The following is a 121896-nucleotide window of genomic DNA, read 5'->3' on the forward strand; positions in this document are numbered from 1 at the left end:
TGCTACTCCCACTTCCTGGAGTCTACGTGTGCTTTCTGGTCCATGTTTTGTGCCATATGGGATGGTTTCTTCAAAACACAGCTTGGATGATGCATCTTTGCTGGATAATTGGCATATAAATAATTAGGACAGGAATAAAGCACAGATGGGAAAATCTCTGCCCATCTGTACTCGACAAAACAAACTGTACTGCACAAATATGATACTGTTAAGGACTTTCCCTTAAATTTTGAGCAATACCCCCTACCTACACAAGTTTGAAGCTATTAATGGGTTGATTTTCCCTTTCATGTTATCCTTTTACGCCTTCTGTTGTTACGTGATAAATCATTGGACTTTTTACAATAGCCTTTCATAGGATAATACTCTTAAAGAGGACTAAGAATGCAGACCTGCGCATGGCCCCACTTCACAATGAAAGTGTCGCACATCTGCGCTTGCGGAGTTGCTTGAGTTGCTCCAGATGTATCTTATAAACTGTGCCAGTCTCAGATTTTAAGGCATTCTCGGAGAATCCTTTGGAAGTTGCTGTTTTGCCGGTGCATGAAGCTGCAGCAGAAGAGTTTCTCCTTTGCATTTGGGCAGTTATATCTGTTGGATCTTCACAAAAAATACCAGAACTGCACCTGGAAACAGGGGCGTGGGAGTCGTTACATATCTGGGGGGACAGTGTCATCCTCGAAGGTCAAACGCAGCTTGCCTATGGTCTTCACGTTGATGGTTCCGATGAACCGGTGCAATCCCAGAGTTTTGAAGTGAAACAGTGGTATTAAGATACGCTATCTGTTATGCAAAGTTCAGATACCGTTTTATCAAACACAGCCTAATGCACTGTAGCTCACGGAGTCAAGGCATCAAGGCTTGAACGTCTGCAGGATCTGCTCTTTATCCTTCGAAGGTTCATAACATGAGCACTACTGAGTTAGTATAATATTAGCCCCTGTACATTTCTGTTGTATGAGGCCGTGAGAATATGGGTAAAAGAGCTTTATAAGTAGAGACAAGACTCTATTTTTGTTTTTCAGTTTGATATGGCGGGCAGTGGCGGTTTGCCGAGGGAGTGCTGTGGGGTGGTGAGCTGGGGCAGGGGAGGGGTAGTAAACTCCGGCATACGGCAGAACGGAGTTAAGTAAATAGATAAATAAATAAAACAATTTAAATTGCGCGCACTGCAACGCCAACACGGCGATGCAGCATGCGCAATGTGAATTGTTTCGTTTATTTATTTACTTAACTCCGTTCCGCCATATGCCGGAGTTTACTACCCCCCACCCTGCACCTCCCCCACCCCGCCCCACCGCCCTGCAGCACTCCCTCGGCGAACCACCACTGATAGCAGGTCTCAACCCAAAGGTATTGGAGACCTTTACATGAGCACCAGTTACATCACACAAGGTAACATTCTTTTTTTTTTATGGGCACAGGAAGATTTAGTGATTTTCCCAGATTCACAGGATGCTGAACAGATATCGGGACTTGAACCTATGGCGAAAACAGTTCTCTCCTCCATGGCAAGTTTTGCTGGTGTTCCCTCCCCCATTTCACCATGAAAAGGGATTTACTACTGCCTCTGCAGGAGTAAACTTCTAACCATTTGCAAGTTGGAAAGGGATTGGAAAGTGTAATAAAGCACCTAAAATCATATAGGGTGTATGTAGGTTCTTGGAGAACATCCCATCCATGGGTCAGATATCAACTAAAGTCCAGTTGTAGCTGACCATGGAACATCCAATATGTCATAGCTGGGCTGGAATGCCCTTACTTTTTAAATTCCTTCTTATAGAAATACAATGCCTAAATACCACCCACACCTCCTTATAACAACAAAACAATACAAATGAAACTAAAGAAAATTCCTAACTCTACAGCAGAAAACTGATTAAAAAATGAAATAAATTCTCCACCAATAAGTTTGTTAAAGCTACTGCATCGACTTAGACCAGACTATCTCATTTGTATGACACCACTTTATAAGATATGTGCAAAAGAAACAGTTGATGGACGGAATGCTTGACAATGCAAACATTCACCCCCAGTCACAAGATCAACGACTTTATAAGATTCCAAATTCTTCTGCCTTCTACTTTGATTGCATTATGCAAGAGTTTGACAATTTTCAGAAGACCTGTAAACTTGGAACCACCCTTAGACAATACAGGTTTTTTCATCATTACCATTTCTTCCTCTGATGTGTCAAGTTTTTTCACACTTTTCATAACATAATTACGCTTCCGCTTTTCTGCACATCTTATCTCTTTCTCACCAGCATTTCTCAAGGAGTCCCATGACACATTTTCACTTTTCATTCAATGTACCCATCCAGGAGATAACTCAGTATTATCCTTTCTTCCTGTGAGCAATTCAAAAGGGACTTCTCCTGTAGTGGTATGTGGAGAAAAATGGTATGCACATGGGAACTTCATGAGTCCTTCCTTTCAATACCTTCCTGCATTGACTTCCAACTGTACACATTCCTTTATTGCTCTGTAGAATTTTTCCACAGTGCCATTCCCTTTGGTATGATACGGTGAATGCTTCCTGTGTTTTATGCCTCTTTTTTGTAAGAATTCCTCCATGTCAATTGACACAAAATGGAAACCGCTGTCAGTTAAAATGGCATAAGGCAAACCCTCATGACAAAAGATTTCACCTGCCCAATGAGAAAACTGATCAATCAGCACCAGCAGTTAATTGGAGGTCCCCCGCGAGTGCAGTCATCCAACAATATCAACTGTCACTACTTCCCATTGTGTAGATGGACAATCATTACAGCTCATCAAGGGACTCCTAACTTTATACACCTTATCACTCTAATACAATGTGGACAGTCTCTAATTTTCCTCTCTATCCTCAAATCATTTCTGGCCACCAGAAATTAAAACGTACCCTAGCCTTGGTCTTACTTATCCCCTGTTGCCCTTTATGCCCCAAACCCATGATCCTCTCTCTCAACAGCGTAGGCACTAAAAGTCTCGTCCCTCACAAAATAACATCTGCTTCCACAGATAATTTATCTCTTACCTTCCAATACCTTCCTAGCTCAGCACTCTTTCTCAAAACACAGCTACAACCATTACGCATGGCATCAGAAATCTGCTGCAAAATGTAGTCAGTAGCAACAGCCCCAACTCTTCCTGAGATGTAATTCCCTCGTGACACTTCAAACTATCTTTTCTTCTTCGTCTTCCAGACTCCCTTCCTCAATCCCATAGTTCAATCTAGAAAGACAGTGAGTGACTGTTAGAGCTGGGAGTCTCTAGTTGGCAGAGGTAGGTACCTTTGACCAAATAGGGACCCTTGCTTCTAAATCAGGGAAAGTGGATTACACTACTTGATAACCCCTGCTCACGCCCTTGGTAGCTTGGCACTAGCACACAGCTTTTGGGACTGTTAAGTGGGTGCACTTACCCAGTCAGCATGGCAGTACTAGACTGCACACAGGCTCTGCAATGGCAGGCCTGAGACACACTTTACAAGCGGCTTCTGTGGGTGGCACAACCAGTGCTGCAAGCCCACCAGCAGCATTCGATTTACAAGCCCTGGGCACACATGGTGCACTGTACTAGGGTCTGACAAGTAAATCAAATAACCCAATCATGGAGTCACTAATCAATACATCAATTTAACATAGGGAGCACTTGCTCTGGGGCACTGAATAGCAGTGGTACAGTGTCCAAAGCATCTAAACCAGCAAAACATATCAAAAACAGAGGAGGCAATCAGTAAAAAATGGAAGGGAGACTCACGCCAATGGTACAAGGTCTAACACGTGTCCCCTCCAGCTGAAATGTGGGGAGGACTACCCTTCCCCTTGGGAGTTCTCTTCACTAAGACGGGAAAATCCATACAGACCATCAGCATTGGCGTGTTCTGTACCAGGGCGGTGTTCCACTGTAAAGTCCATCCCCTGTAGGGAAATGGACCACCCCAACAACTTTGGGTTCCCACCCCTCATCTGCATCAACCATCTGAGGGGCCTGTGGTCTGTCTGACCCGGAAGTGAGTCCCAAACAGGCATGGTCTCAACTTCTTCAGTGCCCAGACCACAGCAAATGCCTCACACTCAATTGCACTCCACCTCTGTTCCTGTGGAAGTAACCTCCTACTGATGAAGGCTACAGGTTGGTCTAGGCCCTCCACATTAATCTGTGAAAGAACAGCCCCCACACAATGCTCTGAAGCGTCTGTTTGAACAATGAAATCCTTTGAGAAGTTGGGCCCCTGAAGCACGGGTGCTGTGCACATGGCAGTCTTCAGGGCATCAAAAGCCTTCTGACAGGTGTCAGCCCAGTTCACTTTCTTGGGCTGCTTCCTGGAAATCAGCTCAGTCAAGGGTGCAACAATGTTGCCATACCCCTTGACAAACCTCCTGTAGTCCCCGTGAGTCCTAAAAAGGCTCTCACCTGTGTCTGAGTCTTAGGGGGTTCCCATGCCAGCATGGTATCAAGCTTGGGTTGTAGGGGCGCAACCTGGCCGCTCCCCACCTGGTGCCCCAAGTACACCACGGAACCCTGCCTGATCTGGCACTTACTCGCCTTGACCGTGAGGCCTGCCTTTTGCAGTGCCATCAACACTTCCCAGAGGTGGCGCAGATGTTCTTCCCAACTGGCGCTGAACGCTGCAATGTCATCCAGGTAGGCTGCACTGAAATCCTGCAGCCCAGCCAACACCTGGTTGACCAACCTCTGAAAGGTGGCAGGGGCATTCTTGATTCCAAAGGGCATAACCCAGAATAGGTAGTGCCCATCTGGTGTGGAGAATGCTGACCTCTCCTTGGCCCATCAGTCAAGGCGATCTGCCAGTACCCAGACGTCAAATCAAACGTACTGAGGTACAGGGCAGCCCCCAACCGATCAATGAGCTCATCAGCTCTTCGGATGAAGTGCGCGTCAGTCCTGGTGACTGAATTGAGTCCTTGGTAGTCCACACAGAACCGGGGTACTGTTGTGGCACCAGGCGTGGCAGCCTTTGGGACCAAAACCACTGGGCTGGCCCAAGGACTGTTAGAGGACTCAGTCACCCCTAAGGCAAAAATCTTGGAGAATTCCTCCTTGATGTAAGCTCTGACCCGGTCAGTCACTCTGTAAGCTTTATGCTTCACAGGAGGACTGTCCCCAGTGTCCACATCATGGACGCACCACTCAGTGACACCAGGAACCAGGGAAAACAAATCAGAGAATTGTCCCAACAGTTGGTGAGAATCTTGCTGCTGATCAGGGGTCAGTGTGGCAGAGAGGCTGATACCATCCACTGACCCATCTTGCTCTGTTGCAGACAGGAGGTCAGGAAGAGGCTCGGTCTCTTCCTCCATTCCATCATCTGTCGCTAGGAGCATGCCCATTTCGGACCTTTCTAAGTGGGGCTTCATGTGGTTAACATGCAGGACCTGCAAGGGGTTCCTTGGAGACCGCAAGTTCACTAGGTAGGTGACATCACTTTTGCGCTCCACCACCTCAAATGGTCCAGTCCACCTGTCCTGGAGCGCACAAGGATCTACAGGGGCCATGACCCAATATTTCTGTCCAGGTTGAAGCTGAATCAGAGTGCTATTCTGATCATACCACCGCTTCATTTCCTCCTGGCTGGCTTCCAGATTTGCCTGAGCAAGCTGTCTGAATCGCCGAGTCTGGTTACTGAAGGCCAGCATGTAACTGTATACATCCTGCAGAGGTTTCCTGGTAGATTGCTCCCATACAGCAGTTCAAAGGGACTGAATCCTAGGGACTTCTGTGGCACATCACGGTAAGCAAAAAGAAGGCATGGCAAGAGGACGTCCCACTTACTCCTCATAGGTTCCTCAAGACCCATAATCATGCCTTTAAGGGTCCAGCTGAATCTCTCAACCAGCCCATTACCTTGGGGGTGGTAAGGAGCGGCAAACTTATATGTCACACCGCACTCCTGCCACAGGGACTTCATATAATTAGATATGAAGTTTGTATCACGGTCTGACATCACCTCTCTGGGGAACCCCACACAGGAGAAAATCCCCATCAGTGCCCGTCCCACCACGGGGGCCGTCACTGTCCTGAGCGGGATGACTTCCGGGTACCGGGTAGCATGGTCCACCAAGACCAGGATAAACCTGTTGCCCATGGGTGTCTGGGGCTCCAGTGGCCCCACAATGTCAATGCCCACCCGTTCAAAGAGGGTACTGACTAGAGGGAAAGGTTGAAGAGGAGCCTTTTGCTTCCTTCACTTTTCCCACTTGCCTGGAAAGTTTGACATGTCCTACAATGAGTGTCTGAACTCGTCCGCATCTGAGGCCAATAAAAGTGGGTGACAAGCCTTTCAAAGGTCTTGTCCTGCCCCAGATGTCCAGCTAAAGGCACATCATGAGCCAACCCCAGTAGGAAGGCTCTGAAGTGCTGGGGTACCACCAGCACACAGGCTGACCCAGGCTCAGCAACCTTAGGTTCACTATACAGGAGGTCATTCTCCCAGTAGATCCAATGTGATCCGGACTGATCACCTGCTGCCTGGTTTGTGGCCTGTCGCTGCAAATCCTCAAGAGAAGGGCACTTCCTCTGCTCTGCACAAAATTCCTCCCTGGAGGGTCCTCCTTCTTGTTGCCAACAGGTCAGCTCAGGCAGGTCCCACAGTTCAGCAACTTGCTCCCCTGTAGGTTCCTGGGGATCCCTCTCAAGGTCTGCCACCTCCTGGACTGTGGAAACAATGGGGGCTGGTTTCCCGTGCCCCCTACCTCTTCTCTTTAAGGCAGGTACCTGGGCCATACTTTCAGGCTCCAGGATCTCTTGAACACTCCTACTGGCTGCCATAGACCGAGTGGTCACACACGCCTACTCAGGCAGACCCAATATCTCCAAATGAGACTTCTTCTCCACCTTAGCCCAAGGGGAGCTCTCTAAATCATTGCCCAAAAAACAATCCACAGGCATGGCTGGCCTCACAGCCACTTGAAGGGTACCAGAGACCCCCCGCCCACTCAAAGGGAACTTGAGCCACCTCACACTGGCTCTGTGAGTTGTCTGCGGCAACTACAGGGAAGAATGCATGTGGGATAACCTGCTCCTGGGACACCAACCGGCAATTGACATCTGTCACACTAGCCCCGGTGTCCCTCAGAGCCTCCACCCTATGGCCATTGATGGTCACCCACTGCTTGTATTTCTTAGTGTTATCAGGCAGCTGGGTCTTATGGACCATCTCAAAGTCTCCTAAAGAGCCAAGGGACATTTCTGCGGTACCCCACCCACCTTGGGCACCCATCTCCTTCCCTCCCAGGGCTACACTCGCCATCTGATGGGGTGGTGCACGTGGTGGTGCGTTGCAATCCTTCACGGGACACTGTGCATCATACCAATGGTGGCCCACTTGACCACATGTAAAGCACTTGTAGGGGCCCCTCTGAACAGGTTTACCTGTCGGGCCTCTTGCTTCTTCTCAGGGGGAGGCTGGGAACCCTTCCCTTGGCTCCCTTGGAAATTACTTTGGGGCCCTTTCTGGAACTCCCTCTGTTTACCCTTGTCCCCCCACTCTTCTGCTGGGGACCCTGCCCACCTTTGGCGGAGTCTCCCACATGACCCTTGTGGACCCTGGTACTGACCCAGGGGTCCGCCTCCTCAGCAAGCTTCCTAGGGTTAGTTAACTTGCTATCAATAAGGTGCTGGCGTAGCTCTGGAAAACAATTAGCAGATAAGTGCTCCCATTCAAACAAATCATAGAGCGCTTCAAAAGTATCCACTTTGCTACTCTTCACCCAACCATCCATAGCTCTGCAAAAGAAAGATACATATTCTACACAAGTGATTGCCTCCAGCTTCTTACAATTCCTGAACCTCTGTTTATAGAGTTCTGGGGTCAAACCATGCCTTGTCGTCAGGGCTTCCTTCATGTGGGAATAAGACATCCTATTCTCACTGGGTAGGTCTAGCAAAGTATCCCTCCCTTCACTCACAAAGTGGCCCCACAACCAAGCTCCCCAATCCTTCTCAGGGACCCAGTGGGCCAACATTGTTATCTCATAGGCTGCAAACCACTATCCAATATCTTCTTGCTTATGGAAATCTTTGATGACATCCTTGGGGATATATACCCTACCTTCTGAAGGCACAGATGGTGCGCTGCCACCAGAGGGATTGATCTCTAAGCCCTTTGACCTGATCTCTAGCTCCCCCAACATCCTCTCATGCTCCATTCTCATTCTCTCTCTCTCCAAGGACAACTTGTTATTCTCTAATTCCCTCTGACTCTCCATCTTAAGCTTAGCCATTTCCAGCTTGTGCACCCTGTTTCTCTCCCTGTCTTCCAGCTCTCTGGGGGACAGGTCTTTGGAAGAGACGCTACTGCCAGGTGGGGACGGTACCCCTCCCCTGGCTGGAAACACTGGCCTACCCAGTTTCCCATCTGCATCCCCAGCTGGCTCTACCACCAGCTCAGGGGCATTTCTTGCTTCTATCCAGGCCCTCAGCGCCTTTTGTTAGTCATTCTTTTTGGAAATGCCTGGTGTAGCAACTTCCAATTTTCTGCAGAGATGCATGAGCTGTTTCAAATTGTAGGTTTCCAGCCTCTCTTCCTCAAAGTCTAGCTCCATAGATACAACAGATGCTGGTCTGCTCATGGCAGTAAGAATTGGCACTTCTCAGGGAAAATAACAGTCCAAGGAAAACAAATATTTGTACCAAAAAGTATTTGGTTGCGGTTGGTCTGCACTCACCAGTAGTGTACACCAATCACTGTATATGAGTCACAAATGGAAGTCCAAATCCTCACCATTAACCACCAATGTTAGAACTGGGGGTCTCTAGTTGGCAGAGGTAGGTACCTTTGACCAAATAGGGACCCTTGCTTCTAAGTCAGGGAAAGGGGATTACACTACTGGATAACCCCTGCTCACACGCTTGGTAGCTTGGCACGAGCAGACAGGCTTATCTCAGAGGCAGTGTGTTAAGCAATTGTGAACACATACAGTAATACAGTGAAAACACTACAGATGGACACCACAAAGGTTTTTAAAAAAAATGAGTATTCTTTATATAGGCTTAACACAAGACCACCAACGACAAGAATCCACAATAATGTACTTAAAATAGACATAAAGATGGTAGAAGTCACTTAGTTCAAGTTGATGATAAATGCGACAAAGTTCTTACAAAAGTACCTGGATGCATAACGCAAAACAAACAAAAGTTTCGCACGGACGGAGATGCATCGGTTCCTTACTTCAATGCTTGCGCAGGGTAGGGGATGCGTCTTGGTCCTTACCGGAGGGGAGGTGATGCGTTGATTCTCGTACTGCGTTCCGGATTTGATGCGACAAGATGGCATCTCGATGCGATGCGACAATCCGGTGCGATGCTATAAGGTGGGGCCCCTGATGCGATGACATGAAGACGATGTGTGACTGCGACACGCTTCTTCTCGTTGAGTCACACTTCGAGCTCCCAGCGACACACAGGCTTCTGCAGACAGAATTCCCAGCAAGGAAATTCAGAGGGGAGCTGGTGGTGAAGTCTTTTGTCCCTGAGATTTCAGCAGGTGGCAAGCACAAGTTCAAGCCCTTGGCGTAATATTCTGCAAGATGATGAAAGTTCTTTGAAAGTTCCTTCTCCTCTCTTTGGCACTGAAGACACCACTGTAGGCCAACCCAGCAACACAGCACACTGGCAGGGGGGCAGTTCAACTCCTACAGCTTCCTAGGTTCTTTTCCTTGGCAGAGGTTTGTCTTGTTGTTCCAGAAGAGATCTAAAGTCTTGGGGTCTGGGTCCCCATATTTATACTACTAAATCCTCTGTCCTCTGAAGGCAGGGGGGGCTGTACCTAGTTCAAAGCAGTTCTGTGCAGTCCTGGAGCACTTTTTTACAGGACTCCTTCTTTCCTTTGGCAGGTGGGGCCATGGACATCAGACGCACCACAGGAGGTGGGGCCAGCATTGTGAAGGCAGGCACAGCCCTATTCAGACCCAGGTGCAACTCCTCCCACCACTCTACATGCAGATATGTCTATTCAGCCCTGTGCTGACTCACCCTGTCTCCTGGAATCCCCCAGCCCCTGTCACTCACAAAAGCAGACACACAATACACAAGCTAGCAGAGGCAGGCATGATGGTTAGGTAAGAAAATACCAACTTTACTAAAAGATGTATTTTATCATTCTGAGTTCAAACATACTAAACTCGAATTTATACCATGTTCCCTGGGTCAGTTAGAATTATAAGGTGTTATAATCAAACTGCCCATTCTGGCCTATGGGGACTGGTAGCCTTGCAATAGTGAAAAACGAATATGGCTGCAATTCACTATTAGGACATGCCACACACACCAGGGCATGTCCAACCTTATACTTACAATGCACCCTGCCCTTGGGCCTACCTTAGGGGTGTCTGATATGAAGAGAAAGGAAGATTTAGGGACTGGTAAGTGGGTGCACTTACCCAGCCAGCATGGCAGTACTAGACTGCACACAGGCTCTGCAATGGCAGGCCTGAGACACACTTTACAAGCTGCTTCTGTGGGTGGCACAACCAGTGCTGCAAGCCCACCAGCAGCATTTGATTTACAAGCCCTCAATACATCAACTTAACATAGGGAGCACTTGCACTGTGGCACTGAATAGAAGTGGCACAGTGCCCAAAGCATCTAAACCAACAAAACATATCAAAAACAGAGGAGGCAATCAGTAAAAAATGGAAGGTAGACTCACACCAATGTTACCAGGTCTAGCAGCCACCTTGTTCCTCGGACCCAGAACATAATACACTTCATAGCTGAGCTCCTGCAACCCAACTATCTACTTATGTTATAACATGTTAAGGTATTTTAAAGTTCATGGCTGCTTCCGCAATGGAGAGTCCCAGTGCTAGTATCAGAGAAGAGGTCCACGGAGAGAAACAGAGGGTTAGACAGAGAATAGCCAGGTCTTCACGGCCCTTCTGAAGGCCCAGTGATTCTGGATTTGCCTAATGGACAGAGGTAAAGCATTCCAGAGGGCAGGAGCTGTGGGGCAAAAAGAGCACCCTTCTGCTCTAGCTCTTCTAACCTGATGAACACAGGCTAGATAGAGCTTAGCTGAGTGCAAGGCCCGAGAGGGGACATATGGATGGAGCAGTTTGGATAGGATCAGAAGCCCCTGACAGGTAAGAATTATTTTATGAGTAATGCATAGAGCCTTGAAAAGAATTCTCCTACCCACCAGGAGCCATGTGTGGGCTATGAATTAAGCTGGAAACTGGACAGAATTTAGGGAAGGCGAATAGAAGCCGTGCTGCAGCCTTTTGGGCTATCTGAAGTCTTTTGATCACTGTCTTATTGGACACTTACAAATTTTCATCGATATCATGTCCAGTCTTTTCCTGGTCAAGACCTCTACCAACATTTTGTGGTTAGTAAAGACAGAAAACTGTTTATCGCACACAACATTCTTAAACTTCCTGACCAACCAATGTACACCCAGAGCCTCTCTTTCAATGGTCGAATATTTCATTTCTGCCCCAGTAAGGATCTGGAACAGCCGCGGTCCATGCAGGGAACAGCGGTGGGGTGGTGGGGCCGCGTTGGGGGTGATTTTGAGGGACGATGCAGAGGAAAAATGTATTATTTATTTAATTTCCCCCCTGCATTGTCCCTCGTAATCCCCCTCCACGCGGCCCCACTGCTGTTACCTGCACGGACCGCGCTGACCTTGAAATATACACGATCGGCCTCAACTCATCTCCTGCAGAATCCTTTTGCATAAGAACCACACAAAGACCCCTAGTACTAGAGTCCGTCATGATGAAACACTCTTTGGAGTTCTCAAAACAGCTGAAATTGTCAGCGTTTCCAAGTTCTTTTTTGACATCAAGAAACTCCCTTTCACACTACTTATTCCATATGAATTCTGTTCCTTTTTTAAGTAACATCCTAATTTTTAGTGTCTTATAAGCCAAATTGGGAATGAATGTTGCATGAAACTCTAACATGCCTAAGAAGGACAACAATTCATCCTTTTGCTCTGGACTATTCACATTCTTCACATTCATGACTGTTAGAAATTAGGTTTCTGGTTGGCTAAAGTATACACCTAAGCTAAGGCAAACTCATCACTCTAGTCAAGGGAAGCTAGATACACAAATGAGATAACCTGTTCTCATTTTCTGGTAGCTTGGTGAAAAGCAGGCAGGCTTATCTAAACAGGCAATGTGTAAAGTATTTGTCCACACACACAGTAACACAATGAAAACACCACAAAAACATTCCACACGGGTTTTAGAAAAATAAGTGTTTGTATTATCAAAAAACAGGAGACCTAAATGGTACAAATCATAAAATATCTATGAGCATACGGAAGTACTGGTAATTCACAGTGCTTTCAGGGATTGGAGTGTTGGGAGAACACTCGCGCTTCATGGGCAATGCGTGGTCACTCCTACCGCGCTGCATTGAGCTTGACCTTAAACAAGGCTCGTTATTGAGGTGGATGAAGAAAAAATAGGAGATGAAAGGCGTGCCCCTCAAGGACAATTGCAGGAAATCCTCAGGAATTTCCTCGGGACTACACAAGTCTTAGAGGCACAGTAGCTTTTCCAGTGCTGCAGCGGTCTGCCCCTCCAAAAGGTAGGCAGGGCCCAGCTTTGCCCAGCAACACAGCAAGCGGTGCCTCTCGGCAGGAGCCAGCACAGACTTGGAATGGCAGGCAGGCAGGCACCTGATCTCGTTTTTAGAACACTGGGTGTTGAGCATGGCACAGTGGTGATCAGACCTGGTCCCCTGTTAGTCACAAGGCACCCAATCTCTCTCTTCCAGCACAGTGCATGTTGATCCGGCACAGTGGCAAACAGGCCCAGTCCACTGTGAGTCACCAGGCACCCAATCTCTCTCCCAGCTCAATACTTGTTGAGCACAGCACAGTGACGATCAGGCACAATCCACTATGAGTGACAAGGTGCCCGATCTCTCTTTATTCCATCACAGTGCATCTTGAGAATGTCACAGCGGTGATCAGGCACAGTCCACTGAGAGTCACCAGGTGCCTGATCACTCTCCCAGCTCAGTTTGTTTTTTGTGGTAAATCACAAGTGGTGTGATCAGGCGCAATCTACTGTGAACCAGAGTGTAGCTGATGCACTCATAATGATCAGAGTCCTACAGCAGATGTCAATCTTTTATAGCCCTTGGTTCAAGTGGGTGAGTCCAGTTCTTGTCCTCAGCAGGGCAACATCAGCAGCCAGCAGGGCATCGCAGCAAAGCAGAGAAGCAGTTCATTGGAAATGTCCGTCCAGGCAGAGTGGCAATCCTTAAAGCACAGAAGTCTTCACTCCAGCAGAGTTCTTTCCAAGTTCAGTAGTGTACTGATTTGTTACGGTCATAGCCCTGGTGCTTAAACCTAAAAGTGTCTTTCATGTAGGGGATGACTTCAAAAGAGTTCTCTGAAGTGCATAAGGATCCCTTTCAAACCAGCCCTGACTCAAGACTACCAGTAGGGAGTATATTAGCCCTTTGCATGAGGGAAGAACACAACCTATACAGATGTAAGTGTGAGCCATCTCTCTCCCTTCCTGCCCAGGAAGGCTATCGGTATGCAGATGAATGAAGATTAATCCTCTGTCACACCCAGTCTTCCCTGTGCTGTGGTTGTCCAGAGGAAATGCACAAAGTGCAGCTGCCACCCAGACCATACGTGTATTGGAGACAGGCTGCAGGCACACAGAGAAAAGTTAAGAGCAGAGAAATACCCGTTTTATAAAAGTAGCATTTCTAAGATAGTAATGTCAAATCTAACTTTACCACCATTCCACAGATATTAAACAGGAAGTGGCTAATCCTTTCCATGCAGGAATTACAGCTTAAAAGGTAGTTTAAGGAATCCCTAATGCTAGCCTATGGAAGAAGTAGGCTTCACAGTAGTAAAAAACAACATTAGCTGTTTCTCACTGCCAGGGCATATAAAACTTAAAAGTATATGCCCTGCCTTTTAGTTACACCGCACCCTGCCCTTAGGATGACTTAGAGCCTTCGTTAGAGGTGGCTTTTTTGTAATAAAAGGGGAGTTTAAGACTTGGCAAGTGGTTTTAAATGCCAAGTTGAAGCGAAAGTAAACTGCCCACACAGGCGTTGCAATGGCATGCCTGAAGCAGGTTTGAAAGGCAACTTGTGGCGGTGGCACAACCAGTGCTGATGGCGTTACTAGTAGCATTTAGATTACAGACCCTGGGTATATTATATAAGAGACTTATAAGTAAACTAAATATGCCAATCAGGGATACACCAATGTTAACATGTTTTAGGGGAGAAGCACATGCCTTTTAGCACTGGTTACCCAACAAAAAGATGCAGCAAAAATGGGAAGCAAAAGGCAAAATATTGGGGGAAAGACTACCTTAAGGATGACAGGTCCAACAGTGACCTAATCTTTCTTCAGGTAAACTCCATCAGCATTGACAACCTGGCCCAAAGATTCTATTTCCATCTTTCGGAATGCACATTTACTCAGCTTCAAGGTCAAACCACTTTCTTTCAATGTGCTTAACACTTGCCTCACTCTCTCATCATGAACTTCCACGGAATCACCATAGATCAAAATGTTGTCTTGGAAGCATTTGACTCCCTGAGCAGTTCTGAGCAGATGATACATGAGACGGTGTAAAATAGCAGCTGATCAAATCAAAAGGCATATGCACATAACAGTAGGTTCCAAATGGAGTGATGAAGGTAGTAAAATTCTTGGAGTCTAGATGCAATCTTAACCGATGATACTCGTTGTTAGATCTAGAGTGGCGAATTATTTGGCTCCGTGCAGCAAAGAGATCATCTCCATGATTTTGGGCAGAAGAAAATAATCACTTATGATACACCCATTGAAGACTTTCAGGTCAATACGTAGCGTATTGAGGGCTTATGAGCCACTAAAATAGGTGCAACTCACCCCGAACTTTTGACTGCCTCTTTGATTCCCTATTCACACAACCATTTTATCTCAATCTCGACAGACACCCTCATAGAGAAATGAATGGAACGTACCGTAGCAGCCACAGGTGTACTTCCTTGCTTAAGTTTGATTTGATGCACATAACATTTTAGGCACCCCAGCTTATCACTGAACACTTCCAGAAATTCATCTATAACGTTGACAACACACTTACCAACTATACCACTCTTAATATCAAGGTCTTGCACCACACACAATCGTAGTTCCGTTAGATACTCTTAACCAAGTATTACAGGTGTTGTTGTGTTGGGAACCAATATAACATTTAAATCCCTCTGGTGCAACAAGCTCAACTCACTGTCCCCTCTCATAGGAATATACACCTTCCCATGGATCGTGTCGGTTTTGGACTTGATGTCTGATTCAAAATTGCTCCTGAACTCAATTGTCTGACCCTGATGGAGCAGGGTTTTGAGAAAATAAAACCTGCTCAATTAACTCCTCAGTATCAATGACTTACAGTGTGTGGTGAAAATAACATGCAAAAACATGAACACATGGGGAAAGTACTCTGCACATGCGTGCACTATAGTGGAGACTAATGCATGAAAAACTAGGCCACATATACGTTTTACTTAAAAAATAAAATAACAATAATGCTGCTTTTACACGTTAATGCTTTTGCTAAGACTTATAACCTGGGATAGTACAAATGGTGGGTGGTAAAACAGTGAGAATTTTATTCATGAAATTAATAATGTTTGTTTTATTCATCATAGTGATGCTTGCATGGGCCTATATACTTTGCATGTCATTTGAGAGATAAAAGAACCAAATGTGAATAAATGAGCCGAAAGTCGAGTTCTGACAGAGAGTGGAGAAAGCAGAAGGCGGATAACCTTCGAAGAGCATTGTATGTCTGCCAAGTAAGGGAAGGATGGCCATGAGAACGAGAGGAAATGTACAAATGTCTTCCGCAGAGACGGCAGCGTTGAACAATGAAAATGCAGAAATTTGTAACATGTTGCTTACTAGAGGAAATGTGTATTGAAAAGTTGTGGTTAACGTAATGTGAAATAAAGTTAACAAAGAACGCTATGAAAATAGGAACGTGACTATGGTGGTGTGATAGAACACCTCCCAAATCAGCCAATGAGAGACTGAGTTTTCGTAAATGTTTCAACAAGTGTGGGTTGGACATGTAGGTTTTAGGGTATAATTGAGGTGCCCTAGGAGGTGTGTTTGGAGGCGCAGTTGGGAAGAAGCTTAGAGGGAGATCGTCGCTGTCTGTTGGTTTGCTGAGGCCTACCTGTTTCCTGTTCTTATCCTATAACCAGTATCCAGATAATCTTTGTTCCCTGAATCTGTCTCAGGGAACCCCTACTATCCCCGTGGCCACGGGGTGGTATTTCTCGAATTTCTTTAGGTTAGTATTAGCTAAATGATCCACACTTTGCATAATCGTTTGCAAATGTAGTTTGTCTCTGAAACTTTTGTCTCTCCACCTATCCAGTCCTTCATTGTCTGACACATGTTTGCCTCGATTAATGTTCTCTCTCTCTGATTAATGCTTTGTTTGCTTTGTAACCTGCATGCACAAATAAAATAACAATAATGCTGCTTTTGCACGTTAATGCTTTTGCTAAGACATATAACCTGGGATAGTACAAATGGTGAGTGGTAAAACAGTGAGAATTTCATTTATGAAATTAATAATGTCTTTGTTTTATTTATCATCGTGATGCTTGCATGGGCCTACGTCTTTGCATGTCATTCGAGAGTTTAAAGAATCAAATGCGAATAAATGAGCTGAAAATCAAGCTCTGACAGAGAATTGAGAAAGCAGAAGGCTGAGAACCTTCGAAGAGCATTCTATGTCTGCCAAGTAACGGAAGGATGGCCATGAGAACGAGAGGAAATGTACAAACGTTTTCCACAGAGATGGCAGTGTTGAACAATGAAAATGCAGAAATTTTTAACATGTTGCTTACTAGAGGAAATGTGTATTCAAAAGTCGTGGTTAAAGTAATGTGAATTAATTTAACAAAGAACACTATGAAAATATGAACGTGACTATGGTAGTGTGATAGAACACCCCCCAAATCAGCCAATTAGAGACCGAATTTTTGTAAATGTTTCAACAAGTGTGGGTTGGACATGTAGTTTTTATGGTATAATTGAGGTGCCCTAGGGGGTGTGTTTGGAGGCGCGGTTGGGAAGAAGCTTAGGGGGAGATCGTCGCTGTCTGTCGGTTTGCTGAGGCCTACCTGTTTCCTGTTCTTATCCTATAACCAGTATCCTGATAATCTTTGTTCCCTGTCTCAGGGAACCTGCACTATCCCCATGGCCAGGGGGTGTTATTTCTCGAATTTCTTTAGGTTAGCATTAGCTAAATCATCCGTACTTTGCATAATCTTTTGCAAATGTATTTTGTCTCTGAAACTTTTGTCTCTCCGCCTATCCACTCCTTCATTGCTTTCTGTTCATTATGAATTGAGTCTGACACATGTATGCCTCGATTAATGTTCTCTCTCTGTGATTAATGCTTTGTTTGCTTTGTAACCTGTACATGATGATCACTTTACCTTCACATTATTTACGATAAATATTATTAACCTTACATCGTGTTTGTGAATTATTTAGTAGGATAGACAGTTTGTTAGTTCTAATTATTACCATCAACTGTTCAACTATCGGTCCATCGACCAGAGGAAAGAGAGTTGATTACAGATGCAGTTACGTATTTAGTGCGTTAAGAATGAGCCTGTATTTATGAAAGTACTGTTTGAGCTCAAACTAGAAACAACGCAACAGGGATTTGTAAGTTTGGTGTATGTGTATGGGCCAATGGTATGTGTTACAAATCTTTATCGATTTCTGATTGGCGCTGGATCACCACCACACCCTCCGGGATCTGGATGTTTAGATTTGATCTTGTGACTAACCTCTTTGCCATATAACTCATCTAAAATTAGTGTAATTCATGCTCCTGAGTCAAATAAGGTTTCCACAGCTGAACCTCCAATTAAAACGCGATATACAGTCATCAATCTGTTTAAAAGATTCATGAGAAGCGTTTTTGGAAGAACAACAACATTTTGCAAAGGGCCCCTTCCTATTGCAAGCTTTGCACACCGCATTCCATGCAGGACATTCTCATTGCCAGTGTAGTGAAGCACTCAAACTCAGATAGGGTGTAAGTAGGTTCTTTTTTAAAGAGAATCCCATCCATAGGTCAGGCAGCAACTAAAGTCCAGTTGAAACTGACCATGGAACATTCAATGGGGAATATTCTCAAGAACGGGCGATAATTATCACCAACCTAGGTTAATGCAACTTTACATAACGCCGTCTATCGCGGGAAACTAACGCCGTGTTAACGGCGTATTCTCAACACGTCGGCAACAGGCGATAGTTTCCCAATAACGCGTCAAATGTCTGCGTTAAAATTACCGGGACGCCGATAAAAAAGGAAACCGGAACGTGAAAAAAGTTGCGATGGGCCCAACAGCGATAAAAAATATCAGCGATAATCAGTGTCAGGCTTGCTATTCCCACGTCAGGCGGGAAAATTCACCATAAAAGCTGCAAAAAACCCCCCAAATAACAACTGAGAAGCACCATGGAGAAAGCTGGAGCAACTACAGAGGCCAAACAGAACCCCACAAAGTCTGTGTACACATGTGATCTGTACATGGCACATATGTCCAGGGGACACCTTGGTGTGTTCCACGCAAGGTATTCCTGCTGGCTTCTTGGCTGGTGTGCATCTCCCATGTTGCTGAGGTGTTCACTGCTCCCCCATTCCCCTTACTTCCATGTTGCTCATGTTGTGGGACTTGAGTCACAGGGTGCATCTCTGCATCAGGGTGGTTCATATTTTACCCCAAATGACACCCTGTTGTCTTTTTATGAACACCAATGACAGCCTTCATGTCATGTTTTTGTACACATGTAATACGCTGATGAGTGGGATTACCTACTACGTTTCACACCCTGAAATGGCATTTCGAAAACGTGACACCCTAAACAGCCTCTCTGTACAGAGGTGACATACCCACCATCTGTTTGCTATTTGTGAGATTGTTAGCACTTAATGTTGCACTTACACTTGTCAGAGTGATGTGCTAATGCAGAGGACTGACATGCACACAGGGAATGTGTGTTGCAATTAATTTATTTGCACATGCTGTTCATGTGGTCATTTTGTACTACTCAATGATTACTAAGGACAATCACAATGTGACGAGCTCATGCAAAGAAATTGTTAATGATTGTGTTCCTTCGAGCTATTCCTGCTGCAGCTGCAGTGGGGTGTGGTCCACCTGTCACATCTTCCTCATCATCGTCCGGTGCATCTGGAACTTGGATCCATGGGGCATTGGTGCGTACACATATGTTGTGCAATACACAACATGCAATGATCATCATGCACACTGTTTCTGGGCTTTACAGGAGTCTTCTACCTGTGATGTCCAGGCACCTTAAATGTGACTTTAACACGCCAAATGTGCGCTCAACAATGCCCCTGGTGTGTTTGTGGGCCACATTGTACTGCCACTGGGTCGGGGTGTTAGGGGCTCGGAGGGGCGTCATCATCCACGGGCACATCCTTGATCACCTGTGAGAGGTAAGTGAGTTTAATGTAAATTGGTAGTTCTGTATGCTGTGTTGGCAGACTTACAAGCATTGTGGTGTGTGATGTGCGTGACTTTGGGATTCATGTTTGCCATGTATTTCTTCTGGCAAATTTGCGAGATCAATGTGTATTACTTAGCCTCACAGCTGCTCCTCCCTCCCCCTGAGCATATTTACTTGTGTGCGCTGCGCGGCTGCATCACTTGCACTCCTACGACACACCATTGTCATGCCTGTCTGCACATGTCCGCAAGCCTCACAACAACACTGTAATGTTGCCCGTTGAAGGTGGGCGCCCAATGGTAAGGATAGGGTGGACACAGATGTACAGTACAGGCCTGGCTGAACTCGCGCTGCGATTGAGGCTAGGCCTTTGGCTTATGCTGCGGCAATGAAGATACACATAAAACAGTTGGCAGGTATGAGCCAAGACCCAGAGTGGTCTTGCACTCCTTTATTTATCAATTCGGTCGAGCCCGCCCTCCGGGTGCATGCTACATTGCAACAGTGTCGATTAAGGGCCGGGTGGCGCTGACACTACAACAGACACACACACCATAGTTACTTCTGTGGCCAGCCCAAAACTGAACCACGCCCAGACCCTGGAACTGAACCACGCCCAGAGCCCAGAACTGAACCACGCCCAGCGCCCCAGGCCATTTCTTCACACTCCTAACATGCCTACACGTGGGCCGCCGCCGCATCGCTGGAATGTCGTGCGCTTCGGAGTACGTCTCCAGACGATCCACCCAGGCTTTCCAGCGGCCTGCCTGGGACGGCAGTGGCCCCGTGACTGTGAAGGGCTCCAGTGGCATTACCGAGGACATGCTGTTGGCTGCTGGAGGCAGATTTGTGGGGTAGCCCCACGGGACGATGACTTGTGGTGCACAGAGGTAGTGGCACCTGAGGCACTGCATCCGGCACCGGCCTACCACCACTTGGCGATGACTTGTGGTGCACTGAGTTAGGTCCACCTGAAGAGGTGAGCGGGTGTGCAGCCTGCGATGATGCAGTAGTCCTGGAGGCTGGACGGTGACTTGTGGTGCACTGAGGTAGTGGCACCTGAAGAGCTGAGAGGGTGTGCAGCCTGCGATGATGCAGTGGCCTGGAGGTTGAATGGTGACTTGTGGTGCACTGAGGTAGGCCCATCGGAAGAGCTGAGCGGGTGTGCAGCCTGCGATGATGCAGTAGGCCTATTGGGCCGGACTGGAAAGGATTTGTCTGAGACCTGCTGGACCGCAGTGTAGGCCGGAGGGAGCAGTCAGCACACACAAAACTCTGTGGTGCGGTGCCGCAGAGTGTGCTGTGGGCCTGTTGCGTGGAAGCTAGCGATCGGCTGAGGACGCTGCCAAGCTCGCGAGCCTCAGGCTTGAAGATTGCACCGGCACCTGGTGGGCCCTCTTGGAGGCACTCCGGTGTTGGCCGGTGAGCAGTGAGGCCTGGGTGCGCAGGGGCAGGCAATCACTGCTGGGTGCCAGACGGGTCTGGAGAGCAGCGGGCGAGAGGTGCAGCAGGCTCACAGGATCACGCATGCCCCACCGGTCATGGCGGCAGCCTCCTGGCAGGGTGAGGGGCGCCTCCCTGGCAGCCACGCCCCTGCAGGCGATGACGAGATGTGCGCTGGTGGTGTGTGACGTAGCCACCTCGTCACTGGTGTACAGTTGTCCATTGAAGGTGGTCGGCCATGTGTGTGTATGCCTATGGTCAGGTTATGGCAGACATAGAGACACACGCAGTAGTTATTTTGGTGGCCATCCTGGAAGTGGACCACGCCCAGAGCCCCGGGCTATTTATTTACACTCCTACATGGACTGGTGTATGCCGGCCCAGCCCTCTATGCTTACACTTACAGTGGGGGTGGCATAGCTACATGTCCACAGTCTTCCCCACTGCCTGAGGTAACATGGTTGCGTCCACTGTCCACAATACTACAAACACCAGCAGTATATGTCCACCTGGACATGTCTGTGCTCTGCATACTCAAAACTGTTGAGCACATCACCGCCCCACTTGGCATTGTGTACATTCTTATTCATGAGTGACTTGCCTCCTTTGCACATTCTTGGTTCCCACCTCTCCCCACATTCTGCAATTATGTGTCAGAGGGGCTATGTCTTTGTGTATGGTTTGTCTACATGTCTGACCCCTGTTACCACAGTTATTAGTGTTTTCGTGTCTGGTAGGTGGGCATGTTGGTTTGCATGTTGTATGTGATTTTGTTATGTGTGCATTCCCACAGTTGTGAGTTGTATGATTGTGGAGTTGAGGTGTGTGGTGTGTTCCTTTGGTACTTACCAACGAGCAGTGCATTTTAATAGGTGCCATCCTAAAAGCACTGGTTGATGATGGACTGTCGGAAGATGTAGGAATCATGCACACTGCCTGGGTGGTTGGTGATGACATTGGTGAACAGTCCCCAGTGGTCCACAATTGCCTGCCCATTGATGGAATGCGTGTGCTTTCTGTTACGGTAATTATGTGCAGTGTCGGCAGGGGGCACAAGTAGGACATGTGTGCAGTCAATTGTCCACAACACGTGCCGGAAGCCAGCTATGGTGTAGAAGCCTTGCTCCAGCTGTTCCTGCGCAGTGTGGGGGAAGTGAAGGTGCTGGGGTATCAAGCTGATGATGGCATCCAAGACAGGTGTGAGGATCTTTGATAGGGCTAGCTTTGAGACTCCTCCAACTCTGGCAGTTGTTGGTTGGAATGTACCAGAGGCCTACAAGTGCAGTACAGCCAGCAGCTTTTTCCCCAGAGGGATGTTGGCTGTCCGCTGTGTTGGTACCGTCAGCCTGTGGGCAATGTGTGTCAGGATGTGGAGGGTGGTTGTCCTTTTGAGCCTGAAGTGGGCAATGACATCCTCTGGCATTAAGTCTCTGAGGCTGGTGTGTTTTCAGAAGGTCCGCTGTTTTGTTCTGCGCTGCCTCTGTGGTAGTCCAGGGGGGGTCCTGGGGGTGCGGGTGGTCCTGGGGGTGGTCCAGGGGGTGGTGGCGGTGGGTGTTGTGGCCCTCTTGAGTCTCCAAGCTGCATGATTAGTAGCTCCATGGCATATGTGGGTCTTCAGATGTGGCTCTGGGCTTCCTTTCTCCTGCAGGTTTTCGTCCTACTTAAGACCAGAAAAAAGCAGGTCTTAAGCCCCTGCTTCTAACGTGCCTTATCGCCTGTTTTTGGCCCGCATCACCGATCTGGCTGGTCGTTGAGAATATCGCGAAGTGGTGTTATTGTGACTTTTTGGAGCGGAATGCTTACTCTGCATATGATTAGCGTTAGTTGTCGCTATCAGCCTTGGCAATGTTTTTAGCGGCAGCTATCGCAGGTAAACTGACGATGTTGTCTGTTAGAGCTGGCTTGTGAATAGGGCGATAAATCTATTGCCACTTTCGTGGCGGTAAAGTGCCGCTAAATCGGCGATGAGTCCTTGAGAATATGCCCCAATATGTCATAGCTGGGCTAGAATGCCCTTATATTCTAAATTCTTAAATTCCTTCCTATACAGATACAATGCCTAAATACCACAGATAGAAGTTTAAGAATATCTAAAAATCGCATTGTACAAGCATTCCAAGATTTAGCATGGTAACACAGCTCTGGAATGCCCCATGACATAGTCAACATTTTTTAGCTTAAAATCATTGTTTTTTTTAAAACAGAGTGTGAGAAAGAGAATGTGTTTTGATTTCTTATTCAACCTCCGATTTTCTATTTATCAAGGAAGGAGATGTGGCCTAATGGTCAGGGCCTCTGACTTTAGAACAGACGAACCAGCTTGAGTCCTGGCATCAACTCAGCTGTCTGTGCTTCTGGGTAAAGCATTTAGGACTTGATTTAGAATTTGACAGACTACTGTGTGTCACATTTAGAGAAACACCTGCAAGCCAAGTAGTCAATATGTTTCCTTTCAGTGGACAAAAGTTTGGTGGATGGCCACCATCAGTTTTGACAGCCATTCACCAATCTGTAATTTTTGTTTTTGTTTTTGTTTTTCAGAGACAAATTCCCAAAGTTGGAGTTTGTTTCAGAAACACAATACCTAATGGTGCGTAGACTAAGAAAGAGAGAAAAATGAAACTATGGAGGCACCAATGGTGTCTTCTGCTCGAGACACCCCCCAGGGAAAAGAAAAGTAGCGCAAACAATAACACTGGCAGGATGGCTGCCTGAAAGTAACTTTTGATCGGGAGCGTGGCATCAAACCAGTCCTCTCGCAGGCCTCCCAGCAAGCCGCATGTTCTGCCCGCCTAAGGTGATGACACCAGGCGGAGTGCCAACAGCAGCGTGACATAATTACATGCAAAAATCAAATAGGATGTAAAAGTCTAATGTGAGAGGCATCACAAGTGAGATACTTCATGCAGATGAAACATACTCTATCATAGATTGGGTTACAAATTGTTGGATACATTTAAACACCTTCACTATCAGGTAATTAGGAGAATCTCCTCTCTAAGGGCCTCATGTAGGTAGCCAAATACCGGTCGGTAACGGCCGATTTTCGGTAAATATGCCGTTACCGACCGGTATTCAGACAAGTGAGATGTAGGAGTCCAAAAACGACTTTTCGGTAAATATGAGGCGGTAAATACCGAATCATATTTACCGAATTCTAAAATACCGAATCAGAGTTACCGAATACATACTTAACGAATCGGTAAATATGAAGTGGTAAATATGAAGTGGTAAAAATTATAATGACATGTAGGAGCACTCGGTAATTAAGAAATCCAAGAAAATCGGTAAATAAGAGTCGGTAATTAACACGGATTGAAAGCAGGTGGTAACCATCAACAGTGCATATAAGCAATCCCAAAACGCAACAGCGTGGACAACATGGCCGCTATGTATGTCATTGCAAGGCACCTACGTCTACAGGCAGCAGGACTGAGGGTTTGGCGACGGGAGGAACGCATCTACAGACAGCGCATCACACTATTCCACCTGACTGATGCAGAGATACATGAGAGGTACAGGCTACACCCCGAAACCATCATGGACTTAATCAGGGACCTTCACCCACTCCTGGACCAGCCAATAAGAAGGGCGCACGCCATACCCCCACATGTGCAGGTGCTCTGCAGCCTACATCTGCTGGCATCCGGCAGTTATCAGGTGGTGATAGCTGCGGTGGGTGGTGTATCCCAGAGTTGCCTGTCACGTTTCTTCAGGAAGTTCCTGGATGCCATGATGCAGAGAATGCACCACTACATCAGCTTCCCCAACACACAGGCTGCACTGCAGAAAACAAAAACAGACTTTTATCACATGGCACAGTTCCCCCATGTCATCGGCTGTATTGATGGTACACACATCCCAATCTGTCCACCAGCTGACACAGAGCACATCTACAGGAACAGGAAGTCCACCCACTCCACAATGTGCAGGTGATCTGTGATGCAGGGAACATCATCACAGATATTGTTGCAAAGTTTCCTGGGAGCACCCACGACTCGTACATCTTCCAGAATAGTGGGATCTACACACGACTGAGTGCCGGAGAATTTGGAGAGGGATACCTGCTAGGTGAGTAACAGTGACGCCCCTTGCAACCTGCAAATCATAGTGTAAAGAGGCATGTGACTGATGTGTCCCTTCAACTCATATAGGCGACAGTGCATATGCATGCCGGTCATTCATCCTCACTCCCTACCTACACCCAGCAACCCAGAGTGAGAGACGATACAACGTGGCACACAAAGCAACACGCAATGTGGTGGAGCGCACGTTTGGACTACTGAAGAGCAGGTTCCGCTGCCTCCACAAGAGCGGAGGCGCACGCCAGTACACACCCATCACCTGCTGCAAGATTATTGCCACTTGTGCAATGCTGCACAACCTTGCCACGAAAAAAGGTACAGATGTGGAACTAACATATTTTGAGGACAACGAGGATGAGTCAGGCCAGCCACAGGGCAACGCAGCTAGAGTGCCAACTGCAATCGATGGGAGAGAGAGACGGGCAGAGATCACATGCAACTATTTCTGAGTAAGTAAGGGGACACAGCCAGTTGTGATTAGTCATGACGTGGTTTTAATGTGGCACCACGCCATGAACACATGAACAAGCCAATCTGGCAATATAACATCTATACAAGGAGTATGTCCAGGGTTACGTCACCCATTGGGAAGTGGCTAAGCAGGGCCACATCAATGTTTGCGCATACGCGCTGCAGTGGTGGATGGCACGGCCTGTGCATCCTCACTAGAGCCAACCCCAAGCCGCCTGCTGCTCCTGCGTGCTTCTGGGATGGGGGGTGTGATGCTGCTCCTGCTGCTGGTGTCGATGCTCTCCGCAGCATCCCCTGCAGCAGTTGTCGCCGCCTGACTTGTTAATAGCACCCCTAGTGCACTTGTCACCTGCACCATCCCCCGAGACAGGTCGCTGCAGCAGTGTGTTAGGCCCTCCTGCATCGTCACAGAGCGCCGGCACAGTAGAGAAGTCGCAGTTGCCAGACGGTTGAGTGCCCTGTTGGTAGTGTCCCTTCTCTGCCGTTCCCGGCGCCGTGCCTCGATGTCAGCATCCAATTTGCTGCACAACTGCTGGACTGACTGGGACATGTCCCGAATGCCCGCAGCCATGCCGCTGATGTTATTGTCCATGTTGAGTAATGTAGTTTTCATCACCCGCATGTGCCTCTGGACTGTCATGACTGCCTTTGTTTGCAGGCGCTGTTGTTTCAACATTTGGCCCTCGAGACCCAAGAAGACACCATGGCCGTCAATGGGTGCTGGTGGACTCTGGACACGCGACCTGCGGCGCCCTCTTGCTCCCGTCTGTGCTGCCTGTGAGGTGTGGGGCACAGTGGCATGGCTCCCTTCCTGGGGCCTGGTGAGTTCTTCAGGGCCCATGCTGTCGTCTGACGAGGTGTCTAAGGCTCGTAGCCTGGCTGCTGGACGCCTCCTCATTCCCACACCTGCAAGCGGCGATGTGGCCGGTGATTCAAACATGAGTGGCGATGCTGGCTCTGGGTGAGGTGATGCTGGCTCTGGGTGAGGTGATGCTGGCTCTGGGTGAGGTGATGCTGGCTCTGGCTGCGGCGAGGCTGCCTGTGTTGGTGGTGCGGCTGCCAGTGGGCCTGCTCCCTGGTCTGAACTTGTGCTGGCTAGAGGTGATATTTGTGGCCGGTGTGCCGTCTCTCCTGCAGCATGCCCTGTCCTGCATGATGTCACATCTGTGGACAGAAATACAACATTGGCTCAGTGTCCCCGAAGGGCTGCATTGAAAGCGACACAATAAATAATTTCACATTCCAAAATGTCCTCTGTCTCCCTGTGCCTCGAGTGCGTGACATGCCTTGTTGCCCTGTAACATTTACGTCATGGTTGGTGTTTCCCTGACTACATCTCCCGGAATGCATTGCCTGTCTGCACTGACACGTGTGGACTGCAGTGTGATTCTCGTTTCACATTGGGGGATGTGGGATAGGGATAGGGGGTGCTACATTGCTGTGCTTTCGTCTTACCTTGTTGTGTGGCGGCTCTGGCAGAGCTGTCGGCGTCCCCAAGACCCACGACGCTCTCTTGCTCGATTGTGGCCCCCACCAGCTCCTCCAGTTCGGTGAGGGCAGGTGCCCTGTTGGTTCCACCTCCAGTCTGGCTGGCCTCCTTCTGGATGTCGCCCATCTTCCTCTTGGTTACAATCCTCAGGTCATACCAGCGCTTTTTGAGTACCTCTATGTCCCTGTGGGTCACTCCCACAGCATTGACCTGCGCCTGGATGCCCAGCCATATATTGCGCTTTTCAGCCTCAGGCACTTGCAGGGATTGCCTTCCAAACAGCTTCTGGTGCTGCTTCACCACCTCCTCCACCAGCACCTGGAGTTCCTTGGGGCTAAATTTCAGCTTCCTCCTCCTTTCCCCTCCGTCTCTCTGTGTTCTCTGGCTGGACATGATGTTCATTTTCCCGCTCGCACAGGCACCGGCTCCCTGCCTCTCCTCTGCACTCCAAGCCTCTCCAGGGTCGGCTAATTATGTACACCTGCCTGGGTGTGGCCACTTCCTGGTTGGGTGGGCTGTGGTTGCACGGGATTAGCTGTTTCGTCAAGTCATGTGATTTTATTTACCGATTCCGTACATACCGATTCGGTATTTTCCGATTCGGTAAATACCACCTCGGTATTTTCCGATTCGGTAAATACCACCTCGGTATTTTCCGATTCGGTAAATACCACCTCGGTATTTACCGATTCGGTGAATTCCGATTCGTGATTACCGAATGTTACCGAATCGGTAACTGTTACCGAATTTTTACCTACATATAACTTACCGATTCTAATTTACCGATTCGGTACGGCTCGGTATTTAAGAAACGGTAAAATTTATTTACCTACATGAGGCCCTAGATGTGATACTAAATGATTGAAGTACTTGGAAATGTTAAATCTGTCATGATCTGTTATTATCATGCTCAACTGATAGGAAATACAGGGCTTTGAGCTACCTAAGAAGGAAATGCTGGGAGTGTGCTCAGACTGTTGGCATTGTTGCAGGGATTCTGCACATACACAGAACTATGCGCAGGAAAACATGACCTCAGTGTATAGGGGTGTACCAACCTACCACATTAGTGCCCAAAATCCCAATACTGACTAGCTATAGTGTCTCATTTGTTCTCCTCCAAATATCACGGAGCCACAAATGATTAGACAACCCAGAACACAACACTCTCGACTCTCTCAGGAATCGCGGGAGCAAGACGTACTCTTTCGCTTATTCACTCATACTTGTCCACATAAGAATTAGCAGAGTCCCTGAAAATAGTTCAAAATGTTTATTTTAACTATTGTGCTCTACAATACAGTATACAAGTCACTACCAGCAGCAAAATGCATAAGCTCAGCACAGTTTGCAGTGTTGCAATTCCATAGAAAACAAAGGGAAAAGTCATTTTATAAAGACTGTGGAAAAGAAGGCAATCAGACCTAACCACCCTCCCCTTGTCCCGAAGAAGTTTATTTTATATAAAGGAAGATCTCTGGGCTTTGACAGCAGACCCCATACCTTAAAGCCTGAATGTAAGGTTTACATCATAGGAACAGAGGAGCTCTTCTCCATGGAACGGCTTTCTCCAAGTGTGGTAAAACACCATGCAACAGCGTAATATCAGAGCACGAGTCTTCAGTACTGCAGCTATGTGTAGCATGTTATTTCTAGGTGCTAGGAACTGACCAGAACAGAATTACAAGGGGCATTGTTTATCGACCTTGCACATCGTGTTCAGACTAAACTCCAGTTAAAGCAGAGAACGCGAAAGGAAGCCCGTTCTCATGTGAAAGGCACAGAGTCTGGCAAAAACAAAATCATGTAGTAACGTGCGCAAAAGCAGCAGCATGGCAGCCAAGCTCATGCTAACTTAGCAATGTCGAAAATGTCCCTAAGAGCCATATTACACCCTCCCCCTGGTAAGGTCATAGGACATAGACAAAGGACCAAACAGAGGTAAAAAGTCAAGCAGGGTACAAAGCTTCTGAAATAACCAAATTGGAAAAAATCTAAATTCCCCCACCCACATTTTTTTATTATATATGTAAATATAGTTATTAGGGCCTATCGAACGAATGTGTTCTCCGGGACAATAAAGTTATTAGGAAGAAGGTGGTAAGTCCATCATGGTCTGTGAACCGAGGAATGCAATTCCCTCCAAAAGATCATCTCTATCGTTCTTAGAAAAAAGAGATGCCATCCAATTAAGTAAGTCTAAGGAACAAACGTGTTCCTGGTAATCAGACGCCTCTAAAAGAAGAAGTGGGCAACTTACGTGATATTTGATGAAACTCCAATGCAGGACATTCTGTACAGCCGCACAGACATCCCATTTAGCCAATACTCTAAGTGCTGCCGCATGCGCCATACAGCCATCCCCAGAACAAGCCTAGTCATGAGCCTCTAAGGGACCCAGCAACTGGTTAAAATCCGGGAGTGGACAGGACGTATTGGAGAGGCATATATCCATAGCCCAATAGAAGGGGCATCGGCCACAGTAAAACACTGGTTGCACACAAGTAAAGTAGGCAAAGCGAAAAGTTAGTCCATAACTGACGCCAAGCGTGGCTAATGGCAAGCATCCAAAAACATATTGAATGCAATCACGGTACAGCTGCAACTGGCCGGGTCTGTGCATTGCCACAAGATGAGCAGCCATTGCGCAGTAGGAATAGGAGGAGCAGGATTCCAGCACCTAATGCCAAAACTAAGGGGAACCCTCCGAAGACGCTGGAGAAAATAAAATGAATAAAGGCTGAGATTACTCCAGATATTGTCTGAAAAGAAGTCACATGGCCAGAGCCTACATGTTTAAAAAAATGTGAAAGTCCTTTGGTGTCAGACGCATTAAATATTTGGTGTATAAGCTCCCTAAATTGCTGTGGGAGGTTTGTGTTCAGAAGGGACTGTATCTCAATAGAAGTCCTAGCCACCTGTGACTCGAAGGTCTCTCGGGCCGAAGTGAGAGCCACCTCTTGTTGGAATAATAGCGCTTTGAACCTGCTCAATGTGTTGAAATCTGTTTTCAAAGTTAGAATGGAAGGCCAAATTGAACTATCTAGACTCCCATGCGGGGGTGGAAAAAGCACATTGCTACAACAAGTTACGCGCTGGGAAACCGTTACTAAATATGGGACTCCTGCCCGTAAACCACAGCAGTCTTGGTTGTTCAAAATAAGATAACTGCCATTTGTAAGCAATGAAAAAGTGGGAATTATTAATGGCACTGGGGTCCCTTTTAAAAAACACGGCCAGATTAGGCGCCGAAACATTACAAGCGCGTGCTACTTAATGTGTTTGCAAACAACCCTGTTAGAAAAACTTCCTTACCCTCCCTATGACACCTGTAAGTGAAAGGTAGGGACCATAATTCATGCAGAAATACCCTACCTAGTGGTTCAAAACGGCCAATCGGAAAGTGTTGCATGCAAGATTTAAATAGAAACAGTGAATAAGGGAGAGAGATAACCCCATGAATTAACCAAACAGCAGAGTCCATTTCCGCTACCGAGAACGGCAAGGGCTCCAAGTGTTCAATATGCAAAAGTGTATATGCAGCATCATTCATGGACATAAATCTCTGTTTATCAGTTAAATTTAATGGCGAAAACAAAGCAGTGGCATTCAAATAATCCCAGGGCACTTTTCCCATTTTAAGAGTTTGCAATGTCCAAGCAAATTGCATAACCGATCTGAACTGATTTTCACCATGATATAACACAGATTCATGACTTTGAACAATATCAATAACAGATGAAACAATATTATCTAACGTATAAATGCGTGAGGAAAGTGTGTTAATGCTATTGTCTACTACAGCAAGGACTTTCTCTAAATTAGCTTGATCAATTTGGCGCAGACGATGAGCAGCCTCAATCTGCGAAAGTTTCCAAATTACATTGGAAGCGGCATAGATAAACCTCTTAGATCTAGGATTCCTAGATCCTAAGATGAAATCAGCCAGATTAATCTCACTCAACAAGAGTGAAAGGTGTTGTTTCACTGATACCAACGTGGAATGCTCCAATCATTGTTGGCATAATTTACCCACCGAGTATGTGGTAACCAAATGTGAAAAGGGATAATGAGGATCAGGTGTAGTCTGAATGAAACCGGGTGTAACATTAGAAAAACTTAATTGGTATGCATTTGTATGTGTCTGCCACACCACCACCCGGAAGAATCAATTTCAGAGACATTGAAAGTGTCATTTCGAAGAAAAGCACGCAACGCCTCAATAGTATAATTAGTTTGAGTGCACCAATCGTCATATTCCGCTAAAGTCGGAATGGATGGGGTATTCACATTTTTACAGTTGCAAGGCCAAAACAAATAAAATTTGAGTTGGGAACAGGCAGGCACAATGTAAAGCCTCAGTTCCCTGAATCCTGCCAAGGCTTCGTGCCCCAGATTGATTTTAAATCAACAGTCTCTTTCTAGTGATCCTAACCCTCTGTAGCCAATTTAGTTCTAAATAAGTTGGCGTAAATCAATATAGTGTCGGCCAATATAAATTTGGATTGAGAAGACGATCGGAGTTTAAAAAACATAGGATTGCGGATTAGATCTGTAAAAGTTGTGAATTCATCTCTAAGAGTTTTAGAACTCCCCTCTACAGGAGTAGGACAATGTTCCCATTGTGTATTATTAAAAACAGATCATGGCATGTTTGTTTTGTGTAACAAATTCTGCCTATAATGTTGATAGCAAAATAGATCTCCAAAATTGGCAGAATTTAAATACAAATCTTCAGCATCAAAAGCAGCATAATATTTTAAGTCCGAAAATGGTGCATGCACTGCTTGTACATTCCAATCATCAGAATGTATGTCCTGTGTAACCACATCTCCTAATGAGACGCAAAACACGTATGGTACTCTAAGGACCTCGGTCGGACCGTGGACTTCGAAGGCTACTTTGTCCCATACGATGCCATCTGCAACTGGGAATGCTGAAATGTTCACAAAAGTCTGATCAGGTTTCATGATATGGGACAATGTGTGAGGGGCCAGAATTCCATCGACCAAATTTACAGCAGAGTTTTCTGGTGAGTAATGACCGTAGATAAGCAAAAAGAAAACTGTCACAAAACCAATTGACATGAAAAGGAAAATAATTTTAAGCACCAACCAAATGTAGATCCAAGGAGGGACCTGGTAAGTCTTTTTGAACCAAGAGAAGAAAATACTTAATTTAGTTGGGGGACTGCCAAACTGTATGTCGAGGAGGACGAGCCGGAAGAGTGGCTGGCATCTCCATAGTAGCCACTCGCAGGTTGAGTAATCAGAGGTGGAAGTTCTGGGTCCGGCTTATGTTCATGAGGACTGGTCGGCATCTCAATCACGGACTCACCAGCATGATATGAATGCTCTACATCCATAATGGAAGAAAGAGGTCGGACTGGTGACAAATCAATTACAGTGTGCACCACATTCTTAGCCACACACGGGCCAATAGAAGATGATGAAGTCAGTGGATTCAATGAAATTGCGTTGCACGAAACTGGATGCGTGACACTATTCAGAATCTGCCACATGGCGTAACTTGACATTGTCCATTGGTATGTATCTGTTGTCTTTGTGACTATGTAAGGTGGTAAAATGAATGTAGGAGTACCCTTCAGTCCAAGCACTGGAACCGGTGCATGATAAGAGGGACCAAATTATTTTTTGTTCTCCAGCTTTTCTCGTACCAGATCTCTGGCTTTTGGAAGCCAACCGGCAACTGGAATCAACAGTGCTGCAGCAGTGGACAAGGGTAAATGTTCAGTAGCATAGCTGTCACGTGTCATTTGTAGCTCCTGTAACACAGTAGAATGATTATCTACGTCAAAGGTTGCAGCAGACACCACAACTTCTAGACCATCAAGGTCTGACACAAACATCTTATTGCCAAAGAGCATTTTGTATGGGGTCCGCCCACCCAGAGATCTCCTAGGGAGATAATTAAGTGCACATTGAACCCTATACAAGTGGGCCAGCCAGTTCCTGCCAGTACCTAGGACTCTAGCTGTCAAGGATTGTTTTAAGTCATGGTTCATTCGCTCCACAATTGAATTGCCCTCAGGCCTGTATGGAGACAAAACTGCACCAGCACCCCCGTTAACTTCATCGCAGCCTTGTATGCCTTAGAGGCAAACGCTGGACCTTGATCAGAATAGAAGGTGCCACAGGCAAACATCCTGACAAAGACACGCAAATCCCTGATGACATTTCAAGCATCAGCACTGCGTTGTGGCCAAACCCAAAGGAATCTATTGCATAAATCAACTGCAAGAAATATATATTTATACCCAGTATCAGAAGGGAGAAGACCACAGTGATCAAGACAGATACAGCCAAAAGGTTGATTAGAAATACACAGCTGTGTTTGCGGTGGGCGTGTGACCGTAGACGGCTTGATTTGCTGACAAATGTCACAAGAAAGTATATAATTACGGATCTGTTTGTATAAACCATGCCACCAGTAACGTTGCTGTAAAATGGAGACTGTCACTGACACCCCAGCATGTGCAGATGCCATGCCTTCGTGTGCGGCTTTGATCAAAGCAGGTATGCGGGCCAAGTTGGGAATCATCCGATCCCCAACTGAAGGAATCATAGCATAGGGAACCTGTTCGAGAGTTATAAGATAAGAGTATTTCGAAGGGAAACCTTGAGGATAAGCAGTTCCCTCCCTCGTTGCAGCTACTACTGCTAAGATATCATTATCTATTTTAGTCATGGATCTTGTAACTGCTGCTATGGAAGATGAGGCTACTGCAGACTTGGCCGCTTCATCAGCCAAAGATTTACCAAGAGCATGTGTTGCCACACGCTGATGGCCAAGAGTATGGATAACCTGTGTGAGGGACAGACGCTGTTTAAGATCCTCCACTCAAACCCAAAGCGTTTCATGCTTAATTGTGCTTCCTTTAGAATCTCGATAGTCAATTCAAGACCAAAAGAATAGGTTGTCATTGTAAAATTGAACACAGTAATAAGAATCGCATACAATTAGAGTTTTCACATTTGGATCAGCAAATTTGAGAGCAAGAACAAGAGCGCGCAACTCCGCCAACTGTGCCGTACAGTCTCCAAGTGCCTGAGTGTGCACAATGGAAGACTTAAACTCTCCATTAACAATCGAGCCAGCAACAATTGTGCAAGCCGCAGAATGAGCGTGTTTGGAATCCGTGGCCGGTTGAGCCGAGCCATCGTATAAATAACGCAGTCGTACTCAGTCAGTAAATTCTTTATTCGGTGGTTAAAAACCATCATAAAAGAGTACACATTATATACAGTTAAAATAATATTAAATCATCATACAGAAACATTGACTGAATCTATGTATATAAAAATAATTCATTATTCACAGTGAGTCCACCTTGGTAGCTTAATGGAAATAGCGGGCGAGGAATCCTGCCAGGTTCACAAATGGTTCTAACCTCTGGTCACCCTTAATCTTAGTGCAAATTTCAAGAAACTTATGACAGAACACAGTGTTAACGGGTCACTAGCCCTTTGTAGGAAGGTCAATGCCTCTTTAGCTCGGGTAAACCTGGCCTTTTTTTAAATTTCCTTTAAAAATCTACGTCTTGGGGTTGCATAAAAAGGACATAGGAGTACAAAATGAAGGGTGTCCTGCGGAGACCTATTGTCGCAGCCGCAGGCACCCTTCTGCTCAATTAAATGACTAAAACCAGCTGGGTCAGCTAACAAATATGATAAAAGATTGAGCCTAAAACGTGACATTAAAAACCTTTCTTGGACATTATACATAACATAAAGATACGGTTCCATCCCTTCAGTGGTTTCAAGCCTGCTATAAGCACTCACTGATCGTTTGGCCCCTTCCACTGAGGTTCTAACAGATGATCTTTGGTCCAAAAAAATTCTCTTGAGTTTAAGCTTATCCTGTGGTGTAATCACTGAGGGGTTTGAGTAGAGCTCCTTGCAGCCCATATTTTCCAGGCTAGTTTTAACATAGTTAAGCCATGGAATGTTCAGGCTTTTATCTCTTCCAAGGCAATCTTTTAGGATCTGCCTACTCAACGCAGCTTCGGTGTTTGTCCAGGTTTTGAGCCAGGCCAGAATTGGTCTGAATTTTATCATATCCTCTATGTAAGGTCTTCCTAATTCTCTGTGTACTATGACAGCTGGAGTGCTATTAGGAACTTTCAGTATTGAACGTAAAAATTTGTTTTCCTCCCTTTGCAGTGAATCAAGATTTATGAAACCCCACACTTCTGAGCCGTACATGGCTTTGGAACAACACATTGAGCCATAAAGGTTCATTGTTTGTTCCGGACACCAACGGCCAACTCTCCTCCCGTAACCCGCTATAGCACCAGTTGAGGCCACCAATTTGCCACACCTTTCCTGTACCAAAGGGGGAAATTTCAGTGACTCATCAAAGAGCAAGCCTAAGTACGAGAACGATTGCACCCTTTCTAGTGTGTGATTTCCAATTCTATATGGGAAGCTGGTCCGTAGATTGTGACCTGCCGTCATTACATAAGATTTTTTTAGATTGACAGACAGATCTAGCACGTCCATGAATTTGACAAACCCATCAATTAGAATCTGCAAGCTTTTGGGGGTTCGCGCCAAGAGAACCGCATCGTCTGCGTACAGCAGCACCGGGATGTTGCGTGTCCCCACCCTAGGGCAATCTGTTTTTAAATTGGTCAGGGACTGTTCTAAATTGTTAATGTATAACGAAAATAAGAAAGGGGCAAGTATGCAGCCCTGCCTCACACCACTTGTGCATCTAAAAGAATCAGTCAACCCCCCTTCCTTATTGTAGCGTACTCTGGCGGCGGTCTCTCTGTGCAGTTCCCTCAGAGTACAGATTAGACCTGGGTAAATTCCCAAATGATTCATCATAGCCCAGAGCTTGTTCCTATTAACGTGGTCGAATGCAGCAGCCAAGTCCATAAACCCCAAATAGATGGCTTTGTTGCTGGTTTTAATATACTTTGCGGCCAACATATAGAGGTTCAGGCATTGGTCGCTGGTGGACCTTCCAATCCTAAAACCGTACTGGACGTCCAAGATGATATTATTATCCTCGGCCCATTCAGTCAGGCGATTCAGTATTGCTCTTCCTAGGATTTTAGCTGTAACGTCTATCAGGGAAATTGGACGGTAACATTGGGAGTTATCTCTGTTGCCCTTTTTAAAAATGGGTACTATAATAGCCAACGCCCAGGAAAGGGGCAGACCAACCCTAATGGCCACATTTATAACTCTGGTTAAAATGGGGGCCCATAACTCCACGTTACTCAGAAACAAGTCCGGTGGGGTCCCATCTGGTCCCGGGGCTTTGTTTTTAGTAAGTCTCTCAATGCCCATGACGATTTCTTCTAAGGTAAACTCCAGTACCTGTCCCTGGGTAACCAGCCCCATCTCCTCTGTCCGGTCTTCCTCCCCATGGTTGTACAGGCCCTCAAAGTGGGCTGTCCACTGCTCCGGCAAGATGTTTGTGCCTATCTCGGGGGCGTTGTTGTCTTGAAAACAAGGGGTATTTATTAGTCTCCAAAATTCCGTGATATCCCTTTTTTCGGAGGCCTCCCTCAAGGCCGCCCACGCTTCCCCCTGCAGTGCTACTTTCCTTCTCTTCAGCTCCTTCCTATATTTTAGTCTACACGTTGTGACTTTCACAGTATCCCTAGGTTTGCTGCTAAGGGCTTTTTTTAGCTCCCTCAAGGCTCGTGTACAGTCCCCATCGAACCATCTCTGGGTATTCGAGTTGGTATTCTTTGGGGCCTTGGTCCACAACAGCCCCTCCACCAGGCTAGTTATTTGGCCAAATGCATTTGTTAATCGATCCCCTACCACAGAGAGATCTAAACACTCATCAATGAGTGATTTACCTTTATCCATTAAGGACCGGTAAAATCTTTCCCCGTCCAATTTCGCCCACCTAAGTCTTCTACCTTGGTCCGTCACTCTCTCGGTGATGCCCCCTACTGGATTGAACTTTTGTTTCGCCAGGTACATAAACTCCATTACCAAGGGATTGTGGTCACTGAAGGGGCTCCACTCAATTCCTACTTCAGTGATCCGATTCTTTAAGCACCTGGAAGCAAGAATATAATCTATGTAGGAAGAGCACCCTCTCCCTTTAAAGGTGGGGGGGAGAGTGCCATCTGACCCCAGTGGCATCATATCAACCGTGTGCTCCAGGTCATAAGATTGAAGGAGCTTACCCAGGTCTATACCCCTCGATGAGTGAATAAAATGAGGACCTTTTTTCACTGGGCATTGTGACCAATTCACATCAATCGGAAACAACAGGGGGCATAAGTGGCAGTTCAAATCACCCATTACTAATATCAATGAGGCCAAAGCCCCGTTAACAGGCGCAAGCTCATAGCTCAGTCTGGAATCTAATTCCCCCAGAATGGGAATATCATCTCCGGAAAGACCTGTGTTATACACATTAAACAACACGAGCCTTAACCCTTTACTCCTAAACCTCAGAGCCTGGATGTTCCATGAGAACCAGTCCGCACTGGTCCATTTGCCTTGTATTTTTAAATCTACATACATGGACAATCCTCCCTTAGCTCTACCTGAGGTGGTTTTCTGTGCTGGGATAAAAAAAACATTTATACCCAGCCATGTGGAAGTGGGTGTTATCTGTTACCCAGGTTTCTTGCAAGCAGATTATGTGGAAATGGGCCATGTACTGCCGCCAGTCCTCATTGTCAAATTTACTTGCAAGACCTGCTATGTTCCAAGAGATAGTTCTCAGTCCCTCTTCCGCTATTTTATCTTTCCCTGGCCCAGTCATACCTTGAGAGATATTAACCAGCCCATCTTGGTTCCTAGCATGTGGCCTCAGAGCTTCCATACCCTGCAATGTTGAAGCTGGGGCCATAGCTCCTGACCCTGAGATTACTTGCGGTCGTCCCTTAGCAATAGGGTTAGAGGCTTCCGGAGTCTTTACTAGGCTCCTACACCTGTGCACCCCTAATGTTGACTGTCTATCCTCTTTGACCAAGAAGTGTGTGAGTGGTGTCCCCCCTCGGTTTTCCGGGGTATGAGGGGCGATTAGTCAATCAGTCTCCTCTAGAGGCCTTAGTGGGCTGAACCTGTTTACCCAGCATGGGTGTCCCCCTGCCCATATCCCTGCCGTTCCTCGTGTGCAATCTGGGGTCCTGTTTGAGTACAAGTTTGGTCCCTCCCAACTTCTCCAAGTGTTGTACTGTCCCTCCTGTATTTCATGCTGCCTTAGGTAAAAATAACTAAGTGACAGAGGCCTTATACCGCTCACACGATTAAGTGTCCCCTGTCTGAGGATATAATCGACAACCCCCCTATCCCTAAAGTTAGCGATAATACAATTGCCTACGATGTTTTTGGGTCTGGTTCCTATCCAGTTCACTCTTCTAACCAAAAGGATTTCCCCATCTTGGTTATCTGCTAATGGTCTATTTTGGGTCAACCAATGAATGAGTTTATTTTTTAACTCCTGGTGTGTTTCTCTCTGCTCGTGTTTTAATTCTGGGACCCCAGCAAAAACTACCACCAACGGGCATGACTCAGGTGGTAAATTGACAGTAGGTAGAGCCTTAGTGGAGTTTATTGTGGTAGCCCTCTCTACATTGTGTACTGTTCTTACATTGGAATCAGCAGATAGTTGGGATCGCTGTCCGAGTGTTGCACACCTGGACCATTAATTGTGTGTAATCCTCTATCATTTGGGTTAGTGAGCTTATCCGCATGTAGCTGGGGAGCCGGGACTTTGTGGGTCTGTACAATTATTGATTGTGCGTACCCTGTATTACTAATGTTCTTATCACTTAGGGACACTAAATTAGTGTCTGGGGTATTTATAGAGTTACTTGATTCCCCTACTGTACTGCCTTTTTTCTCCCTATTTTTTAATTCACTCAGGATTTTGTCCAACCTGCTTACTAGCGGCTTCATCTGATTTACAATAAATGTTTCTAAGTGAGCTTGTAAATCTGACGTAATTTGGCTCAACCATATTGGCGGGTCTACCTGATGAGATGTCTGTACTGCTCGCTCTACCCCAGTATTGTTCCTGCTCGCAGGGTGGGAGGAGCTCACTATGCTATTTTTGGTCCTTCGCTTCTTTAGGCAGCCTCTCTTATTTCTTTGCATTGTGACTCTTTTTGCTGCGACTAAATCCTCCCTTTTCCTTGTAGTGGTCTGTTGGGCACACGAGATATCCTGCTCGCTGGGCTCTAAAGGGCTGGGCGGTGAGATAAACACAACCTCCTGGTCCTGATCTTGGGTAGCGACAAGTGGGTCAAATACTGGGGTTAGGGACAAACGTCGCTCTGTGCGCTCGATTTCGCTGGACACAGCCCCTAGCGCTCTTTTAAGCATACGGTCAATAGCTGTTGGCTGCTTAATTACAGGGAAAGGTGAACTAGTGTCAGCTTTATGCGCCTGGGGAACAGAGGAAGTGTTGAGCTTTGCTCTAGTCGAGCGTGTAACCGTTTTGCCTGCCATGCTCCCAACAACAAATAATCACTCCCCTTGAAGGTATCGTAATGGTACTTATTCACCCCACGCTAGTCCTAACCTTCACTACACCCAGCCTGGAATAGCTACAGTTTTATCCCCAGCTCCCCTATCACAGCGTGCGCACAATATAATACAGGCAAGATGCCGTAGCAAGTGGCAGAGTCTCGCGACAAAGAGATATGTATATGCTTTTACAATCCCTGAGTCAACCAGTCATAACTCACTGTCAGGTCTCCAGATGTAGTAACCAAGAGGGGTGGCCCGGCCCGACCCCCTCTGGCCCCTGACGGCCACAGACGGCCCGCCCTTTGCCCGGGCTTCGCCCGGCGCCGCCCGCACACGTCCCGCGACGCGGAAGGAGCCGTTCGTATTTGGCGCCTCCAGGCGCAGAAGTGGTGGTGGTTGGGGGCGGTGCTAGTGCCGGGAATCCTGGGAAGCGTAGTTCGTCCCACCGCCTGACGCCCGCTGCAAGCACCTCCAGCAGCGGCAGCGGGAAGGAAAGCGTCCGCCTCGGTGATCAGACCAGCAGCAGCTGATTACCCCAACACAAGACCCACAGGTAGGGTCGCTCCGTGCTTCTGCCCGCAGTGATGACTCCCGCTCCACCGAGGGAGCTGTTCGTATTTGGCGCCTCCAGGCGTGGAAGTGGTGGTGGTTGGGGGCGGTGCTAGTGCCGGGAATCCTGGGAAGCGTAGTTCCTCCCACCGCCTGACGCCCGCTGCAAGCACCTCCAGCAGCGGCAGCGGGAAGGAAAGCGTCCGCCTCGGTGATCAGACCAGCAGAAGCTGATTACCCCAACACAAGACCCACAGGTAGGGTCGCTCCGTGCTTCTGCCCGCAGTGATGACTCCCGCTCCACCAAGGGAGCCGTTCGTATTTGGCGCCTCCAGGCGCGGAAGTGGTGGTGGTTGGGGGCGGTGCTAGTGCCGGGAATCCTGGGAAGCGTAGTTCCTCCCACCGCCTGACGCCCGCTGCAAGCACCTCCAGCAGCGGCAGCGGGAAGGAAAGCGTCCGCCTCGGTGATCAGACCAGCAGAAGCTGATTACCCCAACACAAGACCCACAGGTAGGGTCGCTCCGTGCTTCTGCCCGCAGTGATGACTCCCGCTCCACCAAGGGAGCCGTTCGTATTTGGCGCCTCCAGGTGCGGAAGTGGTGGTGGTTGGGGGCGGTGCTAGTGCCGGGAATCCTGGGAAGCGAAGTTCCTCCCACCACCTGACGCCCGCTGCAAGCACCTCCAGCAGCAGCAGCGGGAATGAAAGCGTCTACCTCGGTGATCAGACCAGCAGCAGCTGATTACCCCAACACAAGACCCACAGGTAGGGTCGCTCCGTGCTTCTGCCCGCAGTGATGACTCCGCTCCACCGAGGGAGCCGTTCGTATTTGGCGCCTCCAGGCACGGAAGTGGTGGTGGTTGGGGGCGGTGCTAGTGCCGGGAATCCTGGGAAGCGTATTTCCTCCCACCGCCTGACGCCCGGTGCAAGCACCTCCAGCAGCGGCAGCGGGAAGGAAAGCATCCGCCTCGGTGATCAGACCAGCAGCAGCTGATTACCCCAACACAAGACCCACAGGTAGGGTCGCTCCGTGCTTCTGCCCGCAGTCGTACTCATGTAGAGGAAGCAAAGACAAGGGAGGAGGATGAACATGTTCATACTGTAGAAACTCCTGCGTCTGAAGTGCAGGATCAAAGATAAACGTGACATCAGCCGATGTCATAGAAGTAGCCCATTGTATCCAAAGGGGGTGTAGTGCTTTCGAGTTAGGTACACTCGCCTTAGTCACGGCTTCCAAAGCAGGGAAGGGCGTGACCATAAGAATGCGTTTACCTTGTGCCAATGAGCATTCCTTCAGAATCGCCAGCTGGACCACTGTCAAAAAAAATCAACAGTGGGGAAACGGATTTCTGCTGCAGTGTATAAATGTGATTTGTATGAAATAGGTATTGTGTCTTCCTCATTGAACGTCAAGGAAGTAAATCCCCCTGTCCTCGAAACTATACGTAGTACCAGGTTTGTGGCGTTATCACGCGTCAACAAGCATTTAGTTGCAAGCAAGTCTGATTGCAAAGAATGTAGAATAGAGCTATGCTCCGGAAGCCAGCTGGCAGAAGAAAATATGGGTTGTATCAACGCATAAAGCGGTTTGATACGCTGGGCATAATCGGGAATGTATGTCTTTCAGAACTTCAAAAATCCCAGCAAGAACTGAAGTTTGTTCAGTGTAGAATGGGGTTGAAATTGTGCACATTTCTCCAAGAAGTGGGGGGCTAACCTCTTACTTTCATTATTGAGCTCGTAGCCTAAAAAAAGCACTGCCAAATGGGTGATTTAGCTAAATTGAATTTGAATCCATAGTCGGCAGAGGACAAAATAATATTGTTGACTTGGACTAGATGCGGCATAACTTAATCGTCCGTCAAACAAATATAATGAATGTACGATGACGCATCTGGATCTATGTCATGCAATAACGAAACGCCACGTGCTGCTAATACCCCGGGGCTAATCTTATACCCCATAGGTAAACGTGTAAATTTTTTCTGATTCCCGTCAGCAGTAAATGCTGTCAAGTCACGACTCTCTGGGGCGACATTATGACTGTAGAATCCACTGGAAATGTCTAGCGTAGTCTTGTATTTCTTACGAATAAGACTGTTCACCAGCACAGAGCTGTGTGTGTTTTGCACTGCAAATGTGAGACCATGACTATTCAAATTTCGGAAATCCAATACAATCCGATACGAACCATCAGGTTTTGAAACCGTAAAGAGAGGATTATTCATCGGTGATGTACATGGTTCAATCCCACCCTGATACTCCAACTGTGTTAGAATGTCACAAAACGTGAGCCTTTGCCTCACGCCTGATTGGGTATTGCGGTTGTGGCTGTGGCATAGATCGTAAAGGTATTTCATGAGCCAGTGAATCAACATCCCAACCCACCTGATTATGGTACACCGCCAGGGCAAGGGCCGCTGCCCACCCTGCTGCAAAAGTGTTGTCATGCTCTTCAGGGACGTAACGGGAAAAACTCAGAAGTATCACGTCCTCCCCCCTAGAAATGGCCAACACAACGGGTGGAGGCCAATCTGCCTCTGGTAACAGAATGTCATACGCTGAGGTTAAATTCTCCCAGAAAATACTTTGATTGGACACGGTATATCACTTTTAATTTGGAAAATAACATCATAAAGTCTATCCAGGGGGCAACCTGGGTATCTGTAATGAATGTGTCAATTGCTGTTGCCTCCAGATAGGGACGCAGAGCCTCCTACACTATGGTAACCTCCGCTGTGCTGTCGAGCAGGGTCACTGCCCATGTCCAATCCAGGAGTCACGTTCTCAACATCTGAGGTATATCTCGCTGTTAAAGCGACAACTTTTTATTCTGAAATGGGGGTCGGAAACAAGGTAAATCCTCTTGTTTTCCTTTGACTTCAAACTGTCGAGGCTGATCTCGTCCCTGTGGTGCAGGTTGACTTTTGCCACGATCTTGGCGTTCCCCTCCACCAACTTGAGAGCCCGATGTGTCCTGTGAAGAACGAGGAGAACTCTGATCAGGGACGTAAAATCTATCAGGAGACTTAATTTTCGTGCGGTTGCGCAAGTCATAAGTACGATCAGAAGACTCAGATGTCGGTGAACCAACACGCAAACCTTGCTTCTGTTGTTTCTGCCCCTGTTTTTGATTTTTCCATTTCTTTTTAGAAAAGAATGGACGCCCATCTTTATCAGTCTGGGCTTTCTGTTGTGTTTGAGTTTGAGTTTGAGTTTGCGTTTGAGTAAAAGGCTTAACTCCCAGACTATTGCAGCCAATGTTTTTATAAGCCTTTGCAATAATCTTTGGTAATTCATTTGGCTTGTCTGCATCTAGTACAGCCTCCAAGCGGTTTGCCACTTGAAAACTCACAGCATCACCCTTGACATTGGCAATCATCATATCAGCAACCACGTCGAACAGCCCCACCAGTCTCATCCCCAACTCCACAGTTGCTTCAGCCTCGTGTTCATGTTGAACACGCTTCATCACGAAGGGGAGCATGGCCATGGAGGGAGTACCAAAACACTTCGAATATACCACTGAAAACACCTTCCCCAGGTGTTACAATCAGCTAACCCGGGAAGTAAGTCTTTAGTTAAACTAATAGTCAATATCCTGTGTTTCTCCACAGGAGATGTATTTGGAAAAACAGCCTCTAGTTGTCCAAATATTTTAGCAAGCCAATAAGGTAACTCATGCTTATTCTGTGGATGCTTGCCCATCACTGAATTAACCATAATGGGACTGATAAATACACCACCAGGTCCAGCAGGTTGCGCAGCACCGCCAGGTGGTCCCACCTCGAAGTTGCGCATGACGAACTGTATAACAGCCCTATGCATGCATATCAAAGACGTATGCAATAAGCGAAGGTCTGCAATTGCAACATTTAAATAACGTCGGTGTGGGGTATACCCAGCCAAATGGGCCAAGTGGCCCCATCTATCGATAAAGGACCTAAACGGACCGGTGATACTGGGTGAGGAAGGGCTCTATTAAAACAAATTTGGTGTTGCCAAGCTGTGGGCGGAACCTCAAGAGTCCTATAAGGCTGATAAGAATGACCATGGCAGTGTATTTATGAAACAAGTCATCTGTTCCATCCACCGCCGGAAAAGTGACCCATGAATAAAACACCTCTAATTGGTAAGCTAGATTAGCTTCCACTACAAAGATAAGCTCGGCACCCACATCAGGCACTCCATATTGAGCTAAATATGCCTTGAACACAGCTATGAGGCAAAATATCAACCGCCATCAGGAAAAACAAAGGACAACAATCTGAAGCCTGGCAGTGCAATAACGGGTCAAGAACAAAGGGAAAAACTTCAAGCCTGAAAGAACCTATAAAACATCAATATAGGAGGTCACACAATCACAGCTGTCTCCAGAAACAGAAGTGAGGGTATTGTGGACAAGCACAAGCACTACTCAAGCATCTCGCAGATAAGAACCAGACCAAACGTTGGCGGTGTTCTGCACATACACAGAACTATGCGCAGGAAAACAGGACCTCAGTGTATAGGGGTGTACCAACCTACCACATTAGTGCCCAAAATCCCAATACCGACTAGCTATAGTGTCTTATTCATTCTTCTCCAAATATCATGGAGCCACAAATGATTAGACAACCCAGCACACAACACTCCCGACTCTCTCAGGAATAACAGGAGCAAGACGTACTCTTTCACTTATTCACTCATACTCGTCCATTATAAGAATTAGCAGAGTCACTGAAAATAGTTCAAAATGTTTATTTTAACTATCGTGCTCTAAAATACAGTATACAAGCCACTACTAGCAGCAAAATGCATAAAGTCAGCACAGTTAGCATTGTTACAATTCCATAGAATACAAAGGGAGAAGTCATTTTATAAAGACTGTGGAAAAAAAGGCAATCAGGCCTAACCACCCTCCCCTTGACCAGAAGAAGTTTATTTTATATAAAGGAAGCTCTCTGGGCTTTGACAGCAGACCCCATACCTTAAAGCCTGAATGTAAGGTTTACATCATAGGAACAGCAGAGCTCTTCTCCATGGAACGGCTTTCTCGAAGTGTGTTAAAACAACATGGAACAACGTAATATCAAAGCACGTGTCTTCAGTACTGCAGCTGTGTGTAGCATGTTTTGTCTAGGTGCTAGGGACTGACCAGAACAGAATAACAAGGGGCAAGGTATATCGCCCTTGTAAATCGTGTTCAGACTAAACTCCAGGAAAGGCAGAGAACGCAAAAGGCAGCCCGTTCTCATGTGAAAGGCATCTTGCAAAAACAAAGTCATGTAGTAACGTGCGCAAAAGCAGCAGCATGGCAGCCAAGCTCATTCTAACTTAGAAATGTCAAAAATGTCCCTAAGAGCCATATAACAGCATAGTTTGTAAAGATGCTTGACATATTTCCTAGATGGTTACCGTTTGCAAGTGGTGGCAGCCACCTTGAAGTCATAGAGTATAAGGCTCCCGTGGTCAAGAACATCCTTGCAAAGAAAATCATGATGCATAGTTGCTGAAGCCACATCCTTGTTATCGGAGTTAAGAAAAATCGTGAAGGCTGTTTGTGATATCTTTGATTTTGATGAAAGACTGAACAAGATGCACTGAAATAATCTAGAAAAACATTTGTGCTCAAGGATTTCAACTACATTTCTAAGTACTGTTTCTTGAGCTATCTTTCAAAGATTAAGAACTTGTATTTGCACACCTTGTTATTCCATCTGAAGAAGAGTGGACAAATTTCCTTGACAAACTTTGGTGTGATTTCTTTATGACACATATTGCATTAAGAGTATGGATGAACACTTAGAACATAATTCAAAAACACAGTTTGTTCTAATAATGAAGAGGCTTTAGGAAAACTGAACAGTTACAAAAATGTAGAGAGTTGGAAACACAGTGATGTTTTGAATGTATATTATGCATATTAGAAGCTAGATGGTGTAACACGTTGGGAAGAAACTAAGGGTATTTTCTTTAGGTATCGTTGTTTTTCCACTTGAAGGCAGTTTCCATCTGAATGACAATATCAGTGATATATAATGTAAGAAACTGGGAAATTATTTGGGATGAGTGATTGTCCACCTAAAGGCATAATCACAACTCATTGTCAGGGTGAACCCTCAAAGTCACTAAATTAACCTGAACTCAATCACCTGGTAACAATGTCTCAGAGCAGACATACTTAACTGTGAGAAATGTGTAACTTATTTTAGCAGTACCAAAACAGTAAAAAAGTCAAAATGCCAAGCAATAAAAATCTCAAAGCAACTTAGAAACATTAAAGACAATTTAAGAAACAAATGGCACCAAAAAAAGCACAAATTCAATAAGGGGAAGCAGAGCTATGAATTTTGTAAGTTTTAAGTAAAAATAGCTGCTAAAGGTGCAAAGCACTAATGATAGTCTATGGAAGCGGTAGACCTGGACTTAGGTGCAATTTGAGGCCGGCCAAAATGGAACCCTGGTCGTAATTGGTTCTGGTGAGAAGTCGGAAGTCCAAAAGTTCACGAAAGTTTCCAAACTTTCTTTGGTTTCCCCAACAACCATAGGAGTACATTTCTAAGGTGCCCACAACCTCAGACGAAGCTACTTACAGACTCTCAGGTAGTCAGACAGGGGCCAACAGGAAAATCTAATCCAAGTCCATGTGCCACTGGTCAGCTGGGCACTGTAGGAGAAAGGCCACTTGAAGCGCCTTGTGTCCCTGTAGCCATGCAGGAGGTCAGCCAACTAACCCCATGAGCCCATTATTTCATCCTGGGTACAAAGGAAAGAAGGTCCAGTCCTTCAGGGCTCCTCTCAAGTCACAGACAGTAGATTCAATCTCCTCTTCTGTTCTTTAGCAGGTCCAGAAACTGTTCTGAGGACGTACCTTGGGATGTCACATTTATGCCTGGTGCCAGCTAGTGGGTGGGGATAACTCCTAGGCACTCCCTAACCAGAATGGTAAAAGTTCCCAGGGACAGCACTACCCACTTTTTGTTAGTTCCTGGTTGCCTTACTGCAAACAAACCCAAATGCAATGTGCCTGGGCATTTTTAAGATGGTGAAAGTTTTCAGCCACACTATACTTGGGCTCTGACTGTTGTGGGTGTGTAGAGGGGTGCACTATGGTAATCCCTAGTGTCCTTTCCAAATTGAACACAACAATCCAGTTAGAAGCATACCCTTTACCCACAAAAAACACAGTAGAAAGACGTTTGGTAGGGCACAAGCAGGGTCCAGACAAGGGATACACAAAAACTGTCCAGGAATCCTGTTTTCTTCCGTCCAAGTGTTGCAAAGTGCTATATGTGACTCAAACAGACCAGTCAGACAGGATTTGACATTTGGTTGTCAACAGCATGATAGTCCACACCCTTCTGCTGAGATCAGATGCACCATCCATGCTCATTCAGGTAATCTTGTCAATCACAGTGACCTATTGTGTGGTTCCTGGGAAAAAAATTCACACATCATTAAGGATTTTTTAATTTTTTTTAGTTTATTGAGAGAGGAGTTGGCCTAACATCTAGGGCAGTCAACCTTGAATCTGGGGAACTGGGTTTGAGTCTCAGCAATGACGCTGAACATCCTGTGATTCTGGGCAAATCACTTAGGGCCTCATGTAGATAAATAAAATTTACCGATTCTTAAATACCGAACCGTACCGAATCGGTATTTAAGAATCGGTAAGTTATATGTAGGTAATAATTCGGTAACATTTACCGAATCGGTAACATTCGGTATTCAAGAATCGGTATTTACCGAATCGGTAAATACCGAGGTGGTATTTACCGATTCGGTAAATACCGAAGTGTTATTTTCCGATTCGGTAAATACCGAATCGGTATTTACCGAATCGGAAAAAAAAATCACATGACTGGATGAAACAGCCAATCCTGTGCAACCACACCCCACCCAACCAGGAAGTGGCCACACCCAGGCAGGTGCACACAATTAACAGACTCAGGAGAAGCTTGGAGTGCAGAGGAGAGGCAGGGAGCCAGTGCCTGTTTGTGCAGCACAAAATCATCATGTCCACGCAGAGGACACTGAGAGATGGAGGGGAAAGGAGGAGGAAGATGAAATTCAGCCCCAAGGAACTCCAGGTGCTGGTGGAGGAGGTGGTGAAGCAGCACCAGAAGCTGTTTGGGAGGCAGTCCCTGCAAGTGCCGGAGTCAGAAAAGCGCAATATATGGCTGGGCATCCAGGCGCAGGTCAATGCTGTGGGAGTGACCCACAGGGACATAGAGGTACTCAAAAAGCGCTGGTATGACCTGAGGATTGTAACCAAGAGGAAGATGGGGGAAATCCAGAAGGAGGCCAGCCAGACTGGAGGTGGAACCAACAGGGCACCTGCCCTCACCGAACTGGAGGAGATGGTGGAGGCCACAATAGAGCACGAGAGCGTCGTGGGTCTTGGGGATGCCGACAGCTCTGCCAGAGCCGCCACCCAACAAGGTAAGACGAATGCACAGCAATGTAGCCCCCCCTACCCCTATCCCACATCCCCCATTGTGAAATGAGTATCCCACTCCAGTCCATGTGTTAGTGCAGACAGGCAATGCATTCTGGGAGATGTAGTCAGGGAACCCCCAGCCATGAAGTGAATAGCACAGCACAACAATGCATGGTACACACATTAGCCAAAAGCAGGCAGAGGACAATGTGAGAGTGTTACATGAATTTATTGTGATGCTTGCAATGCAGCCGTTCAGGTACACTGAGCTGATGTTGCATTTCTGTCCACAGATGTGACATCGCGCAGGACAGGACATGCTGCAGGAGAGAGGGCACACCGGCCAGACAGATCATCTCTGGCCAGCACAAGTTCAGCCCAGGGAGCATTGCCACAGGCAGCCGCACCACTACCACAGGCAGCCTCACCACTACCACAGGCAGCCTCACCTCAACCAGAGCCAGCCTCACCTCAACCAGAGCCAGCCTCACCTCACCCAGAGCCAGCATCACCTCACCCAGAGCCAGCATCGCCACTCATGTTTGAGTCACCAGCCACATCACCGCCTGCATGTGTGAGGTCGAGGAGGCGTGCTGCCGCCAGGCTGCGAGCCTTAGACACCTCATCTGACGACAGCAGGGGCCCGGAGCAAAATACGATGCCCCAGGATGGGAGCCATGCCACTGTGCCCTACACCTCACAGGTAGAACACACGGGTGCAAGACGGCGCCGCAGGTCGCGTGTGCAGAGTCCACCAGCAAACATTGACAGCCATGGGGTCTTCTCGGGGCTCGAGGGCAACATGTTAAAGCAACAGCGCCTGCAAACAAAGGCAATCATGTCAGTCCAGAGGCATATACGGGGCATGAAATCAACTTTTGTCAACATGGACAAGAACATCAGCACAATGGCAGTGGGGATGGATGAAATGGCAGCGGGCATTCGGGACATGTCCCAGTCAATCCAGCTGTTGTGCAGCAAATTAGATGCTGACAGAGATGCACGGCGCCGGGATCGGCAGAGGAGGGACAGTCACACCAGGGCACTCAACCGTCTGGCAACTGCCACTTCTCTACTCTGCCGGCGCTCTGTGTCGATGCAGGAGGGCCTGACACACTGCTGCAACGACGTGTCTCGGGGGATGGTGCAGGTCACAAGTGCACTTGAGGTGCTATTAACAAGTCAGGCGGCCACAACTGCTGCAGGGGATGCTGCGGAGAGCATCGACTCCAGCAGCAGGAGCAGCATCACACCCCCCGTCCCAGATACACGCAGGAGCAGCAGGCGGCTTGGGGTTGGCAGTAGTGAGGATGCTCAATCCGTGCCATCCCACACTGCAGCGCGTGTGCGCAAACATTGATGCAGCCCTGCGTAGCCAATTCCTAATGGGTGACGTAACCCTGGACTTACTCCTTGTAAATATGCAATGTTGCCAGATTGGCTTGATCTTGTTGTAATGGCATAGTGGCGCATTATTAAACTACGTCATGACATCCAACAACTGGCTGTGTCCCCTTACTTACTCAGAAATAGTTGCATGTGATCTCTGTCCGTCTCTCTCTCTCCCATCTATTGCAGTTGGCACTCCAGCTGCGTTGGCCTCTGGCTGGCCTGACTCATCCTCATTGTCCTCAAAATCTGTTAGTTCCACCTCTGTACCTCTCTTCGTGGCAAGGTTGTGCAGCATTGCACAAGTGGCAATGATCTTGCAGCAGATGATGGGTGTGTACTGGCGTGCGCCTCCGCTCTTGTGGAGGCAGCGGAACCTGCTTTTCAGTAGTCCAAACGTGCGCTCCACCACATTGCGTGTAGATTTATGTGCCACGTTATATCGTCTCTCACTCTGGGTTGATGGGTGTAGGTAGGGAGTGAGGATGAATGACCGGCAGGCATATGCACTGTCGCCTAGGTGAGTAAAAGGGAACCATCAGTCCCATGCCTCAATACACTATGATTTGCAGGTTTCATGGGGCGTCACTGTTACTTACCTAGCAGGTATCCCTCTCCAAATTCTCCGGCAAGCAGTCGTGTGTAGATCCCACTGTTCTGGAAGATGTAGGAGTCGTGGGTGCTCCCAGGAAACTTTGCAACAATATCAGTGATGATGTTCCCTGCATCACAGATTACCTGCACATTGATGGAGTGGGTGAACTTTCTGTTCCTGTAGATGTGCTCAGTGGCAGCTGGTGGGCAGATTGGGATGTGTGTGCCATCAATACAGCCAATGACATGGGGGAACTGTGCCATGTGATAAAAGTCAGTTTTAGTTTTCTGCAGTTCAGCCTGTGTGTTTGGGAAGCTGATGTAGTGGTGCATTCTCTGCATCATGGCATCCAGGAGCTTCCTGAAGAAACGGGACAGGCAACTCTGGGATACACCGCCCACCGCAGCTATCACCCCCTGGTAACTGTCAGATGCCAGTAGATGTAGGCTGCAGAGCACCTGCACATGTGGTGGTATGGCATGCGCCCTTCTTGTTGGCTGGTTGTCAAGAACTCACTAGTAGCCGTTGTTACCCCCTCCCTTAAGAAAAGAAGAAGAAGAATGATTCCTCGTTCCAGGTATGGAAGAGCATTGCAGCACTTATGGATCTTAATGCAGAGATTGCTCCTCTTGATTGCTGAGACCGGCGAAGAGGAAATCCAAGATGGCGGCAACCCTCGAGCGAAATCAGAGCGCTCTAGTCTCTGGACTAAGGTCTCGAGCTCAAGCGAATCTCTAGCGCGAGCTCCCGACAAACCGCGCACTTCAACTGAAGTTCTCGGCTGAGAGCAACGTTCGTTTCCTGTTCCTGTTCTGAAGAGAATTTCACCTTGTTTCTTCACGATTTTTTCTCCGCTGTTGCGGAAAGGATGTGCACATCGGGAACGCTGTTCCCAGTAACTATTTAATTTTGAATTGCGTTTTTCCTGAGAGAAGTTCTCGTCAGGATTTGAAGAGGTCTTGTAGTTCGAAGAATTCCCTGAAGAGACTATCATTTCTTGAACTACCAAATCAACCAGAGATAAGTAAAACGAATATTCTTGTGAGAACTACTCCGCTGGAACTGTATCCTTTGAAGTTTACTTGAACAATTCACAGCTATTCCAATTCTTGAAGAGACTTGGTTATATCTTATTTTGGGTATATTCTGGACGTCATTAAAGTCAAAGATTACCAGTAAGAGAGAAGCTAGTCTGCAGTGTTCCTCAGGTAGCCACCAGTTTCCCAGAGGGTGAAGAAGGGAGTTAGAAGGGCAATGTAATTTGAGGCATAAGTTGTTCTTTCATCCTCTGCAGGTCCGGCCCGATTTCTTCACAATCAAATTCCTGATGAAGAAATTCCATTAGAAGATTTCTAATAGAAGAGGTGGGGCAGTTCCTAAACGTGCAGCAGTCTCTCTTTTTCTTATCCAATTCCCCTTTCCCCCTCGTGAGTGTCAAGTTCAGAAATTCTGATTTGGCAACCGCGTTGGGGATTTGGGAGCTATCATCTGCTTCTGTGGAAAAACTCTGGCACAAGGTAAGAGATCTTGACAGATTGAAGTGCCAATTATTTCCACCCAGGCAGGATGGCAGAAGGATTGGATGTTAATGCCTTAGCAGCCCTAATTGAAAACATGCAGCAACAATTGACCCTAGTGTTAGAGGAAAATAAGGAATTAAAGGAAGGGGTTAAAAGGTCTCAGATTGAAAATCAACAGCTCTTGCAGAAGTTAAATGCCTATACCCCCGGTTCCTCATCTCAGACTAGAGGACCTGAAAGAAAAGAATTCCCTAGCCCCAATTCCGAAATAACTACTCAAGTCATACATTCCATTTCCCCCATAATTCCTTTAGCCCCACCAGAACGCTTTAATGGGGATCCTCAAAAGGCACAAATCTTTCTAACCCAATGCTCGTTACACTTCCTTTGTAGACCAATCATTTTTACTGAAGATCAGTCCAAGACAGCGTTTGTATTGTCCTACTTGAGTGGTGACGCAGCCTCTTGGTCCATGCCTATTGTCTCCCGTAATGATCCTGTGCTGTACAACTTTGAAGACTTCAAAAGTGAATTCCTCCGGATATTCGACCGTCGAGCCATTTCTCAAGCGACTGATAACGAGTTACTTGAATTAAGACAAGGGAATCGAGATCTAATTTCCTACTTAGCTCAATTCAATAAATTGATAGTAGAGACTGAATGGCCAGAAGCCAAAAGAGCAGCAATTTTCTACAGAGGCCTTAGGGAAGAATTAAAGGACGCCCTGGCTCAAATTCCGGATAGACCCACGGAAGTTTCCAAGTTAATAGATCTTGTATTACAAATTGACCAAAGGTTGTTTGAAAGAAGATCAGAGCGAAAAAGGGAATATAGAACCATTCCTCCACGATTTGATCGGGGCAAAACCGACAATGCCAAGACTCCTGATTTGCACTCTTCAGAAGAACCCATGCAGATTGGAAGTGTTCGAGGCCCCCTTTCCAAGGAAGAAAAGGAAAAAAGAAGATCTGGAAATTTATGTTTGTATTGTGGACAGTCGGGGCATTTTGTGAAGGAATGTCCTAAAAAACCAAAGACAAATAATAATCCGTTAAAAGAGAAGCTCCATCAGTGAAAAGAGTTGCCCTGATGGATCATCAAATTAAGTCGACTCCTGGATATCAATATTTGGCAAACACCCTACAATCAGCTTCTCCACATCTCACAGTACCATTTGATTTGAGCTTTGAAGCCAACAAGATCAAAGATGTTTCGGTGATGTTAGATTCTGGAGCTACGGGTAACTTTTGTGACATACAATACGCCAAAAGAATTGGAATAAACTTTGTTAAGAAGAAGACAGCCGAACTAGTCCGAGCAGTGGACGGTACGAACCTGACTTCAGGTCCAATTACATGTGAAACAGAATTGGTGGAACTAAAGCATAATCAAGGGCATTTTGAAAGAATTTCTTTCAATCTTATTGATGCTCCCCAGTTCCAGTTGATCCTAGGTTTACCATGGCTTACCGAGCACAATCCAGAAATAAATTGGGAGACCAGAACAGTGAAACTTAATTCGGACTACTGTCACCAGCATTGTTTTAACCTTTCTGAACCTCAACCTCTGACCTCTCCAGTCAAGTCTTTAGTCACCAAACCGAATGTGATTGGAGCTATTGAAACCGTAACCTTTCCAGAAGTTTATGAGGATTTAAAGGCAGTATTTGACAAATCTAAGGCTGAAAAACTCCCACCACACAGGCCATATGATTGCAAGATCGAATTGGAGCCAGGAGCAAATCTGCCTTGTAGCAGAATTTACGCTCTCACGGAGAAAGAAAATCAGTTCTTGAAGGAATACTTAGACCAATATTTGGCTAATGGCTTCATTCGTCCCTCCCAATCTCCAGTTTCCTCTCCTTTGTTCTTCGTTCCTAAAAAAAAGAATGCTGAGTTAAGAACGTGCATCGACTATAGGGCATTGAATCAAGTTACGGTAAAGAACAGATATCCTTTACCACTCATCTCTGTGCTTCTAGACCAGGTGAAAGAAGCAAAAATCTTCACGAAGTTAGATCTTCGTGGGGCTTATCATTTAATCAGAGTTGCTGAAGGAGATGAGTGGAAGACTGCTTTCCGGACTAGATACGGGTTATTCGAATACCAAGTAATGCCCTATGGTTTATGCAATGCCCCAGCCGCATTTCAACATTTTGTCAACGACATCCTAAGAGAATACCTTGATCGCATCGCAGTGGTCTACATAGATGACATTCTGATCTTCTCCAAGAATCTACAGGAACATGTACAACATGTTCGAGCAATTCTTCAACGGTTATTAGAAAATAACTTGTACGTGAAGCTTGAAAAATGCGCCTTTCATGAAAAAGAGGTGGAGTTCTTGGGATTCGTTTTATCAGAAAAAGGAATCTCCATGGATACTGCTAAGATTCAGGCAATTTTGGATTGGCCCTCTCCCAAGAATGTAAAGGAAATCCAAAGTTTTCTTGGGTTTGCCAATTTCTACCGTCGTTTCATTCAAGAATTTTCTAAACATGTAACTCCCATCACCAGACTATTAAGAAAGGGAGTAACCTTTCATTGGTCCAGTGAGGCAGAGGCAGCCTTCAAGTTTCTCAAAGAAGCCTTTACCTCGGCACCCATTCTCCTTCACCCCGACATTGAAGAACCCTTCTATGTTGAAGCTGACGCCTCGGATCTGGCTATAGGAGGTATATTATCCCAAAGACATAAGAAAACGGGACAACTCCATCCAGTGGCATTCAGATCCAGAAAGTTGACTCCTCCTGAAATTAATTACTCGATTGCTGACAAGGAGCTATTAGCAGTACGAGACGCCTTTGTAGAATGGCGCCATTATTTGTTGGGCGCTCGGCATGTGGTTACAGTATTTACAGACCATAAAAATCTTCAATTCCTGAAATCAGCGAAAACCCTCACTGCCAGGCAATTAAGATGGTCGCTTTTCTTTGCTGACTTCAATTTCACGATCACTTACCGGCCAGGGGCAGCTAACGGTAAGGCTGATGCCTTATCCCGATTGGGAACAGTTCCTAATCTAGAGGAAACCCAGAAGAAACCAATCATACCTGCCGAAAAATTTATATGTGTTCTACAATTTTCTGAAATAAAAGAAAAGGTTCGAGAATCAATGTCTGATGAAGAAATTCTGAATTGGGCTAAGGAGGACGAAGAAAGAACTGTGATCGACAATCTTCCCTACATGAAAGAGACTTTGTACCTGCCTACTGAAGAAATTCGAGAGTCTGCATTGCAAGCTTGTCATGATGATCCTTTGGCTGGGCACAAGGGGATTTTGAAGACTACAGAATTGCTAAAAAGATACTTCTGGTGGCCCACCATGATCCCTCAAGTGAGACAATACATTCGCTCTTGTGACAAATGCATCAGGGGGAAATCCAATAGACAAGCCCCTGAGGGAAAACTCCAACCTCTCCCCACAGCTCCCCATCCATGGCACACTGTCACGATGGACCTTATAGTAGATTTGCCGACTAGTCAGGGTTTCAACACCATTTTGGTTTTTGTAGACACCTTTTCCAAAATGAGTCATTTTATCCCTTTAAAAAAGCTTCCCACAGCTCCCCAGTTGGCCAAACTATTTTCTCAACACATAGTTCGAGCACATGGAATTCCAGTAGTTGTAATTTCTGACCGTGGTACCCAGTTTGTTTCTCATTTTTGGAGGGCCTTCATGCAAGAGTTGGGAATTGATTCCCGATTCTCGACAAGTTATCATCCTGAAACAGATGGCCAGACAGAAAGAGTAAATCAAGAGATTGAACAATATCTTCGTCTGTACCTTCTAGACCAAGAAGGCGAATGGCCAGACCTCATTTGGACAGCTGAATTCGCATATAACAATGCGGTTCATGCTTCCACGGGGTTTTCTCCATTTTATTTGAACTCTGGAAGACATCCAAATATAATTTTGGGAAGGTCAGAAAGTAAGGTCCCAGCAATTAAAGATCTTAAAGATAAGATTCAAGAAACTTACCAATCAGCCAGAAAGAATTTAAACCTAGCAAAAGAGACTTACAAGAAGTATGCTGATCGAAAAAGAAGGTCGAATCCAAATTATTCCAAGGGAGAATTAGTCTGGTTATCCACTAGACATTTACATCTCAAGGGAAACAGGAAGTTCTCACCTAGATTTCTGGGCCCTTTTAAGATCAACAAGATTATCAATCCAGTGACAGTTAAACTTACCTTACCTCCTCAAATGAAAATTCATCCAGTGTTTCATGTTTCTCTCCTAAAAAAGAGTCCAACTAATGTCAGACTGACTACCCCACCGAATCCAGTCACAATAGATTCTCATCCAGAATATGAAGTTAAAAGAATCTTAGACTCAAGAGTTAAGAGAGGAAAGTTGCATTATCTCATAGACTGGAAAGGTTATGGCTCCGAAGAAAGATCTTGGGAATCAGCAGATAATGTTCACGCAGCTAGATTAGTGAAACAATTTCATGACACTCACCCTAACAAGCCAAGGTTGGTGGGGCGATCTTTAGAGGGAGGTACTGTCAAGAACTCACTAGTAGCCGTTGTTACCCCCTCCCTTAAGAAAAGAAGAAGAAGAATGATTCCTCGTTCCAGGTATGGAAGAGCATTGCAGCACTTATGGATCTTAATGCAGAGATTGCTCCTCTTGATTGCTGAGACCGGCGAAGAGGAAATCCAAGATGGCGGCAACCCTCGAGCGAAATCAGAGCGCTCTAGTCTCTGGACTAAGGTCTCGAGCTCAAGCGAATCTCTAGCGCGAGCTCCCGACAAACCGCGCACTTCAACTGAAGTTCTCGGCTGAGAGCAACGTTCGTTTCCTGTTCCTGTTCTGAAGAGAATTTCACCTTGTTTCTTCACGATTTTTTCTCCGCTGTTGCGGAAAGGATGTGCACATCGGGAACGCTGTTCCCAGTAACTATTTAATTTTGAATTGCGTTTTTCCTGAGAGAAGTTCTCGTCAGGATTTGAAGAGGTCTTGTAGTTCGAAGAATTCCCTGAAGAGACTATCATTTCTTGAACTACCAAATCAACCAGAGATAAGTAAAACGAATATTCTTGTGAGAACTACTCCGCTGGAACTGTATCCTTTGAAGTTTACTTGAACAATTCACAGCTATTCCAATTCTTGAAGAGACTTGGTTATATCTTATTTTGGGTATATTCTGGACGTCATTAAAGTCAAAGATTACCAGTAAGAGAGAAGCTAGTCTGCAGTGTTCCTCAGGTAGCCACCAGTTTCCCAGAGGGTGAAGAAGGGAGTTAGAAGGGCAATGTAATTTGAGGCATAAGTTGTTCTTTCATCCTCTGCAGGTCCGGCCCGATTTCTTCACAATCAAATTCCTGATGAAGAAATTCCATTAGAAGATTTCTAATAGAAGAGGTGGGGCAGTTCCTAAACGTGCAGCAGTCTCTCTTTTTCTTATCCAATTCCCCTTTCCCCCTCGTGAGTGTCAAGTTCAGAAATTCTGATTTGGCAACCGCGTTGGGGATTTGGGAGCTATCATCTGCTTCTGTGGAAAAACTCTGGCACAAGGTAAGAGATCTTGACACTGGTCCAGGAGTGGGTGCAGGTCCCTTATCAGGTCCATGATGGTTTGTGGGTGTAGCCTGTACCTTTCATGTATCTCTGCGTCAGTCAGTTGGAAGAGTGTGATGCGCTGTCTGTAGATGCGTTCCTCCCGTCTCATATCCTCAGACCTGCTGCCTGTAGACGTAGGCGCCTTGCAATGACATACAGAGCGGCCATGTTGTCCATGCTGTTGCATTGTGGGATTGCTTATATGCACTGTTGATGCTTACCACCTGCTTTCAATCAGTGTTAATTACCGACTCTTAATTACCGAATTTCATGGATGTCTTAATTACCGAATTTACCTACATGTCTTTTTCAGTTTTACCACTTCATAATTACCACTTCATATTCACCCCTTCATATTTACCACTTCATATTTACTGATTCGGTAAATATGTATTCGGTAAATATGAATCGGTATTTACCGCTTCATATTTACCGAAAACTGGTTTTTGCCCTCCTACATCTCACTTGACTAAATACCGGTCGGTAATGGCATATTTACCGAATTTCGGCCGTTACCGACCGGTATTTAGCTACCTACATGAGGCCCTTAATCTCCCCGTGCCTAACAAAAATTAACGTGTCCTCATGTATTGCCACAGGTGCTATGTAAAGCGCTCTGAAGTCTGATTCGGGTCAAGTTCGTGCTATATAAAACTCTGTAAAATAAATAAATAAATAAAATAGAGTCCAGAAAAAGGTGACAAATATGGGGTGACCTTGTAGAAAAGGCAGATTTCTTACATCTTCTATCACTGTTTTTCTCTTCTATCCAATTCCCCTTGCCCGTAGACTACTTCTAACCAACATATTATTCTGTGTGTGGTTAGCAGCGGATTTGGGACCTCATGTAGGTAGCTAAATACCGGTCGGTAACGGACGAAATTCGGTAAATATGCCGTTACCGACCGGTATTTAGTCAAGTGAGATGTAGGAGGGCAAAAACCAGTTTTCGGTAAATATGAAGCGGTAAATACCGATTCATATTTACCGAATACATATTTACCGAATCGGTAAATATGAAGTGGTAAATATGAAGTGGTAATTATGAAGTGGTAAAACTGAAAAAGACATGTAGGTAAATTTGGTAATTAAGAAATCCATGAAATTCGGTAATTAAGAGTCGGTAATTAACACTGATTGAAAGCAGGTGGTAAGCATCAACAGTGCATATAAGCAATCCCAAAATGCAACAGCGTGGACAACATGGCCGCTCTGTATGTCATTGCAAGGCGCCTACGTCTACAGGCAGCAGGTCTGAGGATATGGAGACGGGAGGAACGCATCTACAGACAGCGCATCACACTCTTCCAACTGACTGACGCAGAGATACAGCAAAGGTACAGGCTACACCCACAAACCATCATGGACCTGATAAGGGACCTGCACCCACTCCTGGACCAGCCAACAAGAAGGGCGCATGCCATACCACCACATGTGCAGGTGCTCTGCAGCCTACATCTACTGGCATCTGGCAGTTACCAGGGGGTGATAGCTGCAGTGGGCGGTGTATCCCAGAGTTGTATGTCCCGTTTCTTCAGGAAGTTCCTGGATGCCATGATGCAGAGAATGCACCACTACATCAGCTTCCAAAACACACAGGCTGAACTGCAGAAAACTAAAACTGACTTTTATCACATGGCACAGTTCCCCCGTGTCATTGGCTGTATTGATGGCACACACATCCCAATCTGCCCACCAGCTGCCACTGAGCACATCTACAGGAACAGAAAGTCCACCCACTCCATCAATGTGCAGGTAATCTGTGATGCAGGGAACATCATCACTGATATTGTTGCGAAGTTTCCTGGGAGCACCCACGACTCCTACATCTTCCAGAACAGTGGGATCTACACACGACTGCTTGCCGGAGAATTTGGAGAGGGATACCTGCTAGGTAAGTAACAGTGACGCCCCATGAAACCTGCAAATCATAGTGTATTGAGGCATGTGACTGATGGTTCCCTTTTACTCACCTAGGCGACAGTGCATATGCCTGCCGGTCATTCATCCTCACTCCCTACCTACACCCATCAACCCAGAGTGAGAGACGATATAACGTGGCACATAAATCTACACGCAATGTGGTGGAGCGCACGTTTGGACTACTGAAAAGCAGGTTCCGCTGCCTCCACAAGAGCGGAGGCGCACGCCAGTACACACCCATCATCTGCTGCAAGATCATTGCCACTTGTGCAATGCTGCACAACCTTGCCACGAAGAGAGGTACAGAGGTGGAACTAACAGATTTTGAGGACAATGAGGATGAGTCAGGCCAGCCAGAGGCCAACGCAGCTGGAGTGCCAACTGCAATAGATGGGAGAGAGAGACAGGCAGAGATCACATGCAACTATTTCTGAGTAAGTAAGGGGACACAGCCAGTTGTTGGATGTCATGACGTAGTTTAATAATGCGCCACTACGCCATTACAACAAGATCAAGCCAATCTGGCAACATTGCATATTTACAAGGAGTAAGTCCAGGGTTACGTCACCCATTAGGAATTGCCTACGCAGGGCTGCATCAATGTTTGCGCACACGCGCTGCAGTGTGGGATGGCACGGATTGAGCATCCTCACTACTGCCAACCCCAAGCCGCCTGCTGCTCCTGCGTGTATCTGGGACGGGGGGTGTGATGCTGCTCCTGCTGCTGGAGTCGATGCTCTCCGCAGCATCCCCTGCAGCAGTTGTGGCCGCCTAACTTGTTAATAGCACCTCAAGTGCACTTGTGACCTGCACCATCCCCCGAGACACGTCACTGCAGCAGTGTGTCAGGCCCTCCTGCATTGACACAGAGCGCCGGCAGAGTAGAGAAGTGGCAGTTGCCAGACGGTTGAGTGCCCTGGTGTGACTGGCCCTCCTCTGCCGTTCCCGGCGCCGTGCATCTCTGTCAGCATCTAATTTACTGCACAACAGCTGGATTGACTGGGACATGTCCCGAATGCCTGCTGCCATTTCACCCATCCCCACTGCCATTGTGCTGATGTTCTTGTCCATGTTGACAAAAGTTGATTTCATGCCCCGTATATGCCTCTGGACTGACATGACTGCCTTTGTTTGCAGGCGCTGTTGCTTTAACATGTTGCCCTCGAGCCCCGAGAAGACCCCATGGCTGTCAATGTTTGCTGGTGGACTCTGCACACGCGACCTGCGGCGCCGTCTTGCACCCGTGTGTTCTACCTGTGAGGTGTAGGGCACAGTGGCATGGCTCCCATCCTGGGGCATCGTATTTTGCTCCGGGCCCCTGCTGTCGTCAGACGAGGTGTCTAAGGCTCGCAGCCTGGCGGCAGCATGCCTCCTCGACCTCACACATGCAGGCGGTGATGTGGCCGGTGACTCAAACATGAGTGGCGATGCTGGCTCTGGGTGAGGTGACGCTGGCTCTGGGTGAAGTGAGGCTGGCTCTGGTTGAGGTGAGGCTGGCTCTGGTTGAGGTGAGGCTGCCTGTGGTAGTGGTGAGGCTGCCTGTGGTAGTGGTGCGGCTGCCTGTGGCAATGCTCCCTGGGCTGAACTTGTGCTGGCCAGAGATGATCTGTCTGGCCGGTGTGCCCTCTCTCCTGCAGCATGTCCTGTCCTGCGCGATGTCACATCTGTGGACAGAAATGCAACATCAGCTCAGTGTACCTGAAGGGCTGCATTGCAAGCATCACAATAAATTCATGTAACACTCTCACATTGTCCTCTGCCTGCTTTTGGCTAATGTGTGTACCATGCATTGTTGTCCTGTTCTATTCACTTCATGGTTGGGGGTTCCCTGACTACATCTCCCAGAATGCATTGCCTGTCTGCACTAACACATGGACTGGAGTGGGATACTCATTTCACAATGGGGGATGTGGGATAGGGGTAGGGGGGACTACATTGCTGTGCATTCGTCTTACCTTGTTGGGTGGCGGCTCTGGCAGAGCTGTCGGCATCCCCAAGACCCACGACGCTCTCGTGCTCTATTGTGGCCTCCACCATCTCCTCCAGTTCGGTGAGGGCAGGTGCCCTGTTGGTCCCACCTCCAGTCTGGCTGGCCACCTTCTGGATTTCCCCCATCTTCCTCTTGGTTACAATCCTCAGGTCATACCAGCGCTTTTTGAGTACCTCTATGTCCCTGTGGGTCACTCCCACAGCATTGACCTGCGCCTGGATGCCCAGCCATATATTGCGCTTTTCTGACTCCGGCACTTGCAGGGACTGCCTCCCAAACAGCTTCTGGTGCTGCTTCACCACCTCCTCCACCAGCACCTGGAGTTCCTTGGGGCTGAATTTCATCTTCCTCCTCCTTTCCCCTCCATCTCTCAGTGTCCTCTGCGTGGACATGATGATTTTGTGCTGCACAAACAGGCACTGGCTCCCTGCCTCTCTTCTGCACTCCAAGCCTCTCCTGAGTCTGTTAATTGTGTGCACCTGCCTGGGTGTGGCCACTTCCTGGTTGGGTGGGGTGTGGTTGCACAGGATTGGCTGTTTCATCCAGTCATGTGATTTTTTTCCCCGATTCGGTAAATACCGATTCGGTATTTACCGAATCGGAAAAAAACACTTCGGTATTTACCGAATCGGTAAATACCACCTCGGTATTTACCGATTCGGTAAATACCGATTCTTGAATACCGAATGTTACCGATTCGGTAAATGTTACTGAATTATTACCTACATATCACTTACCGATTCTTAAATACCGATTCGGTACGGTTCGGTATTTAAGAATCGGTAAATTTTATTTACCTACATGAGGCCCTTGGAGAGGTGTGTAAACATACATCGCTCCCTTTGGATTTGGGCTACAAGGTTAGTGTGTCCAGGGCCATATGTAGTTCTGAGAAGGAGTTCTGATCTGCAAAGTCCAGCAACGCTGCTTGCAAGGTCCCTTTTGGACAGACCAGGATGTAGTCCCTGTCCTGCACCACAGCTGTCATAGACAGCTGTGACAATGTTGGTTTATTCCTCTTCAAACAGCACACCCCTCGTCATCCTGATCCCCTCCATTCGATATTCCTGTGTTCTTGATTCATACCCAGCAATTCCAGCCATTCCAAGGCCTGCTGCAGTGGGTCGTAAAAATTGGCACTGCCATCCTACTAGACTTGAAGTTTAGCAGGGAAAATTATACTGTTCTTAATAATATGTTCTCACAGCAGCTGTTTAACTGGCATAAAGTTCTTCCTAAGGTCCTGGCCCCTCTCAATATAGTCGGAGGATATGAGTATCTGTTTGTCTTCAAACTTTGGTGGGCTGTGAGTGTGCGCACATGCTGAAGTATTAGTTCATGGTCCTTATAGTTAAACAACCCGGCTATTAGTGCCCTTGGTACAGCATTCGGGTGCAACACTGCCCCCAGCGACCTGTGCGCACATTCAATCAAAAAGAATTTGGTAAGACGCTTAGACTGGAGTGTGTTAACAATCAATTCTTCCAAAAAGTGTTCCACAAAAATACCTTCGCCCTGTTCTGGAAAACAGATTAGGCAAATATTATTCCTTCTTGAGCGCCCCTCAGCGTCTTCTATGCATTCCTCCATCTACACTTAAGGTCCGCCAAACTGGCCCGAAAGCCCTGTGTCTTGAGGATGGCAGTACACGTAACACTTTCAGCTGCCTTACGAAGGTCCATGCGGAGGAGGTTCACCTCAATGGCCATTGTGTCCATTCTGTTTTCTAGCATGGCTGTAGACCCTTGAATGGCAGCCAGGATGTCAGCTGTGTCCCCAGTTTGTTCCCTGGGCTCAATCCCCAATCGTTCCGCCGGCCCCAACTCGTGTTGAGCATGTCAAAGGACAGTGTATTGGTCAATTTTGTTAGTCTGCACAGCCTTTGCGTCCTTTTCCTGCCCCTATCGTACATGCAGCACAAAGATGATCCCCCTCCGGGCAACAGGTTATCAAGTTAGGTGCTTCCAAGCTGCTGCCGAAAGTGTGTGCACAGGCACCACCGGATGCCTAGTGCCCACAAGGCGCTTTACGGATGCCCTCAGGATACTCGCTGTTCTTTGTGCCCCATTGCAGGGCCTGGACACCACGCAACACACCCATGTTGCTGCAATCGGTTGGCAGTAATAATTATCAATAAATAAGTCCAAGCTCCCATGGGTTTGCGCACTGACCAGTTGGCCCAGGCTCATCAATAGATGAAGTCCTCACATGGACACTAATACACAGCAATGTGCCTAGCAGGGAAGGAAAGTGAAAGCTCACCCCCACCAGCTCATCCGCAGCAATTCAGCCGAGGCCCCCTGCAGCAGGAACAACACAGTCTAATGTCCTCCAAGTGCATCCATAGGTATCGCAATCACTATCAGTGGTGTTAAATCAAAATGTAAATTGTCTCAGGCAATCCTCTCAACTCAGGCAGTCCCAGAAAAACCAGCATCCAGTGGGGCACCATCACTCAGGGTGTCACCATGCTCAGCAGAAACATCCACTGTACACCCAGTGCATCTCACCTCATGGTGCCTCTGGCTTTGTTTCTGGAGGAAGATGTCTCTAGGCAGCTGCCCGATCAATGTCACTGCAATGGGAGACAGCATGCAGCAGGATTTCGCCATTTGGAGCAGGAGCTACGACAGGGCACGTCTAGTCAGCTATCGTACCTCGCTACACCTTCGATAGACATGTTTATACACCCGGATCACTCGGCCTTAATGCCAAAGAGATCCACGAGTATCACCCATAGAAGTTTGCATAATTGTTTGGATATGTCAAGGTGGGCAGGGGAACCAAATGCATTTGTTTCGATTGAGCCATCTTTATATTCCAGTTTCCACCTAGAATGGGCCTAATCCCTAAATTGTTGGGAAAGATACAAGTTGCTCTAGATTTCCCGTATGCCCAGAGTGAGAGTAAATGGGGCTTTGTCTAGAAATGTTCAGTTTGAAAACAGGTACCAGACAGGGCTTTTCCCTGTCTTAATATTTTTCCTGTGGAGCTAGTGCCACTAGCATGTTGGATCCTTCAGTAGACACTAATCAGGGGGTACTATGATGTCCCAAATGTGAAAATACTGTTGTACACTGACCGTGTTCTGTGTTTAATAATAAACCCAGACAAGTCTCTAAATAGATGTTAACAATATTTGGGGTCTGTGGCTATTTCTCAAGAATCAAGATCAACTTGGGGATAGTCCAATTCCTGACACTGTTCTGATTAGTAAAATTATTCCTGATCAGTGGCGGAAAGCCCACAAAGGAATTAACATCTCAGTGGCAAAAAAGGAAGAAATTCCGCTATATAGTTATCTATGTCTTGAGGTCTAAAGGAAATTCTATAAACACAACATGGAGATGATGCTTGATAGTTGTAAGAGGGAGGCAGCCAGATGCAGTTCACTTCCAATGCCTCTACTGGGGAGGGCAGCTCTCAGCAACATTTTTGAACAGCCTAGATTCCTATATGAATTTTGCATAATGGCGCCAGGTTTATTTGTTTTGGTAGAAGATGTTAAGACCAATATTTATTGATTGTATTTATAACTAAATTAATTTCAAGCTGTTGTGGGCTCTTCTTGTTAAAAATATATATATTTTTTATTTTTTTCTTTCTGTCAAATACAATTTTGACTATATGGAGGAATGTTTTCCACCTCTGCAAGACCTGATGGCACAATGCCAACAAATGTACCACTGTAACAGACCATGGCTTGCATTGAAAGTGGAGGAAATAGTCTTATTGTGCCAGAATCAGCTAGACAGGAATGCACGTGGTAAATGTGCGTGGCCTAACCCTATGTATGCATTGCTCCTACACTTGCAATATGTGTAATGTATTGTTCACGTGTTCAATATGTGCTGTTCCCAGCTGTAGTTACACAGTGTCCCATGGAGACCACACTAAAACCCTCCCTATGGTTGAATCAGAGAGCCCACTCCAAGTAGACAGCAACATTCTATTGTCTGTCAGACAGATAAGTCTGCTGCCTCGTGACCTCCATAATATTGTGTGGTTTCCTTCAATAACAATGTAAAGTGCCACCAATCCACTCAAGTATGTTGCAGGAATGATTGCCAAAGCCATGTCATCTGTCCACATGCCAGGATACCCCCAGCCTGAAATCTAGGAGGAACCTTTGACATTCGTTCTAGGCGGTGGAGACTGCACTAGGTAGGAACCCTAAAAATACAGTACAGTGATGCGCTCCGGCATCCTTCCCACAGGCCACATCTCTGTGGAGGGGGAAGAACAGATGTTTCATCGTCCACTGGTGCGATCTCCGTTTTAAGCACTACACGGAAGATCACCTCCCAAAGGACATTTTTTATGTCAAGGGCACCAAGGAAACAGGAAATCCATGACTTGCATAAGGAAACGGCCGCATGCAAATTAACGTATGCCCCTTGTGGAATATACTTGGGAATACATAGGACATTGTTGACACCAAGGACACCTGAATGTTGTGCTGGTCGAGTACAGAGAGCACTTGAAATAATATGAACCACCGCTCTCCTCCGCCGCTCCTACTAAAAATTAAGAGAGCACAAAGTCGCAAAGCTTTGTTTTTTTGCTAATTTTAGGAAACTCTGGCAAAAACTACAGACAATACTCAAAGGTAGTTCCACACCAGGGCAGGCTCTTCTGTGAAAATTAGGACTTTATGAGAATGTTAAATTTAAATACAAATTTGTACTGGTCCCCCATAAGGATAAGCTAAATAAGGTATCACTATTATACAAAACGCTTGTGAGTTATCAGCGCAACATGGTTTCAGAGTACTTGCGAGCGTTGCCTATGCAATGTATAGTCATTGGCACACAAAATGCTTGTGAGATACTGGTTCCAACTCACATTTGTGTGAGAAACATAGGCGCGTGCCTAGGCATGGGAAAAGGAGAACACTCCTCGCACTACGAATAGGTTAATAATTAAAAAAGCAACTTTTGTGTACATTTTACGTCCAATAGTTAAACGTCAGTTTATAATGACGTATTATAGGTGTGCGCATTATTTCTTGAGCTCTCCTTTATCACATCCATTCTCGCCTTTATAAATTGAGATTTCCATTTGTCTTTTGAGTCCTGGATTTGACCTTGATCGAGGGCATATGTTGTCACTAGCTGACAACAAGCACTACGGTGTGCTAATGAGCCATCTGAGCTGACATTCCCGTGTCTGCAAGCTTTGAATTGTCTTAGTGGAAAAAATCCTACAGCTCAGCCAAATTCCTGGGGCTGACATGAAAATAAATTCTGTCTGACATGCATTACAGGATAGTGTCACAATGTGTTGGCTCACTGACATGCACAGGGCTTTGCAATTGAAATAGCATGTCCAGACTATGCAGGCATTCCCAGCTGGTGACATACAGTAAGAATGTAACCTTAGCTTTAAACGGACTATGTTTTAGATGTCTTTTATAAAGTTACCTGACATTGAATTGCCATCATAAAAGTTAGTTGTATTTTAACATTTGCCTCACCGAAGTGCTCCTTGTTAAGTTCGTATTTGGGCAAACACTCTAGAATGTCATTGTTAAAAGCTCTCCCTAACTTTGGTGGGCATCAGCAACTAATTTCAATTGCTGCCCCTAAATTAGCTCTCTCAGGATGGCAATTCAAGGGTGAATCACGTCTACTGTTGCAATATAGATTGAAATGTAAACATAGGTGAGAGTTTGTACAATATCTCTGAAAAGACACTTAAGCACTCATTGTGAGTGTTCTATAAAAGTCCCTCACTTCTCTGGATTTACCGTTAGCTGGCGACCAGGGGACAGCAATAACACAGATTATGAGCTTTTGTGGAATAACATGACACAGAGCACGGATTGCGCATGCTTTCCCCTCAGTATTGGACCCAGATACTCCGCCTGCTAGAAGCAGGTGAAATCTCCAGGTGCAATACTCCTCATAGTACGAAATATGTTAGAAGGAACAATTCTAGTTCGTAGAACCTCATATCTTGCGAACGCAAAGGTAGTACTTTGATACTCTCTATGGGGTGTTTCCTCAGATGAAATCGATTAATTGGGGCATGCCACTTGAATCTCGTGTATCCAGCTCTTCTGCGTTAATCGCCCATTCCATATTTGCGAGCCCGTTTTCTGAGTACTTTGTTATTTTTCCTCCTCAATTTACAACTTGTCGTGCAGGTGAGTTTCCATTTCATGACCGCAGGCGTATCTTATCATGTCGCCTGGAAATAGGATCGATTGTGTCATAACATTTCTGCATGTAATCCTGATATGCTTGTTGATGCTGTATTGATTTGAAAGCTGCGTTTAATTATAGTCAGTCCGCACAGTGTTTGTGTCACTATTGACTGCGTCGAGTAATACAACCCTACAATTCTCCACGTTCAGCTCTAGTTTGTCTCCTATTTTACGAATGTATCTATTTCTTTATCGTGCCATGTGTCTAGAGTTATTGCTTATTTCTTACTATATTAACAGTATTGGACCTAGAAGCACGTTTAATATTTTTACAAGATGTGATGAGTGGCCCTCTGATCCTGAGGCTTGCACTTGTTTGTTAGCTACAAACTTCTCAATTTCTTCTCTTGCGATGGAATCCAACAGTACATTGTGAGATACTACATTTAAATGGAGTATTTTATTTTTATTTTTTTATAAATCTTTTTATTTAACAATCATCAACATAAAAGCAATTTCAAAATCTACTCAATATCAATCGAGGCATGACAAATTGAGACAATAACCATACACAGTGAGGGCTTTTCAAGGAGGGAGCAGGTCATCCAGCTCAATACTCTGTGGTGGGGTACAAATGTCTCCACAATATGAGTTCCATTGTGTCCATATGCGAGACCATTTTCTAGGACAGCCTCAAGCGGTATATACTGTCTTTTCTCTGAACATACACCAGTCCATACTCTTTATCCATACTTCCAGCGTGGGAGGGATCACCACTCCCCAGGCTTGAGCGACGTTTCTTTTAGCTAGCATGAACCCCAGTGTGGCCCACTGCGTTTGGTGGGTGGTCAAGTCAGTTGGTTCCCATATGTTCAGCAAGCATCTACGTGCTTCAGGGTGAATAGTGATAGTGAGGACAGTCCTTATGACTTCATGTATCTCCCGCCAGTATGCTTGAATGTGTGTGCACTCCCATATGATGTGCATAAAGGTGCGTATCTGCCCACACTTTCTGCAACAGTCTCCTGTTTCAGATCTTCCCATCTGTACTAGTCGGGGGCTGGTCCTATATATCCTGTTCAGGATTTTAAGTTGTACTAGTCTTAATCGTGCTGAAATAGCCACCACTCGAGGGGAGGATACCGCCTCTCCCCACTCCTCATCATCCATTTCTATCCCGTCTGCCACCCATTTCTGCCTCAGTACAGAGAGAGGGTCCTCCATATTATATTTCAGCTTATTATAGATTAAGGAGATGGTCCTATCCGGGAGATGTCCATCTAGGATCCTGTCCTCCTAATAGGATGATTCAGGAAGGGAGGAGCCCTTTGGAAGGAGTGAGCGTAGTGCGTGGCTAACCGGCCTGTAACGAAAAAACTCAGTGTCGGCAAGTTCGTGTTGACTTTGGAGAGTGGCAAACGTCTTCACTCCACCCTTCTCCCATTGATCCTTAATTTGTGAAATGCCAATCATGTCCCATTTATCGAACCCTTTCGATGTCCATAAGTTACCTAGTTGTGCAGAGTCCCACAGGGGGGTGGCCAATGTTAGTTTACCCCCCCATCCGAGGGATCTGTTTGCGGTGTGCCACACCTTTACCGAGTGGCCAGTGGGGCCAGTTAATCGAGGCCGGCCAGATTTCGAGTAGTGTTCTGTTATAGTTCCCTCCCGGAAGGAGCCACCTATCCATACGATAACCTGGATCATTAGGGTCACGGTAGGTGCCGTATTTAATGGCCGCCAGATGTGCGGCCCAATAATATTTCTTTATGTCTGGGAGACTGATGCCTCCGTCATACCATTTTAGCGTAAGTTTACCCAAGGCTATTCGTGGTGTCCCAGTCCATAGTAACTCTCTCTGAAGGTGTTCAATTTCTTTAAAATACTTCAGTGGAACAGGATCAAGTGAATTTTGGAGGGCATAGAGAAAACGGGGAGGGACATCATTTTAAAGAGAGCAGCTTTGCCCAGGAGAGAGAGGGGAAGAGACCTCCAACTGGCTATATCTCGTTTTAACCGCAATATTGGAGGAAGGAGATTTTTTTGTATCGAAGTGTAGGGTCTAGGGAGAGAAAAATCCCCAAATATTTGAATCCTGTGGCACTAATCAGGTTTGGACAGTTACGGGACAGGGGGTTGGGCCACCCTGGAGGACATAAAGGTGGGACTTGGTCCAATTGATCGTAAACCCAGAATACCTGCCGAATATTGCCATTATATCAAGAACTGCGATTAGTGATTGTTTGGGATAAGTCAGATAAAGCAGTATGTCATCTGCATAAAGCGAAATGCGGTCCTCCCACTTAGGTGACCAACGCATACCACGAACAACCGGATCCCGTCTGATCCACGCCTCTAGGGGCTCCAATGCTAAAGCGAACAGGAGAGGGGAAAGCGGGCATCCCTGATGGGTACCTCGGCTCAAATTAAATGTGTTCGATTTTTTATTATTAACTACGACTTGGGCCAGGGGCTCCGAATATAGGAGGCGAACCCATTGAATGAATTCCTGGCCGAATCAAAAATTTTCGGAGGGCAGCCATGAGATAGGGTCACTCAATAGTATCTAACGCCATGGTGGCATCCAGGGAAACAAGTATAGCTGGTTCCAGAATCGTGTCTACCCTACCGAGGACTCCATGCACTCGGCGAAGATTTAACGCTGTGCTCCAGTGCGGTATGAAACCGGATTGGTCTGGGTGCACCAGGTCAGAGATGACTTTAATCAGTCGGTTAGCTAGTACTTTGGCAAGGATCTTGGGTTCAGCGTTAAGGAGGGAGTTCGGTCTATATGAGGCACAATTTGTTTTAGGTTTGCCTTCCTTATGTATAGTCACTATGTTGGCTATTCTTTGGTCCTTAGGTAGTCCCCCCCTTGCTCTACTCTCCTCAAACATGGCTTTAAGATAAATAGCCAACTTATCAGAGTTAAGCTTGTATAATTCGATTGGAATGCCTTTAGGGCCAAGGGCCTTTCCTGAGTTCAGCGATCTAATCGCCTGCGCTATTACATCTGCTGTCAAGGGGCTGTCCATTAGTTGTTGCTCCGTCGGGGAAAGGGTGGGGAGTGATATGTCCCTCAACAATCCATCAGAGTCTTCCTCGGTGTATGGCGCCACTGCAGTATACACTGCCTCGTAGTAATTGGCAAAGCGATTTGCAATGTCCTGAGGGTCGGTGATGCAATCATTGCTAGCATCCTGCAGTACTGGGACAAATCTGTTCGCCCGTTCCCATTTATCAAGCCACGCTATCAATTTCCCTGCTTTATCACCTAAGTCATAAATCCTACCGAGTTTCTCCCTCCCCAGAGCTTTAGCCTTCTCCGTTACTAACGTCCTATATTCGTCCTGTTTAAGATGCAACAAGTGGAGCTAATCTGGCGTAGTCAGTATTTCTAAGTCTCTTTCTAAGTGGTAGATCTCGTCTTCATTGGTGGACACTTCCCTTTGTTGTTCCCTCTTTTGTCCAGATATCAGAGACAAAGCTTCTCCCCTAATTACTGCTTTGAAAGCTTCCCAGAGTGTCTGGGAGGAGTCTACTGTGCCCGAGTTTTCAGTAAAATAAGTATCCATAGCCTTGACTAGTTCTTTACGAATTTTAGGGTTCCGCAAATACTAGGGATTAATTGAGACAATTCTACCTACTCTAACCTGATCAAGGAGTATATGTACCCATATTGGTGAGTGGTCAGATATACTCCAAGCTAAGTGTTTGATTTTGTGAATATGTGAAATTTGAGGACTGGGAATCAAAATGTAGTCCAATCTGGACAGGCTTCCGTGGGCTCCAGAGAAGAAGGTATGTTGCATTTTCTCTGGGTTGTAAGTACGCCAGCCGTCCACCAATCCCATGGCCTCCAGAAAATCCGGTAGCCATCTGTGAGAGGGCTCTAAGTCACGCGGGGGGTGGCAGTCCAATCTACACAAACCCACTGAATTGAAATCGCCTCCCAGTAGTAGCATTCCCTCCGGCAGCGAAAGAAGAGTGGTGCACAGGTCCTGGTATGTAGTGGTCAGGAGGCCAGGCGGCACATAAATAGACATTAATGTGATAGTTCACCCCTCCCAGGACCCAGTGATACCTATATAGCAGCCCCTGTTATCAGCTCAGGTGGAATCTACACTGAGGGGAATGTGTTTTTTAGCATAATGCCTACTCCTCTCAAACTTGTCATGAACCCCGCATGCACCACCAATTTGTACCCCCATCTGCACATCACCTTACATGAGCTGCCTATCAGGTGCGTCTTCTGAAGAAGGACAAGGTCAGAGTCCAGTTTCTTGATATATTGGAGAACTATACTACGTTTAACTTTATCCCCAAGCCCGTTGACATTCTAGCTCAGGATTCAGGCACTCTTATCCCACTGCATATGCATCAAACCTAGTGGAAAGACTCAAAGCCCCAGTCATGTCTATCTCCTTGCTTGTCGATGTGAACATTACAACAAAAAACAATAACAAATAACCCCTCCTACAACCCCCCCCCCTGCTTCTCTGCCCTCGGGACTTGAAACTGCCCATACTAAACGGCCCTGTCGCCCAACTGCAGTACTAAATGAAGAAATTGAGGGTATGCGATACTCCGGTTCATCCCCACCCCCTCACTTGGGAAACTTTATTTAACTCTGAGAGGAAATATTACACCAATATACATCTTGTCCATTGAGCTAGATATACCCCCTTTACCGGTCTCATGACGTCCATAATGTCCAACTGGGGCACCGTTCTCATCACCTACCTTTTTCTTGTGAAGGTCTAGTTCATACCATTGCTTCAAGAGATTCTTCCATTGTTCTTGAGTTTGTTTCCTCGAATCTAACGTCTTCAGTCTCAGGCTTTCCGAGTCTCCAACAAGTTTGCCGCTATCTCAGGGTTGTCGAAAAACCAGGCTCTTACATCTGCCTCCACTCGGATCCTGGACGGGAAGAGCATTGCATACTTGAGGCTCTTGTCTCTTAGTAATTTCTTTACTCCCAGGAAGGATCTCCGCTGCTTCTGGACTTACTGCGTGAAATCAGGGAAAAAGGTTATGTCGGCGTTGTCAAGTCGAAGCGGAGGCCCCGCTCTGGCGCGGTGAAGTATTGCGTCTCGGTCCCGGTAGTTGAGGATCCTGGCTAGGATAGGGCGCGGGGAGGCCCCGGGCCTCGGCCGTCCTCCTGGGACTCTATGGGCCCTCTCCACAATGAAAAAGTTGCCAAATCCCTTGGGTTTGAGGTGTTGTAGGATAAGGTCTTCCACAAACAGGTCAACTGACTCCCCTTCCGCTTTTTCAGGGACCCATAAAATACGCACGTTATTGCGTCTGAGGCATCCTTCATAATCGTCCAGTTTAGTCTCTGTGAGCTTTCTAAAATTTGCAATTCACGAATTTCGGTTTGTAGTTGAGACGTATCTTCCACTAAACTGGTGGTCTTGTGTTCCATCTGTTTAAGTCCCTCATTGTTTTTATTAAGATCTGCACGGATTAGATGCACCTCAAGCGTTATGGTGTCCATTTTATGTTCAAGTGAGGTTTTTTATCTCCGCTATGGCTGTCATGACATCCTTAAGAGTAGGTTCTTTGTCCGGGCTCCCTTGCTCTCCTGCATTCTTATGTTTAGGGGAGGACTCCACCGCGCTCTCTCTGGAGAATGCATATTTGTCCAACTTGTTCGACTGTATTGCCTTGAGGCCTCTTGTGGATGCCATTTTGCCTTTCTTCTAGGTTCTAGCTGTGCTCCGCAGCGGGGTCTACTGTTCGGCCATAATAGGTAGGAGTTTTGCCGCGTGGCATAAGCGACAGAAGCCCTTCAGGCGTTGGGCCACTATATGGATGTCGAGGGTGTCGGTCAAAGCCGGTAAGGTCGGGGGAGGTCCTCAGTTGCTATGTGTCCAGGATGGAGCCACGGCGACCAGCCGTGGGGCCCTCCCAATTATCAAAGGAAATGGCGCCACTTTATTCCTGTCTGGACGTCCCTCGTAGGGCCTGTGATCTCCCCTTTGTCGAGTTGGTCATCTGCGAGGTCCCTGTGAGCGCACGTCATGCTGGTCCTCCGCCCCAACTAACCACCGGCAGCACTCACTCGCTTATACGCTGCGGTCTCACATTCAGCAGCCGCCATCGCAGTTTGGAGTAGCACCGATGGGGGAGCAGGGGGGGAGAGGTCCACATCACAGCACCCGGAGCCCCCGTTGTCACCGCGGCCGCCACGATTCTCTGGGCCGGGTCTGCACCTTCTTTGGCAGAGGCTCACAGTTGAGCAGCGCGAAACCTGCCAATCCTGGTCCGTGCTGCCCGCCTCACAGTCACTCCGAAAACCTCACCATCTGCCTGCCGCTACAAACGAGGGCTGCAGCAGAGATCAGTCTGGGCTATGTGTATCAGGGCCAAGCTTCACGTTCCTCCGTCTGCGTCGCCACGCACGCCTCGTCTCCCTTCACTCAAGGCCCCGGCTCTTTCTGCTTTGGAGGCCGCGTGGCGCCGACGGGGATATCCCAGCACGGAGCCCGAGCGCAGAGTCCGTTCTTTCTGCCATGCATTCCGGGTGCCATTCGATTGCCGGTTTCCTCTTCAGGTAGGAGGATATATGGGTCGGATATATGCTTTGGGGTTAGGGTTACTGGAGCTCCACTAAGCAGTGGCCATTACATTCCGCCGCGTAGCCACCACTAAATGGAGTATTTTAAATTATGCATATATCGCTCGTATGCTTTGTGAGATGTAGGCCACTGATGAATATTATAAATATTTATTTGTTTGTATGTGTTCGTATTCATTTATTCATTCACAGATTGTATAATCCTCTATAAGCCACACGTTTGCCTTTTCCAAGGTTTTTTTTTTTAGTTTAAAGAAGAACTTTAAAGAAGTAAGAAAAAGCAACACAATAAGTATAAACACTTAAATCTTAAATGCAATTTGGTAACAGTGAATTGATTAATAGTACAATAAAAATCAGGGGAGTCAGAGGGGTTGCTATACCAGAAAGGTTATAATAAATCTGAAAAGAGAGATAAACGTAAAAAAAGGGGGGGTATTAAGCTATAATAATATAATGTTAAGCAATGCAGGAGTAGTAGAGTATAAGACATATTAAAAATATCAACATTATAAAAGTATCAACATTATAAAAGTAATAGCTGTAGCATGGATTTTAGGAGAGAAAAATAGATACAAGAATGCAAAAAAAATAAGTTAATTCATGGTGACTTGGAAACCTCGTCCAAGAGAGGGCGATGAAGGGACATCTTTCGAGCAGATGCATCTAAGAAAATAGTTGTAGGGGACCATATATGTTCTCTTTTAAGGAGTAGCGATAAAGGAGAAACGTATGCATGATCAAGGCGATGGTTATAGCAAACACTGTGCCACCAAGTTTTAAAACTAAGTTGCGTAGATTGTTAACAATTTTTTGTTATTTGTTGAAATGCAACAACAATTAATAAGTCTACATTAGTGGTGTTACATGTAAAGGATTGCCAGCAATCAGGAAGAGTGCCCAGAAAAATATTCATAGGAGAAAATTGGAAATTGGCGTGAAAAATGATATTAATTTGAGACCATACCTTCAGCCAGAATTGATGAGTACAGGAGCAAGAGAAAATCATATGAAATAAATCTGCGTTTGACGCATTACATGACCAACGATTTGAGGTGACTGTGGGATTGAATTTATATAGTGTGTTTGGAGTAATCATAAGTTGATTGTATGGAAAGGAAAGAGTTTATGTAGTATTAGCCAATCTTGAGGTGTTACGAACCTTTAACCATAGGTTATCCCAAAGCTCAGGGGACCATAAAGTGGGAAAGTCTTGTTCCAATTGCACTTCAATGTCAGTCTGAGCTCTGTGATTTGAATTTTATTGAGGAACTTATAAATAGATGAGTTACTTGGTTGGGTACTTAATAAAGGTAGGATGTTATTCTGGGAATGTGAAGAGGAAGGAGACAGAGATAGTGAAGACAGGGAAGAGGAAATAGTTTGAATTAAAATCTTTAATTTATTGGAATATGTTTTGGGGAGCTTATAAAGTAATTGTGCTTCAGGGAATGTAAGAAATGTAGCATTTGAATAGAGTTGATGAACCCAAAGCAAACCCTTATCCCGCCAAGTCTTCCAATAAAGAGATTTATTTTTGATTTGTATAAAATGATTACGCCAGATTGAAGGATTAAGAAATCGGTAACTATCTGAAAGGTGTGGAATAAGTACTGAGTGAAAGAGTTTATGGGCAGTTTTATGTATAGGTGAAGATAGGTGTTGTGTCTTATGAGTGAACGAAAGAGATTCCTTGATAGTGAAAGGAGAGAGAAAAGACAGAGAGGGGAAAAGTTTAAATCTTGATGAAAACATTTAGAAAGTTGTTTAAGGAGAAAGACATTATGGTAAGATTGAAAGTCAGGAAAATTTACCACTCCATATGATTTATTGCGTTTGAGCCTTGCTAGAGACATGTGTGGTTTCTTTTTATTCTGGGTTGGATAGGTATAATATGATGTCATCCGCATAAACACTCAATTTAATATGGGTTTTGTCATGTTTAAAGCCGTAAATATTTGGGTTTTGCTTACTTTTAGCTAGAAAAGGTTCTAATGCAATAATGAACAGCAGCGGAGAGAGAGGACATCCTTGACGGACTCCTCTTTGCAGGGGGAAGTTAGATGAAATTGAGCCATTAGCAAAAATAGAAGCTTTGGGTGATGTGTGTAATAAAGATATGTAGGAGATAAACTTAGGACCGAAGCCAAGAGTGCTTGAAAAATAAACGACCAGTCCATTCGGTCGAAAGCTTTTTCTGCATCAAGAGAGAGGGCTGCAAGTGATTTATGATATTTATTGGATTTAGGTAGTAGATTAAAGAAAACCTGAGTGCCCTGCCCTTAATAAAACCGGATTGTTCTTTGCAAATATTGAATGGAGGAAAGGTTCTAATCGAAGTGCAAGAATTTTAGCAAATAATTTATAGTATGAGTTGACTAAAGAAATCGGCCTATACTTTTTACAAAAATGAAGATCTCTTTCTTCCTTAGGAATTAAACAGATAAGAACCTCTTGAAAAGTACCGCTGGAAACTTTAGATGAGATGAAGTGGGTATATAAAGTTTGAAGGTGCGGAATAAGAGATTTAGAGAAGTGGGTATAAAATTCAACAGGAAACCCATCCGGGCCTGGAGCTTTCCCTATTTTAATACGTTTTAATGCATGAGAGATGTCTTTTATGGAGATATCGCAATCCAATGATGAAAAGTCGAGATCAGTGGGGAAGTGCTTTTGTAGAGAAGAGAGATAACTTTGTATATCAGTAGTGCTTGGGGTGTTTTCAGGGGTGTAGGGAGTAGTATAATCGTTTTTAAATTCTTCTAAAATAACCAAATATTTTGTAACCGGAGGGGAGTCAGATCTTAAAATACAGTCAATATTTGTACGCTCTTTCTTGATTTTAAGGTATGATGCAAGAAGTTTACCTGCTTTGTTTTGGCCTCCATAATAGCGGGCACTACCTCGAAGAAGATAAGAACTAGCATTTTCTGTAGATAACTTATTATATTTAAATTTTACTATGATGAGATTGTTAAGATCGGATTTAGAATTAGTGGTAGTATATAATGTTTCTAATAACTGGATGTTTTTAAGGATTTGGAGTGCTTTTTGGGAGTTAGATTTCTTCTTCCTAGCAACATAGTATATAATAAAATCTCTAGTTGAAGCTTTGAAGGCATCCAATATAACCGGAAAGGAGGTCGCCGAAGAGATATTACGAGTAAAGAAATCAGAAATGTAGGTCTCAAAAGTGGAGGTGAACGTTTGATATATTAATAAAAAAGTATTAAAACGCCATCTTTTGTTAGTCATGGTAATAGGATGTAATTCTAAATCCACAATAACTGGAGCATGGTCACAAATTATTATGGAATCAATGTTTGCTTGTAATATGTGTTGTGATAGTAATTTGGAAACAAATAAATAATCAATGCGAGATTGGGAAAGGAGTGTAGGTGAAAAGAAGGTATATTCACCTATATTCGCTCCCTGGGTGCCAAGTTGGTCTTAGTGCCACACACTAAAAAAGCTCGGTGGGGTGGTAGAATGCCACGGATCTCCCAACTTTCATGAAAGGCTTAAAAACCTGGCTCTTTGCCCAATAAAACTCTTTCCTTCCGTTTCTTGCCTAATGGAGATGTAACTAGCACCAGGACACCCCCGGGTAACCGATGCGCTTTAAAAATATCATTAACATAACATAACATAACATAACATAACATTTAGTTGTGGATTACATAATCTTCAGGAATCAACAAGAGCTCTGTGCGTAATTGGGTTGGTAAAGTGTAGGTGCAATGGAGAAGGGACAAAAGATACTTTAGAGGTACAATCATTATAAGGATCTATGACTAAGCTACAATCACCACCAAAAATAACATATTGTGCAGAAATGGACATTAAAAGAGTAGATATGGCTGGCCAAAAATTATTGTCAGGTTTAGTAGGTGCATATACATTGAACAACGAAATAGGTATACTTTTAACTATAAGGTGAACAACCAACCAACGCCCTTCATTATCTGAATCTTTAGATAAGTGAGAGACATTACGCTTTTTGTGACAAAGAACTATAAACCCATTTCTTTTACTCGTACCTGGAGAAGAAAAAATATTTTCAACCCATTGACGTTTAAGTTTTAGAACCTCTGAAGCAACTAAATGACATTCTTGTAAAAATACAATATCTGATTTAAGATTAGACAAGTGGGTAAGAACTCTTTGCCTTTTAATAGGTGTGGCCAAACCTTTAACATTCCAGGAAACAACACCTAATGTCATTAGTCAAAAAATAAAAGAGAAATTAGGAAAAACTACAGCATAAACAATGGAAAATTTGAAATAAGTAGGATAATAGAAAGTAAAGCTCTCAGGTAGAAATGAGGTAAAGTAAAAAATAAAAGTAGAAAAGGGAATGGTAAAAGAAAACAGGAGGAAGACAGGAGAGAAAGAAAAAAGAAAGAGATAGAAAAATAAGGAAAAAGATCAAGACACTAGATAAAGTGAACAATAAAATATACCAAAAACTCAAACATAAGGTGGAGGATGCTGAGGCCACTAGGAGAAGATGGAACAACTAGTCACAACTCCGGGACAAGCAATGAGGGGGGGGTGATCCAAATGAACTATGCAACGATGGGTAGCACAGCAAAACTGCACCTAATTAGGAAAACATAAGGGAAAATAGTGACAGTTAATCAACACGTGGTAGAAACACATACAATAAAAACAGTAGAAGTAGCTCATAATTTCATAAAAGAAGAGAAGTAATATTATCAAGCAGCGGTTGAGGATCTCGCAATCTCCGTGGTTTCTTCTTTATAGTTGTCGATGAATCGCTGAAGTAGGGCTGGGTCCTCTGATGTACTTGTCTTATTTTTGTAAGTCACTTTGAAGAGGCAAGGATGGATTAAGCGGAATCTAGTTTTTAAGTCTCGTAGTGCTGGACTTAATGCCAAGGAGCTTTTCCTTCCGTCAGCCTTGACTTTAGCAGAATCCAAGATATACGGTGTTTAAATTTAACTGCCTGTAAAACCTTCAAGAAATCAGTGTACTCTAGAAAGTATCAAATTACACCTCTCGGTTTGCGTGAGGATGACAAGGTTGGAGGAGCATGACCAAGTCTGTGGGCTCTTTGTATATTTAGTTGTGGTGATTCAGGTAACGCAAGGATCTGAGGATGAAAGGACAGAAGGAACAAATAGGGTTGGATCCTTCCAATCCTTCAGTTAGATCATAAATTCGTAGATTATTATGTCTGCTTCAGTTTTCAAGGTTTCCACTTGTTTCTGAAGCTGGGATATCTCTGCCTTCATAGGATGAATCAGTTGAGAAGACGCTTGTAGAGATACAATTTGACGTTCCATTAAATTAAATTTTGTTGTCGAACATAGACCATTTAACCTCTAGACTAAACAAACGTAAATTTGTTTCTTCCATATAGGGCTTGAGAGCCCATATCTCGTCTCGGAGTAAGTCTATAGATGTTGGTGGAGGAGAAATAGTTGGTGAAGGAGGATCCTTTCTTAGGTCGTTTAGTAGTTGACGATGTTGAGGGAGTTGCAGGCTTAGAGGCATTTTTCCCATTCGATAAAGAGGACTGCGAAGCATGGGAGGAATTGGAAGTGGAAGGTGATGAGGATGTCCCCACAGGGATAGGGGAGAGAGAAACTGCTCTGGGTCTTCCATGTCACTTTGTAATACTGAGAAAGGATTTGAGGTTGTCAAAGTGGGAGTTTTAGAGCGTAAAACACCAGCGGAGATAGCACTCCTGACAGGTTTGATTCTTCCCATAGACATGAACGTCACCGCCACAAAAGAACAATTTTGAGGAAAGGTTGAGAGAAATTGCACAACACCGCAGTTGAAAATGCAGAAGTCCTCAAGTGCAGCTCTATATTGGCTTACTCAATCGTATAGCATATTGGTTAATTCAGTTGTCAAAACAAAGTTTGCATGCCAAATAAATCAAAAAAACGAACAATTGCTGAATAGCATGCAGTTAAAAGAGCAAAATAATCCAGAAACATGCTAGTGCTTGTATCAGTATTCATTAGCAGAAAACTGTAAAATGTTGGCATTAGGATGCTTTACGCAGAGGATCCAGTCAAGGAAACGTGCCGCAACCGTTAAGGAGAAATACGCGGTGTCATCTCCTTACCGCGGTGAAATGAAGGCATCATGTGAAGCAGGGTGGTTTTGCCAACAAAATCCTCGGACTAGTATGTATGCTGAGACGCTGCTGCTGCTTGAATAAAGAACCCCCTCGGAGTTCGGAACGGGGCAGCGTTAACCGGCCACCATCGTCTCTCGGCGCCAGACCACGCCCCCTTTTTCAAAGGTTTTAAAATCAGTCAATCCTGCTGGAGGTTGTACGAGCAAGGAGGCAAGCATGCAGCTTTTAAGGCCTGATTGCACAGTGTACAGATCTCCTTTTGTGCTTATGTATGTTGTTGTAGGCTTGCAGTTAGAGTAAGAGAATATATTCAGCCTTGATTAAACACACAACTTGTTTGTGTGAAAAGTGGTAGGGGCTAGTGTAGTGCATTTGAAAAGTCTGTGGAAGGTGGTAGTGATAATTATGCTGGATAGACTGTTGGGACTGTAAGGGGATCCTAAACATTGGGCCAGAATGAGGCTCAGAAAGAGTGAGTCTTTATTCCTTGGGCCATCTCAGGATGTGTTTTTCAAATCTTATGGTGCTGTCACACAGAGTTGCATAGGCTTGAGCCTTGACCTGGTAATGACCTTCATCCAAAATATTTTGTATCCAACTGTGAGGATGAGAGAAGCTTGAGGGAGGGAGGCAACTAACTAGTTTGTGGGACGTGCAGCCCTTTAAAAGATAGTTGCTAAAATGTTTGCACTATAACAGTACCTAGAAATGCAAACTTTAACCCCTTCTATGCTCATGATTGAATGGTTCCGTCATGAGCACAAGTTCTAGTGTGCTCATGACAGAACCATTCCGTCATGAGCACATGCTCAGGAAATCCCTCTGCTGCAGACAGCAGAGGGATTTCCCATTGTTTTTGCCTGGGGAGGTGGAGAAGAGCTTCCCAACCTCCCCAAGCCTATTTTGGAATTTCATTGCAATGATGATCGCGCGCATGGCGCGCAATCGTCCTTGCAACGAAATAGAAACTGAATCTTAGTTTCAGTTTCTCAGTTTCGATGCTTGTGGGGCTATCTCAGGGATCCACCCAGTAGCACCAGGGATCCTCCCAGTAGCACCAGAGATGCTGGAGCAGCCCCTTGGAAAAGGGCCTTTGCTCCACCCATATTTGATCGAAACAGTCTCCCCCCCCCCCCGGGGCGCAGATGGGGGCAGTAGCCCCCAATCTGCCCCCCGGGGGTGGAAAGCCCACTAGAAACCAGGGATTATTTTTTTTATTGACGTTGGGGTGGGGGCCGCCCAAAAAGGGCATTGCAATGCCCCCCCAGAGAAATGTGAGTCTATCTGCCCCCCAGGGGGCAGAAGCCCCCAATCTGCCCCCCCGGGGGGGGGGGGGCAGAAAGCTCTCTAGAAACCAGGGATTATTTTTTTATTGACTTTGGGGTAACAGAAAATTATGAGAGCCAGACAAGTAACCCCATCCTGGATTCCCTTGGGTGTCTAATTTTTAAAAATGTATATTTTTGCTAGGTTCCCCTAGCTGCCGGCAGAGCTAGGGTTCAAAATCCACAGCTAGGCACTTTGCAAAAAGAGGGTCAGTTTTCACCATGAAAATGTGTTGTGCCCATGTTGCGTTTTGGGCTGTTTCTTCTTTCGCAGGGACTAGGCCTACCCACACAAGGGAGGTACCATTTTTCTCAGGAGACTTTGCGGAATGCGGGTGAGTGGAATTTTGTGGATCCACGCAGATTCCAGAACTTTCCACCACAGAAATTTGAGGAAAATGAGTTTTTAAAAAAAAATAAAGTTTGAGGTTTGCAAGGGATTCTGGGTAACATAACCTGGTGAGAGCCAGACAAGTCACCCCATCCTGGATTCTCCTGGGTGTCTAGTTTAAAAAAAGGTATAGGTTTGCTAGGTTTCCCTAGGTGCTGGATGAGTTAGGGTTAAAAATCTAGAGCTAGACACTTTGCAAAAAAAGGGTCCGTTTTCACTGTGAAAATGTGGTGTGTCCAAATTGTGTTTTGGGCTGTTTCCTGTCACGGGCCCTAGGCCTACCCACACAAGTGAGATACCATTGTTCTCGGAAGACTTTGGGGAACGCGGGGTGGGTAGAATTTTGTGGATCCACGCAGATTCCAGAACTTTCCACCACAGAAATATGAGGGAAATGTGTTTTTAAAAAACAATGTTTTAGGTTTGCAAGGGATTCTGAGTAACAGAACCTGGTGAGAGCTGGTCAAGTCACCCCATCTTGGATTCCCCTGGGTGTCTAGTTTTTAAAAATGTATAGGTTTGCTAGGTTTTCCAAAGTGCCGGCGGAGCTAGGGTTCAAAATCTACAGCTAGGCACTTTGCAAAAAAAGGGTCAGTTTTCACTGTGAAAATGTGGTGTATCAATGTTGCGTTTTAGGCCGTTTTCTGTTGCGGGCACTAGGCCTACCCACACAAGTGAGGTACCATTTTTCTTGGAAGACTTTAGGGAACACGGGGTGGGGGGAATTTTTTGGATCCACACAGATTCCAGAACTTTCCACCACTGAAATGTGAAGAAAATATGTTTTTATTTAACAAATGTTTAGGTTTGCAAGGTATTCTGAGTAATAGAACCTGGTGAGAGCTAGTCAAGTCACCCCATACTGTATTCCCCTGGGTGCCTAGTTTTCAAAAATGTATAGATTTGCTAGGTTTCCCTAGGTGCCGGCAGATCTAGGGTTCAAAATCTACAGCTAGGCACTTTACAAAAAAAGGGTCTGTTTTCACTGTAAAAATAAAGTGTGTCCACGTTGCGTTTTGAGCCGTTTCCTGTCGCGGGCACTTGGCCTACCCACACAAGTGAGGTACCATTTTTATCGGGAGACTCAGAGTAACACAGAATTGTAGAGCAACTGTTATTACCTATTGACTTTCGATGCATTTCTGCCTTCCAAATGAAAGACTATGTATAAAAAAAGAAGTAATTTTGAAAAATGACCTATAATTCTCATGCTAGAAAAGGTACTTACAGTTTCTAAACTCTATATTTTGTTCCAATTTCAGAAATACATAGGTGTCTTTCATACCGGTTTTTCCATGTATCTATTTTCCCAAATTAATTGCTATATACCCGGTACATAATAAAAAACCATTGCAAGACGCTGCTCAGTTATTGACTCTGGGTTTGTCGGGTTCTTGGTGAACCTACACGTCCTATATATCCCCACAACCAGAAAGGTCCAGTGGATGTAACGGTATATTGCTTTCCAACAGCTGTCATAATTAGAAGAAGTTACAGGTGAAAATGTTGACTCAAATGGATTTTTTTTCAACTAATGGTCAATTTTTCCTATATTCAACGGTTAGTTTCTATCCTTGAAGGATCTACACAAATGACCCCTTGCTGAATTCAGAATTTTGTCTAATTTTCTAAAATGTATAGCTTTCTAGGATCCATTATTGCTTTCATATCCATTTCTACCATTAACTTGAAAGAGGTTGAAAGCACAAAAAATAGCAAAAATAGTCTATGTCCCAGAAAAATGCCAAAACTGTGTAAAAGATTTTGGTTTTCTGGCAAAAGTCTGCTTGGCCCTGAAAGCTGGGAAGATGGTGATTTCAGCACCACAACCCCTTTTTGATACCATTTGCAGGGGAAAAAACAGACACTTTCATATGTAGCCCTTTTTTCCCATTAAAAAAAAGATAAAAAAATGTAGCTGTATTTTGGCGAATTTCTGGGTCCCCTTCAGGGGAATCCACAAACCCTGGGTACCTTTAGAATCCCCATGATGTTAGAAAACAAGTACGCAAATTTGACAAGGATTCCTTATGTGGTCAAAAAGTTACATGGCCTAAGCACAAACTACCCCAAATAGTCAAAAAATGGCTTAGCACGGGGGGGCAAGCCTAGCAGCGATGAGGTTAATTGATTGGCAGCAGGTATGATGTGTTTAGTGTGGCAAAATGTGGTCATACTGTCAGAGAATAAATATGATGCAGGCTGCACAATTTTTGTTCCTTTGGTGCTTCGAGAGTGTCTTGCCCGAGACCCCCCTGTAAACAGCGTGGCCTTGATCTAAGTCTTATACTATCGATGCAGGGATTATGGCAATTTTCCAAGATGGGTATATAAGAAGAGGCTACATGATCAAAGATGAAGTTGATCGAGTATATTATTTGGTGACCAGTTGCTTGAGGAGTGAAAAGAGATTGCCAATAAACAGAAAAGTAACAGTAAACAAAGTTGCAAACTGTCACGATTAGATTTGACGACTTCCGATGCTGACCCCTTCCCTCCCTTAAGCCTGAACACAAGCACGTAGCATGAGAACAAGAATTATAAACGAGACCCTAGGGAAGGAGGGAAAGAGCGATAGGAAAGGGAGAAACACAGCAATGCAACTTGTGTTCTGGTATGCTCCAGAATTGCCTCTGGAGCAAGTTCAACACCTATTGCAGAACATAGTACATTTAACATAGGGGTATTGTTGTTTATTGAACAATAGCAATTGGTCAATTTAAACATATGTACTCACCAGTGTGGGCTATAGGAGAAGCTTTACCCACAGTATTAAAATGAATACTCCTGTAATGGGCCCTGAGGAGGTGAAGCATTACCAATCATCAACACTTCATAAACTGGAATACCTGGAAATAAACCGAAATGTTCAGCAGATAAGTGATGGGAAGACCAGAGGGCACCTATAAAAACAATAAATGTGCACATTGAGGGATGCTAGGTGTGAACTGGCACAATAGTGAAGCAGCCCAAAAAGATACACAGTTGCTAGACAAAGAGGATCCAGTTTGAGACGTTTATATACTCACAATGTCATGCCTTTCCCAGAAGTAATCCAGTGCCACCATTATTTATAGGGACTGTCTCATACACCAAACCAGCAAAGGCATCATCATGGACCAGGAAGGAAGACTATCACTTGTTTAGGTAATGTATCAGTTCAATACCCAGTGTGCGGCTGGATTCCAAAGTCTCCAGGTCTTTGAGTAGCAGTGTAGTGTTGAGATCATGATTTCTTTGACTACCTCCAAGAGGATAATTTCTGTGTGAATCCCTTTAAGGAGTGACAGTACCTATTCCAGAAACCATCAACAGAAGGCATGTCCAAGGCGTGGAGTATGTACAAAAGATTCCTATGAGCAGCCAGCTGGGTAGCATCCTTTCCAGTAAATAAGATATTGTAATTGAGCTCAGAATGTGCTAGAGTCATGGATCACCACTATTTCAAACTCTGGCCCTCCACCCTATACTACAGTAGGTGCAGTATGTAACATATGTAAAGGCAACCTGGCTAAATATTTCAGAAAGGGTGCATGAAACACAGGATCAATGTGCCAACTAGCAGCTAGGAGCAGCTTAGTGGATTGGGTACATACAGGATTTTAAAATTCGAAAACATTTAGCAGTACCGAAATTCATGTCATTTCATGACAGCATATGTGAGAAACCCAGTTCTCGGATTCCAGCTCTCCTGTTGTGGCATACACAGGATTTCTAGGGGTTTTTGTCAATGTTGGAGGAAACGATTTTTGATGGTTTGAGTGAAGTTCTCCTAGGTTATTCAAACCAGCATCTGGGGCACTAAGAACACCTTTGTTGTAATTCCAGGCAGAAACAGATATAGGAAAGCATTCTTGGTCTCCTGACTTGAGTACTTTTTATTTTGTGCTGGTTTTACACTTGGTGTTTGCTGTTTGTTCACTGGCAGCTGCGCTCCTCTGGTTTATTTTGTTTTCCACTTTTGGAGCCCCTGGGGTCTTTTTTGCCACGTTCTTATTTGTGTTCTAATGCTTCCATCCAAATGGAACTATCTACATTTGGTTTGAACTTCCAGTTATGATCAAAATTTGGAGTCACTACTGACTCCCACTTGGAACCTGGCATGTTCCATCTATAAATCATCCATTGTTTCATGTTCTGTTGGAATAGGTTCATTGATATTAAAATTCCGTCTTTGTATGGGCATCAAGATGTATACCAAAGGGCCTCATTGCCCAGAGCCATTTCCTGGGCTGAAATGACCCCTAAATTTCTACATCCTGATGTTCTACTAGATGACAGAAGTTTTTTCTCTCTCTCTTTTACTTCCCCTCTTTCTCTCACCACTGTCCCCTTCTCCCAAAGATTTGTTCACCACTCTCCCAAAAAGTAGTGAGACTGACTCAAAGACATCAGATATATTGGCATCAGTAGCCTCTATTCTGTGGGCACCTCATGGTCTACAAGACAGTTATCAGTCACTAAAGATGAAGTCTGTTTGGATGGGCAAAGCAGCGGCCACTGCATTTTGCTATGTATTAAGGGACATGCTAAAGAACGCTTGTTCTATGGTAGGAAATTGACCTTCCACTATCAAGGCCTAAATTGACCATTCCATTTAGACCGAGCATGAGCAATCTAATAGAAAATCAGGGGGACAGTGGCCAACATGTTGTCCTATACTTCTCATGCATCACTCCACCCTCCACTTCAGATACTCCAAAATAAAAATTGAAATAAAAAGTATATTGATAACCTCTTATGGCAGAAAAGCAGTAAATGTGTGAATAGAGCACTTGTGGTAGGGGTTCAGGCAATTTCCGTAGCTCAGGAAAGAAAACGCTGACTCAAGAGGTAAGTAGCTTTCATAGGTTTATTCCTAGGACCCACGACGATGAGCTCCCATCCAGTTCAGAGCGGCAGGCAACTGATTTCCTATACGCTCTAGAACCAGATGAGTACCCGAGGCCCATGGTTCCAAATAAGGTGCATAGTACATCCAAAGCATATCAAATAAAAGCTCTGCACAAGCACAGAACAATGAGACATTTAAAACAACATAAGAATACATAGAAACCCACGAATACCACATCACCCCTTCCTTATCCTTATACACAAAACAAATCAGCTGAGAACATAATTACGCAATTTTGAAGTCAATTCGATTGAGCACTGGCTATGTGAGAAATAGCCCTCTTGAACTGAATTATCCTGAACACCTGACATAGAGAGATCAGAATCAACCACTCTCTTGCCAAACTCAGGTGACCAAAGTACCCTCCTAACACAATTGTCCTGACAATTGGTTATAGAACACCTCCATCATCAATAACAGTAGTGTGTGGCCTTTGAGTTACAGGTTCAGATGAAACCTCAGCATCATAGCTTAGATCAGATTCATCCACCCTGGTTCTGTCAGCATAATCCCACTTAAAGATAGCAACTTGTCTATCTGTTAAGTGGGCCACATTGTTCTTATTCCACCATCCCTTCCTAGCCAACCAAACAGAGGGTTTACTGACTCTGATAATATGCATGGGAAATTAGAATTTGGACAGCCCCTTGCTGACTCTTTACGTTTTTTTTATAAGCAACCAATCGTTGACAGCAAAATGTGTATCTTTAACTTTAGATCTCCCATCAAACAAACGTTTCTGCGCCAGCTGTTTTGTTGCAACCCTGTCTCTGATAATTTTAGCATTCTCCCCTTCAACTCATCCTTTATCTAGATTAAGTCCAGCCGAGAAATTAAGGAACCAGTCTGGCAAAAGGTTAGATCTAGCTTCCCTCCCTCCAAGTGCCTTGAACGGGTAACCCCAGTGGTAGTGAGGTGATATGAGGTATGCCCAAACCTTTTCTTGGAAAAATTCAGCAACAATAATGTTAGCAGCAAGAGCTGTTTGTATATCTTCTTTTAAAAAACAATTTCCCCTCCCAACTAGTCCATTAGGGGAAGGACTATACAAAGCTATCCCTATTGCTTCACATCAAACCTCTTCATGAAGTCTTAATTTTTGTTTGGAAACAAAATGCATGCCATTGTCTGTAACTATGCAACTGGGTGAACCTACCACCTTAAATTTATTTTCAAGAAAATTGATTTCCATTGCTACTTCTACAAAGGAGTAATACAAATGACTTTGAGAAGTAGTTAATGACTACTAACAAGTACCTCTTTTCAGAAGAAAGCAGATTGAAAGGACCATAGAAGTCTAATGCAATCTTCTCCCACACTCTTCCAGGAAAAGAAGCGGGTATAAAGGTTTCTTAGACAACTTCCAATGTTTATCAGAGACAACACACTGAGGGCATACTTCAACAAAGTTAGAGACTTGTTTATCCACACTTGGCCACCAGTAAATTTGCTTAATCCTCTTAGTGCTAGTTGAGATTCCCAGGTGGCTTTCATGTGCCATGCAAATAATTTTCTTACTGAGACTAGCAGGGGGTACAAAAACTCCATTCCTCATACAAATGCCCTCCTCAAATGATAATTCCTCGGCAACCTGAGCGAAACACCTCATCTCACCAGTGAGAGTTTTCTCAGATGGCCATATGTTCTTGATGTAGAACTCAACTTTTTCAAGGTATTGGCTTCATTCATAGCTGCATCCCATTATTCTTCAGTGACAGACCCCTGACAAGCAAGCACAGCATCAATGAGCCCCACCACACATTCTCCGTCAGAGCTATCCAAGGAATCACTGTTATGTGTAATAGGAAGACGTAATAAACAATCTGCACAAATGTTTTTTCCTCCTTGAATATATTTGACCACCAAATTGTACTCCTGTAATTTGAATGGTAATCAAACCAAAATTGTAGATGCCCTACCCAAGCCATTCCCAGACAATAGAAATACCAAAGACTTGTGGTCAGTGAAACTTCCGCAAGAACTTCCCCAAATATATGTTTTAAACTTTTGTATCGCCTATGCTATGGTCAGCGCTTTCCTTTCAATGGTGCTATAATTGCTGTCAGCACCGGACAAAGCTCTAGAAGCAAATGCTATGATGTTTTGCTGCCTATTCACACACTGACCAAAAACAGCCCCAAGCCCCTTACGGCTGGCGTCACCCATAATGAATGATTTTCCTGTAGACACAAATGTTCACAGAGTAGGAGCATTCACCACCAAAAGCTTAACTTCTTCAAACACAGCATTTACAGTGCAATTCCACTCAAATTTCTAACCTTTCTTGAGAAGAGATCTTTGGGGCTGCAGGGCACGGCTATGGCATAAAGTGGTACAAATCTTGCATAATACTCACAAAGCCCCAGAAAGGAAGGCAACTCATCCTTATCAGTGGGAGCCGAAGCATTTTGAATGCCTTCCACATTGCAAAATTTCGGTTTGATTCCCTTATCCAAAATGAGGTGTCCTAAATATTCAACTTCTTGTACTAGAAGCTTGCATTTACTTCGTTTTACACTCATACCTCTAGTTTGTAGAATGCTTAACACTTTATGCAGGACGAGTACATGTTTGTCCTTGGTGTCTGTATATACAAGTATATTGTCTTGAATTGCTTGCACATGTGGCATGTCACTAAATAAACCATCCATCAATTTTTGAAACACACTTGCCGCCGATGCGAATACAAAAGGCAGCTTCAAAAATTTGAAAGGCACTAAACGGAGTTGCAAAGACAGTGAGTGACTGATTTTTTTGAGAGCTGGGTTTGGTGATAGGCCGAGTGCAAGTCAATGATCGGGAAAACCTTTGAGTACGCAATATTAGCCAGCATTTCCTGAATATGCAGGAGGGGATGACAATCAACCACAATGTTCTGGTTTAGTGATCTCAGGTCCCTACATAAACTGAGATCCCCCGTCCTTTTTTTGGTTCAAACAATGGGAGGAATCCATTCAGAGGCATCAATGGGTGCAATAATTCCCTCCTCCCTTAGTTTGGCTAAAAGTGCCTTAAGATCCTCTCTTATACAGAGAGGCCTGACCTTGTGCACTACCGGTGAGGCATTTTTCTTCAGTCTAATGCTGTGTTCAAAACATTACACAGTACCAAGCACGTCTTTAAACACCCCAGGATAGGACTAAATCATTCTGTCAGCAAAGTCATTCTTTAGGTCCACTCACACCAACTCCAATCGAGGTTCTTCCAAGACAATAGGAGGATCTTGTCCTGGGCACAAAACAATGCCCAGTCTTGCAAGATCTTTACAACCTACAATGCCTCTCCCATTCCCTGCCACTTACACCTTTGTAGTGATGGACTTACACATTTCAGGAACAGAAAGGATTTTTCCTGCCGGCCATAACTTCTAAAAAGTGCAATCTGCCAAAATGGTGATAGGAGCCCCAGAGTCCGCCATTACAGAAATCTGCTTGCCATTTATCTCTGCTTCCGCAATGGGCCCCTTGATCTTTCGTTCTGAAGTGAAGGATGTGACTTCTGACAAATCCACAGTCAACAATACATTTGAAAACTTGTTAGTGCAGTCACGCTCTTTCCCCTCAACATCTTCGGCATTTACTTTGCTAATCTTAACCCTGTTGATATTACTGCCCCCACTCGCTACTCCCCTGCACACTCCTTGAAAGTGACCCAATTTGCAGTAATGATTACACTTCCTTACAATCGGGGGCAAAATGGATTGTCCCCTGTATGGTTTTGGGAGCCACATCTATAAAAGACTTGTTGCCCACGACCATGCGGATTCCTTTGAACCTTCCTCTCATTACTTGGTTTGTTACTTGGCCGCATCTATGGCAGTTGAATAGTTATCATAAATCCTGAGCCATTCCACCCATTTAATTTCAGGCTTCCCAGCTTTTGGATAAAAGGAGGTGGTTGAATGACTCCTCGGGCAGTGGCCATGCTCAAGCCACTAAAGGTGCAGAAAGGATGGATGGTATGATAATTGGACAGAAAGTTGTGTGTGGGGAACAACCAAGTAAAGTAAAGAAGACAAGCAAACTAAGTACCTCACCAGTAGAATGATGATTACAAGTGCATAAACTATAGCCGCTGAAAATAAGGAGGACAGCTCCAATGATGTGAGCACTGCAGGAAGTGGCTTCACTTTTCGACACATCAAACACGTGCAGAACGAAAATTACCAATCCAAAAGGGCCACACCCTGGCATGACAAGGTGACATCACCCAGCCTGCGTGCGTACATAGTAATAGCGACGCTTGGTAATCCACCACGGTTTCCAGGAAATCCCCTCCGGCGAGTCAGCGTTGAACACGGGGTGATGTCACGGCTCTCTGTAATGCACCCGGCTGCATAAGCCCTCCAGTGAAGAAACGAGCGCCTGGCGCCCGGGGCACACGTGAAGAGACAAGGGTTTGTCTCACGCTAGGTGCAAACGGAACGTTGCTGCGATGCAGTGCAGGAACCTGCAGAAAAACAACGGAAGGCAGCAGGATGCAGCAGGCATTACAGAAATGGTCTCTCCTACCCTCAGTGGTGCGTACGACGGCCGGCAAAGGAGGATATTACTGTAGAGTGAAGACAGCGGTCGGTGGGTTTGGAAGAGCTCCTGGTAACCCCACTTCTGGTACCAAAGTATGTGGTAGGGGCCACGCACTTTCCGTAGGTCAAGAAAGAAAAAGCTGACTCAAGAGGTGAGTAGCTTTTGTAAGTTTATTCCTAGGGCCCACGGCTACCAGCTCCCATCCAGCTCAGAGCGGCAGGCAACTGATTTCCTGTATGCTCTAGAGCCAGATAAGTACTCGAGGCCCATGGTTCCAAACAAGGTGCCTAGAACATCCAAAGCATGTCAAACACAAGCTCTGCACAAGCAGAGGACCAGCAGACATTTAAAACAACATAAGAATAAATGGAAACCCATGAATACCACGGTACTCTTTGCCATTATGGTGTTACATTAGGTTATTTTATCAGGCAACTTCAGGGAATCACCAACACCCAGCTATAAATAACACAACATGGTGTGGTGTTTCTATAAATCATATTTATGCTCCGAAAGAGCTCCTATTTTAATGGCTGTTACTAGCTTCACAAAGCAATATCCTGTAAATATTTGGTTTTTTTATTGGTTCTGGTGCTTCTGGCAAGTTTATGGATCAAACATGTGCCCAGAAAATGGCATAAGCAGTTAAGGAGAAGTATTATATGGAGGTCATTTAAGGTGCTGATGGCACCCCCCTTAAGTCTGGGGAGATACATATGTCGACAAAACCTCTACCCCTTTCTGATTTTGGCCACTTAGAGGTAATCAATTTAACTTCATTAATGTTCCGAGTTTTCCATCTTGATTGGCACACGTGATCTGCTGGAAAGAACAAGAAATCGACTTCTCTTCACCTTATTGTTGGCAATGCTGCTTCATGAGAAGCAATATGATTGTTTCCCATTATTTGGTTTATTGTGCTTTTATGGTAACACTGGTATTTGACCCCGTCCATTGGAACTGACTTAGCAATTCCTCTGGTTTACCAATCATTTAGCTGTTTTTAGTGTTAAAGGGATTGGTATTGTTCCTCCTCACAAAGAATCAGCTCATCTGGCTCTTTGAACTAAGACTCTGCATGGATCCAAGAAGATTCAGGACTGGCAGAATATGTGAAGGAACAGTTTAAAAAAATCTTTATCTGACAGTTCACTTCTCCAAGTTGGGATCCAGTCTTTTTCACACCAGAATCGAGTTAAGATGTAAGACCATTTGTGGTTTGCCATGATTTAATTGAAAGCACTATACAAAACTGATACCCCCTCATCTCATTTCCATTCGACTAGATCAGATTAAGGCTGCTGGGCGCTTCACCAGCTAGATTTCCTGGGAGGCTACAAATATGTAAGGATGGAAGTAACCCATGAGTGTCCAACACCTTTTAATACTTGTTATGGCCATTACTAATACGTTATGATGGAATTTGACCTATGTAGTGCTTAAGTTTTATTTGAACATTCTGTTAACAACCTTTTATGGGATGTATTGGCCTTTTTGACGTTTTGGTTTTCTCTGCTTCAGTACAAGATCATAGATAACATATGTGTGAAGTTTTCAGGAGTCTCCACAAATACTCTCTTTAAATGCCACATTGGAAAAGTGCAGCCTCGAAGTTAATGGCATAGCCTTCCCAGGATATATTACCTCAGCCACTTGTACTAAGATGGATCCCCAGAAGTTAAACGTAGCACAAAGGTGTCCTGTACGCAGTACTGTAAAAGAGATTCAAACCATTCTTGGTAAGCTAACTTCAATTGCCATTTCATCTTTAAGTTTTCAAGTGTGCTTCAGTCTATCATCCAGTAAATGAACACCGGTGTCCACTTCCACTGGGGTACAGAATAGTAAGAGGCCTTCAATACTCCACAGAAAGCCTTTTTTATGGGCGCTGTATTATAACATGCAAATCCTCAGCCACCAGATATTGTAGAATTGAATAATTCCTCTTCCACCATATGAGGATTCAGATTCCAAATTCCTTCAGCTAGTAGCATTCTATATTAGTTGCAAATTTCTTCAACTAAAGCTCATTGAGCTTTGCAGAATAAAATTACCCCACCTATTAGCACACATTGTTAGACATTCAATAATAATTTCTGCACTAGAGGCATTAATCAGAAGGTGCCCAGCATGCATGTTACAGCATGGACTGACCATACACATCTGGGGAACCTGAAACTATGAAATGTTCCATTAGTTGACATACTAGATGGTTATTATTTTTCTTCTGATTTCAGTGTACAACAGTAACCTGCAGACCAAGTAATAAACATGACAAGAATGATGCCATTTCTTGAAAGGAAGTGCCTTCTAATTACCTGGAAAACAGATATTGACCTAGAGTAACAGGAAGTAAGGGCATACCATTATTGACTGGCAAAATTGGAGTTAGCAATATCTCTTCCTCCATCTTCCACTGGGCTTTTATGCACCAGGTGATTTCTTGCCTGAAATTCTTATGACTTGCTATTCCCTCTGGTACTCTCCATCCATGTACTCCATCATCCACAAACAGATCTCCAGATTAAATCAGACTTTGGCACAGTGCTCTTTCAGTTCAAGAATAATCCTGAACAATCGGCCAGATGGTCCAGCTGATATAAAAAGTTAGTAACAATTTCTAACATTCTTTGTTGTGGCATTGACTTTTTTGTACCGAAGGCCTCTGTCATCAATTGAGGTCCACATCTATTCCTATGACTTCTGTGCTCTATGTGTCAGCCGTTCAGTCATCTGTTCACACAGTGCAATAATAAACCATATCCAACATCCACAAGACCAAGGCAGACCTTAAGAAATATTAATTTGTAGTGTGAAATAAGGTATGATTCCACATGTCAATGCAAAGAGATGGTGGACGGAGTGCTGAAACTTTTCAGACACACACTCCTAGTCACAGATCTGGGTTTAATCCATCATCGTTCTTTAGCTCACTTCGCCACCCCAGGTCAGATCCAACCATATGCAAATCAGTCTAGACCCTGTGCCTCATGGGAACGGTCCAGCTTGAACTGCAAAGACAGGTCTTCCCTGAAACGGAAACAAGCATCCTGGGACAGGGTTCAGGGTAACACCACTCATCAGCCAGGTTAGCTTGAATCTAGTGGCAAAGTGAGCAAGGGACCCACGTCGGGCATACCCTGACAACTTATGGTGAACAAAGCATTACCTCCCCCACATTTTGCCTGGCTTTTTATGCAACTTTAACTCAAGAAGTACTGGGTCCTTACTGTCCAGGTTACCAGTACCAGTGCTCTTTCCCTAAAAACATGTCCACATGTGGTACTTCTGCCCCCCTGTAAGTCCCTAGTAAGTGGTATCCTGGATACCTAGGGCCTGGAGGATGAAGAGGGCCCCCTCACTAGGCCCCTAGCAGGCCCCTATGAGGTCAAAACTAAAAATTACCAAGTCGACATGGCACACTGCCTGTGTGCCATGCTAGCTAGCACTGCCTTAGATATTGGTAAGTCACCCCTCTAGCAGGCCTTACCAGCTCTAAGGCAGAGTGTAGTATATGCCGGTGTGGGCATATCTACATGAGCAGATATCTTCCTACAGTATTAGTGTCTAGTCCTTAATAGTGTATGTGCCAAGGAGGAAATAGAGAGTACATAGCCTAGGAACTTGAAAACTCGAGTTCCACAACACCATGATGGCTTCACTGAACCCAGGAGAGTTTGGTACCAAACAGCGCCTTGTTATAAATCCACACGGATGCCAGTGGGGAATTTATTGAACCATGTACCCAGAGGGCACCTCAGAGGTACCCCCTGAAAACCTACTGACCCTGGTGTGGTCACTGACTGGCTTTAGGCTGTCTGCCACACACAGACATGTTTCTGGACCCCTGGGTGGAGAGCCTCTGTTCTCTGGGCAGAAACAATGCACATCCTGGGCAGAGATGTCCCCCTGCTCGAAGGGGAAGCTTCAGAGGCCTGCCACCTTTGTAATGCGACACCCAGCCTCTGCTGCTAGCAAAAGATGGCAGCTTCAGTTTTACATCCCCACTTTGGATTGAAAACCAGTGGGGAATATTCAGAAAGACTAGGAGGTGTGCCCACCTCTGTCAGCTCTACCCCTCAGGTGAAGGAGGTGAAGTTAAGCAAACACTTTTCAGTCCCCTCCATCTTGAAGCCTGCTTGTCAAAAGAAAGAAACCCCATTGAAAACCATTTGTCAGCCGATACTGATTTTGCACCCTGCACCTGGCCACCCCTGTGCTGCTAGTGCTGCTTTGTGTCCACCCTTGCTTTTGCTAACGCCCAAAGCTTTGCCCCTGCAACCGCTTTACCTACCTGCAAGCAGTGTGGCTCCGATTACCCCCAGTCTCCATTGAAACACATTGGGCTGAACTCCGATTTTGACCTACGCATCCGGCCATCACTGTGCTGCTGGTGGTGAAGGTTTGGTACTCATCTGACCCTTGCCCACTGCTGCCCATTGGTCCCGAAGACGGGAACAGTAAGTGCAATACTTACCTATTTAACCACAATATTGTTTTCCCCATAGGATAACATTGAGATGTTCAAAAATGGTTCTGTCGACTTTTGAAACTGAAAAGTATTTTTATTTAAAAACGTACTTACCTTATTGTGAAGAGCTTGGTCTTAAAATAAAGTACAAACAAAGCTTATTTTTCTAAAATTGGAGTGGATCTCCTTTTTGAGTTGTGTGTCCGTTAATGGTCAATGTTGTGCAATAAATGTCTCACACCCCTCTGTGTCGTGACGAAGGCTGCTCGCCCACACTGCCACTAATAGAGCACTTTGGATTTTACATTGAGTCCTGTGCACTTTTGGGGAACCCCTGAACACCGTGCATGGTATAACCACATAGTGGGCACACCATATACAGAGCCAGCTTCCTACAAAGTATTAGAGGAAAAAAGAAATGTTATCATGTAACATTGGTTGGTAACTAAGAAGTGCCCCTGTTGATATTAATAATCATTTCCAAATAGAAATATATGTTAGTGTTTCCTAGTGATCCAGCGTAACCTGTCTTTGTCATTGAAGTTGTACCTTTCACATACTTGAGATCTCTGGGGTTATTTGGTTGTAGTATAAGCGTTTTTCTGTAGCACGAAAATGAAGGGAAGTAATTTCTTTGTATTATCACTCCCGTTTTGGAAGAGTATGATAATGTGAGAATAAATTGTCAACATTGATCAATGTGCTGCACATGCCTATTGTGAGTATGTTATTGTGTTCACCCTAAAAGGGTTTACTGACAAAATATTGCCTCTGGAAATATTGCCATACCAAAATATCGTCACATAAATATTGTGATAAAAAATGTCATCTTGCTATCTTTATAATAAACATTAAATACATTAAAAAGTAACACAAATATATTACACATTAAATATAATTAATATTGACATAAAAATAACTAGTATATACTTATTCACAAAAATATTCATATACATACATTGTTTCCTCAAAAGGTAGCCTGCTGGAAAAAGCTTCCATTTATGTTGATTCCTTTATGTTTCCCATGGTACGAGATTTGAGCTTATTTGTGCAAGATACCACTGAATTCATATGATTGATCCAGGATATACAATGGGAAGATCTCCTCTTAACAACATTGGCCATAACAAGCCTGTATCATACATTCAAAGGGACTGACAGGTCTGGAATTAATTTATTTCTAAAAACAAGACAACTGAAATCTCAGGTACATAATAAGATGCTGTTACAAATTGCCGCATTCTGTCTAAACAATGATATCTTTTGTTCTCGGGCCAGCTGTACCTACAAACGCAGTGGACTGCCATGGCCATGTGCTTCTCCCCCAGTTATGCAAATCTTTTTGTAGGCTGGTGGGAGAAACACGTGGCCTGAGCAGGGGAGAAGGAACATTGGGTGGACCAGAAAGCCTTGTAGGCCAGGTATACTATCTCATTATGTTTGGCGGGGGACACAATCACAAGCAGAGTATTACATCAGGGCTCTCAATTATAATGAGTTGAATTTAAGATTTACAAGTAACATCAGTAAAACAGAAGTTGCATTTTTATATCTTCTTGTGTTCATTGCTGACAACAAGTTATGCACCAAGAAGTATAGAAAACCAACTGCAGGGAGCACAGTTTTACATTCACAGAGCTAACACCCACACAATCTGATTGACAGTATCCACTATGGTGAGATACTTAGACTCAAATGCAACTGTTCCTACCCAGAGGATTACTCTGTTGCAGAATGGGACTCTCTTAAAAGATTCTGTGAAAGAGGCTATATGAGTGAAATTTTTCAAGGAGCCACTGAGAAAGTGAAGCTGAGAGAGAGAAGGAAGTTTCTGACTCGTAAAGAGAAAAGTGCAGAACAAGGAGAGTCCAGCTTCAGATTGATAAGTGGATTCTCTGCTGAGTCACAACAGATCCGGACACTAATCCAAAATAACTGAGGCATTCTCCAAATGGATGGGGTGGTTGGGAAGACATTACCAAATAGACCAGAAATCACGTATAGGAGGAGTGCCTCATTAAAAGATATCCTGGTTCAGAGTAATTTTGTAGACAAACCTTTAAGGCTGAAATCACAGGCTTGTATCCATGCACTAGGTGCAAAGCCTGCAAGAACAGCACGAAAGTAAAGGATTATCAGGTTCCAGGCAAGAAAGAAAAAAGAAACATTCACCATCTCTAGATCCATTAGTGCATCTTCCTCGGGCATGATCTCCTGTTTCCCATTGCGCCCCTTGACCTGCCTCTTCTTCCATCGTTGGAATACCCTGATTCTTCTGTTCCTTCGTTTACGTTTCCTCTGCCGCGACCTCGGCCCTGTCCCCGACCCCTCTGACGTCGTGTTGCCGATAATGGGGTGGTTTGCATAGTCCTCTGACTTCGCCGGATATGCTGGTACTCCTCTAAAAAATTGACTTGGCGAGAGGTTTGATTAGTTGAAATATTAGTGTCTACTGAGACATCGGATTCCGTGTCGCTAGTCAAAGAGGTAGTTGGTGCTTGTATTTCACATAAATTGTCAGTAATGGTAGGAGTCGCTTTATCGGAATTGTACAAATGGTCATACTTTCGACTGAAAGTTAGGATCCTGCCGCTCTCGTAATCCCCATAATCACGATCGAGTTTCCTCTCTTCCTCGTATTTCCTGAGGCGTTCCTTTATGTTATTCATGGTAGAGTCCAATTTGTCTGCATCCATTGTTTTATTCAGTTCTGCCAGGATGTCCTGTATTTCCTTCATGATTGTGTCTCTATCAATCCATGCATATTTAACCAGGATTTCCAACATCCTTTTTGAACTTAGTGCAGAGTTCTTGGACCATTCGGCTAACATCTCAGGGTTCGGGGTTTCATATGTGGGGGTGGTAAATATTCGTAGACCTCTCTGTACCATGTCTTGGTCTATATAATTCTGTAGGGAAATCGCTTCCCACCACTTGGAGATTTCAAGTCTTTTAAGCTTCTCCAGCTTACGCAATTTGTCATCTGCTGGCAGTTTGGTGCCTGATGCCCCTCCCGTGGCAGCCTTGGGTTGCCTCTTGGCGAACATAGCCTGAGCAGCCGCTCTCCTTTCTTCCTCCTCCTCCATGTCTTTAATACACCCCTAAAGTGATTGTTCGTGTCGTAGGGAACTGGAAATTACTTGGTACCCCTGCTGGAATAGCAGGTTCCTCTTGCCCCGTGAGCGCTTAAGGACTGTCAACGACCAGTCCAGTGAGGTGATAGGGTGGGCTGGCGGACAGGTATAATCAGATAATCTTGTGTGCTACCCGTTCCAGCGCAGCCTAATAATCCCAAACGGCCACCCAGCCTGGTGTGCGGCAACTTGATGGTTTATCAGTTTGTGCTATTTTAGCTCAAGTGACAGTGGCATTCACTGCGACACTTCTGTGCATACCAGTATACATAGTGACTTCAGCCGTATTTAATGTTGACTCTGTCCTGTATACTCTCCAGTGAATCACTTACACAATATGTCCGCCGTACTATGCCGCACGGCATGTTGTCCCCTCCTTATCCCGAAATCATTGTTCATGCATTATGTTTACTGACGGGATCAGGTTTATACACTTTCTGGGGGTAATGTGTGTGTATATACTTTTTTGACAATGACTGCAACTGACAACTCGTCTCTCTCTGGGCTCACCGGCACTTGCCTTCACGTATCAACATGATGTTAGCATTTGTTGGTTTTACCATTTGGTCTATGCCTGCATATTTCTAGTCTCCGACACATGCGTGCAATACTGTTTATAGTTTACATCAGTGTGGCATTTTACCTGTACTCACACTATATACGTTGCGATCCACGATTGTGCTGCCATTGTAAGATGTCTGCCAGGTTGACTACACGAGTAGTGTAACACATTATGTTGTCCCTTGTTACTTTCTACCCCTCCAAAAAACGTTATCCATTGCTCACTCACCTTTGTTTCCTTACGTGATCAAGACTCTGCAACGAGTTGAAACGCATTGTGAGGAATAAACACCTCTTTTTGGACATTTTCTTGGATTCTGGTGTTTCTTGGTGACTGAGAGCGCATCATTGGATTGTGTGGGGACATTGACGAGCGGGCGTGCTCCGCCGGCATTTGCGCCACCTCTCTTGGGTCGAGCAATCCAGAAGGAGCGATCTTTGTATTATATATATATATATATATATATATATATATATATATATATATCCCGAACACCGCTGAAACAATGATGAAGATGGCAATGAATATGCCCCAACTCCAATGATCACACGGACACAGACCTCCAGTTAAGTGCTGCTTTTATTCTACTGGCAGTGTCGTCTTGACGTTTCGGCTCCCATGAGCCTTGTTCACATGACAATGTGAGTGTGTAAAATGACCCAATAAATAGTGTTAGTGCTAGTTCAGAGTTCAATTTAAGATCATGTGGTTATCTTGACCATAGACATAGAGAAGTCACTACATCTCGATCTCGGTGCTAGTTTTGCAGAGTTGGTCACAGTTTGTTAACATTCCACTTGCAAAATTAAAGCATTTCAATATGATGAAGTGCAAAAAATAGCAGTGTGCAAAATGAGCAGTGTGCAAAATACGCAAGTAACATGCTCGACAATATATAAATATATAAATACACAAATTGATAAAAATCCAATAAATAATTTTTACGTAAAAAACTGTAAAAACACTACAATAGCTTGAATGCCATGGCATAATTGGATTGTATAAACAACAGGGAAGCAAACTTACACCACATAATTTGAGTTGCGGTTGCTTTGTTCCCTTATGGTGGTCTGAATACATGTGCTAATAATGCCGCAATAAAACTGTACTTTTAAATTCTAAAGTTCTCGGCTTTATATGATTAGTGATTAGCCGTTTCTTCAGCAGCACTCACAGGCTGGCTGCAAACAGGCAGGCGGATCGCGCAGGGACACGCACCTCAGGCATCAGCCGACGCGTTTCGGGCTTTGAGCCCTTCCTCCATGGGGTTTCCAATAAGAAATGGCACAGAAGACCACCAGTAAATCCCCTCAGTATTTATTATTAAAAAATAGCACACAGGTGAGTATAACACTAAGCATTGTGGGACTAGTGGTCCAAAAATGAAACCCCAGTGGGTTGTAGCCAAAGTCTCTAAATTTGGCGAGCACAGTTTGTAAGAGGTACCTCTCAAATGTCCACTGCCTTATATATATACCTATATATATAAATAGGGCCCTCATTACGATGTCGGGCAGATAGCCATCCGACAGCTCGTCGGTGGCGCACCGCCCGACATCTGAGGCATCTGTAAGACTGCAGTATTAGGATACAAGCGGTCGGACCGATGCCTGCGGTGGTAATCTGCTCCACCTCTGACAGGTTCAAGGAGCCCGCTAGGGCAGCAGATGGATCATAACCCTCAAAATGAAGGCGGAGGACTACGATACACCTTTCCGACAGCCTTTTCATGTCGGATCCTCACCTTAAGAAAAGCTGGCGGAAAGGGTCTTGTGGGGCCCCTATCAGGGCCCCTGACTTCCGTGGCCCTCAGCTATGGACCCTGGGGGGCAGCTGTGGTGTCCCCCTAAACTTCCATGCCTGCCACATTTTCCACGGATGTTTAAAAAGTGTATTTTTTCTATTGCGGCTTATGCTGCAGACCACAGCACAACCAACAATAGAAGAAATTGACTTTCCAACCGCCAAGAATGCAGTCACAACCTAATAATGATAGTGGGAACGCCGACTCCTTGTCAAACGGTCCCGTTTACGCTACGATACCTGTCAGACACTCATCCGACTGGCATCGTAATGGAGCCCATAGTCACATATATATAATTGAAAATATTCTTAAACTTATATTTTCAATGTATAATTAAATTTAAAAACGTATTTTTAATTTAAATAACCATATATATGTATATATATATATATATACATATTTATATATCTATATACACGCATATACCAATAACATAATAGCAATTTAATTAAAATTAGAAAAGTAAACAGTACAAAAACTGATCAATTTACTAAAAATATATTAAATACTAAAAATATTAATAATTGTAAACATTACATTTTTATGTGCACAGAAACATAATTTAATTCTAAATAAAGTAATGTAAAGTATAAAATTCTGTAAATAATACATACATTATTCCCACTCCAATTTATGCAACGGTAGGAAAAACGTTGGATTCAGGAGGGGTAAACTTTACTACTCCCACTCCAAGCAATGCAACAGTATGGAAAATGTTTAATTGACGAGGGGTAAACATTTGTATTCCTTTATATGAAGAATTATAGGAGGGTCCAAGGGAATTTTAACAACCTGCAAGGATTACATCCCCAATTATGTACTTACTGCTAACAAAGAAATCCTTGGGTCAAAAGGTAACTAAACAAGCATGTAAAGTGACACACATAATCACACAAGGGAACCTGTGGGATGATCCCTTTCAGGACAAAATCCCTCACCCACCATAGGTGGCATGCTTCATCATTTGGGTTTCTCCTCTCGGTGAGAATTCCTAGTCCCACCAAGGGCTACAACTCCCTCTCTGAGAGGAAGGAGCTCAGGGATTTATTTATTTATTTATATAGTTTTGTATAGCGCGAACATGACCCGGGGGTATCAGAGCGCTTCACAGGTACATGTTATGAGTTGTTTAGATTACAGTTTGTATATCATAATTATATACATAAGGTTCCGGTTCATGCCTTTCATATCAGTTTCAACAACAACAGAATTAAGATCAGTTAAATTTACAAATGTATATCCTTAGTATTATACATAGGATCCGATGTGTCCTTTCATATCTTTTACCACAATATTACAGTTAATGTCCCAAAGTTGTAGTCCTGTATAGTCTGAGGGGTCTTTGCAACTAACTGGTGGGTTTATCCTAATATTCCTTAATGCTCTGTTGGTGTCAGCACCTTCATCCGATCTAATTGTCTTTGTGTTCTTTTTGTGTATGTTACCTTCATATCTGACAGGACTATGCAGTGTCTGGTGAATAACCACTATACAGATGATGAGCAGTCCATGTTTAGGGTAGGAATTTGCTCATTAGGAAGATCTTTGCTTCCTTCTTGAATGTTGACGTGTTTGGAATTTTGATGTTTTTGTATTCCTAATCTGCCGAGGATATACTAAATCCAATCAATGAGACAAAGGTCGGTCGAGTAAGGGTGCAGCGCAACTAAGAATAATCTATGAAGGGTAGAACAATAATTCAAAAACTATATAATAAACAACTATATCTTTGTAAATGATATTAATGATTTCGATATTTGAATAATTCTATATTTCTTACTTTAAAATCAATATTCTTGATAGTGACGTTCTTGCAGACAATACTTTGATGTCACGATATTTTAGAAACAATATTTTGGTATGACAATATTGTGGTTTCAATATTTTATCTGAATACCCCCTAAAATATAAGAAATTAAAAAAATTAGTTATTAATATAAAGGAACTGGATTAATAAGCATGATATTAAAATGTAAAACGTTTTAGACAATGTAAAAGTAAAAGTTAAGGTAATTATACGGACGTAGTCCTGGGGTAAATGCATTCAATATTTACCCAGATGATGTAATGCCCTATGATGTTGAGCAGATTATGTCATTTCCAATGAAGTGACAGCAGTCCGTATAGTAAAATGTAACCATTTTTGCACCCGGTGTACACCTTGAAGTGGATAAACAGGAAACAACTATTGCACATGATTTTTTGTACCAGTATTGAGTGTTTTAATATCCCATTTATTACTTGTGCAGACTGATACCACCATTGAAAAGCTATTGTTAACAGGATCTGAAAAATATGAGCAAATCACTTTCACTTGTGTTTTTTTCATCTGTTCTTTTCGATGTAAAAGTTTTGTAGCCTACTCTGTGGCATTTGATTGTGTTAACAGGAACCTACTTTGGCAGAAACTGCAAAAGTTGGGGATCCCGACTATGCTGCTGAAAGCCATCAGTTCCCTCTACACCAGAACTTCGGTAGGGGTGAAATTATCCTCGCTCACAGCAGCAAAAAAAATCTATACGGATCGAGGGCTGAAACAAGGCTGTGTATTGGCGCCCCTGCTTTTTAATTTATACACTGCAGACCTTGGCAAAACAATATCAAAAGCCAATTTGCTAGCTCCTAAAATTGGGTCAACTAGACTGTTTTATTGCAGTTTGCAGATGATATGGTGCTAATGGATCATACTAAGAAGGGCCTGCAAAGAGCACTGGACACATTAAACATCTACAATAATGAAAATGATTTAACAGCAAACGTGGGCGTAGTAATTTTTGGCAAGCACCCTCATAAACTCAAACAACAATGGAGAATGGGCAATTTGAAAATAGCAACAACAGCTAAATATAATTTTCTGGGGGTTTGGATTATGAGTAATGGTAAGCCCACAGCACACACTTCTTCCCTAGAATCAAGAGCTAAGGCGGTGACGTATGCCTTATGTAAACTAAACTCCAAACTGTGCGGCCCGACAACTGAACCCATTCGAAAGGTCATAAGAGCCAAGTTACTTCCTTCAATCACATATGGCCAACTAGGATTTCCTGCGGTATTAATTAACACCATGGAGCCTGCCACCTGCCGTGCATTCAAACAGATCCATCAGATACCCGCCCAAGCCCGGAACGCCTTGGTATGGCTGGAATTCGGGTTAAATAAACAATCATACGAACAATGGACATTGATCGTCCGGTACTATCGAGGGGTCTGTACAGCAACACCAAACACGATGACAGCAATTTTAAAGGAAATTTTAGCTAAAGGTAAATATTCCTGGGCCAATGGCCTTCTTACTGCCTTCACTAAACTGCATATTGACCTGTCCAACTGGCAGGATTTTATCTACCAACCTTGACTCAGCCTTGAATAAAACAATTTTAAAGCAAATCCTGTCAGTCAGACTTATGGTACTGCCAATAAAAGACATAAATATTTGCTGGAAAACATTAGAGGCGGTTACCACTTGCAGACTGTGTCACCAGCGCGAGGAATCTATAACTCATTTGGTTTGATTCTGCCATCGACTGAAACATGCACGTCGCAATTTATTGAAACCTCTGTTTTGAAAATACGAAACTCGTACCTGCACAGATGCAATGAAACTTCTCTTTAATTGGGAGATTCCAATGGAACTGGCCAGACAAGCGAAATTTGCACACCATTTGAAAGAACTTATAAGTAAAGTCTCAGCCACGAATTAGAGCCTTAAAACAGTTTTTAACCTAGTGAATATACATCTATGTATCTGTTTCTTAATGTCCTGTAATGTAAACTGGTGAAAAGAAATGATATAATTAAGTTTTATCCCCGGTCCTTGTAACAATTTTAATTATTGATTCATTTCCAGTCTTTTGGAACAATTTTAACTAATTGAAAAATAAATAAATTCATTCATTTAAATTCAAGTTCCTACCATTATTCACACAATTTCAGCAGCAGTATATAGGTGTTCTTCTTGAGCGCTAGCAGATTGCCCATTTCACATGATTATCTCAGTGTGGGTCATTTTAGAATGTTTTGATGCTCAATCTATTCATGTCTTAATTATATGTACATTTACACCATATCCTAAAGGTCTCTGAGCACTCTTACTGCTTTTCTCTTACACTTCCAAATGAACATTCAATGAATTTTCACTTTAAAAGTCTAATGTGCAGAGAAGAAACCTTTTGTCTCCCTCAATTGAATACAAACCTTTTTACCGCTGGCTTCTCAAAGAAAGCCTCGCTAACAAGATTCCATTTTACATTAGTGCCAATCAGACAGTCAGAGTGCTTTAATTTTGATTACAATAGCCATAAAAAGCACAGTAGCATATAATACAACCCGTATAAAAACCCATATAAATATAAAATATGTACACTTCGCCAGCATAATAAATACATAGCGAAAAACTACTACATTTTTTTAAGAACAATAGTCCTTGATCAGTCAAAATTTCAATCATTTCTTCCTTCATACGAGGCTCAAAGCAAACAAATATCTACTAACAGCAAACACTATCATCTGTGATGTATCAGTTATTACATTTCTCAGTGCCTCTGAAACTTTCCTAGTCCCCAAGCTTAAACACGTTGGTTTAATCACTTTTTTCTCATGTGGGCATATGCTGGGCAAAAGAATAAAATATGCACAATATTTTTTCCAGTGCTGGGCCAAGACACCATTTGGTCGTAATCGTGTTAATCTGGAGAGAAACGAAATAGAACTTCAGAAAGAGTGTCTTTGCTTGTTGTGAGTGTATGGTATCCAAAAAGTGTTCAGCACTTGGCAATGGTTTATAACTTAAAAATTGTGAGGAAAGTGCACGTTGTTTATAAGTATTTCCAATAAACACGTTTCTGATCATTCTTGGAGGGTGAAGTCAATGAACTGGGGTAACTCTATAAGGTACTCCAGCCGAGTTTTCTAAACCAGGTACGCACATGGCAGAACCATGGAAAAGTCGCCTGACCATCGAGATCCAGGAGCTCCCTTAATCCTTGTTAATAGGGGCAGAGTCTGTGTGTGACCCAAATTCTTATCCAGAGTAATAAAGATCTCAGGGCAGCTAGATGTACTAGTCTCCTGTCATATAATAATGAGATCAGGGGTATGTTTTTGGAAAGGCTTAGTAACATCTCAACTATTTAATTTTCTCCAACAGCTAGAGAACCCAGATTTTCCCCACCCCACAGTTCCTCCCCATAAAGGGCTGCTGTTTTTGAGCCCTGTATCTTTAAACCTCAATGATGTAGACACTGCCTTAGACTTGGTAGCGTGTTGCTTTTTACAATTGACGTGAAATTTTGAAGCAAAACTTCCCTCCCTTTATTAATGTGAGGTTTCCATGACAGATTTGCATCAATTTTAAACCACGATAACTGAAGTTTGACACATATTCCAGTGAATGTTGGCCATGGCGATATTTTTTGGGAAACCTTTATGCGGTCTCATGGCCATATATTTGGCTTTACTAGAATTTATTTCAAGGCCCTTAAGACTGCAGTAGTTGCTGAAGCTATCTAGTAACCCTTGCAGCCCTCTCGGTGTCTGTGACAGTAAAATAGTATAGTCAGCAAACATTAATGCAGATATGGGAACCCCATCTAGTTTCGGGGAATCATGGTTACATTTCTGCAAGTGTTGAGCAGTGTCATTAACAGACGAGAAAAGTGTAGGTGCCTGTATGCACCCCTACTTCATATCCCTCATATTAGGGACGTCATCAGTAAGCTTGTTACAGGGCCCCAATAGACTTTGACATGACTGACCTGGTGGAGCCTAATTATCTGAGTCAAGATTTCATTAGGTACTCTTTGTTGTCTCAGTGATTCCCATAGAGATCCCCCTGGCACCAACGCAAAAGCAGCTTTCAACTCAAGGAAAGCTACACACAAATGTCCTTCTGCAGTTTAGCATATTTCAGTGCTATACACAGGAGCCTAAAAACCTGGTCAATCATACTCACTCACAAACTAATTGGCCTTTAATTAGCCAAATCTTGCCTATTGCCCGTTCTATGAATAGACACAATTTCAGCCCCTTTTCATGTATCTTGCACTGGTACTCCTGAGGCCACTGCATTGCATAACAAATTTACTTATGGCACCCACAATGCTGTGTCGTGCTTCAGAAGCCCCACTGGCATTTTGTAAGGGCCCGGTGCCTTCCCTGTTTTAATTGCCTCTATATGTTCCCTGGTCTTGCTTAGGCTAAAATAAGGTGCAAATGCAATTTCCTAGCTCAATGAAATCTGGGAAAACCCAAGCAGTTCTTGCGGAGGCTCTAGAGCCTCAGAGTACAGGTTAGTAAGATGCCTGCTCCAGGTACTGGGTTCAAAATAATGGTCAGTGGTAGTATAGCCATCTTTACTGCCATGTGCCATTATTCTCCAAAGAAAGGCGCAATCTTTATTTCTAGTCACAATAATAAGGTCTTCCCAGTTAATAATGTCGCAGGTCTTTTCAGCTATGGCAAGCACTTTCTTATATTCTGCCCTAGTCTTCCTCACTAGCTCCATGTGTTTAACCTTGAGTGCTGCTGTTAGTCTTCTCTTAACTAAAAGGCAGTCTTTGTTTTACCAAGGGCTATTGGATGGGCCTCTAGATGCACCTATATTTGTTTGGGTCTTAGTCAAAAAAGGTTTCATGCTTTCAACCAAAGAATGATGGATTTGTACTATCGCTGTGTTGGATTGGTAATTACCAGCCAAGGGAGAAAGAGCATCTGAAAAGGCATTATAAATACCAATCATGGAATCAAGTTTGTAAGCAATATAACTATTCTGCAATTGTTGCCAATCATCGGTTGGACAAGGTTATTAGTGGATTCAATGACCTATGCCTCAAATAGCCTCCCTTTCACAGTCACACACAGTGGGAAATGATCACTTTCTTCCCTATTGTCAACTTTGAAGTCTATTAGGTTACCCCAGTGTGGAGCACTCACCAGAATATAATCAATCCTTGACTTAATGGCGCCCCTTTTAAAAGTATAGTCACATGGGCTGCCAGGGGGAAACCTGCTATTGCATGGTCGCAGCCCATGTTCTACCACAAAGTGGACTAGTTGCATACCAGCAACTGTGCATGAAACAGGAGTGTCTGTGTCCAAGGACACAATGCCCCTAGCTGAATCTTCTTCCTCTAATATTGATTCCATCCCCATTTTGGGCTTGAATCTACAGTAAAAACCTCCACCTGTAAAGGTAACAGCCTCTGGACTTACAGAATTGAGAACACCATCTAAAAGAGTCATTGCTGGAGACTCCACAGTGGCCAACCTTTGTCTAATATAGACATTGAACAGATATGCATCCATTCGGTTGCATGTTCTTATCTTTAGTCCTGGGATATCTGGTGAAGGGATGTTCATAAAATCTACAGCTATTTATAGAGTGATTTTGACCCATACAACGAGTCCCCCAGTGGACCTCCCTTTTGTTGAAGGTACTGCACCAACTTTATATTTCCTTAACTCTAGTTTGTGTGGCAGCTCAGTCACCAAGTTTCCTGGAACAGGGAGAGATTAAATTGTCCTATATATTTCTGCCTGTCCAGGTTGAGCAGTTTTGTTTTAACCCTGCGGTGTTTTCTGCTCGTATCCCAGGAAGTTCATCGGGGCATACTCAGCTTGTATATTTCCTTCACTAGTTAAATCAGTAATTGCTGTAACCAACTCATGGAATGCGTAACCCTCTATAGAGCTGTTCAGTGAGATATTGCCTCAGATCATGTTTAAGTCTGTTGATTGCCAGCTTTGGCAGTCATTCGACAGATCCCAAGTTATCGGAAGTGGGGGGCAGGGTAGATAGTTTCTGCTATATCTCCTATATACGGTCCATTTCCTTATTGGATCTATTCAGCTTAAAGTTTATAGCAGAATCTGAGGATGGACTATTCCTTAAATCTAATGCGATCAGGCTGTCAACAATGGCCCTTGCCCCAAATACCAACATTAATTATATTGTCAGTGTCCGCAAGGGCATTCAACAAATGTTCAGCCTTCATTAAGTCAGATCGTACTATGGACAGGCACTGACGACAGTGTCTAATCCAGTGTATCACCTTGTTTTTTAGGGAGAGTTCATCCTCCCTCCCTCCCAACTTTAACTTTGGCAGAGTAGTCATAAATAAATCCTTTGCCTACCAAGTGCTGGGAGTCACCTAGGAGTCGAATAGTCTCGCTTGCCCCATAAATATCAGAATCCCTTGCCACCTTCCAACCTCCTACTAAAATAGTCTCTTGATGACTTTTTTCCTATATTCCATTTTTTCACGCTCAACGCTTTGTTTACCTTTAGATTTCCCGGGTTCTGCATGCTATTGGTATTGGCTGCTTGATTTGCTGGCAATCTATGAGAGTGGGGAATTGATTGGGACCCCTGGTCAGATATTTCTGTCACTTGGTCTTTTCATATGTACATAGTGGTATGCTTGCTTGTTTCTTCCTCATTACTAACCCGTTGCATTACTAGTATGAGCCACACATTTTATAATGATTTTTTTAAAGTCTTCAACCTCTTTAGTTAGAGCATTGAGTCTTGAATAGAGCTCTGTTGTCAATATATGTGGGTTTACTGGGTCAATAGGAGGGCAGGCTCCTACAGGGATTTGAATTGCATGTTGTTCACAACTGTGTTTGTTAGTCTTGCGTTTATGAGCTATAAAATCTGTTTTAGTGCCTTCTGGTCCTTCTAGGGAGGCTGGCAATTCATATCTGTTGGAACAACTTATGGAGATTGCACCACCACCCCACCCACATTTACAGCTTCATTCAAAGCAATGACTTTGGGGGAAATATCAAAGTGTGGTTCTTTTGTATTATTTTGACTAGGGGGCAGCAAGTCTGGGGCCCTTTAACAAGTGAAACAATTACTATTATTGCCTTCTACAGTTTCTGAATGATGTGCGCTTCCCTGCTTTTTATAGAACGCTGTTATTTTTCTAGTGTTTGAAGTAGCCACTTTCTGTTTAGTAGTTAATGTTGACTGGAATAAATTCAATTAAATCATCAATTGCAGCTAGGGTGCTCCTGTGCACCAGAACAAACCACCTGCCACGTGCATAATCAAACTTGAGGGGTCCCCTCTGCAAGGTACATGGAGGGGTCCCCACTCCGGATTTAATCGAGAGTTCTCAGGCAAGAGACCTGTGCTGAGTGGCCCCCCTGCAGCTCGGGGCCCTCCCTGCATCGCTGGGGCTGTGGGGGCCTGTGTTACGCCACTGCCACCTGCCTGTAGTACAGCTGCGTCTGCATCTGTACTGTGTCAGCCAGGGTAGCTGTGACAGCTCGCAGCCAGTCATCTGGTTCTTCCAGAAAGGAGCCCTAGTCAGCCTTTTCTGTTGCAAAGTCAACATGACGCCTGCTTGTCTGACCCTAGAGAGCACTTTCACAAAAGCATTCAAGGAGAAGGATGATACCCTTAGTTCTCAAGACAGAAATCAAGCAGTTGTCCTCTTTATATATGGAACCTTCTTCAGGTTCCCCAAGTTCTGTCGAGCAGGCGGTTGGAAACCGATCTTGTACAGCTCAGTAGCCATTGAGTACTGAAGACTTCTAATCCAACCATAACAGCATTCCAAGCCCAAACCAGGCTTACATTTGCAGCACGTTTGGTAGTTTCTGGTCACTGTTTCTGACAACCTTGCTTCGCCATAGCAGAACCACAGGGCCAGTGTATGGATTTCAGAATTGAATTTTCAAGAGGGCTGCCCTTTAACCCGAGGGAACACTTCCTAAAACCAACCGTGGCTGGTTCTGAGACCGACCCCGCCCTGCTGGTAGCAGAGACAGGTTGGCTGTAAGCAGAGTACCTTCGAAGGTAGCTCTGCTGTCATTATCACTGTTTACTATAAATATGTTCATTTAGAAGCTTCCATCAGTTGTTTGTCATGGCCATCTGCTGTTACTATCTAATTTTCTCCTGCACATTCCAGGATCAGTAGCCATTAATTACTCTCGCAACCGTCCTCCCAAGAGGCAGGATAGAAGAGTTTTCACATGTCATGAAATAGCTAATTGCTGTCACTAGTCGAAAGGGAGCCTCGAAGAACTGAGTACACTGATGTTCAGGCTCCCAGAGGCAGGCAAACAATATTTATAAAGCCATGTTTGGTGCGGACTTAACAAAAAATTAAGTTCACCACCGAATGAGATTTTTAATAAATAAATAATGTAATGGCGCCTGAATGGTCTCTGTGGTTTTGCCCTTGCTCAACATGTAAACATTGATTTTTATTCGGAAGCAAGCTTGCGTCATTGATAGAAGGTGTAGCTCCGCTAAACAGTAACAAGAAGAATTCTGGTATCCTTTGTACCGCAAGGATACATCCAGCTAAATAGTGGACATTTTCTACTTTAACACTTTATGCGACCAAACCTTGTGGGCTTTAAGATACTACTTATACGTGATTTAGCTAATATGAAACATACGCTGTTACACATGTCACAAATAGTCTCATTTGACGTGTCTGCTGCAGCCGTGCAGGGGCATTGGTAGTCCAGTCCTGAAGACACTCGTGCGAATGGTGCTGTACTATACTGCAGCCCACGAGTGACATCTAACTTTTATGACACAGGTACTATTTCTAAACCGTTGTACTGCGGTATTACCTAAACATTATAAATGGAAATTGGGGGTCAGACAATATGCTATAAGGTTTGGGGATCAGAGCACATGTACTCAGAACTATGTAACAGTTTCCCAGATCCGAAGTAAACATACATACAGTCTAATAAAACAATTGTTTGAGTAGGTCCCTCAAAAATGTACTACTTCTCACAATGCCTACATAGCTTGGGTCTGGTGGCTCAGTGGACTAAAGCAGCCACTGCAGGGGCCTGTGTTCGACCTCATGGTCACAGGTTCAAATCCCTGCCGACCCTTTCATCCATCTGAGGTCGATAAAATGAGTATAATTGAGTTGGGTAACAATAAATATCTGTTATTCAGCGCCGGGACACCTACGGGTAATCGTGCGCTTTACAAATACACCTGTTATGTTATGTTTTAGTACTACATACACATATAGCGGATTCCATTGGATGTGTTGCAGAAACATTCTCCTTATAGTCTATTAGGAAACACTGTTTTTTAATGTTATTCCACCAGAAAAGCTATAGCTCCACTATTTCCAAAACGCGATGAAGCAGGCCAAGGCAGGCACATTTATAACAGGGAAAGCACCCTAAAACTGTGATGGAGGAATTGGGATTGTAGACAGACACAGATCGAATGTAATGCTACCAATAACATTTTTGGGATCAATCCAAGACACAAGTGTGCTATGCAGACATGGATCATACATGTTTTCATTCCAGCGCAATGCCCGATCGCTGTCATTCAGTCACAAACAAGGAACAAGCATTTACAATGCAATGGTCTCGGCATTGGTAAAGTTAGAGCTATTGGCATTGCTCATGACATTATTTTTGTTTATGTTTTTGTTTTTAAAACATTTAAAGAAACGGCATTGTTATTTACAATGTCAATAGCTTAATCACTCTCAAATGCGAGACCTATTGCATTTGCACCCACACACAGAGCCACCTACACACACACTGATTAAGTTATTGACATGGTAAATAACAATGCCGTTTCTTTACATGTTTTAAAAACAAAAACATAAACAAATGAGCAATGCCAATAGCTCTAACTTTAACAACACCGAGACCGTTGCATTGGAAATGCTTGTTAGGACAAGGGCATTTGATATCTCTGAGATAGTGGAGGCTCAGGGGCCTCTCATCTCATGTTTAAGGGGGCACCGCCATTTTGCGGCATGCCACTGAATGTACGGAAGAGCTGCCTTGGTGTGATTGGGCCTGGCGGAGCCCTCTTTCACAGAGCATCAGAGCTGTACATCAAACAGGCCTTTCATTTTCCACACTCTGCTGTGTCCTACCTTACAGCTGCGCAGCAGTCTGATGCAGCCCTTCATGCAGCACTTCTGCGGTGCCGCCCTGGGGTGCTGGAATGAGAGACCTTGGTTTCCATTCCCCTGCCATACACCACGCCGTGTGAAAATCGCCCCTTCTCACCGTTCAGGCTCAGTCATGTTGACTGCTGCAAAAAGAACAATTGATGGACCGAATGCTGAATGCCAAACATTCACCTCGAATACAGAGATCTGGGCCTAAATACATTCTTTTTTTGCCTACCATGCCATTCCAATTCTTTGACAGTCATGAATATGCAAATCATCTCCGTTAATCTAGTCTTAGTTTGTTTTTTTTGTTGACAGGAGCTCTCCTGTTTCTTTCCTGGGTGCTATACAACTCCTCCCAAAGACAACCAGGCCGAAAAATGTGAGCCCGCATGACATATATAAAAATACCTAATGATATGAAATAGATTGCATATATAGGTTTCAGGCGAGGGGGTGCGGTGGACGGGTGGATCTAATTTACCCAGATTGACTAAAAGCCTGATTAGAACCCAGGTGCCAAAATCAGCAGTTTAGTCAATAAACACAACTCCTCTCGAGTCCCGAGGTGATTTAGCCGCATGCATTCTGGGAATTGTAGTCTTGGCCTAAGTCAAAGAAATAACAGTACAAAACTACAAGGAGTACCAAACGTGCCAGGGAATGAAAAAGAGATCGTCAGCTTTCCCTTCCGAGGGTAGAAGAGTTCCCCGAGTCCCTCCATTACAAATGCCTCGAGGTTATAAGATCCACTAGTTCTTAGGATTCTGGTAATGTGGGGGGGGGGCGATGTCTCAGCGACATAACACTCACCTCACACATCTGAAGGGCAGAGCGGCAGAGACTGAACCCTGGCAAGCCAACCCCCCTTTTCTGAGGGGCTCCTTTAAAATACAGATACGTAAACTCTTTTAGAAATAAATGAAGGAGTAAGGCAGAAATGCTACCCCACACCATGAAGGAGCGAAACAATATACATGCTAAACTGACAGAGGTAGTCGCTGTCTTCATCAGTCAGTAAAAGTTTTTAGAAAAAATTGAGATATGAGCACACAAACAAGTAAGAAGGCTTAGAATCGTTTGACCAAATTTACTTCAAATATTATATGGGGCAATCTATCCAATGGCTTACAACTCTAAAGTGGGCCAAGAGGCCATTTAAATAGGTTGGTTTTGCGCTATAAAATGCTTCATTAGATTAAACATTAAAATAATTGTGCTTTACCTTAACGTAAAAATATTTAAGTGCAAATGGTTAATCATGCTAGGTACATAGTTAAAGGTGACGGGTTCTTGAGATGTTGGGCAGTGCGTGTTGTAAATACTCACCCCTGTATCATTAGAAAGCAATGCGTTGCAACCGTTGATTCTGTAGTCGTTATTACATAACCACAAACTTCTAAACAGTGAAACAGCAGATCCACGTATCACTGCAAACAGTTAATTTGTTCGCTCAGTTCGTGTAAACTGTATTAAGTAAAGAGGTGGCATTCTTAGGTAAATCCTGATAACAATGGCTCAGAGTCTCTTAGGGGCGCTCCTTCTTTCATGTCGGCGCCCTTCTGCTCCCACCAGTTATCAGGCCCGAAGGCGTAGTCATAAAATATAATTTGCATTGTCACTGTAGTTTGCTTTCTTTGTCTTTTTTTTTTCCAATCCTCTTTTTTGCCCCCCACAAAACAGAAATCCTAGACCCCATAAATACCTTGCACGGTCCCCTTTTTAACTGTCAGGTAATTACACACAGTTCCTTGATAATTTAACCCGTCAAAGGTTGTCTCATTACTTTGTTCCTTTGGGTAGCGTCTCCCGCTTTGTGTCTGATGAACACTAAACAGGGCCGATATTAACTGTCAATTAATTACACACCATTTCTCTTCACTATTTACCCGATGAAATGGGCAGGTAGGCCGCATCCCTGCCATCTCAATCACTGTCTCCCCGACAAAGGAACCAATAAAGATGAGTCACTCGGAGTCACCCGGTGTCTGGTGCGCAGAGCCGCCCATTCCTAATTGCCCTTAGAGACGGCTGATAATACAAACTTTGTATTGAAAATCAGCCTAATGAGCGCCATGCTGGGTAGGGAGATCACATGTCAGAGCAGTTTGCAGATGCTCGGGGGCAAACAACGCCTGTTATCCTTTAAGAGCTGAGAAACTTACTGCAAGTCTAGGGTCCGGCTCCTGTGAAATGGCGCTGCCCGTCGCTCTCACCCACGGCCCGCACTGTCTCTGAATGGTCAGTGAGAAAAAGGCCCTCGAGGTCTATCTAATATGGCGTACAAAGAGAGCTTAACCATGTAAAGTATGCTTGCAGAAGAACTCCATTAAAGAGATATTTTTGGGTGCAACATTGGAGGGAAGGGGGCAGCTGTGTGCAGCCTTCGTACAGACCTGCAAGAGCCGTAACGCGCATCTGAGATGGCGTCTCGGAGACGAGCAGACAAAGAGCCGCTGTGGCATATGCTGCTCCGGGAACAGGCGCACTCGGAATGCCTGTGCTCGTCATCACCCCTACCCATTGCCACCCCCCTCACACACAATCTGTCGGTTTGATTTCACCAGGCGCTCAAGAGGACACTTTCTCTTGCCCAAACACAAGCTCCTGATAGCGGCCCAGATATACGAGGGAGGCACTGATTGCTTTATTTTACTACCCATCCAGCAGTCAGAAGGCCCTTTGTCCTTGCTTGCACTAGGGCCCAGGGTACCCTAGCTACACCACAAATGTCGAGTATTATTTACCAGCCATGGTCTTCTATTCAGCAGCCAAAGCATTGTGGGAATGGTAGTTCTGGTTTATCTCAACATGCTGCCCCATATCAAATGGAGCCATCGGTTAACATTAGATGGGGGCTAGAGACCCCTCTTCAGGGAGAGATGTTACGTCACCAGCAGAGACCCTTCTTGAGACATCGGGGAACAAGAAGATCACTGTCTGCGCGTCCAAAAAATGACACTATTAGCAGATGAAGCAGAGGTTTCCAAGGCTTGGAAGTAGGCATAACTTCGATGGTAAAGTTCGACAAAGAAAGGCCTCTGGCTGGAACTAATTCCTGCCAGCTGCAGGGCACAGCTGGCGGCTGACCAGGCACACAGAGCCGGCCAGGGAACAGCAGCTTTCTGTCCCCGCCTCGGCTTCCAATAGTGAACCCTTGTGAACTGACATCCAGCTGAGCTGGGGGCTGTGGGGCGAGGGAGTGGGAGGGAGCGCTGAAATTTATTTCCCGACGTTTCTGGGAATGATGGAGGGGGTAGAAATATCAGACCAAGCAACTGAGGAGGGCAATTGATTCATTTTTGTGCTGGGTAACAGTGTTTTTAATGTGCTAATGTAGCGCAAAAAAGTCTCGGCTTTTCATCATTGACCACCGAATAATTACCAGAGACGAGGATGAAAGCGGAGCCTGGAAGCTCGTGACTGGCCCCTCTTACCGCAGAGTATTAAGACACAGAGGTGGGGGGTGAGACAGCGAGTGAGGGGGGGCAAGAGTAGAAAAGAGAAGGGGAGGGGAGTGAGAGGGATAGGAAAATAAGTGAGCGTGACAGAGAGATAAAGTTAGAAAGGGAGAAAAGACGACAACCAGGTAAGGGAAGAGAAGGGAAGAAGAGACTGCTAAAGAGCAAAAATAGGGGGACGGGCAGAGAGGTACACCAAGCAAGGAATGAGACAGAGGAAACGAGGGCGAGCACGAAGTGCAGAGGAAGGAGGGAGGGAGCAAGCGGAGCTAAGAAAAGGGGGGAGGGGGGTGGGTGGAATAGCGGAAGGAAGAAATGGGAGCCAAAAAGGAGAGATTTATGGAAGCAATATGTGTACGCTTTCATCACGACTTTCATGTGTCTGAAAGCATGCTGCCTGGGAGCGCGTGAGCTCATGTGCGGCTTTACAATGCGCATACTGAAACTTGTTAAAACAAATGAAGAGCAAAAGGCAACGGGCACAGCGCAGATAACGGGAGAAACTTCAAAGGCAGGAGAGGGGCTCATTAGCATACTCGACAGCTTAAGAGTAGAAAAGAGAAGGGGAGGGGAGTGAGAGGGATAGGAAAATAAGTGAGCGTGACAGAGAGATAAAGTTAGAAAGGGAGAAAAGACGACAACCAGGTAAGGGAAGAGAAGGGAAGAAGAGACTGCTAAAGAGCGAAAATAGGGGGACGGGCAGAGAGGTACACCAAGCAAGGAATGAGACAGAGGAAACGAGGGCGAGCACGAAGTGCAGAGGAAGGAGGGAGGGAGCAAGCGGAGCTAAGAAAAGGGGGGAGGGGGGTGGGTGGAATAGCGGAAGGAAGAAATGGGAGCCAAAAAGGAGAGATTTATGGAAGCAATATGTGTACGCTTTCATCACGACTTTCATGTGTCTGAAAGCATGCTGCCTGGGAGTGCGTGAGCTCATGTGCGGCTTTACAATGCGCATACTGAAACTTCTTAAAACAAATGAAGAGCAAAAGGCAACGGGCACAGCGCAGATAACGGGAGAAACTTCAAAGGCAGGAGAGGGGCTCATTAGCATACTCGACAGCTTCATGCGTGTCTGGCGAGGGGGGAAGGAGGAGAGGCAGGATGCACTATTGAAATGTGCTTCCCCAAGGCGGGCCGCGTGCACAAACAATCAGACGAGCTTTGACAAATCCTCTAGGTGGGACCTTTGGGACCTTTTGGCTGTGCCGTGACCGGGAGTTGTGTTGGGGGAGGGGGGGGGGGAAGACCTAACCACTGAAGGATAAGAAAGTTATCCGATTAGAAGCCTGAACAAGCCGAGGGCACCGGAAGACACCACCGCCTTTCTCCAAGGCAGAGCAGAAATGCCTCGGAGAAACGCAGTGTCCTTTTCGGATTCGGGGGCGTGTTTGTCTTTTCTCTCCTCCAGCCATTGGCTGGAGGAGAGAATGAGACTTTCTTTAAAAAACACGCCCCCCGATCCGAAAAGGACGGGGCATAATCGGAGTGACTGGACCTCTTCTCCAGTGGCTGGCCAGCATTTAAGAGGCCAGCCAATGGAGAACAGGAGAGAAGAGGGGCGGGTGCAAGCCCCTCTTCTCAAAGACATTAAATCTCCGGACTTCCGGGCTGCCGACCGGATGGTCCCGAGACCTAAAAAGGGCACCACAGTGAGGACAGTACTCAGGGTTGGACCGACCTATATGGCAACCGCGCAGTGCCTGATGGGCTGGTCTGACAGGTCAGTGGGTGGGTCAGTTTGTGGGAAGTTTTCGGGCGTGTGTTATGGTTTGCTGGGCTTGCTTCAACTGTTAATTTCCTTGGTATTAAAACAGACATTGCTTGTAGCAAGCTCACTTCATGCAGTCTTCCATAGTTCGCAAAACACTTAAACGGCGTGCCTTTTCAAGTTCAAAACAGTTCCAATTTACAGGCATGGCCACTTTTTTAACTATCTAATTCATTAATGGGGTGGGGGTGCACTTCTATTTTTGTGCCCGGGAATATTTCCTTTCCCAGTCTGCCCCTGTAAGTATTCCCACTCGTTTATTTGTTGCCTGACACAGGAGGTGCAGTGCAGGGTGAAGCACACCATCAAGTGTACAGCATTCCATGTAATGATATAATCACCATTTCATCATTACCGGTTTATACATCAGCCCCGTAGAAAGGCTCTGTGAGTGCTTCAGAATGCCCGAAAATGTCCCATTAACAAACTTCTTGTGAACTCGAAATATGGCCTCATAATTACATGCATGGGAAACACTGACCAGTTTATAAATATTTAACTTGTCAGATAATGTTATAACCTGGGTTTAAGAGATTTTGGGCTCGATGTACCAACATTGTGAATAGTGATTTACAAATTATGATTTTCACCGAATCGCAGTTAGGAAATCGCTAATCCTCATGCATTAAACTTGTTTTCCTTTCAATTACTGATTCCTAGTGGGTCTAAAATCGGACTCCTTCCTGAATATGAATGAGGTAGGTTGCAGTTTTGTGGCCCATTAGGAATGATAGTCATCACAGGTATGATCAATCAATCAATCAGGGAAGATTTAAGTGCACTACTCACCCATGAGGGTCTAAAGGCGCTGGGGGGCCGGGGCTATGGTCAATCGAAGAGCTAATTGTTGAGGGTCTTCCTGAAGATATGCATGTGGAGGGCGCGTCTGATGTTGCTCAGCAGCTTGTTCCAGATCTTGGCCGCGATGTAGGAGACGGTTCCTCCACCCATTCTTGCTCTGCGGATGTGCGTATGATGGCTTGCTGAGGTCAGCAGACCACCATGTTCATCTGGGATTACCTTTAAATGAAGCAAAATTGTAATGTTTATTTTTTATTTTTTTAAAGTAGTCAATGGTTCTTTTAACATTTTTAAAGGGGAAGGAGTCCCATTTGCGAAACTGGAAGTGGGCCACATAACATTAATACATACCAGTACTATTTGATATTTCAAAATGACACCCTAAAGATGGCCTTGGTATTTGGTTGCAAACTAAAATTGCAAATCAGTAACATGATACCGGATGGCAATTTGAGTTTGATATATCAGAAAATCTTTTTGCGGTAGCAAACGGCCCAAGTCATTGATTCCATGAATCGGGCCATTTGTAACAGCACAATGACTTTGTTTTCCTGGCCCCTAGTTTGGAGCACTAACCAGGCTTCTCCTAAGGAGCATCATTTACCTGCTACACATCACCAGCAGGTGCTAATGAACTGACATGACAATTTATCAACAGATTGGTATTAGGAGATAAATTGGGAGCTTGCGCTGCAACAATGATTTCAGAATCCTTGGTTTCCAAAGTTCAGACACCAACAGCTAATCTAAACCAACTGCACCCTGGATATATCCCTTTATTGTGAATGTGCCTCGTCTCAGTTACTTTACAGCAGAGTTCTCCAAAGTTAGTCCTGGAGTGCTGGATCCATGCCGGACTTTTAGCATATGCCCCATTAGATAAATGTAGTTATCTTAAAAAATCTGACATGGATCCAGCCCTCTAAGACTGACATTGGTCGGGGTACAATCCTCAGGTTGAATAGCCGTTTTGCCAATCAGCGTGGCAAGGATCGAGTCCAACTTCACATTATGTGGCAAGGGTCGTACCCCTCCAACAAGTAGAGTTTCTGGAGGAAGCGAGGGACCTGCACTTTGTCCACCTCGCGCCATTACCTCAGCACCATCTCTTTCACTGGGCATACCCAACCGGGAGGGCTTTGTGTATTGAGGAAAAAGAGTCCCACTGTCCTCACCTAGCTGGAAAGGAGGAAATCCTAAATTGCCCCTCACATGAGCCAGAATGACCCACTTCTATTCCCTGGAGACAACTTTCCACCAGAGAAGGTAGAAAGACCCTCATCATCCAACGGGGATAAATCAGCCACAGGATCCAATGCACAAGGACAGGACGGACCAGAAGGCAAAGGACGAGCCTGTAAAGCTTGAGGCACAGCTGCCTCAATCATGCCTGCACCTCCTCTTTAGACATGAGAGGCATGTCACTTCCAGCATTGCCCTGGACTCTAGGGTGCTTCAGGGGGACCGGAGACCCATCTGGAGACGAAGAGGAGGAAGATGACACCAAGTTGTTCCTTTTGAACAAACTCTTGCAACCAATGGTTGCCGTATACTGAGGCACCCAAAACACAGTAACCGAATATATAGGGCAGAAACCAATCCTACCTCTATCCAATAAAAAAGAATACAAAAAAATACCCCCAATCAGGAAGAAACAGCCATAATTGCAGACTGAATAACACAACGGGTCCAAACCCGTCCTACCAGGGCTCTCCAATGAGTGTAGAATGACCGGCGCCCCCCGCGCCTAGAGGAGGGGCGCCCTTAGTAGCGCCACGGGACGAGACCTTCCCCAGGACCGGAAAAGGGGGCTGTATGAAGTGACGTCATCGGGGCGCGCCGAAGGCTATTAAAATCTGCTCCCAGCGACCCTCAGCCTCTTTGTCCCTTCGAACCTCTGGCAAGCTGCAGGGGCACATCGTCAACGGGGAGCGAGGTTTCCGGTTGGCGGCGTGCAGGTGGCACAGGAGGTTTGAGGGGGCCTAGGCGTGGCGAGTAGGTCTTTGTAGTGTGGTAATCATTAGAGATGCGTGGTGGCGGCCCGCAGCGGGTTTCGCGGACGAGGGGACGCATGATGTGGGAGCGATGGTGACTCTAGGGTGGGTGTTTTCGTCTCTTGTTGGAGCATTGCTCGTTCATTTGTGCCATGTATTTGAATACCTTCGGGTCGAGTTCGCGCTACATAAAAGATGAAAATAAACCGGATGCTGTAGAAGTTGAATTTTCGCGCATTCAGCAAAGTATGTCATGTTTATATTCCGCATTTTGTTAAGTTACGTGCCGGTTGCGCAAGAACATGCCAGCGAGGCAAGGGGGCCGCGTTTGAAAGGAAATGTATGCAAGTAGTGTTCCTGGCGCGCAGACGTCAGATTGGAACGACGGTTGTCTTCAAGCACGGTAAAATGTTGAACTCGAGCCCCTTCATGTGGAAATACTGGGCCTTCGCGAGCACCCGATCAGCGCTGGGTTATGTTTTCTTTGAGGAAGGAATGGTAGGGGAGGATTGTACGACCATGTACCTTGGTATTGTTTGATCGGGGAACATATGATATCATGGTTGATATATTCCGTGTTTCA

General features: G+C 45.0%; 1 protein-coding gene across 6 annotated transcripts; it reads right to left on the minus strand.

Annotated features, from left to right (window-relative positions):
* Positions 1–59976: 59976 nt before the first annotated feature.
* On the minus strand, positions 59977–121638 carry LOC146855498 (uncharacterized). Of its 6 annotated transcripts, none has more exons than XR_014981333.1 (5): positions 121024–121638; positions 119308–119538; positions 84727–84838; positions 78619–78757; positions 59977–61098 (listed from the first exon to the last, which is right to left on the minus strand). XR_014981333.1 is itself a non-coding variant. In XM_085653326.1 (5 exons), exons 4-5 carry the CDS (start codon positions 84803–84805, stop codon positions 60206–60208), a joined length of 972 nt encoding a protein of 323 aa, XP_085509452.1. In that variant the 5' UTR covers positions 84806–84838; positions 113269–113429; positions 119308–119538; positions 121024–121638; the 3' UTR covers positions 59977–60205. The 6 variants fall into 6 exon arrangements, 4 of the variants coding, with proteins under 4 accessions (XP_085509452.1, XP_085509451.1, XP_085509453.1 ...); XM_085653326.1 differs by lacking the exon at positions 78619–78757 and adding an exon at positions 113269–113429; XM_085653325.1 differs by lacking the exon at positions 78619–78757.
* Between the last annotated feature and the right edge of the window lie 258 nt (positions 121639–121896).

Source organism: Triturus cristatus, chromosome 4_1 (genome assembly GCF_964204655.1).
Source record: "Triturus cristatus chromosome 4_1, aTriCri1.1, whole genome shotgun sequence".
In the NCBI taxonomy this organism is placed as follows: domain Eukaryota; kingdom Metazoa; phylum Chordata; class Amphibia; order Caudata; family Salamandridae; genus Triturus; species Triturus cristatus.

What these genes read in the sequence shown, in the direction of transcription:
- LOC146855498 (XM_085653325.1), bottom strand. Translation starts at nt 84,805, where the DNA reads ATGCTTCACCTCCTCAGGGCCCATTACAGGAGTATTCATTTTAATACT. An exon ending in TTCTCCTATAGCCCACACTG is followed by an intron (nt 61,099 to 84,726) that starts GTGAGTACATAT and finishes TTCTGTCCACAG; the next exon opens with ATGTGACATCGCGCAGGACA.